Here is a 144,179-nt window from a genome sequence, read left to right as displayed (position 1 = left end):
GTTCCACTAAAAGGAAATCGACTTCAACTGTAGTAAAATATAGTATTTTAATTAAAACATAAAATATTGATCCAATTTTGTCAAAATTTCAATGGAAGTATATATATAAGTGAATCTACAAGTATATCCTTTTAGATAAAAAACAAAATCTTATAAATTGATTAATAACTGACAGAGTTATGAGGTAATAAATATAAAAAAATTACAACCGAATTTAAAATCTCTTTCTTTTTGAAGTCTGTTGAAAATACTTCCTCTACTCCTATTATATATAATAATAATGAACGCGTGATTAAATCTTATACAACTAAAAACGTTAAATGAGCGATAAATTAGTATCTATATTTGATTTCATTTACTAGGTATATTTTATAAAATATCAAATTCCATATTTAATAAGGATATATATAGTAGAAGATTGTCGAAATAAAACTTCGCGCGTTATTGAAATCAAAACGTTTATCATAACTGTGAGATTGCCTTATATTTTTAGAATTCCATCGTCTTGTTGTTAGGAAAGCTTCTCATCAGGAAATAATCGGTCTCGACGTCTTGTTATCGAATATTTCGTATTTCTTCCATCACATTTATGTGAAAATTGTCTAGGTTCGCATTGTAAAAGCTAATTTACTTATAATAGACGCTGCATTCCAATCGCGACAGTTCGAAAACGATGTCGACATTTCAACGAAGGAATAACGTGAGTACAAATTTAGGCTTTAGAAAATAAGCTTATCTTAGACCCTTATAATCCCTGCCCGCAACTTTGATCCCCTCAAAATGGAGCAGAGCTACAGAGATTGACATTTACTATGTTATCTGTCTGAGCAGGCGAAGAGCTTTGAAACTAGCTGCCTGCGAGATATGATACGATGTACATATCAAACTGCGTGTTGCCCTTAAAATAGTCAAAGAAAGAAAGATTGGTCTTCATTACTTTAGTAATAAAAGAATTAATTAAAAATCTACACTCATTATCTAAAAAAATCCTATTCACTGAACTAATTTATTTTACCTTAAGAAAGTTATGAAGTTATTTTATGTTACGTATATGTATGCCTTTATTTGCAAATAAATCTTTTCTGAATTGAAATGTGTCACCATAAGATATAGCTAAGTTCTTAGATTATAAAGTGTAAGTACGATATACTAAGTCTATGGCTAAGTTAATTTGGTATTTATAACTTCAAATAAATCGACATGTGTCAGTTTATTTGAAGTTGATTTTGATGTTTAGAAAGTCGAACTTGTAATATTATTTGTATTTAATTAAAATTTATAAAAATAAAATACAAAATACAAATGTATTATATTTAAAAAAATTATAGTTGCAGTAAATATTTATTTATTTGGATTATGTCTTAGTTGTACCAGCAAATGCTGATGTTTTTATATGAAATTTTAAAAATGAAAATAATTTTATATTATTTTAAAACAACTTCAATATTACTTGTTATTGCTTTTACCGTATGAATTATATACTGAATAGGGGAGGTACATTTGACGAATAATAGTGTGATACAACAGTAACTATCTACAAGTACATAAGCTTCTGTTAATTAACAGGAACTAAATACTTTCCATTATGTATGTATTACGTGATTGACAAGAAATAAAATAAATTAATATGCCCTCAAGGATAATCCCTAATGGCTACCCCATTCAGTCGCAACTGTCGACTGCTACCGTTGTGATAAACGTAACACTCGACATACTGACATTATATTCAACATAATTATTAGAGTCCAACATAGTGATGGGCGAGCTTACCTCTGTCACTGAAATAATCTGTTATGGGTGTTTCCATCATCAGAAAGTTAATCCGAATTAATTAACAGGTTAACACAAAAATTATCATTATTTAATGGAACTGTGTCGCTTTCTAATCCACATTCGGGTACAATGACTAAGAAAACATCAAAATTAATCTGTTTTAGCGAGCAAGATTATACGTGTGTCCCTTGTATTAATCCATACTGTTTGCTTTGACCCGAAACCAGTCCCGTGTCCCTTGTGGGTATGACATCGTCTCTACTCAAAAGAGCTTAGTTCATATCTAGTGAACACATAAAGGGTTATGCACATTGGTGCGCCTGAGAAAAGGTATACCTGATATAACTCTAACTATATTTACTGTAGAAAACATCTTGACCAAATTAGATAATATTATTATTAATATGTTATTGACGTAGAAACCAAAATTGATAATAGTTACCGTTAGGAGAGAGTGCTATTTTGTTTATAGTACCTAATCGAAGTGATCATATTGCATCTGTGTCTTCATCATCATTTCAGCTGTCTCTAATCATCATATCAGCTGATCTAAAATCTTGGAAGTATTTTCATTAATTTATTTAGTAGTTCACACATAAAAATGTAGAAATTGATCGAAATACTTAAAAAGGTATTTGAAATGTTTTGATTGCAAATCTAGTGGTGTGTTATTTTTAAGAACTGTAAAAAATTACATTCTAAATACAAACTGTTACGGTACCAAGTATATAAGAAATAGATATCATTTTTTTTCAGTCGTCGACTGTCCACTGCTGAATATAAGCCTTCCCCATAAGTAGACTTATGTCAGTAGTTGCTACACATGGGTGATGGGATGGTAACTGCTGTAAGTCTTTAAAAGATGTTTTAAGTGAGACGCTGTTTTGCCCATCTCTCTACCGTTAAGTTCTCTTAATCTTTTCCTACCACATCCGTAGGAAAGGAAGGGATGGCCTATTCTATACCAGGACTATACGGACAGGAAATAAATATGTCTAATATTAAACATATGCTTATCAAATTCCAATATATTGGATTAAATTGAATTAATATATCACGTTTACATATCACTGCATACTCAGTGATATGTGATTATAAATTAAACTCAGGTTATTTTCATATTACTAATTTTACTTGTAGCTACATTTTTTCGTTTCGTAGACGTTAATTTTGTAAGTTTTCTTCCAGAATAGTGAAAAGCATAATTGTCAGCAGATAGGACGGTGTAAAATATGTAACTATTTATTGTTTATACAGAGCTGATTATATATATATATATATATATATATATATATATATATATATATATATATATATATATATATATATATATATATATATATATATATATATATATATATATAGATATAGATATATATATATATATATATATATATATATATATATATATATAAATAAATTTCAAGTCTGCATGTAATTTTATTTAGAGAAGAACCCAGTAAGTTTAGGAACCCTAAAAGGAGCCAGTAGTTGAGACTAAAATGAATATATCATATATGTTATCATCGTTATTCGCAAACCCTAAAATCTGTAGTACATTGTAATGAAATTGTAAGGTTCGAAAATTCTGAATATAAAATTGTACGCAAAAATTTTTTCAGAGACTAGAAATAAGTTATAGAACCCAAATCAATCACTTTTAAGCGATTTCAAAAAGACGAAGGTTCTCAATTCACTTACATTTTTAGGTATATTATTTATTCATGCTTTATTTATTATATTACACAAAAAAAAAATATATAAAAGCGGACTTAATGTTATATAGCATTCTCTCCCAATTAACCATTTGAAAAAACAAAAACGCAATTATGCAGTTAAAACATATAACGAGTGAATAGTTATAGACGTATATTATAGCAAATTATATAATATATAAAATAATAACTACCAACTATGCCAATGCTGATTTAGTTTTTTTCCAACCAATATGTTTTCCAACCAATATTCTGTCTTATATTAATTATTATGCAACAATTACACTCGTTATTTTTGAGGAGTGAACTTTTCAATTATTTGAAATTATTACTGAATTGTGTGTCTGTTTGTAACATCAAACCGACAGATAAAATATGTAAAAAATATTGTTTTAACTTCCATTAATATAGATTTATCTTAAATATCTTACATACAGATATCACTTAGTTACAATTTTGATATATTCGTAAGAGAATATTTATTATCTTAAGCGAATAGAAATAGTTATATTTGTGAAGTACCAAATACCATTATTACTCAGAGTTGTTCCGATGCAGGGTAAAAGGTCGCTCTACCTTCCTTCGACATGTTGCGGTTTAAGATATTCACGCCAATTACCTTGATTAATTAATTTAATAATTAATTGTATGCATCAAATATAGCATCCCTTTCAAGCTACGCTCGGCTTGTTGTATTTATGTAGGTAGACATTATATAATATTCTAATATATACGTAGATACTTACACAAAATTAATCTCGATTTGCTTGGTGGATCACTAGACATAGATTTATGTATTACCATTAATTTTAAAGATTAGTAATAAACTAATCTTCATTTTATACAAGTAAAGCCAAAGTGTTCTAGCTTGTCAAAATATTAAACAACTCTAGCTGCTAAAAAGGTTTTTTTATGCAACTAAGAATGCCAAACAAGCTGACAGTCCACCTGATAGAAAATGGTAACCGTCGCCTTTAGACCTAAACAGTACCATGGACATAACTGAGTATACCGTTTCGCCCATGATATGCCTGAAGACTAACGTGTTATGCCTCTGTACTCTGTAAATTCACCAGTATTATTAGAACCTGAAAATTTTTACACATTATTTTTAGTGACTCTAGTAAACTACTCGTATAAAAATGATGGTCTAAAAGAAAGATAAGTGCAAGGTATGTATATACAGTTATGTAGTGCCGTTAGTATAGATACTATTTGTTCTTTTTTAAGGATTTCAATTTATTGTTTTTGTTAATAAGAAAATTATGTCTTGAAAATAAATATTTGTGATACCCCGTCATTAGCATTACTTTGAAGAAATGAGTTACATTAATTAACGTAATTTATAATAACAGTTACGTATTAACTTTTATATTTACTACTTACCTACTAAACCTTCTAACATTTAACGATTTCATGAAATATGGCTCTTTCCATAAGAACAGACAAATTAGACTAAGGCAAGGTTTAACTTCGGCTTGCAAGTAGCACAAACCAAGAGTACCTATAACCACACGGTAGAATAGAATAAAGCTGACAACATTATATTATAAATAACTTATTTTAATTACTTATTTTTAAAGTATATAATAATATGAGTTAGTACTCCGTACTATATATATCTCTTACTAGATGTAATATAATGCTTAGATACAATTAGTTCTTACGAGTAATATAAAAACTAAAGTTAGTAAAATTAAGTGTGATATCCTAGATTAAAATATAAGTCATATTAATTTGACAACCTTGGTCCTCTTCTTAGAATGGTTTTTTTTTTACTTTTGAAGAATCCCGCGATTTATCACAATCTCACCTGATAGAAATTGGTGATGTCACAAATAGTCTATTCACATTTTTCTTAAATTGATGCATTGATGATTTAGGTAGAAAAACATAAACAGGTAGTAGTTTCGGTCTGAGTGATTTTACTCAAGATCCAACCCATGACAATCAAAATGTGACTCGATGCAATATACCATTATATCGTTAAATTAGTTCAAATAGACAAATAGTACAAGATTTGCTTAGTTTGTGTCTATATATTGCTGTATAATATATCCTGTGGTATTTATTTACAGAATACCTACTTCTAATCCTACTTCGAGTGAACATATACCTAGTACAATACAAGTTATCACGACTGTGCCTTTATCACATTAAGCGAGCGTCCTTTCTCAGAATCGCAATGTTTCCTTGTGACGATTCGCCGAAAATTGTAATAAATATTAATGTCTGTTTAATATTCTAATCTGTTTAATATTTATATTAGGACCATGTGTAGGAAGTGTCTATACCTATATTAGAAATTATTGTTTAAAAATAATAGAACGATCAAGGTAAGATAATAATAATAAAGGATATTACTCTATAAGCAAAAAACAGCAATTACAAACATATAAATTAATATTAGACCAATTTGAAAGCAAAACCTACTGATTTTAAAAATACTTTTTGAAATCGGTTCAAGATGATATACGTAAGTTACATATAAAAAATACTATTTGATTTACAATCTCCTCCTTAAATCAAAATTACTAATAAAAATTTATCAAAATTTGTCCTTTTTTACCTTCAAAGTATGGAATTATCTACTACATTTTATATATATTCTTTATTGCACTTGTAAGTTACATATAAAATAATGTATTTACAAATGTTGTGTGCAAGGGTGGACTTATCTCTGACAGAGATCTTTTCCAGTCAACCCAGTACAGTAAGAAAGCATTTAGTTATTATATATATTTTATCTATTTTTTTATTAATATAGTCTCATATTTCATTACGATTAATATCAAAAAGATGAAAGTTTTTATTATCGACCGATTAATAAAAGTAAAGGAAAGTAAGTATGCATCAAAATGCATAATTTAGTCGCTTTGAAAAAATTCCTGAGCCGCTTGAGAGTGAAGTCGTTTACTATAGAGGATTTGCAATTGTTGAATAATAACTATCATGAGTCATACTATATTATAATTATTTATGTTGGCTTTACTCATATTTTAAATTCGAGGAATTCTCAACTTGATGGCCAACCGCACGCACGCAGCGACTAATAACGCACTAATCACGCAGCGGTTCTCACGATATCCTTGTAAACCGAACTCATGAGTAAGGGCTCCTTTTGAGTTCGAAACTAGTCGAGCATCCCCGAATTTAAAATGTTAGTAAAACCGGTATAAATAATTACAATACATCTATCCACATTCGCAATAAAAATGGAATGATAACGAAATTACTGGGTACAGACTACGGAAGTATAACAATTTAGTGTTCAGCAAAGCATGAGAGGTACCATTGATATCACAAGTGAAATTCTTGTCTATAAATGATGGTTTTAATTTCAGCTTGATTATTATTTCAAGTGGTATGTATATTAAATAAAAATTACGTGACAGAAACTTAAATTTCGGTTCAAAAAAAGAGAAGTTCCCTAATTCGATTGTATTTTTTTACCTTTGTTATTTATTTATTTATTTACAGGAAAACTAGCCCTACATTAAGCCACTAATAAGTTATCACAAATAGTAACAGTATAGATTGAAGGCACTGCGCACGAAACAACAAAAACAGGAATTACCAAAAAAAATATAAACAAATAAAAGGAATGAGAAAAAAATGATCTCATAAGTCCGTACTTTATAGACTGATTTGAAAAATTAATTTGTTTTCTAAAATGATATACTTTTAGGTTAGTTTCATAGGTTTTTTTAATCGATTTAATAGTTTAGTTTTTAAATAAAAAAAAACTGATTTGTTTCTTTTTTTTCGTGGAACATAATTTTAAATTATCTTTAAGTATAAACGTGACTGTTTGTTGTTAGAGTAGTAGATTAATTTTAAATATAGACGAGATTACTTTAGAAGCTGTTATAGCCACTTCAGTGAACACACCTACGTGGTGGTTACCTTAGAGATCGTAAATTACGGGGGCTCTTGTGCGCGACGGAACCCCAAGTTGTGCACGACTCGTTATAGCCCTTAAAAAGACAATTTTAGCATACGCCACATTGGAAGACGGCGGCGAAGAGGGTATTTTGCATAACGTTACTAGTGTTCCGTCATAGGCATTGATTTAAATAGATGTCAACTGTATGTAATTTGCGTGTTATTTTTACTACAAATTTATTTATTAAAAATATAAAGACAAAATACATTTTATTATGTTTTCATTTCTTCTAAACGACTACATTAGAAAACCGAGCATAAATAAATGTTACAATACAAATACAATACACAAAGAAAATAATTTGAACACATTAAATCCGAATAAATTTCAATTCTGAATTACTACATGAAATTTATTATTAAAAGTGTTTCTTAATTTTACTGTTCTTAAGAGTCAAATATGTCGAATTTTAGCAGCCGTTAATTGTCTTATGCTGAACATAGGCCTCTGCCATAAGAGGCACGCAGAGTTTTAAGAGGAATGCAGCTTCCCATCTCTCGGCCATTAAATACCCTTAGTCGCCTTTTACGACACTTACGGGAAAGGAAGGGATGTTCCATTCTATTACCACACAGCAATTTTATCATATTAATGTTAAACAACAAAATAATACGTTTAATAATATACAATATGAATTTGGTTATGGCATGAATTTTAGATAAAATAAAATCTTTAAAGACTCACAATCACTCTTACTTATAAAGATGAATGACGATTTCCAACAAGTACCAAAAAAATAATCAGCAAAAACGACATGTTTCTAGCAATATCGGTGTACTATAATCCAATTAAAAGTACGATATAATTATGATGTCTAAAAATCATAACACTGAAGCACTGTGATTTCCTTTGATCGCGAAAAGGTACTGAACAAAAGATCAAATAGTAAACACGATAATAAACTTTGAAGAAAGATCAAAAGCCCTTAAATTTAAACTGTCATCCACTTATCCTTTGAAACGATTTTATAATTATTAAACAATTCTAAAAGTGAAGAACTTAGATCATATTTCTTTATAAAGTAGATTGTTTTGCATTTTTAATTAATTTAATATTTACTAATATAATATAATAATATTAAGTTAAAATAATTTAGTATTTTTATTATTAAAATATAAAGCTACTTCTATGAAAGAAACCCGGTTAATTCGTCGAGAAAATTTGTCTGGTTGCGGTTTGAACCGACTAAATACTCACTAGTTAAATAAAACTATTATGAAATATAAAAAATGTACATTACCTAAAATTTTTCTAAGAAATTTTTTCAAAGAAAGCCTGTAAAAAGCATCTACATGAGTACTTCTGTTCTGCGTATGTTTCTATCACAAAGCAGTTGCGCTTGCATCAAGTGAGATGTGGTAGGAATATTACAAGTTTGAAAGTTTATACATTACTTCTCAGGAACGACGATGCGTAAAGTATCAGTGCACACATACACATAGTGTATAACACACATTTTATGATAACCATAGTGTTGTTCAAGTATACAGTTATGACTTCATATCAGGTCGGCTGTTAACTCGTTTGCTATTTCAAATTGCATAAAAAAACGGTCCGTGAAATAAATCCTAAAAAGCGAGAAAAATGTGATGGTAAAAATTATGTGATGGAAATATTTTATTGTAGTATCAACGATGATGTTAAATGGTTTCACATTATATAATACTTTAGGAGAGTGCTATAAAGGCTATGAGATGGGGTTTTATTATTATAATGTGGAACACTAAAACGCACCAAAATGCTTTAATGGATTGCGTAGGACGCCGACGTAAATCTACGCTGAAACACGACAACGGAAAAATCCTGTTTCACTTAATACATTTCACTTTTATAAGTTTCCTTTTTAAGTGACCTCAAAAAGGTGATTCTTAACTCAACGGTATGTATTTTGTTTGTATGTTATACGATATTTTTAATTATTTCCACCCAAAATTTTGGCATTGCAATTCGTAAGAGATAAATTTTATTTAGCGCTGCTAACTGTTCGAGGGAATTTATACCGCAAAGTGCTGTGTGATAAACTTGATTACTTTTTAAAGTAAGATTTATCCAATACAATGTTAACAATATATAAACTCAAAATGATAGAAATGAATAAATTAATTCTAACAATGAGAAAATGATCAGTTTTTATCAGACCAGATAAGTACATTGTAGTTCATAAAAATAATTGTGACTTATATCGTGACCAATTTAGTATGAACTGCTGATAAAGTATTAGCAATGTGATACAAAATAATTTGGTTGCTCACGCGAATAATTAGGCGTTTTCTCTGGGACTACCACAGACGACGGCTGGGCTATTTACCAACGACCATTCCTCATCACCAACCAGTCACAGACGTTATTTATCACGTCATCCTGAAAACACTAATTACTACATTAAAATACACTAATAAAATACTGATTTTAAAAACTAATGTTTTTTATGAATAAATAAATAATAATAATAAAATGATGTATCAATAAGTAGATATTTCTTTGAAGCAAGCACTTTTTGTTCCCAAAAATAAGTAGCTACAAACATCACAAAATTAATATAGGTGTAACACGAAAATAAACATAATTAATTGCATAATGAATTATTAAATAGGCAACATGTACAAGAAAATTACTCGACAGACGAATAGAGAATATTCTTCTATTGAAGTCACTTATAAAGTAATAATTTGAATGGTGTTAAAGTACAGATATTTACGCAATACAAATTAAAAACTTCATTACTATTAACATAAAAGTGAGATAAAGTCGCAGCATTTTCCCCCTTACAAGTTCCATAATGGTGAGAATTTCTTAGTACTTGAGTATAGCTGCATTGGCGACACTCCATTAACCAACGCATTATCGTCGCTGTACTGAGCACTTATGATTTTAAAATATCTCTTACCTAACATACCTATAGTTTACAGGAAAATATTATTTCTGTGTTGTTTGTATTATGTATCACTATATTGATTAAAAGTAATTTGTGTGTTTCCATACTTTTTTTGTATTATTCCACAATATATTGGTTGATCGAGCCATAAAAATACTTTATACTCATCTTTATGTTAAAAATTAAATTAGTTAAACTAGTTAAAGACTAAACATAACGATTTGTTAAGCCATTATGGTACCGAGTAACAAATTGAATCACTTTCATATTTTTTAATCTAATGTATATAAGTCTAAAAGTGGGATTTTGTTTGGGATAAAAAGTAGCCCATATCCTTTTCCATCCCATGTAGTACGTGTATATCACATTTCATAGTGATTGGTTAAGGCGTTAAGGGGTAACAAATAAACAAACTCACTTTCACATTTATAATTCTAGTAAGGATTGTAGAATATATCTATAGCATATATATGCATATAATAATTAATTAAGATTACTTTTATTACCTTTCGACAGATACATTATAAATGTATATTATTGTTCGAGTTTTATATAATCAATATAAATGTTTATTAACAAAGATCCTACAAAACATAGAAATACAAACAAAGACGCCTCAAGATTTCCTAGTACAGATAAGTACCGTACTTTGCCTCAACATCGGAAGGGATTACAGTGTAATTAACCGTAGAAAGGAGTATCTTCATCAGCAACCCCCTTATAAATAAAGAAGCGTTTACTTATTTATTTTAATGAATTTATTTAATTAAAAAGTATATTTCAGCCGTTGGCTTAACCTTCTGAAGATATGAAATATCAAGATACTTTATAGAAAGTTTTATTAATGAAAAAATGAGCAGATTAATTCAATATAATCATAGAACATTTAATATTCATCTACTTACTAAAATATAAAGACTATTCAATATAATTTTCAAATATCGAATCACTATATTTTAATTTCGAATTTAATATATTTTTGATTAATTGACATGTGTCACATTTATATATGCAATAATAATATATGCGAGTGCCAAAACAAGAAGAAGAAAATGCATCTAAATAGCTTTCTGTCACTCTAGTCACTCTAACAAAGTGTATCCACGTAGTTTAAAGTTGATATAGTAATTGAGCGATTTATAGTTTATATTTTCTAAATTTACTTAGCTAGAGTATCATCTAAACCAAACCCTAAATAAAAAAAATCGTTATTCAAATTTAATGAACGACATAATGACGATGAAACTCTTTCTTGTTTCCTTCAAAGAATGATACCAATTTAAAAAGATTAACAATATTTACACAAACAAATAGAATACTTAATTACATAAAAGCAATATAAATAGGCAAATCTAATTATATAATATTTATTTTATTATATTTTAAACGGAAAAACTAATATATTTTATCTTGTATTGCATGAATATTGTAATATATTTTTTTATAAATTTAGATAAATGAAAAAAAAAATTATATGCCGCTGTGTCGTGTGTCTTGTGTTCAAAGAACAGCGTCCTTTTTATTTTTTTAGATACGTAATATCAAGAGCATCTGCAAGGCCAATATACTTGTATAGTGAACATAATAACAAAGTCATTCGTTGAGAAATAGTCCACTACTAAACTTGTCCCAAGTCACCCCTGAGGCTTTACACAATCCCTGCATATGTGCGGCAAAAATTGCTGCCCCGCGCCATTTTCCAACAGACCAACGTAACTTGACACCGTTTTCTTTAGCCGTATGCAACCAAAACTCACCTCTGAGGTAAAAAAATCTTTTTACACGTGTAACGACTAGCGGCGACATAATAGGTGTCTTAAAACTGTTCACATAAATTTTACAAGTTTTCCAATTTGAATTTAACTAACAACTTGAGATTTTCTTTGGAGCATACTAAAAAGTTTTAGTATTTTAACTAAGCGGCCGAGGGAAGAGACGAATGAAAGTAAGACTGTGTCTAAAAGTAAGATTTACTACAGAAATGTATGTGTGTGTATTGTGAAAATTTAGAGTTTAAACTTAAAGACATGGAGAAATGGCACTTTGTTTCTTTAAATCTTTAATTTCACAAATCCATGCATAATATATACACATACATAATTCACTTTGGCAAATTAAGATATAACAATTATCATTTAACAACTCTATTTCGAAGGAATTCTAGTTAATATATTAAAATATTTATTCTAATGATGTACTACATATTACATGAATCTTAAAATATTTTAACATGTGAAAAAAGAATTTATTTGTTATAAAGGGTTTATAGTAAAACATGGACATTCTTGGTTAATCTGTCCTGGAATCACATATGTATCGATTTACCATAAAATTTATACCTGCTTCTTTAATTTTTTTTACAATCATACTGTAATTGCAATATATCTAAAATAGCAAATATACTCGTAACCGTTTTGTATATTAATAAAATTTAATATTTTTTATATACAGTTGATCCATTAATTACTACCTCCTTATCAAGCTCATTGGAGAAACGGCTCATTTGTGTCAGAAAATTAATTTGGAGCAACTTTTTTTTTTCTATCAGCATATTAAAATACTTCAGAGAACATTTCGTAAAAATTGTTGACTGGAAGTTTAATTTCATCCACTTTCGACGAGTCGTATAATATTACTGAAGTTTCGGAAGTTATTTCATTTCACTAACCTAAGGGATAAAAGTTAATACGGATCGGACAACTAATGTCTAAACAAGTTAAATGCCAATAATAGTAGATCCTGTAGTTTTAATAGAACATTCCTCTTATAATGTTGTGTAGCTATTTTCATCGGACATTATTGTAGTAGCATTGAAAGTAATAAATATTGCAATGCTACTTTAAAATGAGGATTGTACAAGGAGTTAGTTGAACTGCAATCATTGTTCAAATTGTATTTATTGTACGGAAAGATCATACGTATACGTTAATATAAATCATATTATTATTGTTTTTTTTTTTCACTGTAAAAATGTATCTAATGTGTTCGAATGTATTTTTATGACTTCTAATATACGTACTCAATTTTATTCATATCACTAAATATTGATGAAATTAAAAACATATTAATTTGTCTGTACAACTTATTTTAAATAATATAAAATTATTTAAAGCAAATCTGAATAGGCTATTCGTGGGCTAATCGTGATCAATTGGACCTTTCAACAGGAAAAAAATACATTAAATATTTAAAATCGAGTCCAGTAAAACTGAACAGTTTTCTAAACAAACATGTTCATTCCAAGTCAAAAGTCAACAAATGACAAAAAAAAAATGATAAACTATCTTACTTAGATGGCGTGTCCAGCAATTACGGCTCTTTGGGAAAAATATGCTCTTCACTGCTAGAATACTCCTTAAAAAATTACATTTTATTCTATACTTGATTAAAAGTTGTACGCATATTATGAATAGTTATATAAATTTTTAAGCGGTTACCGCTTGAAATCCTTATAATCCAGTGAAAATGTTAATATTTCTAAACCTAGTCAATTTCCTCTGTTATAAAAAAAAAAACATATAAAGATATTGAAAATACATTTTAAAGCTTAATGTACTCTTGACATAATTATCACGATAAATTTGTTTTCATGTCACATTTAATAGGTCGGTCTTTTTCGTGTTTCGGGAGAACAACGAAAAAATTGTAAACACTTAAAAAGGGTCAGCAACAAATCATGGTCGTTTAATAGAGTATGCGACAAAATGGCGGTCGTATTTATCCTTTCCTTCCCTCCTTTAATGGCCCCACACAAAGCAATCCCTTCGGGATATACTCATCAAAAATATACTGGGGATCAAACCAGTTTCAAAGTTTCCACAGAATTACCTATATTGTTGACAGGGAACCCCACTGTCTTGATGTTAATTTTGTAATCGTTGGCGAAGACAAGGGATTTATCATGTGTCAGCTTAAAACTCCCTCTATATGAAGAGAATAAGTTAGATAATGGATATATCAAAAACAGAAAGTTGTTATAAATCGTTAATAATGTATTTACACAATTGTGGTAGTATTGGACAGCAATGATTTTTACTTCACAAACTCGTAGATATAATCTAATAATTACGTGCTAATCTGTATCCGAAATGAAAGCAATATATTTTAGGATCATGTTTGAGTTTCCATTTACTTTGAAAAGGGAACGGGTCTCAATTTTTTTAATATATTATGCATAAAGATAGCATACATAAGCCAATTTTGAGTGAAGTAGATGGATCATAATGGTTTTACAGTATTGGTTTTATAGTTGAATAATACTACACACACAGTAAAGGCACACTATAAAATATAAGGATAAATACACTCAGTACTGGGTTCTCTCTTGCAACCCAGCAAATAAAAAAGTTAATAAATAAGTTAATAAAATAAATAAAAATCAATCTATCTTTATTATATATTAATTGCATTATTTTATACGTATATGACAACTTGACAATAATTCACCCTGAATATACGGAAATGAATCAGATATTCCCAAAAAGTACTATGTGTCACTTGACATTCTGGATAATGTGTTGAATCTTAAGGCGGAAAGAAAAGAGAGCGTTTCGGGTAAGCACCTCAAAAATCCCTTCGTGCGTGCACTTCTCATCGAGCCCCGCGGAGAAATTTCGCGGTTCGCACGAACGTAAAGAAAATATTTCATTTGCCCTGCGAGCCAGTAAAGCTTGTTCTGATCCTTTTTATGAGCTCCCATGTTGCTGGCATGAGCAATGAATGTCGCATGAATGTGACAAGCGCTCACTTATTGTATTAATGGCGTGCCGTGAAGCTCGTGTTCGGACAACTCTGGCGAGTACGCGCCAAGATTAATAAAGAAGATTTTACATGTCTTTCCTCTTGGTATATTTTGCAACATTCAATTTCAGTTTCAATTTTCGTATTTATTTGCGGCTATATATATTTATTTGGTATATCTGACAACATTTTTTTGTGGGTTTATGAACATTACTAATTTCCTTAATACGGACCTATGTAGTTATTAGTTACATCTGGATATTTTAGCAGTAAGTCACTGTGTATGATTTAATGATACTAGAAGTATCACTAAACCTTAGAATGTAACTTATAGATCCCTAAGATTTGTTTAGTTACATCTGAATGCAGCATCTGGAAATGGAAAGCATATTACTTCTATTATTTATTTAATAATTATTACTAAATTCATTATTATTACAATATCTTCAATTAATATTTTAAACTACACCACGACCCTGGAATATAAAAATAAACTCATGTTACTAATAGTAAATAATAGTAACAGGTATTTATATAACTAACTTATGAAACAAATATTCCATTTACATTTTTCATTTTACCACTTTATTAATATACAAATAACTTTTGGTGACTATAATAGCCACGTTTTCTTCATAAACCAACATATAAAATTAATTAAAACAACGACTATACAAACATTAATTAACTGTACCGTAATTCATTGAGTACTTTATCCTGGGAAACTCGAACTATAAAATAATTGTGTATCTTTTAGAGTAATGGGATGTTATTTTCCGCACGAGAGGCCTCTAAACCAATACAGATCGGATAAACCTACTTACTTCGGATGAACTTACCTAAGCTGATGCTTTAGATCTACCGCCCCAAGCTTTACTTACTCGAGCTTTGTAAGAATCCTAATAATTTACCGTAAACGGTTATTAAAACACGCAATTTTCCTCCATTTTTTTTTTATTTTTACGATAGAAAACTACGGTAATAATATTTTTTTAAACAATATGAAATATCATAGAGTATATTGTGATACTTTTTCTAAGGCTAGCAATTAGGTCAGATCAGGTCAGGTCAACCTCCAATCAGTCCCTCCTGGAAACCATCATGATTAATTCCCGGTAAATGCGTTATGATGGGTCAGTTAATCTGACTTTATCTTCACCTATCTTCCCTCAATGTTGTTCCACAAACCAATTTCAATAATGCAGATAGAGTTACTATTTTATTTAAGGCAAAAACACAAGTGAGACGGAAGTACCCAGGTATTCTCCTCATTTTCATCCATCATCATTACAAAAGTATATTCGTAACGTCAATCATGCGACGACTTTTGCAATTTTTTTTATACCACTGAGGTGGCAAACAAGCATACGATCCACCTGATAACAACCGGTTACCGTAGCCTATGAACGCCTGCAATACCAGGGGTATTACGACTAGATTAATCCAAAAACAATAGCCTTAAAGTTGATACTGAATTTGTATTTCAAAGGAGAAGAATGGTTTTTAAACCTTATATTCTTTTTATTACTGATAATTATTCAATAGCATAATTATTCAAAATAACTTACATTATAATATAACGTGTCCAAACTCTTCTATAATAGATAAAATCATTGCTATTATCTACCTATCCAATCAAAAACATTTGCATTACAAATATATGGAAAGTCGAAGGTTTTGTTAGAACTGAGAGCGTCGACAAAATGCAATTGACTCGTAGATGTAATTTCTAGTTCTTTTACCGCGCGTGCTGTTAGACCTTATTGTATGAAAATAAAAGTCTGCACAGAAAAATTTACCAACATAGCAATTGACAAAGTTTAACTCTTTTGATGTAGCTCGCATATTCATAATTATAAAATTTAGATTTAAGCAGATCTTTAAATTACTTCTTTTAAACTACTACGATTAAACAAAATATCATTTTAAATATACAATAATATACATACCTGCTTCTTTAGTTGGCAATAATGTAGTAGTATTTACCTGTAAAGACTTTTACATCGCATTAAGTCCCGATTGTGTATTTAAAATGTGTGTAAACAAAGCGAAAGTTTAAAATTAACTAGAATATAATTTATTTAATGAAAACAGAATTTTAAACGCTCTTTTTCATTGTATTAATATATTTTAGAATAAATATTGAAATATAGACTTGTAACAAATTAAACGAAATTAAGTAGACTAATGAAGGACGTAGTCAATTACATTTAAAGTCTAATCTAAATAAAATTCGTTCGGGTAACATTACACTTTACCAAATTTAAAGCTTCTAAATATCTTTTTAGGGACTTCAAAAAGGAAGAGTTATTCATTAATTTATGGTATTTAATTTATGTTATTTGTTTTAAAATATTGATAAAGAAATCTTAACATTTAAAGTAGTTATTTGTAGTAAATAAACTCAAAAACTACTTAACAGATGTTAAAAATTCTTTCACCTACAGAAAGCTATATCACTAACGAGTAACAAAGACTTTGTTTTTTTTTTAAAAGCGCGGGCAGGCCAATAATTTAACTAAAAAAGTATTTTTAATTTTAATTTAAGAAGTGTATAAATTAAAATTGAGGTAGGTACACCTTAAATCGAACGAGACAAATAAATATAAATAAATATGAATTATACAAGACTAACTAGATCCTGCTGCTTTACTTACATGAATTAATATGTAAACCTATCCGTGTATTTCATTTAAATCCTCTCAGCCATGTAATTACTTACTAAAACCCAAACGTCTAATTTACAAACTCAATAATAATGGTTTATATTAGGTATTAGTGGGACTGTACTCAATCCACTATACACTATCAGTTGAATTTATCTTTCATATTTTTTTTAATAACCCGTCAATACCTTTACCCTTTATGTCAGATACCCTGCACGTAATTTTTAATACATATTTATTCGTCATTATACATACCATGAACACGCTGCTTATATTTTCACATTCGAATCCAGTTCAGCCCGCTCTGTCCCGCAGATTATAAATTCGATTGCATTTGTACGCGATCCGGGTTCAAATTTTGTGTTTCTATCTATCTATACCTACGGAAGCGGCACGTAAATAGTTTTATTTCTATAAGTTATCTAAATTACTTTCATAGCGCAGTGGTAGGCAGCTTACTTTTGCTGGGTTCGATTCTCAGTCCGATTTAGAAAACATTTTTTTTTAAATTAACTCTGGTCTATGTGTTCTGGGTTCATTGCCTAGTTTTTTTTTTTTTTTTATACGACTTAGAATGGCAAACAAGTGGACGGCCCACCTGATGGAAAGTGGTAACCGTTTCTCATAATGCAATAACTATGCAACGCTAGGATACCCTGTTGGATATCCTTATCGTCACTGACAATCTGGTGAGATTGTAGTCAAACACATTCAAATAATATTAATGTAATAAAATTGTAACTGGACAGAGTGTTAGTGTATGAAATATATTAAAAAAAAAGTACGTAAGGAGTTTTAATTTAATTTAAAGGAGCAACAAAACAATATTTTTTAGAAATTTTGTCTGTGTGTCTGTATGTTTATACGAGTATCATTCAAAGATTACAGCACCAAATTAAATACGGTTTTCACTGTTGTAATTCTGAAGGTCTACATTAAAAAGAAATTTATGTTTTATTTTGATACACTATCTAGAAATGGTTCATTCCATTGATTTTCCTACTTCTAAAATCAGTACGTACAAAGTAGACGGGAAAATGCTAATTAAATATAAAAAATAATATTTTTTTTTATTAAAATTATTTCTTTTCTTTATAATTTAGGCACATCACTAGATCACTTGAACACTGTCATGTCATGTCGTATAGGGAGATCAAGGATATGGCGTGGGATAGAGCTGGCTGGAAGAAGATACATGAATTAGTTGCACCGACAAGAGGAAACTCTTAAATGAAAAGTAGACTAGATCACTTGTATACTTATAGATCTTTAGCCTTTTGATTGTTTGAGTAATTGGTAATTCTACTACTTCTAAGTCGAAACACTTTTGTCACGTACCGACAAACATCGTCTAATCAAAACTTCATAGACAAAATTTTATCTCAAGCTTAAAATTACCAAATTAACAGTTCATATATACAAAGTTCTAGTTGAATTAATCCCACTTTAGGGAAGTTTGGATATTTGTCACACCTAAACGACTGAACGAATTAAAATGAAATTAAACACACATTTAAACCTTACTCTCCTTTAAGATGTTATTTGTTTTATCCTAATTCATAAACTTGAATGTTATTTTATAATTTACAAGAACACATCTAGTACTACAAATATCTATGAATGTAAGATTTTGTAAATATATGTATTTAATTATTTACACTTTATTACACTATTTCTAAAAATAATAAACTCAGTAAATTTTTATGAAAGTGGCTACAAAAGGCGGTCATTAAAAAAAAGACACAGGGTAGGTGGCGCACTATTATATTGATATTAATATATACAAACAAGGACATATATATATATATATATATATATATATATATATATATATATATATATATATATATATATATATATATATATATATATATATATATATATATAATACAAATAAATAGTTCTAGCCCATGATATTATAACAATAAAATTTATTAACTATATGTATCATTAACAATTGTATCACAGGATACAATGATAATTTTATCCTTCATTAATAACCATAATCATCATAGTTTTAATCACATTAATTGGGTTCCCAGTTAGTCTGTATTTGTAACTGTAACTTTTACCTTACAAAAAAACAGGTTTATTATCGTAACACGATATCATAATCCAATCTGAACCGATTTTGATTATTCTTTTTGCAATTATGTTGATTCATATTGAGTAGACGATTATGTAAAATAAAAAAAAATGTTTAGAATGTTATAAAAAATATTCTTATCAAATTTGCCACGATTAAAATAGCTGTCATTTGGTGGAGCAAAATGTAAATTACAATGTTGGAACTTTTAATAAGTACTTAACAGGTATAGTCTGTGCAATGTTTTGAAATCTCAAAGATGTCTCCAGACTAAGTGAGGGAGCGACTACAAAGGAAGAACGCTTTGAAGGACAATCTGGGAGATAATCCAATTTGCGGCGCGGCTAATAACTGCCGACGATGCGCCTTGTTTTTACTGTTTACACTAGTTCCCAGTCCCGATTTGTCCATATACAAAATGGCGGTTATTTTAAACTCGACTCAGTATTATACCAGATTAGTAGAGACTTTTGTAAATATAATGCATTTACTATTCGAGGAGATATTGTTAGTAATGCGAACTACCAGTCCCATTGCTTGCAATATACCCCGTCAAGTAAAAGTGGATTTTTTCCACTTGCCCCTACCATTGTGTGTCCAATATGGACAGATGAAATAAATATACCACTTTTCCTTATCAATATTTTTTTATAATATTATAATAAGTACAGTCTATTAGAATTTTTTTTTCAACAAAACTTAATAAAAATGTTGTATAGCCCGTGATGACGTCGCTGCGGGTTGGGTGGGGGCGACGATAGCAGTGATCAGAGATAATGGTTTTGTCGGAGATAAATAGCTGTATCTCATATAGTTATCGTTGACCGTAAAGTTCTTCGTTGCTGCTCTCTTCTGAGTTGTCCAACACAATCGCAAACACAAAGCTTACTGTATCTTCTTTCACGTAGTGGTCTCTGGCATTCTTGAAGACACGTTCAAAGTCGTGAAAAATGTGTCTCCAAGGATGGTCAGAATATTAACATAAATTTTAAAAATAATAACGATATTACAGTTTGTTTATTGAATAAATGTTTAATTTTTTTACTAATTTCATTCAGAGAGCGGTTCTGTGTTAATATCAACAAAACTTTGTAACAACAAAATTAAGTTTTATGAATCAGACTATATATACGAATACGTCATCAGAACAAAAAACATAAAGGCTTACACATTTCTATCAAAAACAATTTTGTATTTCAATGATTAGTTATAAAGTCAATTTACAAAAACAACTGGGCTCAGTTAATTTATGGTACCTATGTCACAGTTGTTTCGGAGTTTAAAGGGTAGGTATTACCCGGATGAGATAAGCGAGAACACTCCGTAAATGGAAAAGTTACGGGTCAGTAACCCCGTGATTTTTTTTCGCGTCCGTGACGTGATAAATGGACTAGAACGCAGTGTACCCCGCCTAGACACGGCTGAGCTCAAGCGAATGCCAATGGCGCGAGGAATCACTGTTATTTTTCTCATCTTTTAAGAAATGCTGGTAATGCTGTGCTTTAGTCGTGCAGATTCGATGAAAATAGGCACTTCTCGCATTTGTGTTCTATTTTTCTTTTATATAGCCAGGAATAGCAAACATTAGCTTTAGAATGAACAGCATCATAAATGATACAGTAATCTTATTAATATAGTAAAAATGTAACTAGACGAGTACATGGAAGATATTTAAAAAAAATATAAGAGGGATCTTAATAAGACCAATAATAGTCAAATAAATAATTTTTAGAAATTTCGTATAACTGTTTGTCTGTCCGTATATTTGTTTCGATGTCACACAAAAAATACAGCACCAAATTAAATGTGGTTTTCACTATTGTACTTCTGAAAATCTAGCTTAATATTTGTGTTCCACGAAAAAAAAACAATTTCAATTGTGGCAAAACCAGTTATTTTGATTTGAAAACTAAACGACTAAACCGATTTTAATAAAATGTCTATGGGACCAATCTTTAAGTAAATCACCTCGGTTTACAATTGAAAAAGTTATGAGGTTATTGGCACATAAAAAATTAAAAATGGAATTAAGAGCTTCCTTATTTAAAAAGACCATTAAAAACTGGTGTATGTTACATTTTGAATACTCTATTTAAAAATAATCTATTTCATTTGTTTTCCTACTTCTAAAACCGAACCATATAGGAATAACGAAGAGAAATCTAATAAATAACAAATTAATATATATTGTGGAAATAGCAAAATTTTTGTGGCGCCACTATGCCCTTTAAAACAACTTCGAACATTAAGGAATTCTTAGTTTGCCTAGGTTTATTTGCAAATATTTTACGCAATATCTTAGTCAATTTTAGATTGATTTTAATAATTCTTATTCCATTTAATTATGTTTGGTTCCATGTTAATCCCATATTAATTTTGTTCTTTTCTTTCGCAGAGTAAAATTTATTTGTACGTTAGGTAAATACTACAATAACCCTTCAGATTGAAAAAAATAGTAGACACATTGCTGTTACACAGCAAAATTTTGCTATTCTGGCAGAATAATTACTAGCAAGTATTCTACTGTCTTCAGTACAAGTAACAAAAGCGAATCAAAATCGCGAAAAGCGATCAAATTGACATCAATTTTGGACCCACCAACAGCAGATATAGCTTATTGCGGAAAATCTTAGACATAAGTTCTAAATCTACTTATTATTCAGATAATCTTACTGTTATTGTTAATGATTTATTAAATATTATAATAGTGCATGTGGTGTTCGCGTATAAAAGATTTTTACATTAGGCAAAATTATTTTTTGTGTTATTAAGTTGCATGTAAAATGTAAAAGTTGTATGTGAACCTTATTAAATAAATAAATAAATAAACAAACAGTCTGCAACATTATTGCGCACAGTATTTAAGTTAATAGTTTATTTAAAATATTATAATAATATATATTTTGAATCTAAGATACACATAAATTCATTATAAATAATATTTTCATTATTTGCGCCATCTATGAAACACTCTTAGAACTAAACTTACAATCACTTGTATCTGCCTCATCTGATGTTGTAACAAAAGCAAGAAAAAGCAGTTTACCATCTTGCTTTAATTATATTAGATGTCGCGATATTTTTTTTTATTTGAAAAACAATTATTATTATTACTTTAATATAATAATAATAGAAATATTATATAATAGTGAAATTAATGGGTTTTTTAATAATTCTAACAAGTAATAAAAAAATATGTTATTTGATAATGTCTTAGTATCGTATTTGAACACTAGAGGGCAGGACAACATTACCTTATTATTTTATCGCTATAAAGAACCTATTTACCTAATTATTATAGTGCTTATTATTTTTTGCTTTCATAAAATACAACATAACTATAATATTTGATTACATCACGCATCTATATAAAAACTTACTTTAAAAAAATATCTAAACAATATCTTATAAATTTCTAGAAAACACATTGTAATTCATCAGTTACATAGAAAGCCTTTCAATTTAACTTAATATTTAAAAAGAATAAATTTACAATTAATTTTATAAACGGATAGAACATCTGACAGCTGTCAGTTGCAAAAGAAACCTAAGGGGCTTCAAAGGATGCTATTTCGTTTTTTTTTTTATCCTTTCATAGGTCACTCGTGTTACTTCCTTTCTGTCATTAATTTGTAAAATTCCGTAATAAATATTTTAATATGTGTGTGACTGCCAACACTCGAAATTTGACCACCACTATTACTACCAGAAATTCCATAATCTTCCTTTTTAGCCATCAATCTTTGACTGGCATTTTGTTCACGCATGTTTTGTGACATATATTATACCTCCAAATGAGGCATCTTCAGATAAATTTATTAGATCGCTGCTTGGATCTGTAATAATAATAAAATTTAACCACTTAACTAAAGCTCTTATTTAAAAAAAATTAAGCAAATTTTAATTCGCATGTTATCTAAAATTGAATTTACAATTAAAGTAATTTAATTGCATAAGTATTTACAATACTTATTACGTAATACTTTTAACTAAATATATGCTATCTACCGCAACGATTCCGACTCTTTGACTCCTAGTCATTGTAAAATACCTCAAAATATAGTACATACCTGTATGTGATTGTTAATCTCCAACCTTCATTCCTCAAAGTTTCTTCGAATTATGTGACTTACTGCCGTTTTCATTTGCCAAGTTTTTAAACTATACTTAGATTCTTCTTCAAATATATGGACTCCTAGAATTGTAACACCGTCAACGGTAAAAACTTTCAGCTTTATACTTGGACTTGTAATTTGTAATTCTTTATATCCCTTCTATATTTCATTAAAACCAAAATCATATCTGAGTTATATTAAACACGTAAAAGTTTATACATATTTTATCCTAACACAAAGTTGGCTGCCTTCTAATTCAGCCTTGTTTTTGTGTAGTCTTAGAACCTAAGAATATCAAGCTGATTAAATTCTTGATTACCTTATTTACTTATCACGTTTTAACTTAAAATAAAATATAGAATGACCTTTATTTTTTTTGGCTACCAAAACTGTCATTTACAACCTTGAAAGTGGTTGAAAGTGTGATATTGGCTCTTCCACATTAATTAACTCTTTTTAAAAGAATTAGATAAAAAATAAGTATAGATTAGTTATATTTTACTTCTTTATTTTAGTGTAATGTTTCTATAAATTATCAATACTTAATTAGTAAGTAGTAAAATACATTATAAAACGCTTAGCTTGACTTAACGCCATATGGCGTTATCTACCAATCAACCGTCCACAGGAATAACAGAAAATATAATTGACGGTGCACGTAATGAGTGAAAAAATTGAATAAAAAAATAAGGTTATATTTTTTATTATATTGACAGTCTTTATAATTTTTTCCGATACTATACCCTTTACAAATTCAAAATCTACTATTATTGTTTGCGCTACATTTATTTTAATTAAGAATTAGAAATTCTAAAATATTAAATGGGAATACATAAATTTCTACTTTTTCAATTGATTTATTTTCTGATGTTCCCTTCCTCTTCTAGTTTAAATAGTTCATTCCTTTTTTTTTTTTTATAAAGCGTATAATGTGACTCAATATCTTACCTTTTCTATTCCCAATTATTTTCACCTGCGTTCTTCTTCCAATTATTCTTGTCAATGCTTTTTCGTTCATTTTATTTTTGTGCGCTACCTACCTGTGCTAATAATATCTACTCTCTGCAAGACTACTGCAGGGTTTCGTGTTATTTGGCAGTTAACTTTATATACCTTTCGTATAACCTTGACCAAGAAAATTTGTCATAGTGAAAAGGGTGATAATAAAGAATAGCGTTATTTAAAACAAAATTTTTATTTTCATCAGCAATGATTGTCCAGTAAAAATGTAGCCTGTAAAATTTTATAAGTATACTACGTGTATACTTACTAAATTTTATAATGTTTGATTGAGATACTAAGTCGTCAAGAAATAATAAACAAGCCCATCTTTAGTTTTATATTAGTATCATCGGACATCTTCTAGAGTTATCATTAACTAGTAAGTTTTCCCTGTTTACTACTCCTTTTATTTTCCTTTTTTTTAGACTTGACAATTTTTTATAGAAAGGATTTATTACTCTGTTGGTTGTACTCATATTTTATAAAGATTGAAGACGGTATTTAATCTCGTGATCGAAAATGATACGCAATAGTCAGTTTTATGCCCGATCCATTATGTGAAAGTCACGTAGAGACGTAAGTATCTTTTATTGGAGAAAACCATCTTAAAATATAATGAAACCGATAGGTAGATAGGTACATCCAATGTCCACTGGTCTGATCTCCTTTGCATCGCAACACGTGTCACCTCAACCCACAAATGTCTTTGTATTTTGTTGGCACATGACACAAAACGAGCGGATGCAGTCACGTCCTCATTAACCGATGCATCAGGTTACAAGAGCTCTCCCCGGCTTAGGTTACTAGGCTTCCTTCGATGTGCAAATTAAAATAGCCAGGTATCTAAGTAGGTACATCTTCTAAAGCTGCAATTAGTCAGTCTACGAAAGTAACGTGATAAAAATACATCGCATTGTATATATGAGTAGCATGAGATAGTAATAATAATATAAAAAATCGAATCGTCCCACCCGACAGATATCTCGTTAAAATATGTATTTTTTGTCGTATCTTAAAAGTTTATCCAAAAAAATTTTTGGCCAAATTTATCCTGCCATTCTCAAAGGTTGCGCTTAATTTATATTAATTTACATCAAATAAATAATGTAGACGTAATATTATGATAAAGTTTAGGTTAGATTTCCATCATAGTGATGAATAAGTAACACCTAAGTAACTTGATGGACCATTTCACTTAAACATTTTTTTTATACCATGTAGATGACAAACAAGCATACAGCCCATTTGATAGTAAATGTTCACTATAGTGTACGGAGGCTCGCAATAATAGAGGTATCATGCACGTGTTGCCGATCCTGAAGAAATGTTAATAGGTACCTACACCTTTTTTGATAATATAAGTATAGATATTATTCGATAATATTAGTATAATAGTGTCAAATTTATGAAAAATATATAACCTGTTTCTAAATAGGACTTTAATGTAAATGAAAACAAACAAATATATTATAGTTGCATGTTGATTAGCCCTTCAAATCGCTAATAAGTACATATCTTCAAGTACATTTTAAAAATTTGAATCAATAAAAAAATTGGTTTCACCAAATTACACCATGCAACGCCAGTAGAACTAAACACTGTGAATAAGTAAATATTATGCCCCACAAAAATAACCGAATTCAATTGTAACAAATCTAGTTATTTTGAAAAACTAAACTACTAAATTAATTTTGATAAAATTTCTATGATACTAAACTGTAAGTACATCCTTTCAGATAAAAAAAATATACATATACAAATGTGCAATGAAATATAAATATACGTTATGTGCAAGTTGTGCAATAAGACGTAAGTACTGATTCAACTAAAATTGAAGCACCAAACTTTACCACTTAAGTGATAATCTTTATTAAGTAGGTACATAGGTATCAAGCTGGGTCATTGCGCTCAAATCAGTCGTCTGTCTGCCTCCTTGACCAAGGCTGTCTTGTGCAAGCCACATACCACGCGTGTCTCAAGATCAATATCGCCTTCCCTTTCTATTGCCCGCTCTTGTGAGAAAGCCTTTGGATTCTTGGCCTGTCATTAGCTCTAATACAACTGAGATATCTGCCCATCTTCGTAATAGAACGCTGCACCTGCCTTTACAATTAACATATGCATCTAGACTAATAATAAGAGTCGTATAGTCTATATCTATATTTTCGCGAGAAAATAAAATAATTTTTATTTCATACGAAAATTAGCTAAGTGACTAGATGTGAACATGAAACCCAAATTAACTATTTCATTATTTAAGTCGGGCATAAAAAAAAAAATTATAGTTCTATATTTTTTATGCAACTTAGAATGACAAACAAGCTGATGACCCGCTCGATGGAAAGTGATAACCGTCACCTATAGAGATCAGCAGTACCATGGATATAACAGAGTATACTGTTTCATTTATGCGTTGCCATTCCTGAGGACATTCCTGACGAAAACAGATGTTATTGCTCTGTACCCTGTAAATTCACTACCATATTCCACGCTTCAAACCGAAACAAAGCCATGCAAACACAACTGCTTCACGGTAGTTACAAGAATGGGACAGAGATATCCAAGCAAACGACTTTTATACAAAATCTCCCTCTGGTACGTACTATATGGGATGAAGACCTATATAAACTATTTTTTAAACCAGTCAGTAAATATCAAGATCATGAAGACGAAGTCGCGGGTAAAACTTATTTATAATCCGTTTGTGTATTTTTTTGCAATCTTACCTAAATTGCTAAATTGCAAACAGGTCGATCTATTTATTAATGCTACATATAATGCAATTATACAATGAGGGCTTTATTTAAATTAATCAATTATAATATAGATTTTTTTAAAACAAGGTTATCATATTGTTTTTATATGGCATATACAATTACCTATAATTTCATAAATAGTGATACTCTTTATCAACATCTTAGTTTCAATTCAACCCTGAACAAATTTATTTCAAGAATTTTAGTTTTGAATAGATATACTGTTTCTCGTTGATAATACACAATGCGGCTGTTACGCTAGGGGTAGCAAGCCATTTGCATTAGTGAGGACTGGGTACCAATTTTACCCATGTGCAACTGACGCGTATAACGGCTTCACGGCTGCCGAATGTTTGTTGTTTGTCCATCGGTGCGTGACAATTAGGGTTACCACGCGTTTTAATTTTAAGGAGATATTCCTAAAACTTAACTTACATGCAGTGTGAGTAAAGTATATAAATTATACTTAATTTAATTGTTGTTTATATTTTATTGCAAAATTTTGTAAATACGTTCAATATTAGAATGTATTGTTCCATATAAACTTACAATCCCACATTATTCAAACTCATTCTTCTTTTATTGTTTTAAATAAATAGAATATAAATGAAAAGCATACATTAACAAGTATTAAAACAACAATATTAAAAACACGCTTTAATTTTTTTACCACATTGATAAAAAAAATTAAACAGTTTTACAACAATGTTTCACTGAACCTATCGAAACATTTTTATCTGTAATAGGATATATTTCTCGAAATGACTGTTTATTAATCAATAAAGAACTGCTAAAGGAAATGAAATTCAATATAGAGGTGACATAAGCTATATTATAAAAAAGCACATAGGTACCCAAGATGGTTAGAAATATATAATTAGGTTTAAAGTTAAAATACTCGTCACATTAAGGAAATAAAATCTGTTTACTTGAATCACTATAATTGCAAATGGCACTACTTTTTGCCATTATCATTATTACATACCTTCATCATAATAAAGTAACCACATACACACACGCACACACGATTTCGCAGTTGTCCTACATCGCAATGTCCCTAATTGTGCGGAATTGTTGTCAATGTTGGTGTACCGCACCCGCACGATAACATGTTAGTGGGTTATTTTGGACCTGTAACGCACTAAATGGGCTCCCGAAATCCCCAATAGTGAACTTCAACCACCCCTGTGCTTAATAGGTACCCACCGTGAATCCCAAAAGTTAATTGCTTGTAACCTTCACGTAAAATTAACTACGATGAAAACAAAAATGATGAATTACATTATGATAACAAGAACAATTAATTTTTGCACAATTTTCAAAAGCACTAAAAAATTTATAAAAATATATTATTGTATAAATATAATAGTATATTTTTTTTTCTTGGAGACGATTTTTCTATATATGGTCTAATAATAAAAAAAATAATATATCCTATGAAGCATATCTTGGATGTGTTAAAAATATTTAGTTTGGGACGATAATAGAATATACACACAATGAATTAAAATGACATGGAACACTGAACATAATAATTTACCAACTGTCATTTCTATTACCATGATATCAACATTGTGCTATCTATCTATCCATTTAAGAGCTGCGCTCTTGTCGGTGGAGCTCTTGCCACTCACTACGATTTTCAGCGAGTCTCTTCACCTCTTGATACGACACGACACCAACTCCTTCCTTGATCTGCCTGATGTAACTATGTCTCGGTCTAAACATTGTGCTAAACATCAATATTTTGCCATGAATATTTGATTCCAAGAATTCCTTTTTAAAAGGCCGGCAGCACACCTGCAATGCCGTTAGTGCTGTGGGTGATCATAGGCGGCGGTAGTCACTTACCACCAGGTGAGCCGCATGCTCGTTTGTCTCCTGTGTTTTAAAAAAAAAACCAATGTTGTAGCAGATAGTAAAAGAATCCATTGCTATATTCCGACCTAATCTACTTTCTCTTAATATGACACAAAATAGATCTGACGGACACTGAAGTTATTAGGTCAGAATTGTAAACCTTAGGTTACAAAATAAATAATTAAAGATAGACTACAATCTTAAAAAAATATATAAAAAAATAAACGATTTCCACTATATCAAAATCAATTATTTTGATTTTAAAACTAAACTACTGAACCGATTTTGATAAAGTTTTAAGGGACTAATATGTAAGTATATCTTTTCAGTAAAAAAAAAAAATCCAAATCGATTTAGACTTGATAGAGTTAACAAACATAACAATACAACCGAATTGTGAACCTCCTTCTTTTTTAAAATCTTCTGGTTGAAAATAGCCATGAAATTCTCTTTACTAATGTATACCATTCTGACTAACTTTTTTATTTAAATTTAGCAAATTTTAAGTGACTCGCGAACGGTGGGGATCTCTTTATACAACTTTTCACCTACAGGTACATTTATATTATGTGTATGTTACTTGATATTAGTATTAAATACTTATATTTGTATTAATTTATTCTAATCGAAGTAACTGTTGAGCAACGTATATTTGTCTTGTTCTATTATGTATATCGATGTATTTAGCATAACATTTATGAGTTCTTAGCTAATCGTGTTCACCTCCTTATCCTTACTAGTGCCCTGGTACTAACTTTAAGATTACGTTACGTAAGCATCGCATAATGGCCCGTAAGTGGTACGTAACCGTTGGTAACTGAACATATACCTCTACGACGAGGCTGAATATCATTTACAATGTAGCCAATAGTAACGGACACATGAATTCCATCTCTCAGGTCAACAAACCAGCCGATAAAAGATGGCCCAGATATTCCCGATACGCGGTATTATCGGTTGACCTCCGAAAATTGATCGGATAGCAGTTACTTGGAGATTTAATCGACACGCCCAACGAAATTATACGCTCCATACCGCGGATGTCGGCTTGAAAATGAACTCTTGTAACATAGCCGCCATCTGTTTCAATATGCAGTCATAAACATTTCGACTACGGCTCAGATTTTTATCATCAAACCGCATTGGATATTGCAGAGCCTATTGTAGTAATCATGTCTCGGTTTTAATGATTTAAAGCATCATGTGTTAACATTTGGGGGTTGGTATCAAGTATTCTACAAAAAATGCACTTGAGCTTTGATATATCCGATCGCTTTTAAGAAAACCTCTTCAACTAAGAACGCTGTTTCACGGAATTCAGTATATCTTTTTTTCATTTGATTGAAGTTGATGTTAAAAAATTAAATAAGTGTTTATTTATAAGAGCCATTTTCTACATTTTTTTTTGTACTTTGTTAAAAATCATTCTTAGGTTAACACCATGATTGATTTGACCATTTTAGTATTTTTTCGTTACAAACCTATATAGGCATTCGGGTGTTAAGATTTTAGAGATTCATATATATGAGACAAGGCACTTTTGAACCCATTTATATTTTAAACCGACTTCAAAAAAAGAGGTTCTCAATTCAGTTGTATTTTTTTTAAGTCTGACTAATAAATAACAAAGAGATCCTTCGGTAAAAAAATTACATATAAAAAATGGAACAGTTACGACATTTGTTTAAATATGGATATGGACTTCATGATCTCATAAAACGAGATCGTATATAAAAATGACAAAATATTCATTAAACAGGTTTATCAGAAAAAAAATACAATATTCAAAACATTGTAATAGTTATTATGTTCATAACAATGTTCAAAACATTGTAAAAAAAATTTAAGAACCATTTCCAACTTTATATTTATACGACGCTCATATCGTCTCTCTATCTTACCTACTTAAAAACTAATAGTTTATAAGATTACATATGATTTTATTTTACTTACTTTGACTTATAGGTAAGTCCAAAAAAATACTTTATTGAACGTAAAAGACATTTAGTTTCTGCGAATTGATTAGTTATAATCGTAAGTAAAGAATCGCAAGAAAGGATAAATAAAAAAGAATTGCATTGATTTCGTACTATAATAATGTTAGTACACAGTTTTTATCTAGTTAAAATATTATTTGTACGAAATGAAAGGTTCCGGATTACCACCCCTGAAGCCATATTGAGCCGACACTCGAATGACGCGGGGACAATACTGACACAAGTGCGGGGATTCTGTATCTCGTATTTGCAGACTTCAAACCATGCTTTGATGTTTTGTGTAGATGTAACCCTTCATTGACTTAGCTGGGACCGATAGCGGTGCACTTGTAATATTTACGTATAAGGTTGTATGGCAGGCATCTAATTTAACTGAAATATACGTACAATTGTATAGCTGTTTAATTTACTTTCAACTTTAGATACAAATATATTTACTAATGAAGAAGTAATGTTATAATTACGTTCTTTAAATCTTTTGACCACTTTCTAGCAATTTCTGTGCTCCTAAAGTTTGACTTATAGATATACAAACTTCAATGTACTGAAACCAGCCTATTAATTTATGTATTTATTTTTTTAATATTTCTGATTACGCCAAATAATTTTAAAATATTTTAAACTTTTGTTTCATATTCTATGTTTCATTTCTTTATTAATACGGAGTAAGTTGTTAAATAAATGCAAAAAAAACAAATATATAAATAAAGGTTCGATAGATCTGTTAGATAGATCCTATCGGAAAGTAAGGGCACGAACACATCAGATAAATTCGATTGAAGTAATTAAGTATTTAAACAAAACTTTATTTAAAAAAATATTATATATATGCCAGTACATATTATTTATATAGCTTTAATCACAGAACTATAACTGTGTATATATACATATACCCAGACCACAGATAAAACTGCAATATTTTTTTCCAAGCCCAGACCCTAATTTGGTATAGTAAATACCTCATCTATACAAAAATGAAAAATCCTATATTGTTTCTGCTCATTGTAATGTTACAATAGCTATTTGTTAATACTCTTCCATATCAAATTCTTCTAAAAACATCACCCATAATGCTATATATGTCAATCCTCTAAACTTTTTTCTACAGAATCGACAATTAAACAGCTTTAAAGACGGTTTCGACAAAGTCGAAACCTTCTTTAAAGCTTACTTAAAGAAAAAATGGGTACGTAAAGTTGCGACATTAGGCACTCTAAGAGTCTTCGTTTTAACTTTTATTTTTCGTACGATTATAAATATTCTCAGCTTTTTAAAAAGTAAGATTTATTCACTTGGATTCCCAAGCTGTCTTCTCATTATAAAGAAAATGTTGGTTTTATTATAACTGACAGTTGCGATGCCACGTTTCAAGTCTATAATGAGCTTTCATTGCTTTGTAGCTGTTCTCACTATAATTAGGAAACTCAACGTCAGAAATGTTGCCGCCAATGTTACAAAATAATCATTATAATCTGCGACTTATAACTAATATAAATTTGTTTCTTTGTTTATATGTATCTTTGATCCTAATATAATTTCGAAACATACACAAACATATTTTGTTGGCCTAATTATTGTGAATTTTTTAGCTATAATTCGTGGCATTTGCTGCTTAAATGAAGATAAAACCACCATACGTGTATGTTATATTATTATATGAACTACTTATGTGCACCAAATTTTATTCAAATTAATCTAGTCAATTAAAATGAGTAACAAATATCAAAAAATATTTTAAAAAGATCACATTTAAAATAATAATACTAATAGGAAACCATGACTTTGCCTACACATTCAAAATATTCTATATGTTGAGTTAGGATATTACCTACCTGTGCATGAGGCAAGTTAGGCAATTTTATTCAAATCCGATCAGCCGTTTAAGCGAGATTGAATAATAAACATACAAATTTTCATATCTATGGTATTAGAAAGATTTGTTGGGGGCCTACTACAGGTTTCTAAAGATCATTACGTATTTGTACTAAAAGTTCTTGTGACAGGTTCTTTAAATACTTACCTATATAAATTATATCTCGTAATTGGGGTCCCATCATACATCTTACTAAGATCCTCACTAATCTCTATCAAGATGGCACCCTGTTTTAATTATTTCGAATTTGAGCTTAATTGACTATGAATGAAATTTAAATATTTAAATTCTGTTGAGTTTTGAAAGCGATCTATTGTGATCGCGATTTTATAAAAATATATTTATACATTGAATCATCATTTTCAATCAGCGGTTAACTGTCCGCTGCTGAACATAGGCCTCCTCATAAGAGGTGTTTTGCCAGTAGTTGCCACGCTTGGCAGGCGGGTTGATAATCGTAGTTAGATTTTGGTGATATTTAAAGAAGGATGCTATTGCCTATCCTACGATCATTATATTTTGTTAGTTGCCTCTTACGATACCCACGGGAAAGGATTCTATGCTATGACCATGTGGCTATATATACATTATCTATCTATATGTATTAAATATTGCAGCTTAAATAATGTGGAATTGTGTGGAATATCCTCAAAAACCAGTAGTAAATATAAAAGCCGTTTTTTTTATACTTAGCATAATTAGTAAATAATCTTAACGTTTTTTTATTATGAAATAATGATGAAAACACCTTCATTCGTTAAATTGTATTATTCTAAAGTATAACTAAATTATTGATTCCTACTTAGCTTTTGGCTTTGGAGCCCTTGCCACTATGATTTTAGGAGAGTCTCTTCATCTCTTAATACGACACGACACCAACTTTTTCTTTGATCTGCCTGATGTAGGTACATCTCGGTCTACCATTTCCCCTCCTTCCTTCAATTACCTTCAATTATAATGTGTATAAGTCCATCATATCATATCAAACATCCCAACATTTTCTCCCTTTTGACCTCAATTATTTTAATAATTTGTCTTTTTCTTTAACTAAATATGACCTCTCAATTACTAATTCGAACTTTCAAGCTAATTTTATCCATCCTTCTCCAATACTAGTACCAAAATATAATATGCAATAATATTATAAAATATTTAATATATAAACATTTTTAATTTAATTATTTGATTATTTTCTGGAATGTGTCGCCAGATGTTTGTTGCCCGATTCCTCGTAACACAGGGCATCTTAACTTAAAGACCAGATGATTGATATGATTTTGTATTTATTATTTTAATGAAAATGAGTACCAAGATCAATTACAAATTAGGCCTCTATTATTAGATATGCCATTTTAGGATCCCGTACCAAACAGTTAAAAAGAAGCCCTTATAGGCGTATAAATAGCTTTATTTTATTTTCGATATTTAAGACAGATCACTTATGGATTTAAGCTTAAAGGGGCGTTATTACCATTATACAAAAATAATTAAAATTTGCATTGAGAAATAGCAGGTACTTATAGTGACGTTGGCAATATTATTTTTATTTAAAAAAAAATAGTTCTACCTATAACAAAGCCATATTCAATTCATAATATTTTTGTAACTAATTATGTCGAAAATTTGATCAAGTTTGCTCATTGTCTTTCGTTCAGCGAATATAAAATCTAAATTAATAGTAAAAATCTAGCTTTCAACAAATTTTAAAAAGAAATTACGTAAGTACAATGCGTAATTAATTAAAACAATTAAATGATATAAGGAAATTTAAAGCAGTTCTTGTAAAGACCTTCAGAATTTTTTATCAGATCAAAGAACCTTTCTCAGGCAGGGTTCGAAGCTCTCGACACCGATGAAAGAAACTAAAATGATGTTTTTAAAAAAATTTCTTCATTAGATATTCGTTTATTTATTTATATAAGTTAATATAACTAATTTAAAATGTAAATAAATACAAAATTTAATGATTTTATTCCGAGCTTGAAAAGATATGGTGTTACCTCAACCAAATGTTCCGCGAGTCTATCATCTAATTTACATGCAAATTTTAAATTCGGGGCTAATTACTATGTTTTTAGAATACGTCTTCCCTCTTACATCATCTATCGAGACCTTACCATAAAGCCTATTGCACAATGGCTGATGTATGTAACACATCACTTTCTCCTCATAGTTATCGGACAGCCTTATTTAGGTCACCGCGTCTGTTTGACTCACGCCTTAGCTTATGTATTCTGATAGCAGTTGATCGAGAAAGGTCACATCCATAAATAAAAACATTTCTCAACCAGAGCCAAGGACTTAAAAGTAAACTTGCCGTATAGTCTGTAGCGCCCTTTATTTTATTTTTTTAATAAGCAAAGAAGGTACCCACATTAATACGAGTATACACATATCATGTATATTAGTGCGTTTTAGACATGACTTTTAAACATAAATATACAAAAGATAGTAATATCGTGATATGCCAGGTTTCACAGATATCCAAAGGCTAAAGTCCTTTTACTGTTAGTAAAACCTGTATGCTTGTTTACCACCACAGTAGTATAAAAAAATTTCTTTTTTCATTTTTAGTATTTAAATAAAATGGTTTTTTTTCTAAAATAGCCGGATTCATCACTATAATAAATGTTATCTAAATTATTGTCCTTACTAAATATTGTAAATGCGAAAATGAGTTTGTTTATTTGTTTGTTAATTCTTGGCGTCATAACAACGTAACTAGTTGTCATAAAATTTGATATACACGTAGTATTTGATGTGAAGAGGCATGCGGACCAATCAATATATCCCGGTGATGTGAACGAAATCACTGGTAAGACCTATCAATTACATAATTATATTACACATTGCCTACGGTTTTACCCACGTGTATCAGTATATAATGTATTCTACATATATTCTAAGTTAGAACCTATCTCTTCTTTTCATTTAAGAGTTTCCTCTTGTCGGTGCAACTAATTCATGCATCTTCTTCCAGCCAGTTTTATCCCAGGCCATATCCTTAACCTCCCTATACGACATGACACCTAGTGTTTCTTTTATCTGTTCCATGTAGTCATTCCTCGGTCTTCCTCTTCCTCTTTTGCCCTATAAGTATACCAAATTTAATTCAAATCTGCTCAGTAGATTTGTGTGAAAGAAAAACAAACATCTATCTATCCTCATTAACTTTCACATTTATAATATTAGTAGGATTGTACTTAGCAATTTTCACAAAGCAACGTTAGATACGTATTGCTAGAACCACTGTTTACCGTTTGTCCTATTTTGGTCACGTACTGAATGAAGCACAATACAAAATTAATGATCGGTTTACGTGATGTCGTAAACCACGGAACCCCCTAATAAAAGTTCTTTGCACAATAAGGCTGAAAACCGCAGTGTGCATAACACATCTACAGTTAAGGAATGAATATGAAAGGAGAGGCACTTTGGAAACAGCTAGTTATAGTGCAACATAGAAACTTTTTTTGAGGGTAAAGTATAAACAATAAAAACATTTTAATAATAATAGAGTATAAGTATCTTGATTAATGTTATGATAATTAACAGAAACGGGTACTATTAGTTGATATTTTTATAGATAAACGAGTTTGCATCCTTCATGTGGCTTCGCATTTTTCCTATTTTTATAATAACAATTTTGTCCTACAAAAAAAATATTAAAAACTTGTTCAATATTAGTAAAATAAAAAATACATGTATGAAAACAATATTAGAGTAATATAATAATAATAGTCTCTTCCGTATTGAAACTAGATATTTAAATTCCCAAGAACCTAAAATTCCTAAATCTATGTCCTAAATCAAAATCAATTCGTAATTTTTTTTCTTTTAATTAAAGTATAAGTATTAAAAATTACGTTTTTTTTTTATGACGCAAGAGACAAACGAGCACGCAATAACCTGATGGTGGGTCACTACCACCGCCCATGAGCACTCCCAATATCATTGCAGGTGTGCGGCCGGCCTTTTAAAAAAGAATATGTTCTTTTCTTGAAGGTTTCAATGTCATATCTGCTGGAAAATACTGCTACTGGAAGTTTATTCCAAAGCATGTGGGAAAAAGTGCCTTGAAAAACGCATGGTGGAGGATTAGTGAAATGTTCTTTCTTCTTTGCCTCTTCCTGTTTATTTAGGGTGTTGGCTGACCTCATTCTCATTCACCAGACTTGACTGTTCTAGGTTATATTCAGATGGGCCCCAATTCAAGCCTTTGATATAGTGGACGTCCAGTTAGAATCGGTGAAGATGTCACATAAAAAATACAGCCAAATTTAACCCTTCCATATTTTTCAAGTTAATTGTAGAAATTTACTTCAAAAATATGTATAAACTTAACATAAAAAAATACTAAACTCGATACTACTAAAAGCAATATGACGTGATGTAACTGACACATGTTAAGAATAAAATTAAAGAGTCAACCAATTATCGTCTACATAATAATTAAATTTAGCATGTTTTAAAAAATATTGACCAACAAACTGGTCTAAGATGCCACTACAAGATATTTACATCTCTCAAAAATTTGTTTATACGGAACTATTTGCCATAAAAGTCATTATGATGATATATTTAAAACTACATAAATGTTTATAAATTTTACAAAGAGAGAGTATCTAAATTTCAAAGTTTTATAATTTTTTTTTTAGTAGTAAATGAACATGTAGTTCGATCCTGTTAAGCAAATTGAAATGACTGTCATAATAACATAATTTCAAAATAACCAAATTATGGTAAAGTAAAACTTTTTTTTATATATATAAAAGAAGAGACCATCATAGGCCATAATTTTGAATTTCTCTAATGCCAAAAATTTTGTTTGTCAATTAGTATTTCCTACTAACTCTTCGCTGATGGAAAACACTGATAACCGAATTAATCGGAATGATGGCGTTAAACTCACTCCTAGCACATTGATTTAAAACATGTTTGGAAAAAGTAGGCATGTTAATTTTTAAATGTATCAAATTAGTGCTACGTTCAACACACACACAACAAAAGACAGATAAAAAACCCCTTCAGATATAAAGATGGTCACGACTTGATCGTGAGCATTTTTTAAATCTCATTTCTGTATTATTTATTTTATCAATTGGAGTAGGTACAGTTTAATGAATCGATTCCAAAACAGTATCAGAATTATATTATCAGAAACTAGGGTAATTGCACTCACAAGTAGTTCTTTCGTATAAGATACTTGAATGGTGTTCCCGCTTGAGCGCTCTAGTTAATTTGATAGAATCGCATCCATGCATTGACTAGTCCATTACAATGCTCGATAAAGATAGATCGTGCTGTAATTAAAATCTTCTCCATTGGAGATATTAGTCGTATTGTGGCAAGAATTTCATTTCATTTCAATCTAGTGTTTAGTGTAAAAATGGAAAGAAAATATTTATATGATCTGTAATAATCTGCAATAAGAATAGTAAATAGTAATATAGTCGGATAGCGTTTAAATAGCGTTTGAATTCGAAGGCATCCTAAACCTGTGAGTGGTTAAATTCAAATTTTAATCAGTTAAATATGATTTTTACTTCCTTCGTGCTTTAAAGTCTATGTAAAGCAGTCATCCGATAAGCTACGTCAGAATTTATTGTATTGGGAGTAAATAAACTAGTCTGGTCAAAAATACTGTTACATAAAAATTTCTTTTATTTAACTTTTTAATTATTTTTAATTTGGAACACGTTTATTATTTTAAAAACTACTTTAGATTTCGCGCCATTTCACATATTTTTTCGTATTCATTATGAAATTACAATTTGGAATGGGGTGTTAAAAAAAATAGGATTGCAGTGATCGCCTTGCGCAAAGTGGGTATGCAAAGTCAGTCATATCCCAGACACTTCAAAAACTTGATATCAACCGTATGTTCAGTTATCGTACTATCAACATATACGACAACACTTCCTCTGTCGAAGACCAGAAAAGATCGGGGCAACCGCGTGCTATTAGAACTACAAAGGCTGTTTATGCCGTTAAAGTTAGAATTCGTCGAAACTCCATTAGGAAGCAAAAAATCTTATCGCGAGAAATGAAGATTCCCGCTAGGATTCTGTCGCGTATTATAAAACAAAGCCTGAAGCTCGGTGCTTATCATCGATATATATAACATGCTCTAAGTTAATCTTTACAATTAAAGAGAGTGGATCGATCAAAACGCCTTCTGTCGTAATACGCAGGTAAAAGGCAAATAAATATCCTCTTTATCGATTAAAAACTTTTCACGATTGAAGAACACTACAATAAGCAAAATGATAAAGTGTAGGCTCACAATTCTAAAGAAGCTGCTCAAGTGGTCGCAAAGGTACAAATTGGTCATCATCCTGCGTCAGTGTTGGTTTAGTGGGGCGTGTCTTATCAAAGAGTTACAAAACTATATTTTGTGAAAAAGGAGTGAAAACTTCAGCTAAAGTGTATTAAGATACAGTCTTGGATTATGTTGTGAAACCTCTCAGTAATACATTTTTTCAAAATATACTGAGGAATTTCCAGCAGGACTCTGCACCTGATCACAAGACACGAACTACCCAAGCCTGGCTTGAAACCAACGTTCCCGACTTTATAATTTTTCATATTTTATCTTTTGTTGTATATTTTGAAAAGTGTAAATAATTTGATTGTATAAACGCATTTGTAAATTTACGTGTATCATAAATGGCTCAAATAAAAAGTTTATCTATCTATCTATAAAAGCTAAAACCTGGCCCTCATCTAGCCCAGACCACAACCCTTTAAACTTCAATTTATAGTCAGTTTCAGAGGTATGGCTTGCTCTAAACGACACGGCGACATTGAGTCTCTTAAAAAATGTTTGAAGCAAGCAGTGGCGAAAATTCCCTTGGATATATTGCGTAAATTCATAAATTCATGGCCAAATATATTGAAGGCCTTCATAAAACTGGCCTAGATTCTCTTGATACTAGAGGTTACAATATTATATTTTAGATGTAATATTTTAACAAAATTTGTTAGAACGACGTATTTGAAAGCAATCGTCACTGACTGGCCTAAAATGCTTTATTATTAATGACGTCTTTTTATCTCAGTATATAAAACGCACATTATTTTTTAAATTTTTGCGACATTTTTGCGTCTTCAAGCTATTAATCATCATTAAAATCGGCACACGAGTGGTGAACATATAGCGTAAGTATGTTACACACAATAAAACACAGTGGAATTTAGAAACTGCTTGTTTAAAATTATAAAAAATATATTTATTCATCAATTTATAAATAGTATCAAGTATACGATTCATTATCTATGGAACTACTATATCAATAGTAATTACGCATTGATACAATATCTAATGAACATAAATCCCAAGAGCGTCTGTGTCCGTGTTTTTGTTCCGTCTCCATATTGGACGCGAGGATGATCCATTGTCCTTGTTAAGAATCAATAATAGCTAACGCGTTTGCTCTTCAATTATTTTTAGTATTTGTAACTATCATTTGTTAAGGTGTAAAGAACAGTTCCGGTAATCAAATTCAAACCGTTACATAATAGGAGGATCCTTAATAATAGGAACTAACAGACTTATTGCTAGTAATATACCCTATCAAGTCCACCTCCATGCGGTTCTCCCTGGAAACATTCATGGTTAATTCTAATGGAATTTATCACGATGAGCTAACTGACCTGTTTCATTCTCATCTATTATCCCTCACTGGTATCCCATCAGCGTATACCAATAGTGCAGTCGGGGTTGCCATTTCATTATCACTCATTAAAAAAAAATCGTTACATATTTACACCGTCACTCGCCGTACGTACACTTTCACATATTATTATATGATATTAACAGACAAATAAAAAAATTAATGACACACGAGTAAAGAAAAAACATTTTGGTAAATTTAGACTGATATGTTATAGAACGAATGTAGAACAACCCGATAAACTAAATGCCAGAACTAATACACATAAATATGGATTTTAATTCGATGCTCGGATTGTTTAAAGAATAAAAACCTATGTAGAATTTTTTTATAAATTAGTACGAAAAAATCATATTTTATTCACCAAAGTAGCTGAAAAGATAAAATAGCACAATTTCTTCAATATAATACTTTTCGAATACTTATATCCAAATGTAAGCAATATAGAAAATTATGGTCGTAAAGAAGTGAGTGAATAAATACAATATTATTAAAGTATGTGGCTCATTTCATTAATATGTACTCTTTTTTATGCAACTTAGAACGGCAAACAAGCTGACGGCCCACCTCATGGAAAGTCGTAACCCTCGCCTATAGACATGAGTATTACCATGTACATAACAGAGTATACTGTTTCACCCATGACACCTCTCATGCCATTCCTGAGAACTAAGATATTGTGCCTGTATAGCCTATAAATCCACTGCCATATACGACCCTTTAAACCGAAACACGTCATACCAATGCTTCATGGTAGAAACACGAATAGGACAGAAGTACCCAAGCAAACAACTTTAGTACAATTCTCCCTCTGGTACTTGAATAACCTTGAAACAAATTTTCAAAGAATAATTTAATACATATTACAAAATTGGAGAACAATATTTTTTATAAATAAAACAAAAAACTTTATTTGACTTTGTGTTGACGTGAAAAGTATTTGTCAATACGATATCAAATAAAGTTTTTTTGTGAAACTACTACAATTCGTGACTAGCGTACACAGCCACTGTCATTACCATGATCGATTTTTGGTCGCTTTTATGACAATAATTTTATATTCAAATTCATTTTACTGTCGAAATTAAATTACAGAATGGCGGAGTTCACGATTTGATTTCATAATTTTACTTAGCAAATATTTTTCTCGAGTACTTATTAGATATCTGTCGAGTATTTAATAAAAGTAGCTTATTGTGATTGTTTGAGCATTTTGCATTATAAAAATAAGTCGAATGCTTTTGTAGATAAAAACATTCCGTCATCATCTTTTTTATATTTCACGTCTTCATTAATATCTATTAAATGTTAGCTGGATAAAACAGGAACTTCATGAGTATAGAAATGAAATAGGAACCTGTGAATAAATTATAGATAATGTAAGGTAACATCAAAAGAACTATTTTCATAGTTTGAAAGCAAATTATAACTACTAGAGATAGTTCGGTATACCTTTCCACAGATCTATGTAAAATAATGGAATCCTCATCAAAACTGCTTGGAAGTCTAGATTAGTAAAGTAGACAGTTGTCCGTCTTTTCATTTTAAGAACATTGACACTTCTTGAAAATTTATTATTAAGTCTATCAATTCTCTGCAACTCTAAAGACTAAGAATAACATTTTTTATTCAAGTACACATTTTTAGTTAAACATATTTCTACCGTTTTTAATGCAATTTTAACTAAAAAGAATGGGCATGTAATTCAATTGGTGCAGTTTTCAAACAAAAGTTGATTTTACAAATTAGTATCAATATACAGTAACAAACAATACAAGAGTTATTTAAATTATTAGTCAAATCAAGCCCATTTTTGTAAATATTACCTATATAGAATTAATGTCAAACAAAATATACATATTAAGATATATTTGTATGTGATATAGATGTGTATATTATTATGTGACATTTAATTCCTAATATATTGTAGAAAGTAATCTAAATATCATGCTTAAATCCTTTGGAGCTAGGCACACTTGCCTTGTAAGTAATCGTTTAGTGTGTAATAGGCCTTATTCAATATGTTATATAACTATGTTTAATTGAAATATGAATAAAATTATGTTTCACAAAAAAAAACGGTTATTTTGATATAAAAACTTAAGTACTGAATATACATTAATTTAGATAAAAAGAATTTTCCAAACTGGTTTACAACTGACGGAATGACGAAGTAACAAACATAAAAAAATACAACTGAATTCAGAATCTCCTTCTTTTTTAAATTGATTGAAAATTACAAAGGAAGAAAAGCGGAATCTCTTTACTTTTTAATTTTTGTGAAGAAAAAATATATCACGAACCATGTGAATAAAATTTTTGCATCGTTTCACTGCAGGTAATCGACACGTAGGTACGAGTATGTAATTATACATACGTTAGTAGAACAATGGATGTTCTTGAAAGCGGGGTTGCGATATAATTCCATCAAATAACGCCAATAAATTCAATGGAAACAACAACCTTGGCTTTTGTTGTATACGTCTTTTTTTTCTTTCCAAGTAATTTTAACCACGGGTGCGTCTTGAGACTATATTTTAAAAAAGTTGTAATATTTATTCTTTCTGCGTAGTTTACCTAATTGTATTTTTCTTTGAAAACGATAACAAAGACATGGCACTTCTTCACAAATTATGCAAACAGAATAAATATTAGAGTTTATTAGTGTGCCAATTTTTATCTCCTTTATCAAAGACACAGCAATGAATCAATTGGCCGTGTGGTCCCGGCATAGAATAGGCCGCCCCTTCCTTTCCTATGGGGATCGTAAGAATCGCGACTAAAGAAACTTAATAGTTGAGGGATGGGCATCAGCATCCTTTTTAAAACATTTCTAAAAGCCTAACTGCGGTTGCCAATTTACCCGCCAAGTGTAGCAACTACTGGCAAAACTCTCCTTATGGAGAAGGTTTATACCCAGCAGTAGACAGTTAATGGCTGAAATGATGATGATGATCGAATCAATATCGATACTATTGATTATTCTCAATAATTCGGTTGTAAATTATATGCTACCTATATATTCTTTTTTTTATATATACAACTTAGAATGGCAAACAAGCTGACGGCCCACCTGATTGAAAGTGGTAACCGTCGCCTATAGATATAAGCAGCACCATGGACATAACGGACATAACTCTTTCGGCTATGATACCCCCCATGCGTTGCCATTCCTCAGAACTCAGATGTTATTCCTTTGTACCCTGTAAATTCACGCCATATCCCACCCTTCAAACCAAAACACAGTCATGCAAACAACTGCTTCACGGTAGAAAAACGAATGGGACAGAGGTACCCAAGCAATCGACTTTTGTACAAAGTCTCCCTCTGGTAAATATTTCTTCTAATATTATAGATTTGAAAGTCTGTAAAGATGTTTGGATGATTAAATGTTTGTACTTCGATCAAGGTTCAATAGTTGAACATATTCGAATGAAATTTGGTACAGGATAAGTTATACAAATTCACATGGATAAAATCGCGGTAAATAGCAACGAAATAACCTTCAATTTGTTCTGTATTTTGTTTTCTTGTGGCAATCTTTGTTAGTATGAATATACGAGGCGAACGCCCATCAGTCATTCGGGCGCAGTGAATGGCAGAATATCCATTAGAGATTTCCTTTTCATTGCTTTCAGCCGGGAGCATTATGACCCTGCCATATTGGATTTCATAGAGGAATTTTCAGACATTTTTTTACTCTTTAGAGCACATGAATATCTGTTCCGATTCCGGACTTTCCAGGTTTTTACATTGCTTGTCGAGGTATTTTTTAAATTGCACCAATATACAATATTGTAGTGAGAATACCTATAGAGAAATTTTGTATAAAATCCGTTCGCATGACTACCTCTTTCCCATTTGTGTTTCATCTACCTTTGTTACAATAGTTAAAATACCTAGAAGGCGATTTTGTATATAAACCGTTTACATCGCTACCACTTTCCCATTTCTGTTTTATCAATCAAGTAACTGTTTGATGTAATGGCTATGAAATTAATGAGTATTAATGCATATCATCTTAGTCTCAAGAAATAGTAACGCGTAAGATGCATAATGAGTAGGTATCGTAGTATATTTTATGATATAACGTTTATCACTTTCTATCAGCCTACTTGCATAGAAAAAGCTATTTTGTGGTCAAAGAAAACTTCTTCAACAAGTACAAGAACAGAAAAATGCTTTACATCGAAATAATTACAAATTATTCAACAGCTTCCTGGAAAAGAACGCTTTTAACAGTAGATACGGTAGAACATTGTTTCCTCTGTGTAATTTAATTCTAGTCACTTTTGTTCTACTAAATATTCTATTGTAATCTTTTGAAGAGAAAAATAAAGAAGAATAAATAAATAAATCAATGTATTTACCATTACAAATAAATAATAAAGAGTCTATAACAATTAATTAAAAGTTTACTTTTATATTTTTACCAGAGGGAGACTTTATACAAAAGTTGCTTCCATGGGCACCTTTCTCCCATTCGTCTTTCTGTTGTAAAGCAGTTGTATCTGCATGGCTGTATTTCGGTTTGATGGGTGGGATATGGCAGTAAACTTACAGGATACAGAGGATTAACATCTGAGTCCTCAGGAATGGCAACGCAGGAGGGTATATTGGGCGAAAGAGTATACTCTGTTATGTTCATGGTACTACTCTGTCTATAGGTGACGGTTACCAATTTCCATCAGGTGGGTTATCAGCTTGTTTGACATTCTAAGTTGCATAAAAAAAACCTATCTATCTAAAGTTTTATTTGACAAACCTGTTACTATCACTTAATACATACGATGTTTACCTAACCTTATTATTATATTAATGTAGATACTAAAAACTTCGGCATAAACTGAGCCAAACTAATTAAACTTTGGTGTTGACGATAAGGCGCAGTGGTTCATTAAAGAAAAACAAACTTCTTCTTAAAGGTTTGGTATCGATACGGAAATATTATCATTCATCAATTTCGAGATTCTACTAATATTAAAAATGTAAATGTTTAAGGAAAAGTTTGAGTAAGAACTTGTGTTAAATTTAGAAAACAGGTAAGACATACTAATAGAATAACTCATATAGAATGCTTCTCTTAAAGTGCGCGTCAAAAGCCTCGAACTACAACTAGTAAAATTGTGTTTATTTAAATACCTAAATGCTTTATAATGTCGTAAAATACAATATGAACAATCAACCATTATTATTTACAAAATTGTCTAATAACGAAGTAAAAATTAATTATACCTTAACAGAATTATATTATAAAAGATCGATATTGATTTATAATTGTCGATGATATCTTATAACTATATGTATAGAGGAATTATCGCATTCCATGTGGCCAATCTAAGAAAATTAGCAATTAACATACCTAGGTAAATCAATGTATTAAAATACAATTTGATTTACATTAGATTTATTTGATTGATTCCGACCAACTAATCAAACTTAATAAATTTAACATTCTATTATTATATAAAGCATATATTGTATAAACATATACATGTTGTCCACATTTTGCTTAATATGCTCCGGATAATAATAAATAACAATTTGACAAAGATTGATGCATTTGTGTATTCAGATGATGTGCACATGGATAGCATTGCGTCAGAGACGGTTTATATCAGCAGAAATCCATATGTGCAAATTTATAAAAAAAAAATTATAGGTACTAACTACATACAAAGATGATATAAAATATATATTAGAATCTTTACACATAATAAATGTATTACTTTTAAAGAACTACATCCCGTGGTTGTTTAAAAAAAATTATACAAAAGTCTTCTTCCTATAGATAGATAGAACATTTTGATGCATACCTATTTATAAAAAAAAAATACAAATATAACCGCGTTATAATTAATAAAAAACCGGCAGGTTGTTATAAAAGAAAAAATATTTTCTCTAAAAAAGACGTAAGAAAACATTAGTAATTGTTTAAAAGTCAATATTTACGAACAATCAAACTTTTCGTTCCCTAGATAGATATAGATTAGTATACCAGGCGTGCCCACTGCCCACCCTACCCTACCTATTTTACCACTTTTGTGCTTTGAGCTTCGTAATCCAACCCGAGATAGCCCGAAGTTTCGCCGACACCATACGATTGCAACCACTAGCCGGCAGTTCGAAACGGAAGATCGTGATATAAGTACGTCTCATTTCATGCGAACAAGCGCGTCCCAAAGTTCTGCTCTTCGTCACACTCAGTGAAGTGAAACTTGGATAATACGAAAAAAAGTAATATTGTTTTGTGAATTATAATCAGATACTTTTTGGATTTCACCAACACAGTTTCACAAACTTTGTTTTCTCGCTGTATGCCGGTGCACTAATTGATGTTTGCGGAGGTAAGTGAAGTTTATTTTTGTTGACTGCAGGGATCGTTAACTGGTTCTATAACATTCTTCTAATATTTGTTGACAACATTGTTTTAAAACTACCAACAATTCTATTTCTGTCGATTCGTTTAATTTTTATCGTCACTTTAAGCACTGCTTGGTTTGAATAAATCCACTTATTAAGATTGCTTTAAATAGATATTACACTTTAATTTTAAAATCATTTCAACCATAAAAATATCATATTATAAAAAACTTCAACGTGGTCATAACCTAACGCGTTCGATTCCTTGATCCTTGTATCAGAGAAACAAAAAATCCACCATTGTGGTTATGTCTATTTGCCTCATCCGCTCGGGAACCAGTTCCCAGCCAGATGATAGTTTGTTATTATTTTTTGTCGAAACTGGTATCGAATACTGAGATCAAGCCACCGAGGAACTACCGTCTTACGCCGCTAACCTCATGGGAATTAGTAAATCAACTTTTTATAAAGGATAAAATGTATTCGGTACTTTTTACTCAATATTGTTTTCCAATAAAAATATAAGTTAATGCACACTACAATGAAACATATGTACTTTTAAATCAATAAATCTAAATAGTCAAGAGTTTAAGACATCTTTAGAAATTCATTCATTCTAGTTACTTCGTTGAATAACACTGGAATCCGGGTGCAAAGAAACCAGGATTTAAATTAAAGAATTAATGAAATTTCTTTAGTGTTTCTTAGTATTAAAAGAAAAAACTCGTATTATATTTTTTTAGTCACTATATTATTAAGGTTATTTCATGTAATTTTATAACACCATTAAGGACTATGTATATCCTGGAAGTTTTATTCAACAATGTGAGTTAAACTATGTACATAGCTATCAACAATTATCTCCTAAGTACCCGGCGTATATTTATTTGTCCTAAATCCATTAAGTACTTAGAAAATACTTAAAGAGTAAAATGTGCAGTCTTTTCATACTCTTCTGGAATAAGTGAAGCCTAAAAAACTTAAGTAATTTTCCTATCGGGTTTCAGGTGTTCTAGGTTCTAACCCCATATATTCAGGGGGGAAAGAGATTGTTCGTAATGGCATCTTATTTCCCTATTACTAACAATACACCCTATTAGGTCGACCTCAACGCGGTTCCCCCTGGAAATTATCGTGGTTAATTCTAGTGAAATTCGTCACGATAGTATAACGGATCTGATTTCACCTCACCTATCATTCCTCATTGGTGCTCCGCCAGTATATACCAGTAGCGTAGGCGGGGTTACTATTTCATTATCATTCCTTATAAAAAACCCCATATGTTCGTTGCCTGTTAAAGTATATCCTAGCTATATTTACAAACTACTTCAATCTTGTGATAACTTAAAAGCCAACTAAGGAATTTAATCATACGATTAATGAAGAAAAAGAAAAAGAAAAAGAAAACCAAAACTGAATTTCTATACCCATTTAAACAGATGAATAGCATAGTATTTACTATATATTTTATATCTAATATATATTTTATACCTTAAAGAAAAATATCTGGTAGATATGATGAAACCATTGTGGTTAACGTGGATTTACTCGCTTTTTCTAAGCATATTTTTTTTTATAAACATATTCGAATTCGCTGTAAAAAGAAAGTAGTGCTAGCGCCTTTATAACAATTACTGCAAATTTTTATGATGGCTACTTCAGTCAAGTTAGATAAAAAGACAACTACCAAACTCATATGATGTGGAAAATTTTGCTTTCAATCTCGAATCCTTTAAAACAATTATTCGTAAAAAATAATAACGTAGTTATATCTAATTTGAATAGTCAACATAATCCATGCCATGTCTCTGGCATTAATTAATTACTAGCATCGTCGTAATCGACTCTTGAATTAATTAAAATTCTCTCTCGATCAGCTTTACTTAAGATAACAAAAACGCCACCCTTCACTCTCAATATTAAACGAGATTTTCCATAACTTGAGATTAAATTTATTCTATATAATCCAAGGTATTTATTAATATTATTCAATTTACTATTATTAAAATAGCAAGTCATAAATATCCCTTTACCGGTTGCCCTTGAATTTCGATGTTCATTTTTGGCGGCGATGTCTCCAAAATTGAATGTTTAAAATTAACTTTTAATGTTCATAATTATGCGCTAATATACCAATAAAAATGCCAAAACATATTTTGTTATAGCTGAATTATTTATAGATAAATTATCTACTACGTATATGATTAATAATAAATATTCTACAATAAGGATATTAATTTAACTACTTTATTTTACAGTAACTATCTGTCTTTTCTTCTTACTATACTTAATATCACTACATCTTTCCATCCCTAAGATGTCGTAAGAGGCTACTAAGGGAATAAAGCCGCAAATAATAGTGCAAGAAAACAAAAATCGAAATAAAATACAATATTTATAACAAACTTAAAACGAAGATTTTTTTTATTATATCAACATAGGGGGCAAACGAGCACGTGGCTCACCTGATGATAAATCATTACCGTCGTCCATAAGTGTCCGCAATATCAGAGAAATTGCAGGTGTATTGCCGGCCTTTTAGGAAGGAATATTATACTCTTTTATTGAAGGCTTCAATGTCGTATCTATTCGGAAATACTGTTCAATATTGAGACTTTATTTTTTTTTTCTGTATTTATAACATACGGGACAAATGAGCATGCGATTCATCTGATGGCAAGTGATTATCACCACTCAAAAGCATCTGCAACATAAGAAGTTTCAAGTGTGTTGCTTGCCTTTAAGGAAGGAATATGTTCTTTTCTTAAAGGTTTCTTGAATAAATTGTTATTATAAATATCTATTATTGCTTGAATACTATTTGCTCCTGATTTACTTTGTCAAACAATTTATTTGTCTATTGTCCGCGTACTGTTTGAATAAATTATCGCATCCTGTCGTTTAACTTGAAACAAGGAGAAATAACAAATCACCGCGTCCTATCTACAATGCTGATAAGGCGGTACAACGTCTTAAATAACTTAGTGTTACCACGAAACATACTTGATATATGCAGGCTGATAGCATAAGGACCTTATTGATACTAGTAACTTCCTCTGGAAAGATATTTCAATACATGAATACATGGACATATGAATACAACATTTTTAATTAGTAACTAAAAAATATAATTTATATATTTAAATCTCAATATCTTCACACAACAGAAAGTACTATAAATTCTTATAATTAGTAATTCATTGCTCAATTTCGCCAAGAAGCCGACAAGGAAAAAAGGCGAAAACGTTTATCTTAGGAAACATCAGTATTTATGTTTAAATTAACAGTGAGAGAGGAAACAAAGTGGTAGAACAAGAATCCCTTTTTTTTGCTTTTTCCAATTCGAAATTCAAAGCTTTTACGATAATAGTCAATACAGTATATGTAAAAAAATCCTGTAACCTTAGTAAATACATAAGTACATAAGAAATATATATCTTAATATATCATCTAAATACACCAAGCTCACATCCTACCAATATTACAGTCGTTTCCCTGTACAAAATTTGCAGACAAGTTATAAACTGCCTTGTCAGGATGAACAATAAAACAAAGTCAACACCAAATTCATTGCATGTGCGGCTTCTTAAAATAAGTGAAAATATATTTTAAGTATGGTTTAGTAAGTGACTACCAAAAAGCAAGGAAACGTTTTGTTTAACTGTATATGTATTAGCAGATCTGCAACATGAAGAAATGGCAACCCATGTCACGAGCGATACACTATATTTTATTATATTCATGGTATTGTTCATGTTTATAAGCGACGATGACCACTTTCCATCAGGTGGGCCGTCAGCTTATTTGCCATTAAAACACATTAAAAAAAAAAACAAAAAAGCAATTATGCGTTATCCATTTATATCAATTTCAATCAAGACATTGTATGTTTAAAGGCAAATCATTAGACCATATCAGTCATCAACTACTAAACATAGGCTTCCCCCATAAGAATTTTGCCAGTAGTTGCTACGTTTGGCAGACGAGTTGGCATCCGTATTTAAGCTTTTGATAATGTTTTAAGAGGGACGTTGCTGCCTATATCTCGACTATTAAATTCCCTTAGTCGAAATCCTCTTACGACATCGATGGGAAAGGAAAGGATGGCCCATTGTATGCCAGAACCACACGGAATTAAAGGCAAATACGAGTAAATATATAATCAAATTTGAATGACACAATTCATGGAATTGATGAGGCACACAATTTACATAATCGAACAATAAAATATTTTGAAATATAGATCTTTGGAGAAATATCCAATTTCATTTATTCTGAGACTTAATAGATTTCCTTATAACAATATATAGGTTTTATAGATATCTATGAAACCTATATATTAGTTATATGAAAACAAATAATAAGAATCTCTCCAATAGAACTGACACCGTCACGATGTCATCTAAAAACATAATATGATAAAAAATATTTCGAATAATTTTAAATGAAAGCATAACAAACAGGTCACTTGATTCAGAATAGTAAAATTGACCTATAAATTTATTTTTAATATCTAGACTAAATCGATAGCTAAGTATTTAGAGTAAGAGAACGAACAGCACTGCGCACACCTGACTGCGCGGAGATAGGGATATATATACGGATATAAATAATGCGCTAATTGAGCTCTACTCTAATCAGGTTAGAGTATTTTGGCATTAGAAACTAGATCACGGAGTATAGAAACAAATTGAATAAAGATGAAATAATAAGACTTTTTTTTGTCAAACAGATAATAAATTAACAGACAGATCGACAGGGGTTTTGTCAGTTGTTGCCACACTTGGCAAACAGGTTGGCAACCGCAGCTAGGCTTTTGATTATATTTAAGGAGTGAAGTTGCTGCCCACCCCTCGACTATTAAGTTCCCTTAGTCGTCACTTACAACACCCACGGGAGGGGGGAAAAGGATTGTTAGCAATGGAGTTTGACAGCCCCATTGTTAGCAATTTGCCCTATTAGGTCGATCTCCATGTGGTTCCCCCTGGAAACCATCGTGAACAATTCTTGTTGAATTCGTGCGATGTGCTAACTGACCTACTTCATCCTCACCTATCATCCTTCACTGGTGCCCCGCTGGTGTATACCGTTAGCGCGGGTGGGGTTACCATTCCATTATCACCCATTGAAAAAAAAACACCCACGGGAATGCAAGTGGTGGCCCATGCTACGTCGAGACCACACGGCAATTTATCATATATACTGAGTATATAGTGATGTACATTATATTAACCCTATTCAAGTAACATATATAAAACAGTTGACCTGTTTTGAAGCATTCGTATGGAGATACTGTATCTATATCACATAAAGTATTAATATTTAAAATATACGTGTTCTGTAGATTTCACGGCATTTATTAAAGTCTAATAAAAACTCTCAAAAAGCATAGTAAAGAACGAAAATGTAGTACATAAAATTTTAGACGAAACGTATTTATCATGAAGTTTTTTCCAGGTGGTATGATAGGTGAAATTACAAAATATATTTTCACAAGCCAATTTTAATGAGTGAACAGAATGAGGAGGGAATATTTGAGTATTCGAATGAGGTTCTTGAGATAGGGAATATTTTAAAAAGTAAATGTTTTTAAAGAACAAATACCGAAGGATCTTCTTTATTTCATTTTATTTTACAATGCAATAAATCATTGCTATAATAGGAAAAATAAAAAGGGTGACGATGAAATATTTTATTCCAAAAAAAAAAATAAACTACGTGCAGCCTGTAAGGATAATAATGAATTGAAAATAATAATATGACTATATATCCGATCAACCTTGCGGTTTTTTGAGGTATAGAATATGACGTCATTCCAATGATGCTCATGAGGATAATCCGTGATATTATATAAAGTGCAGTCACGACACGAAGTACAGGTGAGGCGTACTATAAAACAGTTTGAAACTATATACTTTCATGTATATAGGTAGGTGCCGTATAGATTAGCCACTTTTAACAGCCAAAATGTATCATGTTAATACTTTTGAACTGTAAAAAGGTTATAAATACGCTTGTATCTTTTATATATATTGGTAACATCATCGCCAATTCTGGACTGATTTTACATGACTGTCCAGAAAAGAAGTGTATCGTTTTTAAGATTCATGTATGTAAGTGAATTTCTTTATTTTACCATAATTTCTACATACCTGAACAGATTCGAAGATATGTTGTATCCCCATATCATCGCAATCAACACTAGTTATACTTTTTTGTTTTTTAAACAATTCATTTTTGTATTTTCATGCTAGACATTAGTATTTTATAATTATTTCTGCAATAAATACGCTTTACATACTAGTTAATCACATATAAGGTTCCTGTTTTTTTGCAGAGCAAACTCTTGTTTGTAGCACTTCTATATGACCAACCTCTCTTTTCGAATAATCACGATTTTTGACACACGATTCTGGCTTTTAAAATCAAATATTCTAAATCTAATGTATCTATGAATCATCCCGTCGTCATCGGCGTGTTTTATTCATTTTAAAATAAGATGTGAGATTACTAATTTGTCAATATTAATTTAGTCACGATATTGTATTTACTTTTATTTTTTTGCGGACCTAATCGAATTATTCTGTAGATATTTATAAATAATATATTATATATAATACTCTTTGTGTATTTATTGTTTATAAATTTTTAATTTAATCGCTCAGTCTATGTCACTAGTATTTTTACTTTCATGATCGATGGTGGTCCTATTTCCTAAACTACTTAAAGAATCTATTGTTTCATCAGGATGAAAATTGTTGCCGTTCTAAAAGCGGCCAGATTACTCTAACGATAGAGTGTATTTCGCTTTATCAGACTTGTCATCGTGAAGCGTACATAGAAGGAGCAGTGAACTTTGCGGAGTGTCGAGCGAAGCTCTTCCCCACACCTGAGGTTCACTCACACAACCATTAACTTCATATGTACATTTATAGTTCCAAGACATATCACGTGCTGATATCACATTATTCAAAAACTTAATAGGTATGGGAATTTAAACCTGCCGTTATAAAATGACAGATTTAATTTACGTAATTAGTTACGGAGTTGCTATAACAGGTTAAATTTACAAATTTAATTCCAATACGAGTATGAATTTTATACTGTGGAATATCTCAATGTAAAATTGATATTAAATTACATTTGTAAAAAGAAGTGTGTTTATTATTTTTAATTTTATTTTCTACATATACTCATTTTAATAATTTGATTATTTACAATGTTTTGTTTTTATTATACGTGTATATATATATATATATATATATATGTATATGACTAGGCATACAATTTTTGAACGCATACCTTATTCCTTATTATTTTCCGAAAAACGCGTCAATTAAAAATCATTTTAGTAGAAGTATTAGAGTGAAACACTATATCTAAATATTAGTAACCAGAAACCTGCCTCAATTTCGCATAATTTTTTTTTAATAAAATACGGCACACTTTGTTCGCTGATAATGTGCTACGACAGGTGAATGAATTTTTAAAATCAATTAAATATTCTTTGAGTCTATAAATTACAAACAAACAAACATAAAAGGATCTAATCTATCCTATTTACAGTATTAGTTTAGATCCTATTTGGATCACTTTGTTCAATAAGTAGATCTTATCTTTAAGCAGGTTAATAATCGCACAGAGGTGTAAACTTTACTGAACATCAAAGTCGATCACGAATTACTTATCAATGACTCGAAATCAAAAACAGCCCAAATTAGAACATGCCACCTTGGTGGGCATTATTATGCACTAGCGGTAACATGCGGCTTTGGCCCCGTGAATTTAGATATAAAATATTCTGACACTCCCTGTGTGCTCTATTTCTTTAATTATTTAAACCATTCAAAAAATATAATTTAAAACTATTCCACGAAAAAAACCGACTTCAGTATTGGCAAAAACAATTGTTTTTATTTAAAAAGTACAACTGAACCGATTTTGATAAATAATTGACTTCAATGAGACTTGAAATATCTTTTCGTATACCCTTGAATATATCCTTTGAGATAAAAAAGGAATTGGCAGTTATGAGGTAACGAACATAAAATAATACAAGCGACTTGAGAACCCCGTCTATTTTTGAAGTCAGTTAAAAAACACAACAACAATCAAATAACATCAAAACAACTCTACAATTCTTCGCGTTTTATAACATTAGTACATGATAAAAAAAAAAGACTTTTAGGCTACGATATTAGTAAGATTATTTTAACAAAAAATAAATGAATTATAAACTACCTGACAACAGATTTAATGCTTTATTAATCCACAGTTAAAATGCGTATTAATGTAACTTCCATACAGGCAATATCCTCAATAAACATCTTATTATAAACACCATTAGAACTATAAGTACAAGTTTTACGTTTATTTTGATCTTCGGTCTTTCTTGGTAAAGAACTATTAATAAGTGTCCCTTTCATGGCAGAGCAAGTGACGGAGGGATTCTTTAAAGAGTGCCGACAGTTAATTATCAAATTAGTTCCACTATTATGCCATGATTTCCTGATGCTTTGATGCGTTGTTGATTGTTTTATGACTGTTAAGATGCTATTACTTTTTATGAAATGATTGTTTTTCTTTAAATACTGTTCCGGCTTTTGTTTGGATTCATTAGCTCTCTGATCGCGTTTTCGTTTTTCTCACGGGTAATTATTAACAAACTCAAATTGCTGAGATGCTTGTTTTTTTTTAAAAAAAAAAAATAAGAACATTCTGAAACTGCAGCAGAATAATTTAACGTCAAGCAGCTGTTATTAAAATACGATTTGAAGAACTTCTGTAGTTTAGTTTAAAAAATCTAACGGAGAAGTTTAATAAATAGCACCATCAGGTATTCAGGTATCTTATAGGTATCATTATTTCAACCGTTAACTGTCTACTGCCTAATATAATCCACTTTCAACAGCAAAGCTCTTAGTGATGTTTTAAGAGGGGCACTGTTGCTCATCCTTCTACTATTAGTCTCCTCCTATGACATCAACGGAAATAAAAGCCGTGACTTATTTTATGCCGGGATCAGGTTTACCCTTAAATTCAATATCGATATAAATCCAATCTATTGAAGAGAAAGGGATTGTTAGCAATGGAGTTTGACAGCCCCATTGCTAGCAATATGCCTTATTAGGTCGACCTCCACGTGGTTCCCCCTGGAAACCATCGTGAACAATTCTTGTTGAATTCGTCACGATGGGCTGACCTGCTTCATACTCACCTATCATCCTTCACTGGTGCCCCGCCGGTGTATACCGATTGCGCGGGTTCCATTCCATTATCATCCATTAAAAAAAATCCAATCTATTGCCAATAACAATTGTATACTGCACTCATGAAACAACAATTAGAAATTAGGTGAGAATTGGAATCGGTTTGCATTGACAATTTACTCTAATATTCATCTCTTAGAGCAATATGGAACCATTATGTCGCTAGTATTGCAATTCGAGAGTGCAAAACGTCTAAATTTCAATATGGACTAATTGGAATTTATTTTAAGAATAACAGGTAGACAGAATACGGAAATAGTAATTTTCAATTTGTTATCTGTATTATCTATTCCTTTTCTACGTATTAATGATGATATTTGTGTAAATGTTTATTTATTTAAATTTTGGTTTCTTTTTTTAATTTTAGACTTATTTAATAATGTAAGTTTTTTTAATAATATAGGATAATTGTTATGAGACTAAAGCAGTATTACCATTCAACATAAACGTTCTATGACCCATCAAGGTTACTTACCATTGACTTGCTACATTTGAGTGGTACATTATATTCAAATTTATTATTTTGTATTTGGACTTAAGAATGTCATTGTTTCACTGTAATTAACAGCTTGCAAGTGTTCCAATGATCATTCGTGTCAAATTGACAGCGGTAAATGTATTGCAACATTTTTTTAATATTTAATACAGTATATATTTAGTTTTAATCTAACAACCGTAATAATAAAACTGTTCTTATTATAAGAAACTGACGCAAAGATTAAAAGATACTGAGTCATATTAATTCAAATAATATGATAGAAGAATGTATGACTTTATTCCAGGAGAAGAACTCCGATTTCAATCGTAATATAGAACCAACACGGGTAATCAAAACTGGTTCAGCAGTGGCGAAGACGTAGTGTAATAGACGTGTAACATAAAACACTTCGTACTTATTGAAGTTGATTTAAAATAGATTTATTTGAAACTAAACTCGTCTTTAACCGTAACTTCTTCTGTGTCACCGGAATACTGATATAAAATTTATAGCCTATATCCTTCTCCACTTCGGAGACAACATGTATTCCAAACTCTGTAATGATTGAACCTTTAACGTATAAAAATGTCTAATGACTATGTAATGATTATCAAAATTTGCTCAGTATTGGCGAAGATATTGTGTAACAAACATGAAAGTTAAAAGACTTCGTACTTTTTGAAGTTGTTTAAAAATAGATCTATTTTGAACTAAACGTGTCTTTAACCATGACTTCTTCAGTATGACTAGAATATAGACTAAGATAAAATATGTAATAATATCCTTCTTCACTTCAAAGTTAACATGTATTCCAAACTCTATAATAATTGATTGAGCCTTTAAAACATAAAAAGGTAAACAATTACACAAATTCACTTTCACAACATAATATTATTAAAAATAAAGAACTATTCAGTAATATTCCCACTTATAATTAGTGAGCAATGTGCGAAATAATTGAAAAGTTGGTTTCATAAGAGCCCTTAGCACGACGCGCGTTGAGTCAGAATCTAGACATAATGGTTCCCGACCCTCGACCTCTAGCACTAGTACTGTGCACTAATGACGACAATTTAACATAAAATGTCCTTAGCGGTATAAAAAAGTAAATAAAACTTTATATTTACCTGGATTATTATTCTGAGCTACGTGACCGAGAATCCTTATTAATATAAATATGAAAGCGAGCTTGTTTGTTTGTTACTCATTGGCGCCTTAACAACTTAACCACAATTTTTTTTGCATTTTTCATGTAAATACTGTATGGGATGTAGAAGGGCATAGACTGTTTTTGTCCTGTCAGACGATGAAGTCATATATAAAAGCTAGCGATAAATGTTAGTAGTAATCTGTAGTAGTTACAAGTCGTCTGCATAGATACCCCCATTCCACTCATATTTCTACCGTCGAGGTATGGCTTGGGTATGGTTTGAAGAGTGGGATGTTGCAGTGAAATTGCAAGGTACGGAGACTAGTTCTCAGGAATGCCAATGCATGAATGAGTAATACAATTAGCGTTACTTTGTATTGTATCATGTTTTGTCTATGTCCAGAAAATGAACGTAGATTTTTTATTTATTTATATAATTTAAAATGCAGTTTCATATTTAGAATTATATTATCATTATATTAGAAAGCTAACTGCTTATTGCACATACTGATTCGTTTACACCAGTTAAGTTATAATTACACAAATATATATATATACCTATATAATATAATATTTGAATTTTAGATTAGAGAAATATCGCCAAAGTACCTAATTATCCCTAGTGAGGGGAAAGGAATTATTAGTAATGGGGTATAACGACCCTATTACTAGCAATATACCCTAACAAATTGACCAACACGCAGTTCCTCGGAAACCATCATAGTTCATTCTTGTGGAATTTGTCACGATGGGTTAATTGACCTACTTTGATCCTCATCTGTCATCTCTCACTAGTGTCCCGTTAGCCCGGTAGCGCAGGCGAAATTACCATTTCATTCTGACCCATTTAAAGACAATAGACTATAAGTATACCTATAACATATGTCCATGTGGTTCCAGTATAGAATAGGCCATCCCTTCCTTTCCCGTGGGTGTCGTAAAAGGCGACTAAGGAAACTTAATGGTAAAGGAATTGTCGGCACCGGTCCTCTTAAAATATCTTTAATAGCCTAACTGCGGTTACCCAACACGCCTGCAAAGCATGACAACTACTGGCAAAACTTATGGCTTATGTTCAGCGGAGAACAATTAACGACTGAAATGATGATACCTATATATATATATATATATATATATATATATATATATATATATTTTTATACAACTTAGAATGGCAAACAAGCTGACGGCCCACCTGATGAAAAGTGGTAACCGTTGCCTATAGACATGAGCAGTACCATGGACATAACAGAATATACTGTTTCGCCCATGATACCCCCCATGCGTTGCCATTCCTGAGGACTCAGGTGCTATTCCTCCGTACCCAGTAAATTCACGCCATATCCCATCCTTCAAACTGAAACACAGCCATGCAAACACAACTGCTTTACCTGTTAGTACCAATTTCAAACAAAAAAAAAATATGATAAGGTTTTTTGTACTTATTATAGATATACAAAACTATTAAAAACTTTATTACTTAGTCTGTTAACTTTTTATGAATATTTTATGCTATTCCATTTCGTCCATTATTGTCTAGCTTTATATCTTTTGATCATGATATTGAGATATTCTCGTTCTTACGGCTTACGGAACACGAAATCCTATCATTATTCATGGTTTCTATTAAATTTCAAGAATTTGCAATTATATTTGTATACTAACTATAACCTGTGACTTTGTCATCGTAAAATATATAAAGCCAATCCTGTATATTCTGTAATAATAATAATTTCAGCTGTTAACTGTCCACTGCTGACCGTAAGCCTTCCCCATAAGGGGAGTTTTGCCAATAGTTGTCACGCTTGATTGGCGAGTTGGCAATCGCAATTAGGCTTTTAGAGATATTTCAAGAGGGACGCTACTGCCCATCATTCTACCATCGAGTTCCCTTAATCGCCTCTTACGACATCCACACGAATGAAAGGGGTAGCCTATGCTATGACCACATGGACGTATATTTTGTAATATTGAATGTTAAATCCGTTTAGTGACTGAAGCGTGATTGACTAACTAACATCCAACTATCCAAACATTGAAACATCTTTACAAGGACTTTCTCATTTGAAATATTAGTGGGACCTATTTTTAATACTGTCAATAACAACGACAAATAATAATTTGTACATTTCGTATTACCTATGGGATAATAACAACATCGTACAGTATAATTCTAATGCGATCTTATCAAAATAATCAATAGTGATTAAAATTGCCAGAAAAAAAAAACTAATATAAATACACTTGAAAAAATTGTATGAGTTTCTCATTATTTATCCATCCATACAGGTAAACCAATTCGAACAGTATAGATATTCTACATAATTGGAAACTCAAAATTTCACCAAGTGCTAACAATTAACACGATCAAATTTGCTCAAATATTGCCGAAGATACAAATAATATACATACAAAATGATACAATCAGTTGATAATCTCTTTTTTTGCAGTTGCTTAAAGAATAAATTATAATATATTTACATAAATTATAGTAAGCAAAATGTTTTTGGACGTTAGTCCAAAACGGTCGCGCATTGGAGCGTGCAGCAGGTGTCAAAACATTTCTGAAGCATATATCGAAAACAGTTTATGGAACGTTAATTTGTATCATCCTAAAATAGTTGAAGCAGCAACCATAAAAGCCTGCTCGTAATTTTTATTATTTAAAAACTTGGGATAAAATGGAATTATAATTATTTTGTATAAATATGCTAAATTTTAAGATTTATTGCAAAATATTCAAATAGATTTACCATATGAATAGAATAGGCATAGAATAGGCTAACTTTTCGTTTCTCGTGGGTGTCGTAAGTGGCGACTAAGGGAACTTAATGGTCGAAGAATGGGCAGCAGCGTCTTTCTTTAAACATCACCAAAACCTATCTGCGTTTGCCGCATGCCAAGTGTAACAACTACTGACAAAATTTCCTCAATAATGGGAGGCCAATGTTATGCAGTGGTCAGTGAACGGCTGATTTGATGAAACAGATGTGCATGAAACACTCAGTTTATACTTTATACAATTGTTAGAATTTTTTACACACATTAACCAACATGTTCATCCATTACTTTATTATAGCTCCTTTTTTTCCCATGTTACTACTGTCACGATTGAAGTCACTGTTTTTTTTTTATAAGTTTAACCAAAGTAGCCATCTTACAGGTCAGGTCGTATTCAAATAACACTATATACTTACATAAAAATTTGTGCGATCACTATGTCTATATACTGACATGAGGATATAAAAACCACTTGCGAGAAGTTATATTACTTGTTCGGCTACAGCTATAAAAACTTTACTTACTTTATGGTTCCGCGCAAGTGGCTTATTGCAATAAAAAAAGGTAACAGTCTGAGTGTATGTACGTACGATATGGTTTCATTCCTTAACATTCATATAATGAGTGATCCTGCTTAAAATCCTGTGAGATTTCTTGTATACCTTAATTTATTATTTAATAATAATAAATTTATTTATTTGTGAAAAGTTATTTCTTTGACATTATTTATTAGTTAGCCAAATGCGTGATTTTAATAAGTAAGAGGGTAAATTATCGTAAAGTGAGCTGTTTCATAATTTTCTAATGGACCAAGTTAAAATTAATGATGGGTAATTAAACCGCTATATACCTAATACAGGTTTAACGATCATTCCAAGCTAAACATTAATTCTGTAGGTAATAAATTTAATAATTTCTTAATTTAATATTAACTTCTTTAATAATGTTTATTTTTAAACCCAATGTTTATGACCACTGGGAGTGCTGTCAAAACGGAAACCACGCTGGGTACTTAATGTATTATGTAATAAGAAATAAGCAATATAGTAGATGTATACTAAAGACAAAGGGAAAGCAATCAGAATTAATAATTGTTCATCAGAACATACAAAGTTTTCCCGGCAGCGAGTTAATTATACAATTATTTTTAGAAAAGTATAATATTGATATTGTCTGTTTCACAGAACATTGGCTTAAAGAAAGCAATATGATGTTCAATTTAAATAATTATAACGTTGTCAGCTGCTTCAATAGAAAGTCAGTTAACAGAGGCGGGTCTATGATAATTGCAAGAAATAATATTAAAGTAAAGGAACGTGCTGACATTGTTAGACTTTCTATTGAGTGTTGTATAGAATTATCTTGTATAGAACTAGAAAATTATATCCTTATATGTGTGTACAGGCCTCCTAATAGTGATTACAATGTTTTTGAAGGGGTGATGGAGGATATTTTAAAAAAAGTATTTAATAGTATTAAAAAAATTATTGTATGTGGAGATTTTAACGTTGATATTCTTTGTAACACACCCACATGTACAAAAATTATTAGTTTATTTCAGTCATTTGATTTATGTCATGTCTTTCATGAACCCACTCGTGTAACTGCCACGTCTGCTACTTGTCTTGACAATGTTTTTTGTAACTGCGAGTATACAGAAAAATTCATAATAAATAAACTTCCTTCAGATCACTGTGGTCAAGTTGTTAAGTTTAGCAGTCAAATCAATAAAGTCAACAATAATAAAAAATCAAAAAGACAAATAAACGTTTACAATATTAATAAATACAAAAGCGCGATTAAAAATAAATTGGATTTGCTGTTACAATCTAGTAATAATCCTGATTATCTTTACACCAAGCTAATTAATATTTTATCCGGAGAATATGAACAATTTTTCAAGAAAAAAGAAGTTCATGTTAAATCTAAATTCACGGAATGGGCAACAGTAGGAATACTTAAAAGTAGAAATATTTTGTTTGATTTATACGATCAAAAAAAATATCGATTTGATGACAAATTCACCACTTATGTAAAAAATTATTCTAAAATTTTTAAAAAAGTTTGTATTATGGCTAAGTCTAATTATTTTAATAAACAAATTAAGCAGTCTTCTGACAAAATTAAAACCATCTGGAGCATTATAAATAAAGAAACTGGAAGATCTAAAATAGCCTGTAATCAATTTACATTAAATTATGATAATAAATTAATAACAACAACAAAAGATGTAGTTAATATTTTTGAAGATTTTTTTGCTAATATTCCGATTGATATTACATCTTCTCTGGACTCATCTCAATCTCGAGCAAAAAAATTACTAGAGACTAATATCGGTTGTTGTTCTTTAAGATTTAAATTTTCACATGTTAGCCCCTTTCATATCATAAAAATATTCAAACAGCTAAATTTAAAAAATACGGAAGACCTTTGGGGCATGTCTGTAAAAGTAGTTAGTTCTTTCATAGATATTGTTGCTCCATATCTAGCCACTATTTTTAATAAATGTATTGATAATGGCGTTTTTCCACATTTAATGAAATTTAGCAAATTAATCCCACTATTTAAATCAGGAGATAAATTTGAGCCAGGGAACTATAGACCTATATCTATTTTGCCAGTTCTAAGTAAGGTGTTTGAAAAGATAATGTTAAATCAAATGTTACATCACTTCAGGGTTAACGGACTGCTTCACAGTCAGCAATATGGTTTCACCGCCGGCAAGTCTACCACTGACGCAGGTGTTGCGCTAATGACACATATTTTCGAATCTTGGGAGAGGTCACAGGATGCACTCGGAGTTTTTTGTGACCTATCAAAGGCATTTGATTGTGTGGATCATAAAACGCTTTTGTACAAGCTCGAACATTATGGTATAAGAGATAATGATCTAAAATTAATGAGAACTTATTTAGAGGATAGGGTTCAAACTGTAGATATTGACGGTGTAAAATCTAAGGGAGCTAATATTAAGATGGGCGTTCCACAAGGGTCAATCTTAGGCCCCTTTCTCTTTTTAATCTACATAAATGACCTTCCCTTTATGGTAGAGAAAATTGCAGATATAGTGCTGTTTGCGGATGATACTTCGTTAGTGTTTAAAATTGGACGTCAAAGTAATCAATTAGACGATGTAAATTGTGCTATGTCTGCAATATTAAATTGGTTTACATGTAATAACCTATTATTAAATTCCAGCAAAACAAAGTGTATAAAATTTACACTTCCTAATGTAAGACTAATAAATACACAGTTATTGCTTAATGACGAAATAGTAAATTTTGTTAATGATACAGTTTTTTTAGGTATAACAGTGGACTCGAAATTACAATGGGGGCCCCATATTTCAAAATTGGCCAGTAGACTCAGTTCTGCTGCATATGCAATTAGAAGAATTAGGCAATTAACAGACGTGGCGACGGCTAAACTTGTATATTTTAGTTATTTCCATAGCATAATGTCTTATGGCATACTGCTGTGGGGTAAAGCAGCCGATATAAATACTATATTTGTTTTACAAAAGAGAGCCATACGTTCTATTTATGGTATGGGTTCAAGAGAGTCATTACGTCAGTGCTTTAAAGACTCAAATATCCTCACAGTTACTTCACAATACATTTATGAAAATATTATGTATACACGGAAGAACTTAGCGAGTTTTAAAAAACTCAAAGACTGTACAAGTAGAAACTTACGCAATATAAATAAGCTTATTTTACCTAAATGCCGTCTGCACAAAATCAGTAATTCATTCTATGGTAATTGCATAAGATTTTATAATAAACTGCCGGAATCTGCATTAAATCTGACAGAGAGGCAATTCAAATCTTATATTAAACAATTTTTATGTAAGAAAGCCTATTACAGGATAGACGAATTCATAGATGACAACATATCAAGTAAATAATTAGTTTATTAGCATACAACGTTATAATTTTTTTTTCTCATTGCTTTCTTGATTTAATTGATTAATTTTAGAAATATGAAAGCGTAGCGGTTTTTTGTATTAATTGCCGCATGCATTCTTATGTAAAATGTGAATACTATAACTATCAGATGGCAATTGTGAGTAGCTTTGACGTGGTCTAGTGTTTTGAGTAGTCATGCTCACTAAAATGTCCAGACTTGTGGCGGCGTGGTGGGCCGGGTCATTGGGCTCCCTAAAATATGGTCGAGCGCAGTGATGGCTGGCTCATCCGTCATACTCGTGAACGGGTGCTGCTTGTAGGGACTGGTCTGCTCTAATCACTATGACTGATTTCCTCTTATTAATTGTTTAACCAGTTGGTTATGTATTCAATTTTTTTTTTCTTTTTGAGTATTTAATTGAATTAGTGCTAATTGGTGGTTTGTATTCACACAATTAAACTTAAAAATGTAAAATAATAATAAAATTATTTAAAAGAGCATCACGCAAGTTTCTTGCTCGTTCTTCTTGTGATGAGACAGCTTTCCGAACGAGCGGTAAATTAAAAAAAAATGTAATGACTTTTCAAAAGTGCTTCAATGTAAGTTTATTTGAATAAATGATTTCTATTCTATTCTATTCTATTCTAATATACCTCTATCAAACATTATATTCGTTGACAACTATTATCACATATTATCAATTAACTACCAAATATGTATAAATTTAAAATAAGTCCCTGGAAGATTTTAGTTTTTACTAGATTTTTTTAATATCTGCAGGTATTCACCAAATATCGTCGTACATCATAGCAACGTACCTGCTTATGGTAAGCGTTCTAGTCAACACTATTATATTCTTAGTATCTTTTACCCGTAACTTCGATCACGTAATTTTTTTGACTGATATAAATAGTAGTGTATACTTATTTATTATTTATTTACAAAACAGCTTATCAGGCATTACATTTTTTACCAATTCGCACGACAAAGCCTCATAGACATTATTTTACATAATGTAAAATAAATTTTATATTAATTAATTGACACCAGAGATGAACTCCATTGCCATATGGAACTATTCATCAGTGCAAGTATGATAATTTTTTTTTTACCTCTTTATTGCACCATAAATAAAAATATACTATGACAAGTGAATAATTCAAGTGAAATACAGTAACAAAAATACAGATTAAAATATACACATAAAGGTACAAAAGGCGGTCTTATCGCTAGGGCAATCTCTTACAGTATAATAATGTTCTTCTCTATCCCAAATAGTACGTGTATAATAAATTTTTTGACCATTGACTAAGCTATTTATGTTTTTTTTTTGTACTACTATAGTGGCAAATAAGCATTCGTCCGAGGGTAAATGAATTCACTGTAGCTTATGGAAGCCAGTAACACTAAGGATATCATATGCGTGTTGTTGACCCTTAAGTAGTCTCTAGGAAAAACCTCGGCAAGTTGATCATTTCACAGCCTACCCGTAAGTGTTCATGAGAAAAAGATTCCCTAAAACAACATCATAACCTTCAAGAAAAGAGCATATTCCTTTCTAAAAGAATCTTTTCCTCTGGTGTTGCGAGTGATCATGGGTTGCGGTGGTAACTTACCATCAGATGAACCGCATGCTCGTTTGTCCCCTGTGTAAAAAAAACTGCACTGTACGTGACGATTCTGATTCTATGGTTTGAGAATCGATTCCCAGCCAATGGCGAGCAGTGCGAGGATGAAAGGTGTTTGTAGCCATCATGTTGAAGAGTTCTACAGAACAAAATCTATAATATAAGTATATTATGTTACTAAAGATCTGATATATCGTAACCAAAATTATATATGTATAAATATATATAATTCGTTCCCACTGCTTATGCACGTCAATAAATAAAAAGAAAAGTAATTGTTGGACAGTCCCTAAAAATTGGCTTCTGTGTGGTTTCCTAATTGTTGTCACATTCAATTTTATGAGTTCAATTCCCACAATAAAAAGATACGCGTGTTGAATGTTTTGTATGAGAAATATGTCCTTTCGCATTTTATCATTTTTGTGATCTTAGGTTTAAAATTCTATATGTATCATGGGTTCTACTATCAAAAATGGTTAGATAGCAATGTAAATCATATAAGTAATGTTATTTTAAAAATAGTATACTTCACTCATTATTTTTCTATGTATTATGTATTATGCATTTTTACTAATATTTTAAATGTCAAAGTGTGTTAGTTTATTTGTTACCACTTTGCGCTTTAACGGCTCAACTAACCCTTTAAAAGGCCTCTCAGCACAGCTACAAATTCTCCGATATTGCAAATACTCATAGATGGCGATAGTCACTTTTTTTTAACGGGTGAGAAAGAAATAGTAACCTCATCGTGCATATAGCGTATAGGCTATCGGTATACGCTGGGCGGAGTACTAGTGAGGGGTAACAGGTGAGGATAAAAGAAGGTCAGTTAGCCCATCGTGACGAATATCATAGAGATTAACCACAATGGTTTCCAGGGAGAACCGCATGGAGGTCGATCTGATAGGATATTGCCAGCAATGGAAGTATTAGACCTTTCTACTACTAACAATCAATTTCTATTACTAACAATGCCTTTTTCCTTAACGGTAGTCACTTACTATTAGATAAGCCACATGTCCGTTTACCTCCTGCGTTACAAAAAAATTATAATTGATCATATCACGTGGATAAAGTTGCGGGTAAAAGTAAATAAAATGTAACACACTAATCTATTTACAAAGCTATCTAATATCTATATGCATGTATATGATAACACGAGTACTGCTTCCTACAGGACAGGCTCAGCCTAGTGTAGGAGGCAATGATAAATTCTGTGCTAATACAAACATACTTTGTTAAATAAATAAATAAATAAATAAATAAATAAAAGCTACCTACTTAGTAAGTTTTCTAGATATCTGTGTATAAAATTATCATATCTACACACAACAAAACTCTATCGAAGTGTAAACACGATCGATATGACAGGTAATCGGATTTGTTGGCCATTCCCCTGTCGTTTCAGGAAGTGACCCGGCCGTATGGAAGAGTGAACGTAACAATTGTTTATTTCCATTTACTACTGCTATATAGCTGCTCGTAATATAAGCAATAGAATACTTATATAAAATAATATTTAATATACATAATTCTGATTGAAATAATTTAAATAATATTGATATGATTAAAAATTAACACTTGAGGGTTTTTGTACTGTTTTCCTTATCACAGAACAATTCTATTCTTGTGATGATTATGTATTTGAATGATTATAAAATGAGGATAAGTCAGGAATACCTACATGAATTCAAAGATTAATGTTCATAGGATTAAAACCAAAATTATATCAGTACTTCTCAATGCTAATAATTCTAGATTGTGATTAACGTGATTTTATCGAAAAGTTTATGACAAACCACAACAATTAAACCAAAACAATCAAACACAAAACAAACAAAAAAGTTTAAACAACAACATTTATAACAAACAAATGAAACGTAGTCTCAGGATATAAACTAATATATCAATGGAAGTCTCACTATTAATTCAAAATTATCAATTTCAAGTGTTAGCACAGAATAAACAATAATGTGTTACATAACGGCAAAAGAAAAGAATTCCAGTTTCAGAAAAGAAAAGAGGTTACATTGTAAATGTGAATGTAAATGCTTATACGTCTAGCAGTTGAGCCATAAAACCCTACAACCTTTTTACGCTTAAAGTACTTGGCCGATCTGATTCAAACGATAAAAGATAGCTCAAGAAATTGATATAGTACCTACGATGTTATAAAGATTTATTTATTTGTATGTGGATTATTTATTTGTATTCGTATATTATTATGTCGCTCTATAGGTAGGTAGTATTAAAAAAAAATTAGGAACTATATGTGTGTCAAAAGTCAATACCGCTATAAATGTATTCCTTTTTGTGAAGCTTAGAAATTACCTACATTACAGACTATTCAAATATTATAGAGAACACCAACAAACGGAACGTAAGTGATTTTTACACAAAAATATTTTTGTCGATGGCATAATATTATATTCTCACGAAATCACAGAGAGATAATGCTAAATGTAACGAAACATGGTGAGTCCACCTTTAAATGATTTGACGTTTCACGTCCTTATGACGTTTGTAATAAAGTTCAATTGTTTATAATACCAAAAAGATACAAAGTGCTAATCATGACCATAGTCTACGACATTCTGATGAATTAGCAACAAGACGTGTCACATTACACAACGTATGTGTTAATGCGTTCTTTAAATGTGACATTGTAAACAAAGTCCATAAATCGCTTACTATACTAGAAGCAGATGTTATTCTAGTAACGTTGCCCTTGTATCTCTATCTACATATATGTATAATTAAAAAGGAATTACTAAATACGTTGCCGAGTACAAATATTACAAACGAGCAATTTTTCTCGAAAAATGAATTGCCAAATAAATCCAGCCGAAAGAAAAAGATTCTTATAAAGAATCAAACAATTAGAAAAATTACCTGAAATAACGTAGAAATCCGATTTTTTTCCCCGTGCGTTTTCCTAGCTGCTAATTCAAACATTTCAATTAAATAATAACGTCAAAGTTTTGTATTTAACAATATATTTAGCGATTCATTTTTTATAATTAGATATCTTAATATATAAAAATCCTGTATCACGATGTTCGTTCATGGTAATCTTCGAAACCACACAACCGATTTTAATCAAATTTTTTGCTTCTTTGCTCCATATTGAGAGATAGAGGTTTTTTTATATTGATAATAAAAAATTAACGCGGTAGGTAGTAGTAGAGGGAAAATAACAATCGCGGAACAACTAGCATTTATATAATAATAAGCGCATCAAAAAGTAATCTTCATTTAGTTGCAAAGTCATTTTATTCACACTAGATTAAATCAAGTATCTTATTCAAGTCACCTTAGACAATATTTTTATATCTTCGTGAATAACAAGCAAGCGATGAGATGTTTGGTCTCGTAGTACCTACCTGTCTTGTTTGGCAAGAATTTTATTATAACATTTATTCTATGATAAAGATTGCGACCCACAAAAAAAGCGACTTCAATTGTGAGAAAACCAGTTGTTTTGATCTAAAAATTAAACTGCTGAAACAATTTTCATAAAATTCTATATGACCAATCTGTAAGTAAATGTTTTCAAATAAAACGAAAATTTTACATATCGGTCTAGAAGCAATAAAGTTATGAGGTAACAAAACATAAAAAAATACGACCGAATTTAGAACCCCTTTTTTCTGAAGTCGGTTGAAAAGAACATTGCGAACGTGTAACTGCCTAAAAACTGAGTGTAATAGTTTCAGGATTCATGATACGTAATATGTATGACGTGTAAGTACGTGACTTTCTTTATTCCATACTAATTTCTATATACTTGAATAGATTTAAATGTGTCTGTGCCCCACCTGTGTACCTGTGTGTGTACCTATGTGTCTAGACAAAATATCTATACTATTTTAGAGAGATATCAAAAGTATCAATGGACTAATTGCTATAAATATTTATAAAAAATATTCTTGTAGGATATTTACATATGCCTACCCTAGAAAAATATTTAAGCATTCTCAATTTTACCTCGATAAATATAATCCTATTCTTGAATCAAATTTGTTCACGTGCGAGAAATCCCGCCTGACGACGTATCTCAGACGTTTGCATTCTATAAATTTCATCGTCGGTCATACTGTTATATACCATTTACATTACCACTTAAAAATAAACTATGTACTTCTGCAGTGATAAAGAAGCAGCAATGTAGAATGTATTTGTTGCTACATCGTTGCATAGCGTGGGTCCGGACCGCTTCGTGCACGCTGTCGACAAAATAAGTTTAGTTCAGTAGCGAGTTTTCGCTGAAGTGAACGTTTCGTTTCATCGCATTATAATTTAAGATTACCTCATAGGTTTATAGATAAGTGAAACGCTTCGTAAACATTGTTTTCAATTGATCGAAAACTTTTTAAGTGCAGTGTGTATCGTGAGTTTTTTTGGGATATTGTATTTTTTTTATTTTTTGTGGCAGCCTTTTTTGAATTTCGAAGGTATGATACTATTTTTAATTTCTAAATACTACTTTAAATTGAATATAAATCTTAATGCTTATTTCTTAATTGGGACTTATGATGAGATCTGTCACTAAATAAATATTTGAAATATATAATTATACAATCTCTGTTAAATTCTACAAATTTTTAACTTATTTACACTTATTTTTATAATAGTGAGTGAAGCAATTGTTTTAAATTATTTTTGAAATTAACCATTGCTTAATTTTTGTTTTTTTTTAAATTATATCTATTATATCTAATAAATCAAATATAAAATAGTAAAAAATATTTTGGAATACTGAATATACAGTTAATATCTTTTTAGTGCTTTTTTTTAGGTTATATTGGTTAAAATATTAATAACAAATATTATTTTTTGTCAACTCCAAAAAAAATGCTTTATTATAATATTAATTATAAATATAATTCATACTTATTACAATTACAATTTGGGTGTGGATACGCTATAAAATATGTTTAGAAATAAAATATTTTTAAGTATCTATATCTAATATGAAATATTATACGTAATATTATCAAAGCAAGGTCAAGACGCATCAAAGCATTCCATAGTGATTCATAGCAGTCATAATATATCTGCAGATAAGTACCATCCAAGTCCAAAATTGATTTATAGCCGAACAATGTACCTAGGTATGTCCTATACTAAACAAGTATCGTAACTTTGTAACTGCATATCTATTGACCTGAATCCTAGTACAGTTTTAATAACAATTTTAGATATTGTAAACCCATATTGCAAATCTGACAATTTACACCCCTAACATATAAGAATACCTCTATCTTCCATTAATTACCTGTTTTATTAGCATTTAATATATATTATAAAAATTTCCAAAATAATTCAAATAAACAGATAAAATGTATGAAAACAATATCAGAATTGTCTATTATCTAATTAAGTTGTTTTATGCAAGACCAACCCACCTAACATAAACATGCGATTTACTAAGCGTTTCACGCACGCATCACACATCATGTCTCTCATAAAAATATTAAAATATTTATGATTTAGTCTATAAATTATTAAAATTCTCAAATATTATATTAAGATTTTTTTATGCAATTTAAAATGACAAACGAGCTGACGATCCAAGTGACGGAAATTGGTAACCGTCGACTACAGACATGAACAGTACCATGGACATAACAGACTACACTGTTTTGCCCATGATACCCTCATGCGTTACCAAACCCGAGGGTAAAAGTATTATGCCTTTGTACCACGTAAATTCACTGCCATATATGCCTTCAAACTGAAACACAGCCTTGTAAACACAAATGCTTCACGGTAGAAACACAAATGGGACAGAGGTGCCCAAGCAAACAACTTTTATACAAAGTCTCCCTCTGGTAGATTAATAGATAATTATCATAAGAAGTACCACACAATCACACTAATCGCTTGGTGTTCAAGCTAGGATACCCTTTATGAGGAACCGGACAAAAACTCTAATATTATACACTGTACATGCAGTTCTGTGACCATAAATATAAGATTCATTTTATAAATACAATAAAACAACATAATTTGTTTAACAAAAATATACTAACGTTGAGTCAGTAAGTGATATAGGCACCTATACAGTGAATTAATAAAATCAACCAACAGGTACTGCGACATCCGTAATATCGTTAACATTAAATATTAATGTGATGACAAATTGTATTTTTTGCGTAATCAATATAACCAACGTTTGATTCATAGTGGAATCCGGTTCTGATGAAATGTATCAAACTGTGATAATTGCATTTATGTTTACTGTCATTTCCATTGAATAATAAAATCTGGTTTTATACGTACGCGTGTAGTATTTTTTATTTCATAAAAAAATTGTCTTTGGTTATTTTTGTTTCGGCAATGCACCTAAGATGCCGTTTTATTTTTAATTCATTTCTATATTTTTTTTTTAATATCAGAAGTACATTTGATATTAATACTTATACTTATTATGTCTTAAGGTGATATAACAATTAGCTATATCAATAAAATTTGCAGTTATGTTCGAATTTTGTATTAGAATAACAAGTTCATCCGTATAGTTCTATATTTTAATTCCATAAACTACTTTAAAATCGTGTAATACATTTCATGCTATTTAATAAATATATAAGCACTCTGTGTGGTAATTTATTGTCACAATCAAGTATTCCAATAAACTCCTTGAATTTTATTTTAATATCATTCCACAAAACCTTCGAATTTGCAATGGAAATACGTGTTTGCTTTGAGCTGAGGTGCGCATTTAACGCTCCATATAACGCTGTTTCCTCTGATTGCTTTTTGTCACAGCCTACTTCCCGATTATGTACTATAATTCAAATTGACAGCTCAAGTAAAGTCTAATTAATTTGAATTATCTTTTAATTGTTATCCCAAACTACGTTTTCTTTATTGCGTTTTGAATGACATTTCATTAGCAAGTTAACAACTAAGTTAATTAACTGGGTAGGAATTTCTGTGATTCACGTACATTATCAAGTACATTATCGAGTATAGGTAATAATTAAGATACACAAAGACAATCAAGCTTCATAATTAGAGCAATACGTTTATCAGGACTTTATTTAATTAAATAATTAAACAAATAATATGTTTATTGTTACAAATATTACAATACATAGACAAAGTAAAGAAGACCAGAGGGAGACTTTGTACAAAAGTCGTTTGTTTCATTCGTGTTTCTACCGTGAAACAGTTGTGTTTCGGTTTAAGGGATGGCATATGGCAGTGAATTTACAGGGTACAGAGGAATAACACCTTAGTCTTCAGGAATAGCAACGCATGTGGGGTATCATGGGCGAAACAGTATACTCTGTTATGTCCATGTTACTGCTCTTGTCTATAGGCGACGGTTATCACTTTCCATCAAGTGGGCCGTCAGCTTGTTTGCCATTCGAAGTTGCATAAAAAAGGACATATAATTATCAAGAACAGACAGTGCAGCAATAAAAGTCTTCTTAGATTTGTGTTATAAGTTGATAGATAAATTTTCAGAGGATCCCTATAGTCTCTTAAAGTATAATTAATTCACAAAAAGTATAAGTATATATTATAAATTTTACTAAACTAACTCTGAGTTATAAACTGACTATTGTTTTTGTTTCTGTTATTTTACTAACTGTTTAACGCGGCTTCGACAGCGCAAACCCGTTATCTCCTGTTTCCATGGCAATTTTAAAACTCCTATGCAAAATTATACGCTTCTAGACCTAGTTTTAGCTATGCATTTTCAGGCAGTTAGTGTTAAAATTTTATCTCTGTGGTTTTATTACGCATAGTTCTCGTATTTTAAAATAGAAAATTGTTATACAAATTTGCATCTATAGTGTAATATATACTTACATATTTGGCAATTAAGGCGCTTGTTAATATTTTTTAAAGTAATTTTTAAAACAAATTTACTGTTTTGTGATTAAACGTTTTCGTAGTTTTTGGACGAAAATCGTTATATTCCCTTGAATAATAGTTAGGATTTTAATATTTCTTTTAATGTATTAATTATCTTTAAATTATTAATATCTTCTTGTTTTATAGTTCTTTGGTATGAAATGATTTTATTTTCCTTGTCTTTTTGTAGCCATTTAAAGTTAAAATGGCTCTTTGCTAATACTTCTGACCTTGCATATACATGAAGCGTGACCGTCAAGCCTTATTTCAGATCATTTACATACACGACTTTTTGTGGACCATATCTCAAAACATAACTTATGATAGCTAAACATGCATTACGTTTTGATATCACGCGTATTGGATAATAAACATGTTTTAGGTATCACGTTTATTGAAGGAAAAAACCTATAAAAGCGCAACTAGATTTTAATTCATATTCACTATTCAATATAATGATCATTCTAACATATAAGATGCATTCATCTTATAATTCATTATTCCAGTGTTATTCAACCTTTTCCATGACGTATGAAAAAGGATATTTTTACTTATATTTTTATTAATTTGTATTAACATACAAATGTTTTAATTATCATTATTCTTAATAAATCTATCTTTATAACTTTGTTTTTTTTTTTGCTGAGGTAGTTTTCGCGATATATTTCGCCTATAGAGGCTTCGCAACCCACCCGTTAAAAAGCATACTTTATTCGATCTAATCAAGGTATTAACACAATTTTTATTAAGCTGTAATCTTATACATACAATGTTCAAAATCTTGATGTGTGATAAAATTCGAAATGAAGATATTCGCAAAAAAGATCAAAGTCCGATATAGCAAGCTGTAGGTTGCTGTAGTAGTAGGTCAATCATTCAAAAAATAAAAGGTAAAGACAAGCTCTCATGTGTGACTACATAGAGGTAAATGTAGTGTAGAATAACTATGGGACTTGAAATGTATAGCAAAATGTGAGTAAATGCACTTGCAATTCCAAGCCACCTAGCGCATAATATGTAATTTGGTAATAATAACGATGGCAGTAGTATGACTAACATTATTTTCTTATCTTTACAAAAAATATATATGTTAGTATACATATATTTAAACTTCCTGTACCGTAAACTAAAAGAGGATTACCCCGAGTTAAATCTTCAAGGTTCAACAGTTTTTGTTAAGCATCAACCTCATTCACAATACTTCCTTTTGTTGTATACAACATAGTTCGACTAAATATATATCATTGAATAACTTGTTTAGTTTAAATCTGCCATTATTAATTATTCATGCTTTTAGTAAATTAAATTTACGAAGCAGTGAGAATGTTTTGTAATGCATAAATTTAAATCTAATTATTGTTTTATATAACATAAAATATTAAATAGTAAACTACTTTGATACGCGATCAGTAAATTGTGCGACTTCACTATGGGTAACCAGTTCCTTAAACGCAATGTAACATCAATACTGTCTCGAAAACGATGCGAATTCTAAAAACGTCATGAAAAATTCTTAAAAAAATGGGAGGTTATAATTTTTTCGCTGAAAGTAAAATACATTTGAGTTACTTATATATGTTAAAAACAACCATGTAATATGGATATCCCAGGTATTGAACCAGTTTTCAGCCTAACGAGCTCCAATTATGCAAAATAACATACATCTATGAGTATACTAATATAATAAAACGGAAAAATTTGTTTGAACGCACTAATGTTTGCAACTACCAGTTAGATTAGAAAATTTTATTTGATAGCTTATGTCTTGAAGATGTTTAGAGGCTATTTAATATTACAATACGACTATTGGTGAGGTCGCGGGGTACAGCTAGTCAGTTAGGTAAACAGGAAGAAATATCGACCACACGTAAGCCAGAAGTGGAAATACATTACCATAATTATAGATCATGTATCTGTATTATGAACGTAATCTGACAACTGTGCTTTCACTGAAGCGATATGTCACGACAGTACGAGTGTTATTACAAGAAAAGCAGCCTCCGTGTTTAATCGCCATAGATTAATTCACTGATTAGTTAGTAATAATTATCAAATCGTTCGCAGAATCGCAGTACCTTAAAATACTGCGTTTATAGTGAAATAATGGTATAATCAAAGGTTGTCTGGAAGAGACTGTTTAGTAATAAGAACGCCTTTTGTACTACATTATATTTTTTGAAAATCCTTCAACAAATATTGTAATATTGGTGCAATAAAGTGATAAATAAATAAATAGATAATCGCCCATCACCATATTGTGGTTACAACATCTATCATGGTCAAAACCACCGAAACTATGATACGAATAGTGTATCTATTTTTAATTTGTGATTAACTATTTAGGTATTAATGACTGTATGATTAATGTAATTATCAAGTTCAACAATGATAATTACACTGAAGAATTATATTAACAGCGGTTAATCAATTAAAGATCAACGTTACGGCCAGGAATAGAATAACATATAAAAAAAACTAGACTGGCACCTGACTAGTGTTTATTACAATTTTAGTAAGTAAATACTGTTTTATTACAAAACGCAATGGTACATTAAATATATATTAAAATTAGCAATTATTGAACATATAAAACTAAAAAATATACTGGATGATGTTTGATATTTATAAGGTCTATTACTTATGGAGCTAATTTCTATTAATATTCTTTCGACCTTATTCATAAATACTTTAAACTGCTCATAAACCTATTTTAGCTCTTGAAGTGTTTTGTCTTATTCTTTTACGCTAATTTCTCAATTTAAAAGAAAGTAAAAAAAAAAATACTCCAACAGTTAAAATAGATTTGTAGAAGGTTTTATTTTTATAATAAATTAATAAATAAGATAGAAAAACTAAACAGCGTTCAACTGCGTTGAAGAATTCTAGGAAATAAGTATTCAAGATCAGACGGTCATATTTATCTAATAGAAGCATAACCATATTGAACTACGAAAACATATATATCTTATCATATTATATATTGTACATGTCATTAATTATAACACTAAAATACTTTATAAGGATATTTCCCATAAAGTACCACGAAATTTAAATACTTCATTAGTGATTTTAAACGAGATACTACTTCTTAAATTCTAAAATAAAAATGACAGACATTATTATAAAATTGAAAAATACAAAATTATTAATACACAATCAAATATGTATATAGGTACTTAATTAGGCAGCCTAATTTACACTAGTTTTATTTATTTGGTTCGCATTTTATTGACCCGTTTACCTCATAACTCCATACCAAGACAGCAATATCAATTTACTGTTTGATTGGTATCTATAGCTCCAAATATTTATAATTAATATTTCATCATATTAATCAAACGTATATTTTTACCTATATTTTTTTACGTATATTTTTTTAACTATATCAATATTACGAAGAGGAAAGATTTGATTTTTCGTTTGACAAACTCTAATTTAAACCAATTTAAAAAAATACCTATAAAAAACTACATTATCAACTTTAACTGTATTTCATTAAAAAAAAAAAAAAACTTACGAAGCCGGATTCATAATAATCGCTAAATCATAATTTAACACATAGACATAAGAGCTATATAGCAAATATGTGAAACAATGTTGTAATAATTCTAGTAGTAACTTTGCAAGCCATTAATATCCTACTTGTAGGTCTCTTAACAAAAAATGCTGTATACTATAACTTTAGAAGTAAACTGCTTAATATAATATGTAATTTTATTTTTCTTATATATTGTGTGATATGCTATATTATGCTATCGTTTAGTTGCGTCTTGCTAGAACTGAAAAAGAGTGGTGGATTTGGTGGTCCAAATTTTTAATATGACGCAATTAATTAACTACTTCTAAATATTAATAACTTAAAAAAATTTAAACAATAACTAGTTAATACTTAGCATATCTGTAGTGTTTAAACGCAGTGTAGGACGACCCTAAATATATAAAGTGACGAACTCAAATGCATTGCAGTCGACTACCTGTGCACAGTGGACGCAGGTGGCTCAGGAACGTTCCTTATGGTTGTCTATGTAGCATATTTATACATTTATATTCACCGAAAATTTTATACCAGTATAACATTAAGTACTTCTTACTTTTATAGAATAAACACTTTAAAATGAACACGTGATGCAATTACGAATATTTGATAGAGTGAGAATTTCATAAAATTGACTGTTTGTTAAATTATTGTGGTAAGTTTTATAGTCATTTAGCAACCAATACAATTTAATCGGTTCTCGATCTGATTGCAACAAGTTATTGTAATAAGTTAATATTTTCTTTAAATCAATTATTTTAGGAATTTCTGAAATGTGTTAGTACTAGCATGCATTAAGTAAATTTTTACTAATTTACTGTCCAGTTAATATATATTTAATTTTACTGCTATAATAATTATATATATATATATATATATATATATATATATATATATATATATATATATATACATATTATCATTTAATCACATTAGATTTTTTTATAAAATTTGTCTTTATAAATACTTCTATCCCAGTCGTGTTGTTATTGCCAAGCAAATATGTATGGCTGTTTCAATTTGATGGGAGGGATATGGCAATAAAATGACAGGGTCCGAATACATGACACCTTGTTATCCTTATAATCTTTAGGAATAAAATCTCATGACAACCATGGATGTCGCACTGTATTTATGATATCCATGGTACTGTTCATGTTTATAGCCAACGGTTACTGTCAAGTCTTTTCTGTAAAACATTCTATCAACTTATTCGTCATCGTAAATTTCATACAAAAATGTATTAGTACTTATTTAAACATTAAAAATACTCAAAATACAAAATGAAATGTTTATTATTTTGAACATCATTACGTGTTTCGAAATTATACTACTTTTACAAGAGAATATCAAACCAGATGCAAAGCATTTATTTGAACAAGTGATGCAAGCGTGGTTTGTACACCCGAAAATAGGTTCAGTGATATGAAAAATATGTGTTTCATTTTACTACAAAATGAAGATTAACCTTCTACGATAAATAGCACAATTTAAGAAAAATTGGCGCAACTAAACGAAATATCCATTATACTTATAATTATATTCTGTTATGACAATAATAGGTTTTGTCTTATATTGTATATACATATGTATAAACTAAAACCAGGTAAAACTAATCAACAGACAAAGCTACATAAACGTCATCTCGAGTTAATAAGTTGCTGATTATTCTGCTCTTGCATTGTAGTCTGTCATTGTCATATTTAATAACACCATGGTTGTTAAAACAGTAGGTAGTGGTTGAACATTAAGGTAAATTAATATAAACACTTTGTTTAATCGCAATAATAGTAATTGTATTTTTTTTTTCGAATAACGCATATTCTTGTTTATTATGTAAACTAACAAAGAAACATATTAAATAATAAATTTTAACAAAATTTATAACAGTTCCTACTACTAAACTGTACTGAGTAATAGATCTAGATCAATTATGGACGATGATTCCTTCGGCACACTACACGCTTCGACTCGTCTCCCTTCTTGAAGGGAACCCAAAAAATACTTTGAAAGTTATATTTAATTATTTATTTTAAATGAACCATCTAGGTTACTTTCCAGTGCCTAATCGGTTTTCCAAAATGTACTAGGAAAATAGTACCTCACAGAAGATGATAGCTATTTTGGATCTTGCCTGAAATAAAACGTAATTATTATTATTACTAGGCCTTATTTAATATTGTCATAAAAATCATCGACAATAAAGTTTCCTTAAACCCAATCCAAATATCTAGTTCATGTTAGGTAGTAATATTACTAATTAATAATAGTTCGTTCAAATACACTTTTAATAATAATAAACAAAAATCTTTAGATGCACATCTTAAGGTGAGATTTATTATGGACATTTAAAGTTCTTTCATCTTGTAAACCTCTATGTTTGCCGTCAAGTTTCACAATTTGTGAGACAAAGAATCTTGTGAATATTTCATGTTTTTGTCTTAAACGCTACTCCTTGAGAGTCAAAGAGTTATTTCCTAAACAGACACGAGTCATAATGTTGAATATTCAACACCGGAGCTCTTAACACTTGAGCAACTGTTAATAGAACTGAAATTAGGTATACTTCATTATCATAAGTGCTTATCTACATAATGAGGATACAAAAAGCAGGCACATATGTACAGATGCATTCGTATAATAGTTGTAACATCTAGGTATTATGATAGGCGTGATTCCAAAACAGTATAAAACTACTGTATTTTACGTTAATTTGTAATTATTTCTAAATTTAAATTTACAATCCTGAATTAAATTTCACTTAAGAGGCTTAATATTAATTCAAACATAAAATATATTTTTATTTTGTCCTGAATAATGTAACGAAATAACCCAAAAAACTTCAACCGCGAAAAGGCAATCTTGAAGCTATGATTTAATAATGACAAAGGCAAATAATGCAGAGTTCCGACTCATAAAAACACCAAAACTTTTCTATCTTGTTACGTAACGGCCAGACTGCATTAAGACTTCTTTTGAAACAAATAAAACGACAATTTAATGGGGTTTGCACGTCATAAAGGCCCACATATGCCGTAAAACTGAATTTAGTCCCTGGAAGTCAATTTTGGTAGAGGCGTAAAACGCAACGACTCTTTTTATAGTCATTTCCTACAGTCCCTTTTATAAAAGCCTAACTCTGTACTAGATAAATCTATCTTAAAATATAAAACTAATACAATACTTTCGAAAGTAGTTAACGTATTTAATAAAATTTTGTAAATTTGTATTATTTGGTCCATATATAAGATAATTTTTATCTCGGAAAGAAAATATCTAACCTGGTTGTTAGTTGTAGGAAGCAAAATATTGATTGCCAAATCAATTTTCTTTTCATTTTTCTTATTTCTTTTGATGATACGTAGAATGGCAAACAAGCTGAGAGCCCATCTGATGGATAATAGTAACTATCGCCTATAGCCAGTACAATGGACGTTACTGAAATACTGTGATGTCCATGATAGAGTATAATGGACATTACAGTATTTGTTATTGATATTTAATTTCATTCATTTGACAGATATGGTTGACTGGGAGAGAATGATTTTAGCATTAAGTCCACCATGTACACATATTTGTACTAATGAATAAATAAATAAAATAAATAAATATTACAGTATTATACGTTACCATTTCTAAGGATGATTTTTTTAAATAAATAACGCCTACGCTAATAGTATACGCTGGTGGGGCACCATTGAGGGATGATAGGTGAGAATGAAAAAGCAGGTCAGTTAGCCCATCATGATGATACATCTGGAATACAGAACGATGTTTTTCAGGAGAAACCACGTGGAGGTCGACAAGACTGGGTACATTACTAGCACTAGGACTAGTAGTCCTCATTACTAACAATACCTTCCCCCCCAGGACGATGATATTATACCTCCATCTTCTATAATTTCACTGCCATATCCCACCCTTCAAACCGAAACACAACCATACAAGCGTAGTTGCTTCATGACAGAAACACGAGTTGGGCAAAGGTATCTAAAATTATATAATAAGAAAATTTTAAACAAATTAACCAACTTATTGATGATAATGACGAAATAATGTTAACTTCCAATTTCCTTATTATCATAAACCAAATGATGAAGTGATGCAATATTATCAGAAATATAATCTTTTGAAATAAATATTAAAATATAAATATATACAACATTATGAAATGTGATTTGATTTTGTATACAATTTATTATTTTATCCACTTCCATATAGAAGAGGTTCTCAATTGATCTATTATATATTTTTATACGTTTCGCAATAATTTATTCGCCAATTCTGAACCGATCTACATATTATAAATATATATAATAATTATTACAACATTATAATTTTTTAATTTATAGGGTTGACTTTTATACTTATTTATTTTTTATTTATTCTTTATTGACCACGTTACAAAAAATTTACTGTATTATTTACATATAAATTCTTGAATTGACCACAATCTTGTTAAATCTTTCAAAATAAATGCTATGAGTTCCTTTAAGTATATTGTTATTATAGGTACTCATAAGCCAGACGCCATTCATTGAGAATAACAATATACGTCCGAATTGTAATGCCCCCGCAAAGAGAGGCAAAAAAAGTCCCGTTCCCGGCATAAAAGCCAAAGCCGGTTCGTCTAAAGCTTTAAAGAGTTCCCACCCGCAAAATAACCCGGCTAGTCGACAAATGCCATTGAAAAATATCTGCTCTTGGCGTATACGCTTGTATCGTAGCTTATGCCTCAATAAAGACGATAAAACGATACCAAGACTTTGTAATATATTTTATATTAGATAATTTGTTCTATCCATTTCTGTTCATATGAATTTATGTGTTTATAAGTAACTCTATTTCGAATACAGATCTTTAATTATACTAAATAATTTAGTTATGTTCCACAAATATAACCAACTTTAAGTGTGACAAAACTACTTATTTTGATTTACAAACTAAACGATTGAGAAGATTTTGATAAAATTCCTGTGAGAACAATCTGTAAGTGTAGTTACAGATTGTTTTAACAATAATTTTAAAGAATTTTAAGGTTGTAACATTTCAAACAAAAATATCCAAATCGATTTATAACTGATGGAGTTAAAAGAATGAGAACCTTCTGTATGAAGTCATAGTAAAAGTAGTCTTTTACATATTATAATTCTTATAATAATAATAATAGATGTAATAAGAGATATCTCGTCAGCTGGTAGAAATCTATGGCGACATATCCTTAGCCATTCAGCGTGGAAATATAGTAAGTCGCCTATGTAAGGTGCCAGTTGGCAGTGAACTCAAAGAATTTTTTTACCTTTTAATGTTTTAAGATCTTTATTTTCATTTCTATATTTTAATTTGAAACTTTTTTTTAATTATCCCAATTATGTATAATTTGTTTGTTACTGAGACTGCAAATATGTAGACGATCTTTTACATTTAGAAATAATTTAATTTCATAGATTAAATCTATAACTATACATACATACGTATTGCAAAAATATATTTTTAATTACGGAGATTTGTACGCTTCCACTCGAATACCACAAGATGCTAATTTAGAAGTAAAATTGAAACGATGTCGAGTGTTTCGAGGAATGAGTACAGGGTAGTGACCGTACGTAAGCTTAGCCTATAATGCGTCACTGTCGCGTCACATCTAATCTTAGCTCTAAGACAACAGTTTGACCTCTACCTGACTCATGCTTCTAATCAGAGTCATCATCGTTAATTAATTATTAGAAATATAGTATAATTATATATATAAAAATAATCTTACGAATTATATCCGTAAGATTGATTTTACATATTAATATAATTATTATGCCTATAGTGTGTATGGCGTAATTTGTTTTCTGTGCGGTTTTTCCCCGCATATATTAAGCTCATGATATATTTATTTGGTGTAATAATCTAAATTTTTCTTAAAATTATTTGACTACATAATCGAGATTGAATATAGAAAATCCAAATATTTTATAAATTTTTAAATTTTTTCATTTTCTTCACCAACTTCATTCTCGCAACTGAGATATATATACACTTATTAATTGACCGCATACGTAGTATGCAGTAAAATCCCTTTCTATAACTATTTATGAATACTAATTATATAGAATTCCACATATTTAATTGTATGCCAATTTTTTTTTAAATAATATAATTCCTTTATATGTAGCTTATATTATTTTACAAAATCTTTAACGTTAGTCCTCTCATATTTATACGCAACATTATTACTAAATTATTTTAGAATAATAATATATAATTAAGTATTTAAAGTACATGTAAATCTAAACTCATGTTAAATGAATAATGTCTAAAATAAATTAATGAAATTAAAATAAATGATATTATTATTAATATAATCTAATTATCTATCTATTACGTGTAACTGGAAATTTAACAGTATTTTACATATTGTTGCAGATTGAACGAATATACTGTCGGCTGTACAAATAAAAGAACCGTACATTGACATAAAGGTTAGTGGAATCCTTATTGTTTACAAATGTATGAAAAGTATTATCCCAGATGTGAAGAAGGTTACATGATAATAATAATCGAATTATGTTCTTGGGTCTATTGGCAATGTACACAAAAGTAAAATGAAACTGATAATTTGAAGAATTCTATGTAAGATGAGAATTGTCTTAATTATTTTTATTTTTTCTTAGATCTTTATGAATTATATAAAATTACTTAAACGCTCTGTTACTTCATCAATCTTTTAGCAATAAACAAATATTTTTATGCAGCTTAGAATAGCAAACATGCTGACGGCCTACCTGATGGAAAAGTCATCTTCGCCTATAGACATGAGCAGTACTATAAACATAACAGGACATAACATTTACAAGCTGTTATCCGCAGCTTTGCACGCGTGGTGTCGTGTTTCCTCTTTAAGTTAAAATTTTCTAAACTGTCTTAGTTGAATAAGAACAAAAGATTTTATAAGTATAGATGTGTTACTGTTACCTATATCAGATATTTAGTCAACCTTATTTACATAATCAAATTAATGCCATAAAATCTACAAATTCTTGCGTAATATGGCAACTAGCGAACAATTGAAATTGTCAATTTATTTATTTATATTATTTTACTTGTAAATTTAAAGTAAATAGACAACAATTAGACCAATTTCTCATCATATTAACGTAGCCTTGCTACAGTTACATTATAATTATTTAATAGGTTTACACTTATGAAAAAAATGTGTCATATAATATAAAAAAAAATATTGTAATCACATATTCTTTAATACTAAATATTAGTAACATTTCCACTCATTTTTATAGAAGCTCGATAATGTTTATCATAATCAAAAATAACCAATCAATCCATTATTAGGCAGATTAGAAACTAAAAGTAGCTTTACTGGATTATTTACATCTGTGATTTAACATATTAGGATTGTCTAAAATGCATCAACAGCTTCTTAAATTGTAAGATTGATCTAAATAAATATATTAAAAAATGCAATAAATTATCTATTTCATACGTATTCGAACGAATAAGTACATACAAACCTATAAAGTGTACTTATGTATACACATACATATATATATATATATATATATATATATATATATATATATATATATATATATATATATATATATATGTACATGTACCTATATAAAGATACCATGAAAATGTATTTGTTCAATAATAATAAAACTAACAAAGCTAATATGGATACAGATGTTAGATGTAATGATGAAATACGTATATGTTACGTGTGCAATGAAAATATGTCTAACGGTAGGTTTGCATATATACATATAAAAAACAATTTTTATCAATACACACATGTATTTAATTTATATAAATGGAAAAGGTATTCATACATTTTATTTGAAAAACAAACTGAATCAACAGACGTCGTTCTTTCTAAAAGCTATTGGACAATATTTGATTGAAATGTTTGAATTGGCAGATAGAAACAGTTTGTATGTGTAAAAGAAAAATGGAGGTTTAACCTTCTTCCGGCCAACTTTTTCAATTTTTCTCACATAAGGAGCTTCCTCGTACTTGAAATTTGACACGAATATTTGAAAAAAATATAAGCTGAATTGGCCTTTTGCGCTTAGCAATACATTTACCAATTCGTTTTTATTTATATATATTATAAAATCCTATTTATTCAAGATTGTTATATTTATGTTATAAAAAGTTCTGTTATATTAATATTATTTATAAAACCTCCAATTTAATTATTTAACTTATATAATTTACTATTTTTTCGATTTAAACTTGTTCCAAAACAGGCGTAAAATCTGGTAAATTCCATTCATTCATAATATTCGCTGTAATGTAATATTTACAATAGTTGACTCTAAGCGGAAACTATGACGAACACGGTAGTCCATTTACACTTTGTCGCATCGTCTACGTGCATACATAAAAATGTTACATAAATAATCATTATTTGAAGAGAAAACGTGAACCTAGCCTTTTCACTAACATTGTCGTGTCTACTGCCATATTAGCTTCACCATTAGCATAGCGACACTGAAGTTAAATAATATTCTACCCATTTGCCGACTTCGTGTTTGTTGACACTTCCAAACTTCCTTATAATTCTATTATAGCCTTTTTTTATTATTTTTTTAGCTACTTCCTAAAGGTTTTTTTTTTCGATAATATAATTTTATTAAATGTACTTGTATTTTATTCCGTTGTCTCAATTAAAATTATTTTCATTAAATATACGCCATGTGGTCCCGGTATAGAATAGGACACCCCTTTCTTTCCCATGGATGTCGTAAGAAGCGACTAAAGAAGGGCGAGGGATGGGCAGCAGCGTCCCTCTTAAACATCTCCAAAGAGTAACTCTTGTTGGCAATCCGCCTGCCAAGCGTGGCAACTACTGGCAAAACCCCCTGATATGATGATAATGATGATTATTATTTATATCCGGACCAGTCTTAAAACTTCATTCCTTTATAAAAGAAAATATATTTAAGTGGATTTAATATATACAAAAAATAAAACTACTACAATAAATATAAAATACAGCAACATTTTGTCGAAGCTAGTACAAGCTGAAAAAAAAAATAAAACCTAATATTGATACAACAATGAACTTGTCACTAAAAATAGGTCAAAGAGATATCAGTGGGTTATCATTTTATCTTTCCATAACGTTGAAGATAAACTACGACATAATATAAATACAAACACTTTATCAACTTCAGGAATGTGGTCCTGTTATCCAAGTCCTGGTACTGCCACATTGTACGCAGTTTTTTTTTGAACAAGTATTGGAAACATAAAATGTGATTATTGAACACCATCAACATCAGAACATTATTGTTTCTCATAAAAATAAAAACAAAATAATATAATTTGCATTGGATAAAAACGGCACAATTGTCTTTTTAGTGTATACACGATTGACCCATGCTATTTCAGTCCTTACTAATATTAGAAATGAGAAAAAGAGTTTGTTTATTTGTTACCTCTTGGCACCTTAACAATTGTCATGTAATTTGGTACGCAAATAGAATTTGGGATGGAGAAAAACATTGGCTACTTTTTTTATCCCGGTCGAACGTGTCCCGGTTACGCGGTTGATTTTTCCGGTAAAAACAGAGTAGTATATATATTTCTTTGTTGAATAAAATATAATATATTTAACAATAATAATGAATGATAGATGATTAGACCGATTGCCTTGTCTTCAAGCTAACATAGTCTTGGTTTTGGAAAATTGAACAACAACGTACACACGGTACCAATATCTTAACAAGCATTCGTACACATAGCATTATCTAATCTTTCTTTCTTTTTACAAAAGAACAAAAAGTGTGATGATTTGTAAATTATTTACATATTTCTCTTTTGCATTACCGCTGCCCACTCACTACTTCCTATGTCACTGTGTAAAGTTGATTGGAACAGATCTCTTTTAAAGATAAGTTCACCTTTGCTTACTTTATCACTAATTGTTATTACTACCATATATTTTAGTACAAAAAAAGAATATGATAAAGTTTCTCAGAAATAGTTTACTACTTAATAATTGAAATTTTGACGATATTACTTTGAAGTGAATACCTTTTCCTAGTTAATATTATGTAGTTGAAGACACAGATTCTGGAATCGACTCATAAGTCTTTTGTGAAATGTGATCACTCTTAACACTTTCCAAAGGAAGTGTAGCCTAGTCTTCAAGAAATCCTTACTAAAATTATAAATGTAAAAATTAGTTTGTTTATTACGATTTAGCGCCTTAATGGCTTAACCAATTACTGTGAAACTTGATATACACCTACTATATGAAATGGAAAAAGGCATAAACTACATTTTATAGTAAACTTATCTCTTTCACGCGAACGAATGTACGGATAAAAACTAACAAAACCATTGACTTCAAAACATAAAATATCTATTCTAAGGAAACGATATTTACGACTACAAAACCAAAAGTAAATTGCATGCAATGAGGTTGGAATATCAAAAGTTATCCAACACAATCGTGACATATAATATGTCAGCCGAATCACACATCATTGTGTATCCGTATTTCTGTCGCGTCTGTATACCAATACATCCTCGTAGCGATCGCGCCCTCAATACTGATCAGTTGCACGTGATCTACCTCTCCAAGTATAGTATTTTCACTTCAAATCTCAGATTCTTCAATGCCCTCAAATTCGACTTCCGTCACCAAATAAAATTGCACAGACGAATGCGGTTTGGCTCAAATTGTTATGCAGTATTTGTTGAAATTCGTTAAGCGTACCTATTAGTAGTATTACTGTGAATAAAAAATACTTCCCGTATGTCAATTATGTACTAAATGTGACTTTTTTTTAAATAGACATATAAATAATGATTTTATAAGCAATTTACAAATACTCCAATATCATGTTTTTATAACAGCATTGCATTATTAATATATTATACTTATTAATCCTTACTCTATTATAAATATAAATGTGAGTTTGATTGTTTGTCAACTCTTACCGCCTTAACCAATCCAAAACCAACCAATCAGAATTTTATAGTACGGAGTCCTTCAAAAAGGTTTCTTCAAGGTCGACAAAGCGCACGTGACGCCCCTAGTGTTGCAGACGTCCATAGGCTATAGTAACCGTTTTACCATTAGATGAGCTGTAGGTTTTTTGCCACCTTCGTAGTATAAAAAAATCACTGTGCAATTTGTTATATGTACATTCACAATACGGAGATGGATGGAGAAAGACATAGGTTACTTTTATCCGGATCACTGAACATGTCCCTGTCATGCGAACAAATATAGGTATACATATTTTTACGCATCAAATATATAAAACTAAGTACTCTAGCGTGAAAAGTAATCTATTGTAAAAAGGCTTTGGAGAGCCATTAGCTTGTTTCCAACAGTACCAAAATGGCATTCTCTAGTTCCTTTCAAATCAAATCAACTTTATTTCACATAAAAGTGTAATACAGAAAACTTATTTCTTTGTATTACGTTTACGTCTGCGTAAAACAAAAATATGTAATAAAAAACATAAAAATGTACAATTTATATATAAACGTCGCTTAGATCGATGACCTATCTTTATTGCATCGTGCAGTCTAAATTTTTTTATTAGTTTCGTATAACGGGGAATGGAAAACATGCACATGGGTCGCTTGATGGAAAATGATAACGGTCGATTAAAAAATAACATTTACACCAGTATGGATTCAAAATAAGCTATGATGCTCACTCATGCATTATCATTCCCGTGAACTAAAATGTTAAGCTTTCATACCATGTAATTTAAATAAATGTTTTTACAGCGGTTAAAATGAGCATATTACACTGATGGAAATGAAATTGGAATCAATTTCATATCCATTTTATACCATTTCACAAATCTATGCACTTTTAACTAAAGTAATATTGCAATAAATCAGATTTCTAATCTTATTTACGTCTATTATACAATTTATTCATAAACTAGTTTATAAGTAACAACTTGTGATTTAAAATTTCGAATAATACGTGAAGCTTAAATAAAATGCTAAAGACTGTACAATTTTCAATTCATTTTACCTGGAAGAATATACTTACAGATTAATTCCATAGAAATTTTATTAAAATCAGTTTAGTAGTTTCACTTTTAAATCAAAATAACTAATTCTGCCACAACTGAATTTTTTTTTTAACACAAACATAAATTATATTTGATACAAATACAAATGAGTACATAGACATACAGTTTCGTCTGTTATGAAATCGTACTTTTAAATATTAAAAAAAAATCCCTGTACAGTTCTGCCCTCGATTCCATTTTATTACAGTGATAAATAGACAGCGAATGAGATTTTCCCAAATTTATTCATAACATCTTTGTGTATTTCTTCCATTACACTACAAGCAATAAACAGTCGTATACAAACATAACTGCAAAAGCTCATTTACTGAATTAACCATTTATCTTATACGAAACGAAAGGACGCACTCGTAACAAATTGTTCCTCCTTTTGGTATACAGCCAAATGTAGGACGTGAATCGTAAATAGTTATGGTAAGAATAGATAACACGGATAATATATACAATTTATGAGACAAATTATGCTTTGCCACTTTGTCAGGCTAATATAGTGAGCAGGTTCTGTGTGTAGCAAGTTATTCAATTAGTCTACTTACTAATGCAGAAACAGCATATAAAATGATCAGTTAGTACATGTTAGTAGATTACTAATGTTAGTAATGATTTTATTTAGTCAGATTTTAAATCAATAATTTATATCATTTTAAAAGACCGGTATAGCATTGGTGTCTCCCTTGGTGTAGTTAGTGTCCACAGGCTATGGTAATCACTTACTATCAAGCGAACCGATGCTCCTCTCGTCTTTTCACATAAAAAAAATTGTCATAATGTCAAACGTAATCTTATTATCTACTTTCAACAATGAAATTAATTGTTTCTTATTTAACTTTTTAACTGATTTAAAAAAAGGCGGAGGTTCTCAAATTTTCATCCTCGCACGAGACGATACGCTGTGACACAAAGCGCCAAACGCTTCCTGAAGAAGACTTCCGGATGAAGTCGAAATAATTGTCGGAAACAGGAAAATACAGTGAGATTGTTAATTTCCCGTTATGTATGTGTATTGACATCAAATAAAGTAACAATATTGCCACATATAATCATCGTTATTAATATTTAATATAATAACGATGTATTTATTTATAAGTAGGTAGGGATTAACGGTAATGCGGACTACCAGTCGCATTGCTAGCAATATACCCAGTTAAATCGATCTCTACGTGGTCTCCCTGGAAACCATCGTTCTGAATTCTAGGTGTATTCATCACAATGGGCTGACTTACCTGCCTTTTCATCCTCACTTATCATCCGACACTGGTGCCCCGCCAGCTTATACCGTTAGCACAGGCGGGGCCACCATTCCATTATTATCCATAATTACTCACAATTTTTGATAATAAAATTAATATACAATAAATATTTAGATTGCATACATAACAGAGTAGATATATTGATAAGAATCGGTCCAGTAGTTTTTGAGAATATTGCGCACGTATCTATTCACTTACGCAACAATAGTTTTGCATTTGATCACGCACAAATAGCAATACAGAGAGCAATTACTTCGATCACATTGCTGATTTCTAGGGAAGTAGATTTAGCATAACCTCCGCACAATTTGCATTCACACGCCATCTGATATTATCATCTTGTCGTCACCGAATAAAATTACTTCCTGTGTGATCACTTTTACCTTCTCAAGTATAATAATGAACAACTTAATATTCTGCACATTGTGGTATGTTGCAGTTGACAGTTGATATTTTGGTTGTTTTTACCGCAGAGCAAGTGATTACTACATCACAGTTTTTACCGTAAAGGAACTGCGTTATGTAAGACTTTAGGAGTCGAAATCAAACTAAACAAATGAAATTTCATTTAAGTCTTATTTTTTTACAGTTTCAGAATATTATTATTTATACTGTAATTTTCGTGACCTGTGGCCCTTAGCATACTTACCTAATAGTGCTATTTCATTGTTATATACATAGATACTTCGCGCAGAATATTAGATTTTAATTATAACATAACCTTATAAATATTTTTATTAATAATATTATTTGGCTATTTATCACGAATCGATCTTAAATAATATTGTTCGAATATTTTTAGCAAACATAAGCAAAGTAGTCTTAGAATCTGCAAACAATATACAATGCAGTCAATGTGGGTCAGATCCAAGTACAAATTATAAAAACATAACAAATATTTATACTTTACAAAAATAAAGCGATATAATAAGAAATGATGCGGACAATGCAGTTACCTCATTAAGTTTGTATATTTAACACTCTTGTAATTATTCTACTTATAGAGAAAACCTCAAGAAATTTATTTACTCATCACGTAAAAATACTAGATAAATTCTGTATGACACTCAGTTTATTTATGTAATGTTTTATTCTCACATAAAAAACTTCGCTGGTTAAATGACGTTTCGAACATACATACATACTCATACATGCACAACCTACAGATCAGTCACCTATATGTCTAAACAAACGAGCATAACGGGACTTAATTACCTAGTAATTTTTGTTTACAAATTTTTATTCTAAGAAATCATGCATACGCCTTACAAAGTGCAAATGTTATGACTTATGATCTTACACATATACAAAAGAAATAGTATGGAGTGCATACAAGTTTGATGTCAAGTTTTAACATTTCTTTCCGACAAATTAGTACACACACGAGTATAAGAGTTTACAAATTCGTTCCGTATTCATTCGTGAAATTAAATAATAAATACAAAATTTACATAAACTTGTATTTTTATACTGTTTCAAATGCATTTTTATGTATTTTGGTAAGGATCTTACATTATATAGATAGAGTGTCTCCATACAAATGCCTCGAGAAAAGCAGGTCAACTGTTTTATACAATTTTGCGTAATAAATAGTTATTATAATAAATATAACTTCTATATTTGTCATATAATTTCTACATATTTTTAATGCTTAAAAGCTCGTTTATTTATTAAATAATTAAATATAGATACATACGTCAAGATACTTTGTGTGCGAAAGTATATTATATAAAAAACGATAAACTAATTTGACAAAAATAACTCCTGAAACAGTTTTTTTCATACCTGCCTCGGGAGTTAGGGACTTCAAATTATATTGTAACAAAGAGTGAAATAAAGATTATTTATATAATTAGCTGACAAAAAATTTACCCGTTTTTGAGACTCAATGCGCTATTTATATAATCTAAGGTAAGGATATTTACTATAGTAGCAATTTGTTTAATTCAATTAAATTAAATGATAAATAAATTAAATAATAATTGCATGTAATACCTTATTATTTTTATTCAGAAAATTAAAACCTTATACAATATATTAAAATTTACAAGTAAAAAATATCACGTACACTGAGCAACTACCTTATAAGCGAATCACCAAGTCATCCATTCAGTCCATCTACGAATTACGAATATAGAAATTTGTATTATGATAATTCATAACTACTTAATGCCAATAACTTAACACTAGTCAATAATTAATTATCGATTTGACGTGAGATGTCAAATCAATCAAACTAAAAAATCTTTATTAATTAGCGACTAAATAATTTAGATTATGATCTTACCATAAAAAAATAAAATTGTAATAGACAAGTGTTAAATAGACGTTAAGATGTCTTGCTACAAAAGGGCATCTAACATTTGTTTATGTCAAAACAAAAAAAAAACATAATGATCGATAGATATTCGCATAATTTAATATACAGTATTTTTTAACGTTTATTTGTATAAACAGATTTAAAAAAAATACTGTTTAGATAAATAGTATTTTATATATAAATAGTATTTTGCAGTGTACCGTTAACGTTTAAATTGTTATAAGAGATCTTTGACGAAATTAAAAAACTTTGTTATTCTTAATTTTCTATTCTAAAATCAAAAACAAACTAGTAGATTAAAGTTAGATTTTTGGAAAAAAATGAGACACCATCATCATTACCAGCGTATTTCAATCCACTGCCGGTTATAGGTCTTTCTCGATGCCTACCGATCAATGTGGTTCTCAGATTTTTGCATCCATTTTATTCCCGCTGTATCGTGAAGATCATCGGTTCATCTAGAGAACGTTAGGTCTAAAAAAGTAAATAAAAGACACAAAAAAAGTATGCCAAATTAAGAAGTCCTTTTTAATGTAAATATTGTTATCTTAAATATGTAGAAACCTTGTTTAACTGTTCAACGGCCATGAAATCTTTAATGTAAAATTCAAATTGGATTAGTGACATACAGCGGCGTTGACAAGGTTCGCTGAACGCTCACCGTAATTCAAATAACAGTTGGACAATTAATGAGACGGGCATACGTAGCGATGAAAAGTTGATAGACAACATTCTTATTACGACATACACTCTACCTTATAATGCGAGTTAAACCATGATGTTTGCTTTATATAATAAACAACTCTATAAGCACCGATAGAAGTAGAACAATAAACTTGGTTATGTTGTAAAAATTATATCGAAGTCGTTAGGCGTACGTAGAATCAAGAACATACTCATGCTTATTATACGCGCACGTAACACCCCTAGTGTTGCAGGCATCCATAGGCTACATTGACCGTTTACAATCAGACGGGCTGTATGCTTTTTTGCCACCTTCGTGATATAAAACAAATGCTTGTCAAATATACTTTAGAATAAAAATTTCGTAAAAACATGAAAAATTCAAAAAAGTCAAAAGTTTTGAGTCTCTTATAAATATTAATAGCTTGACGCGCCATTATAACATGGGATGCTCAAAATTTTAACTTATAAGGATTCCCACGACGGATTCGATAATATCTTATATAAACCCTATAAAAATATAAAGTTTTGATTGTTTGAAATAAAAATGAAAAGGTCACTTTATGGCCCTTATATATCGACCGCAAAGGTCGTGAAATCGAATTCGTTACGTTATTTTGAGTATGTCGAGTGTTACGTGTACCACAACGAAAGCCACCGATAAATGTCTCGAATATAGGCGTATATAGAGGACGAGCCATGGTACTGGTACCTATCCAAGAATATAAAGCAGAGCCTTCAGCTATAGGCAAAAACAAGAACATATGTTTGTTTTAAGAAGCCAGGTCCTTCCACTCCTCCCTAAAAATAATAATAAGTACGCTAATAGCCTCGAACTACGCCATTAAGGATTATGGTCTGCATTCCATTGTTCTGTCTGTTCTAGTGACTAGAGTATCTTCTAATAGCTAGATCTCATTATTAGTTACATTACCTATATTTAAGTATTTAAATTTAAAACTAAACAGACTTAATAATATGCAGTACTAGATAAATAATTAAATCAAAAAGTCTATAGCTTTTTCCCGCGACTTCGTCCGTTTGACCGTTACATTTTTATTGACCAGGATAAAAAGCAGCCTTTAATATTCTCCATCCCATACAATATATGTATGTATACTAAATTTAAGACGGATTGTTATATATATATATATATATATATATATATATATATATATATATATATATATATATATATATATATATACTAAATATGCATAGAAAAATTGATTGTTCATTGAAAAACACAATTGCATATTACATTTACATACCCAATTCGGTTTATGACGTTACGTAGTACTCGACCGCCAACATCATCGAACCCACGCACCTCCAACGATGACAGTTAATACTCATAAACTTAAACACTTACAACCATCATAATAAGCGGCCAACCTTAAACAGAAATGCCAGTCAGAGTGTTTTCTTGTACTTCGAATACATACAGAACAATATTGAAAACATTGTTTTCTTAATCGTACCTTACATTACTATCATAGCTTCAGATAGTGGCAGTATATGTTTTTTATTTGTTTCATAGACCACCCTGTCTTTACATCCTTCATTGAGAGAGGCTTTTTTCTAGTAATCATTAATAATAAGATAATGATGAAGTTAAGAATCTTTGAAATATTAATTAGATTTTTAAATTTCCAGAAAAACGTAGCTCAACAGTAGGTATTATAATATTTTCTTTATCAAAAATGCTAAGGGAAAATTTGACGCTTAAAATAAAGAAACTTGGTTGATTTATATTACAATTGGAATGTTGACTTTGCATAAATTCTTTGAAATTTCAAATTATACAATTGTAATGAAAATCCTTTTAGTAATTACTAAGTGAACTTTCCTGTTGACCTTCTGAAATTTAACAATACACTACGCGTGACTTTGTCCACGTGTATTTGTATAAAAGTAAATTATGTGTTCATTCAAAACATATTTCATCCATGCACCTTTCATCCAAATATATTCAATCCTTTAAGCGTATAATTGAGTAAGAATCCTCTTTACAAACTTTCACATGTTAATAGGATTACTGCTGTATGTTAAACTACATTCTGGTAGAAATTAAATCTAGTTTGTTCACATAATTACCTCTTGCTTAATTAATCTCTGAGTCATAGTAAACAAATGTGTAATCTTTACACCCATAAGAACACTTACCAAGTACTACATAAAATCTAAACGTCATGCTGGCGTCATTTTAACATATGAGTCACTCTTCCCTCTAATCTACACTTATTCAATGAAAATGTTGACCACATAATGTTATTTCTTACTATAAGCTTTTAACATTTTAATTTTTAATCCAGATATGGGTGCTTTTTATGAACGTATTCAAAGCATTTTTTAAAAAAGTTGCTATTGCGCAATATTCTTATAAAGAATGATGTGAAAGTTGAAATTGTGTGGTTTCCTACTACAAGTATACCATCAATAAAAATTATGACCGACAGTTGCATCCCATTGTTCTACAAGTATTAGGTTTCAAACGTATTTCCGACGTTTCTGTAGATACATTAGCTATTATTCACAATAAATTAACATTTGCAATGAATCTATTTACAAAATTATAAAGAATTATATCGAACTTTCCATTCTATTAAATTCTTATTATACAATTTTTTTTTATTATGTCAATTTATTTTTATTGCCAAAAAGGTGCCCATTAAAATATTTAAATTCACGCGATACAATATAGTTAATCTGACGAATATTTTGTTATATACATATTTAACAAATTGTAATACAACACTGTTAAATTGTCAAAAAATTGTACATAAGAGACATCCACAAAATAATGTCTGTCAGATCTTAATTACGTACTTATATTTATATAGATCCTGACACTGATAGAGAGATTAAAATATCATAATATCGAGTCAGATAGCGTTAACTTTTTTTTTTTGTTATAGTACTGAGGTGACAAATAAACATACTACTCACCTAATGATAAACAGGTCTCGTAGTCTATGAAAGCTTGCAATACCAGGAGCATTACGCGTGCATTGCCGTTGCTGTCGTGGTGATTTAAATATATCCCGTTATATCTACATAACGTATAAATACGTTATATCGTTATATATACAATTAGCTTAACAACAAATACTGTGTATACCTACTTTGAGTAATTGTACAGAAACTAGCAACAGTCCCAGCTTCACAATTTTTCTTTTTTTTTTTTCTTCACTTCACACTTTCCATCAAACTCTGATAGATTGATGGAAAGATAAATTAGTATTTTATATTGGCTTTAATAGATAAATGTTCTTTATGGCAGTCTATGGGGAAAGCCTATGTCCAGCAGTAGACGGATAATGACTGAAATGGTGATGATGATCCTTGATATTCTTTCATTATTGTAATATTTGTAAGAATATCTATTTTTTTTTTAAGTAATATTACTGTACCTGTATTACTTGCTGATAATTTAGTTTTCTATAAGTGGAACGATTTTTAAAAGTAGGTAGATTTTTTTTTTAATTTATCCATTATAAACAAATATGCTAAAATCAAATCTGTCCTTTTTTATAATATTAGTGTAGATAAATAATAAAAGAGATTTTAATTTTGCAACTTCATAATAATATCTGCTTTGAAAAATAGCAACTCAGAGATGCGCCATTTAATTATGTATTCTGCTTGAAACTTTTGTTACTTCCTATAACTGAAGCAGTAAGGAAGTAAAAGGTAGCCACTGAATGAATAACAGCGTTCCATAAGAAAACTCTTATTAAGGACATCATTAAGCTATTGAATGTTGCAAAGCACGTCCGGGACATGTCTTGCCTTTTTATAGAGTTAGTTACGAGCAAGTTTCAAATACAGACATAGATACAAGTGGAATAAGAGAAAGCTATCGATTACAGAATATATAATTACTACGTTAGTACTTATTCTATAATTATTTTTAAATTCACCTATTGCAATTATTTATTTGCTTTCATTAAAACTAGATTAAATACCAATTTTAATTCTATTGACAATAAATCAAACCGTACAACTAAGTCATTTGAAAAATTCAACTGTTCATATACCTGTATTTAAATAAAGCTAAATCATATAAGTAAAAAATAAATCCTGGATACGAAATTGAATTTGCTTATTTCTTACTTTTTAGCGTCCTAACAACTAGACCAATTACTAAGAAATAGGAATCACGATGTATATGGAATAAAGAAGGGTATAAGCTACTTCTTATGCCAGTCAGTGAACATGTCTCAGTAACACAGACAAAGTTGCGGGTAAAAGTTAATTATAAATAAATTCTGCAAGCCGATATGTAATATTGGTATTTATCCGTTACTTATTTTTAGTATAGTAAATAATTATATTGAAATTATAGAAACGTAAGATGTTGTAAGATGTATCAATTTTCTATAATAATAAGTGCACAACAGTATCAAATTATCACAACACATTATTATAATTGACGTTCGTTATCTTCAAAATGATTAATATATGAACATGTCAAACATTGACACCTCATACTCGATAACCCGAATATCAAGCTCATTATGATAATATATATATATATAAATAATTACACTGCAATTATCAGTTACTATTTTAGATCAAGGAGGTCAGAAGTAATGACAGGTTCTTGATTAATAAAAAATAAAACTTTCGATAATGTTGAAGGCAAAATAAAATTATCAATACTGATTGAAAGCATACGCAGATAACGGAATTGTTATACTTTCTAAGTTCTATGATGGTACAAGTGCTTTAATAAGTAGTGGAAATCATTGTTATTAAACCTGAATATAATATATAAATAATAACATTGTCAAGACTGTATGCAGTAACGAAAAGCAAGACAATTTCTAGATTGAATTAATGATTCTTCGATGATGTTTCCTTTTTACATAATATTGTTAATGTATTTTTTTAATTCGCTAATTAATAGAATATTTTAGATAGAACTTAGAGAATAGTTGATAATGAACTTTTTACGTAATTCCAGTTTATGCGATGTGGTTAACTTAAGCACATTTTAAACTACCGGTTTAACTTACGTTTAATTTGTTCGAGAAGAATCGTCTAGTATCGAGACCATCAAGACTAAGGGTCTCGGACGGTTTAGAAACTAGTTAAGCTTTTTCAACCAAACACATAAATTAAACCGATAGATATTACATTAAAACATAATGTGTACTTACGAGACTTTTAACAATAAAACATAGGTATAGTCTATAAAAATTCATAATCAATTCAGATGACCTCAAATAGAGACCTGATTTTTTGCGATATTGAAAATCACGTTAACATAAACTTGCCTTCAACTGATTCTGATATTAAAAAAACATGAATCTGTTACACAAGAAGTCACCACAGGCAAGGTTAGTCATTGTTAAGTGATTACGATCGTGGTAGGTCTCGACTTAAGTCTTACAATATCGCCGATGTGTATCTTATTAGATTGTTCTACAAAGGAGTAACGTTAGCGTTAGGTATAATTTATCAATAGAAATTAATCTCCTTAAGATACTAATATATTTATAGACACCATTGTTCGTGTGTTGACGGAGTAAAATACAATGTGTCACCGCGCCTTTTCATCCTTAAGATGTCGTAAAAGGCGAGCGAGGTAACAATATACAATACATTATTTCAGTAGAAAGAAAAGTCGATATAATACAAAGTCTGGCCAGTGTGGTAATAGTGGGACTCACCATGTCCAGCGGTGGTATTTTATTGGGTTAGAAAGCTAAGATATGTGTCAGTGATATGTACTTACGTAAGACTAAAAATCTTTCCATGCTACAGAAATGTCATAAATTCAAAACAGGACTATCACATTTTAATGTCTGATATTAACTCAATGACCATAGATTATAGAGACACCTCCCCTTATTCATAAAAACCAAACCAACAAATAAATTATATACAACTATGTCACTTTCTTTCATATTTGGAATTTAGCGCAAAAGAAAAAGACAGTTCAATAGCTGAAATGAGTTCATAAGAAGTTTGATGTTTTTATGAATAAGGGGGTGAGTATGTCTAAAAACATGACATATAGAGAGATTTAATTTTTTTTGTCATGTTTCTTTTACAAAAATGATCAAAATACTTCCTTCTGAGGATGCTAACAATTTTAATTTCAGCCTGTACATCTGAGTGTCATTTCAATGCAAGTTTATATTTATATACACAATACTGTCTGTTACCCAGATAAACAGAGTATTAGCAAATAAAGGCTATTAGTTCATATCAATATTTGACCTAGCTAATAAACAATACAGTAGCCCAATATTTTACATTATGCAACGACTACCTAATACGAGACCACGCCTATTGAATACTTAATGTTAACCCACGATAGAGAATAGCCCGTAGGTAGAAATAAACATTGAACATTCTATCTATAAGGGACACTGTGTTCGTAAAATGTTTTTGCAAATTTCGTAATTGTACATAGAATATTACACTTGAGCAAACCAGATGCTGTGACAGGTTTGATGTAGAAATTATATTTGCAAATAGTACTAATCATAAAAGGAGATGGACAAGTTATGAAACCTGTCAGTACTTAATGACTTTGTGGTGCTCACTCATTTACACATAGTAAGGCCAGATACAATAACAGAAAGATGCAAATGAAATTAGCTCTAATGTAATTAGCATACGGCGGACAATCTTTTGAAGTAACAGTGTGAATTTTATTTTAACTTCTCAGTTATTAAATAATAAAAACATTTTTTCATAAAATGTGTTTTTGTTAGGATAAAAATATTTAGAACAATGCTGGTTAAAAGAATCGAAAACCCCTTTGTGACTGAAAGACAGCATATTTATATATTTTTAAAAGATAAATTCTTATAGACAAGTCGAATGCAATGGGGGGCTATTATAATGGTAACAATTACAAAATGTGTCTGGAAATGGAAAGCGTATTATACTATCAACCGACTTCAATAATAAGAACGTTCTCAAATCAGTTATAATTTTTTATGTTCATTACCTCATAATCTCAATTTTTTTTTTGTCTGAAAGTATATAAATTAATCTCATAGTAATTTTGTTAAAATCGGTTCAGCAGTTTAGTTTTTAAATCAAAATAATAATTAGTGTTGCCACACACTATCTTATTTACTTTTCAACAAGTTAATCATAATATACGATATGTTAATACGAGCCAACCTTTTTTTTTTAATCTAAATTAATTATTTATTCCAAATTTAACATCTTTATTTTTGTCAATACCAGACTTCCAATATCACAATTTTCTGACTTCATCTTATCAACTTAATAACGGCAAAGTACTTGAAAAAATACTTTTAAAATATACCAATAATGTACTGAGGGAAAGTATTCATTCTGATGATAACACCCGCATATTTCATATCACGTGTAGAGTGTAGAACAAGGTATGGCACTTCCCAAAATTATGCATATCAATGACACTGGGGAATAGGGTTCGAATATATCAAATGAATACAAAATTTTTGCGACAAAATATACCAAAATTTTACATGCGACCGTAATAGGTCAATTAGTCCAATTATATAAAGGTATATCTACGTTTACTAAATGCCAAATAGTTTTGTTTTATAGTTGCTAAATAATGGCATATATATGTGTATTGATTTGTCACTAAATAATAATAGTGTCCGGGACATGGTCAATTGACCAGGATAAAAAAAAAACAATTTCAATCCCAAATAGTACATTCTTATTGGTATGGTTATATATTACACAGCATTTATACAAAATTTTATACACGTTACTGTGATACATAAAATAAGATTTTACTTGTTTCCACCGAAATGCATTGACAAACTCAATATATTTGCAAGCGAAGTGTTTGCTAGAACCGTGAGTGTTACCAGTGACGATTGCCAGTATGAACCATATGGTGTGCTGTCATTACATTATATAAATTATTACTTTTCATTGTTTCAGAGTGGTACAATGGTATAACCTGAACAGAAATGCGGTGGTTCAGAAAAGGCGAGCCGCCGCGGTTGCTAGCCGTGCCGCCTGAAGCGGAAACACGCTCTGTTCGCAGATCACGAATTGGTGAGTTGGCAGCTCTCAAATATTCTTCTGAGTTTTAAAAAAAATATTATTTATTTACATAAATTATTGACATATTATATACTCATCATATACGTTGCATCTTAACGAAAATCAGTAGTGATCTTGCGCTCTGTAGCGTGTCTTAATTTGGCAGTGGTCAACAGTAGGCTTATTATGATGGTAATTTATATCGTATTTAGATAAAATAATGAGCGGTATATATAATTTATATATGTAGCTAAATCTACTTTGTTCGAAAAAAATATTATGAACATATTTTGTGCTAGTGCTTATTCAAACAACAAATTTTAAAATTTTAATTGTTTATCTAACAGTTTCTATGAATTACGAGAAAAAATATCTTAAGTGATTCCAACGGCAGCAAACAGAAAAATAAAACAATTTAAACGAGCCAATAAATTAAGGTAAAATAACTAGTATTTTTAGTACTTACTATTCATATGTTTGATAAAATCCACTATATAAATTTGGAGTCAAACATTCAATGTGCTAATAACCAAACTACTCGTAAATTCATAATCATAATCAAGCAAGCATAACAGTAAGCTGTCATTATTTTGTCAAATATAAAGCAAATAATTTTTAAGAGATTTAATTTTAACGAAATTAAAGAATGCATGGATAATGATTTAATTTTCATTCAATTTTAAGAGCTCCATGCACTCTTGTCAGTGGTAATCTTGCAACGCACCAGGATTTTCGGTGACTCTCTTTACGAATCTTGACACATACGATACGACGTCAACTTTTTTCTTAACCTGCTTGATTTAACTTCAGAAAAAAAAATGTCTGTTATTTTTCAAGCCTATTAAAAATAAGTATAGGTACGAAGATGTGAACTTTTTCTATTTATTTTAAAAATTGTAAAGAAAAGAATTGGTAAATTTATTTGAAGTGGCAATTACGAGTATATGGATATTACTTTAAATTCTCTAATAAAGATCACATACTTGTTTTGACCTTGTTCGTAATATAAATTTGTCAGCGTAATTGACCTAATATAGTTCTTGTTCCATACCTAATATGAAGGTGTTGCAAGAATCTGAAAAACTAGCAGTTTGCGCAAGCATTTCCAAACTTACTATAAGTTGTTATACTTGGCATACAAAATATGCAGATTACAGAGACTTGATGATGGATATGAGCAAAATTAAATTCTGATGTAAAAGATATACTCGTAAACTATAAAAGTGCTTGTTGAAAAATAAAAAAAAAAATCCGTCACGGTGAATATCACAAAATTTGGGAATTTGCGTCGCATTTACCCAAGCATAATTTTAATACAAATTGCGACATACCTAATCATCCCACCTACCCCTCGAATAATTTTGATAAGCCCACTGAACTCGTTAATAAAATTTACTTAAATATATTTTACACAGAAAATGGATTTCTGTTATAAAAGTAAGGTAAAAAATATTTAATGTTTTTTATTGATTGTCAGTACTTCATTTAACTGGTTAGTATCCAAATAACCTAGACATTAATCCGATGGAGGTCGATATATTGTACTCGCACAAATATTGACATTAATTTCAAAATTAATTAACAATATATTTATTCATCTATTAATACAATAAAATGTATATTAGAATTGATTCATAACAAAATCAGAAATATTAAATAAAATTTCAAAATGTTAAATATTTATCACAAGTAGCGAGTGGGTACGACATTTTCGAATCTAGTAACTAAGCTAAATCTTATAATTCAGCAGCAATTAATATAATCAGCAATCTGATAATTTCAAGACCTTTCATGATTTATTAATCGATATTGATAATTATTTGTTTAATCTAAAACTTTAAACCTTAACATCTTTAATCTAAATACCTTTGTTGATCCCATATCAATTTTGCCAATATTGAGATTGTTTTTTAAAAAAAATATAATTTAGGCCTTCTATCTTACTTACTCTGTGCCTCTTAATTTGCACTCTACCTCCAAATATATATCCTCATTGTGCTCGATAGAGGAGGCATCCCGCCACTCGTATCAAATAGCAAGGACAGGATGCGTGAACAAATGCACCTCCATCTAAAAAAAATCATAAAGTTTCAATTTGAAGTTTATTACAGTCTAGCACTATTAAAGACATTAGATGTTAATCGTATACTAAACCAAATCGCCCACTACAATAGTAATCTGAGCTTAAACTCGAATTGTGTTGGCGACCAATGAAATAAACGATGTCTTTGCCACCTACGTATTGAAATGTTCATTATTTGGTTTCCCTTTGTGCTACATAGATAAAATTTATGTAACAGTATTACTTATGAAAATTTTGTAATATATTTCTTGCGGATTTAATAAAGCCGATTTTTAAAGTCATTTAATCAGCTCCAAAAAGAAGTCCGTTATGAAAACGTACAACAAATAATATAATTTAACATACATAGTTTAAATTATAAGAACTATATAAAAATTTATATTTTGTATACTGAAGCTATGAGCCAATTTTTCTATTCTAAGTTGCATAAACAAATTATCATTAATATGCATAAAACGCATACAGAAATTATTGATAAAATTAGGAAATTATTAATTTTATCCGATAAATCTATATGTCGACCTGTGTTACAAACCTCTGACTTGTAGAAGATAAGAAAGTCTCTTAACAGTAAACAACTAGTATTCTAGGAATATAATGTAGTTACTTTAATTACTAATTAATAGTTAAAAGATATACATGCATATGAATAAAAAAATATAGTTCTTTAATTCCAGTATCGATAAACAATATAAATATTTTTAATGATAATGTTATTTCAATAAAAGCAAAAGTCATAAGTTCATCTGTAGTTCTTCATTGTTCCGTTTTATGTGTACTCGTAAATATAACTGACCTATTCTATTTACCTACTTAATTTATTTTACATTGTTGTATCGATCTCACGAGTGGATTAATTTTACATTACAGATGTGTCCCCAGTGCGCTATCCTCAAAGAAAAAGTAGCGGCAGCTCGGTGGAAACTAACTTCTACAATCTAAATGATCAGCTTATTATAGTCGAAAAATCGCCTCATCGAAAACATGCTAGCAATGGTGAGACTCCAGTCACTCGTCGTATCTCACTACAAAACGGTCCCACTTCACCCCAAGAGAATTACAACACCAGTCGCAAAAACCGTGGAGGCTCTTTGGAAAAAGAATACATGGTATATCGTGAAAAACGCAACCCATTACTCGACAAAGTAAAAAATACAAAACTATCATGTTTCAAGTCAAATGGACCTTTAAGACACGCTGAAGATGCTGCATCAACATCTGGAAGTGACTGTAGTGGATTTGGTCATATTGATGATATTAATCATTGTCGATACCCAAATAACTATCCCGAAACACACCTAGAATTAGATAACCAAAATCCTTGGGTAAAGATGGCAAATTATGACGATGATGTATTTTTTGCCAAGAGTATGACTAGTCCTGTTGAACCAAACTGGAGAGAAAATAAATCTTTCTCCAATAGAGGCGCTCGATGTTATAGCTCAGGGTCGGAGTGCGACCGCTATCATATTATACCAAAAGTAGGAGCAAAGCTTTCGAAATCAAGCGACCAAATTTTCAATGACGATTTTGAAAATTATGATGATGCGCCTGTTATTATAAAATCTCAGAAAAAGACTGATAAATATAAGATTAAAGATGAAAAAGATACAATTGGACCCAGTTCCTGCCTATCTGCTAAGTTAAGAGCAATGTCAGATAGATATTTAAAATCTACATCAACTAAAATACTATCGAAATTATATAAACAAAATGGCGATAATGAAGAAGAAGTAAACGGCAGCAACGATAATATTTTAAAGTCAAGCAGTGGAAATAAAAGTCGTAAGAAACGAGGTGGCGTCAAAGCTAAACTACGAAGTTTTTCATATGGTGCATTACCAGGTTTAGAAGAATTCCATAAAGGCCATAATTCAGTTTTTCACGATGACGTTTATCAAGTATCTTGTGATGATGAAAACGCATTAATACAAGACTGTGAAGATGCTGACTCTGGTATCCTAGTCAATGAATCTGCAGCTTCTTCTATATTCGATAGTGACAGAATCTCTTCTCGGTGCGAGAGTTCTGCTTCACATACAAACCCAGTGGTTCCTTGTCACGGTAGAAGTGTTTCGGGAGACCAAAGTTATATAAAAGCACGAACTTCTGGTAGAATGAGTAGAGATAGAAATAATTGTCCTAAACCTAGGCCACGACATACCCAAAGAGCTTTATCTTTAGACCGCAAGGAAATACTTAGGCGCATGCCAAAGAATAATAATGAACCAGAACCTCAATATTTACAACTTACTGAGAAACAAAAAATGCGTCAAAGAGATGCTAGTCGGGATTCCGGAATTCCTCCTATTCCGCCATGTAGAAAATCAGATAAGGATAAATCTAACAAAATTCAATCCGAATTCAAAGTTGTTAAAATATTAAGAAGAACTCCAACTGATGAATTAGGCATTTTTATCGCAAAAACAAAGCTCTCTGATGAAGGTCACATAGGATATCTCGTAGCTCATGTGGTGCCAGGAGGATTAGCAGAGAAGTAAGTACTGTTTAAAAAATAATTTCCTTGTTTATATTAAAAATATGAAAGTAAATTTCATTAACCTTTTGGTGCTTTAATCCCTCAACCGATCATCTTGAAATTTTACTAACTACTCAATGAAGTTACGATTACACAGAAAAAATCACAAGCATAACTAATTAAAAAATATTAGGTAAAATTAAATAGCAAAGACTCAATTTTGTCTTTGACATAAATTATATAATTAGATTTATAAAAATAATACAGTTTTCACTATATTAATGCAATTGAATTTTATGCGATATTATTTAAATTATTTTTATATTACTTTATTATTTCATAAAAGTGTTTTAATGAATGAAATTGTATAACAACGTTTCAGAGAAGGAACTCTGCGCATAGGAGATGAACTACTCAACGTCAACGGCCGCCGTCTCCGAGACCTCACCATGTCAGAAGCCAAGGAAGCGCTGAAATCTGGTTCGTCAGAAATAGACATTGTCATATGCAGACAACGTGAAAAACCACAGCCAGATGCACGCTACAGAGAGCAATCGCAACGGAACGCTATTTTGATGCGCGAAAGTTCTGTAGATTATGAAAACGCAATTATATTGGGAAAGGAAAAACGTGTGGACAAATATGACGTCAGGATAGATCGACAACGAATACAGGACGAGTCAGCGTGTAATCGCAGCGCGCTATCAACTGCGGACGAGGCGAGCGACAACGCACTCGGCGCACACTCACACTTCCTCAAAGGCCAGAACGCTAGTTACAGCAGCATGAATAACAAGCTACTCCGCCGACAAGTCGTCAGTTACGGTGGCGCTAACAAGGACGGGCTTGCACTCAGCTGTGCCGGTGATATTGTCGACGTCGATGTGCCTGACGGTGTTTCAGAACGGATTAAAGACAGGAACGATAGTGAGAACGTTACGCAGTCCCCAAATGCAGCGAACTTCTGCACGCTACCACGAAAACCGCGAGCACCGACGCACACTTATCATACCATAACATTTGAGAAGGGACAAGGGAAGAAACCACTCGGCTTCACCATTGTGGGAGGACGCGATTCACCCCGAGGTCCCCTTGGAATCTTCATAAAGAGTATCCTCCCACAAGGGCAGGCAGTCGACGACGGCCGATTAAAAGCAGGTGTGTACACATAACTGTATTTATAGATTAGATAATCATACTGATTGTAAACTTCGAGAAACGCGATTTGATAATAATAGGAAGCCGTATGGTATTCAACGAACTAATAATAACAAAGCGCATAGTATCAACTAGTGTACTATCTTAGTGCTCATTGTATTAAGAATGTGTATTATACCCTATTCGGCAGAGCTAACACTGTATACAGAGTTACAATTATTGTTAGCGTGCAATTTCGTAAACATTTATTCTAAACGCATAATGTATATGATAACACCTTAATATCAAGAATAACACTGATAATACATATGAATTAATATATGTTCCTATAAATTATAATAACTACCAACATTATGACAATAATAGTATCATAAACAGCACAGCAAAGTTATTTAATACATTATTATTGATGTTCATGGTTGGCTTATTAATATCTGCATTAGTACAAATTATCACACATTACGTAAATATGTATAAGTGCTTGATATACAATGTAGTATAATAGCCTAATAAATTGTATACTTACGCGAAAAAGAAATGACGTTACAAATAGACAATGGATTACAATAAACAATGAATTACTAAAATTATGTAGAATAATAATACAAAATGAAAGAAATAAAAAATAAATTTATTTACATACCTAATGTATCAATATTATAACTGACTCGTATAAAACGACGTAGATTAGTATGTGTATATAAATGGTGTTACAGTGACATTAATATGTAGGTATTATATTGTAGATAAATAATTATTTATGCATATTGTTAGTAATAGACTTTTTAACAATAAGTAATAAATTCAATTTATTGCAATAATTAATTTTTTTATCGTATAAATGATGATGAAGTCTATAATGGGGATAGCGAAAGCATAAATAGCTTGATCACTATATATGTTTCGAAATAGACTATTTCTTAGTATTTAAAATTTTTTTTAGGCAAAGCTCTCAGTGCACGACAAGAATAGAATTTTGTATAAATGTTTCACATATACTTACGTATATATGACACATGACCTTAGATTTTATAAATAGAGTGTTAGCATACAAATGCTTCGGGAAAAGCAGATCAACTTTTTTATACAATTTTGCGTGATAAATAGTTATGTGTTTCCTTTACAACTTGTATTTTTATTTTTATTTTCTTATAATTTTTGCATCTATATAATGCGTAAAAACTAATTTTATTTATTAAATAATTATAGATAAATTGTGTGCGTAAGTATATAGAACACTAATTATAAAAAGAGTCAGCTAATTGGTATATAAGGTGACAAAAAGTTGACCCGATGTTGAGACTCGATACTCTATCTACATAATCTAAACACGTGACGTACATATATATAAAACATGTGCGCAAAAAAATTAATGATATTTTCTAGTCAAGAGTTATAGACAATGTTAAGAGCAAGACAATTAGAATTAAAACACTGGAATAACTAAAATTAGATAATGAATCCTGTTAGACAATTAGATTAGCGTTTACAATTCCTTAAGTCGTTAATTATACTCGTAACTATTTTACGTTGAATATAGTTTCAAATCTTCTGGTAACTTCCAATCTTCTGGTCACTCATAGCTATGACTATGATAAAACTAACTCTTCACTTAATCAACGCCTATTGTATTAAGACAACGAAGTACAAAATTCTTTTTATTTTTCAGGAGACGAGGTGTTAGCGGTAAATGGACAAGCGTGCCATGAGTTAGCTCATGTAGAAGCTCTCGCCCTTTTTAAAGCCGTCCGCAATGGAGCTATTGAATTGAGAATATGTAGGAGAGTTAAGAATGCACAGTAAGTATTCTATAATAGTAAAGTCTATGGAAGATGCAATTGCTTATCTTACTAATATAAGAAGAATAGTAATTGGATGATGTATATTTAAATAACAAATGGTATGAGCGGTTTTAATAAAACCAATAGAAACTAAAGCAATAATTTTTAGATATTTTTTCTGTTTATTTAGAATTGGTTTAAATGAAAAAAGAAAAAAAAAACATACAAGAACACCAACAATGATAAACGCATGTATATTTGTGGCTGTGCTAATTAAAAAGAATTTAAAAAAATATTTCTTTACGAATTAAATATATTCGTAAATGACTATATTAAATAACAAAAAAGCACTACTAACTTACAGCCGCGTCATTGCACAAGCCAAAACGCTAAATATAGCAAAATTTATGTCCAGGAAGTTACTTTCGAACGTACTTTATTAAAAATAGTTTTTACATATAAAAGAAGATAATTGATTCCTTACAGCCAAAGCAGCAAAGAATTATTCAAAAAAAAAAATAATAATAACTCTAATTATTGAAAATGTAAGAAAAATTATCATTGTAGTTAATACTTCTGTAATAATGTTTTCTCCTTAATTTCAGATCTACCAAAGCTAAATCATGCACGGACCTACTGAATGACGAAGAATAAAGTTGTAATTTATGTTACAGAATTAATTTAACTACGCATGTCCATATGGCCATATTATTAGGACACAAATATATAACAAATTTGTAATTTCATGTTGAAAATGTGACTCGTTGTACTCGTTAATGCAAAGCTTTTTTTTTGTACCATAAATTAAAAATGTGAAGTGAATAATTTTTGTCACATTACATATTAATATTCTATAATGTAGAATCTGCTGTAAAGTAGCTATTGGATTATCAAAATAAATTATATTCACTAAATATATATTCGAAACAAAATATCCTACTCGGAAATTTAAAAAAATATCACCTTTTGTTAATTGTTATTCGATAAGATTCGAACCCGCATATCTTAGATATCCATGCCAAATGCGTTTATTGTTAACTCATGGAAATTATTACCACCATATCGGATGGACAGCTGGAAGATGCGGGTTCGAATTCTGAAAGACCAGGTTGTCGAATAGAATTTGATAAATCGAAGGATAATTTATTTTTCAATAGAATATTCACGGAACAATAGTAGTCGAATGTATATTTTAATTGATTTATCTTTACTAATACATATTGTTTTAGATTATAAAATCTAAGAGATTCTTTCAAAATGTACTTTATGAGTAATCATTTTTGATAATTGCCATATTATTGCATAAAATAAGCATAGTTGATTTATATGCGCTATGTTTATACATAGTATAATATATAAGTCAACTATGTATGTTATATATGTATATACACACAGGTGACTTTGATCCATGTTTATTTGGGAATAATCATCATTTATACCGTTACAAGGATATATTTTATATATTTTTTTAATTTCTGCTTTACCTTAATAAAAGGATTCTAATGATGTCAATTTGGATCTTTATAATGAATCTTATTCCTATTACTATATAAAATATGTATGGAAACTTAAGTACAAAATACTTTATCCTTGTAGAAAATTTGATCTAAGTGATAATAGTTACCTATACATATGGCAAATACCCTGTCTAATTCATTTGTATCTATGTCCACAAACTATGTGCTTACATGTAATAGTACATTTTAAAAGATTGTGATTTACACAGTCTAATCTCAACACATTTAATATAACGATGAACAAAATAGTCTGATGATTCTTTTTGCGTGCCATTTGTTTATCTACTTGTGCACTTATCTGTTATTCTTCTAAAATATCTACAATAACAAAGCTGTACCTGACTTTTCTTTTCATTTTTATGTCAAAGCTCAATTTAGTACTCGTAAATACCCAAATTGTAGGCTGATTTTTGCCGCAATCGAATTGGAGTCAAATCGAAATTACGTCAAAATAAGTCATTGTTAATTTGACGTATATCTGAATGACGACATACCTATATAAGGTAAGACAACTTAAATTTTACGTTTATTTTCATAACGTTTATTTGACGCCCATATGATATAATATCGATTTGATCCCGATTCTAATGCGTCAAAAGTCATCCTGCTAATAATTATCCCAAAGATAACAATTAGGTATTTGTGTATTTTTTAAGCATTTCCTATAATTATCTCTATTGTGTTTGAAATAAAAAAAAAAAAAAAACTTGATATAATAACTATTATAGATTTTATAATCTAATGTAAGTAGGTTGCGTGTAGAATTTTGTTTGTGGACTGTTTATGTCCTAAAAGCCATAGCAATATTTGGAATTAATAATGTTATAAACTACGTATGTGTTAGACTGTCTATTTAGAATGGATTTGTATTTTTGCAATGTGCAATAAGAATTGTTAATTTTAATAATTTTAGTAATAGGAAATTAGGGGATGATCTGTCCACTGTGATAGTTTATAATTGAATGTAAGAATGACTTATTATTTGAGTAATGTTTATAATAATTTTGGATTAGCATTGAAAAAAAGCAGATGAATGGTTATGGATATTTTAATTCTTTTCAATGTATAAACACACGTAATTATTTATAATAATATAGTCCGCGTATATGGTTTTAGCATGTTTTCTAATAGATGGAGGGAAATTGCATGACAAATTTTGTAGTTATTTGTTAATAATGTTAATAGCAAATCGTGAAATGTAAAATAAACATTTAAATTTGACTTGTGCTCATGTAACTATTAAATAGATTTCTCTGTCGGTCTGTTGTACCAGTCTGTCAGATGAAGTTCGTAATTGAATAAAAGATTGTGTCATTTTGTAGAAATAAAAATTTAATTTTTGAGAAAATTGCACTGACACGAGTCCCTAATCCTATTTCTTAATTTAAAATTGTAATCTTTTAGATAAAGTGTTGAATTACAAACTATCAAGAAACGGTTTAAAATAGTACTGATTCAACTGTATAATAAAATTAGATTCATTCTGGTCGCGGTATAGATTAATATTATGAAGTACTCATACTATAAACAGAAAAAAATTGATTGTTTGTGTGTTTGTTTATAGTGTGCATAATACATAGCTTTGATGTTACTATACTTTTTCTATGTAAATGATAAAACTTTGCATAGAAAATTAACAGTAACTCAACTTAGGGGCCTACGGGGATGAGAATTTTTACGAAGGATAGAGTTTCAGATATGCAATAAACGCGGGTGGGTTATACAAGTACATTGCAGTAAAATTCTGTATTCTTTTTAACAAATATTAAAATATGCAACGGATTGTCTCTATCGTCTACATCTTTTATTTGTCAGATAATTATCATTTTTATAAGAAAAATGGATATAAATATTGAGTTATACTGATTTTTTCTTACAAAAATGACTAGCATGTATCGTTTATATAAGAATCACAAAGAATTTAACAATTTTATCAATCAATTTTGTCTTGTACTATATATTATTATAAGAATATGTAAGAAATTAATATTCCTAGGTACTTAATGTAATTATAATTTGTACCTAAATTGTGAATTATTTTAAATAAAAGTCTAGCAGTTTATTATACATATCAATCTATTGTAATTAAATAGCTATCGTAAATTCATTATTGTTAGATATTAATAAAATAAATAATTAAATACTATACGTGTTTTTAAATGTCCGAAAGTCGTAATACAACCTATTTGTGCCTCGCACTAAAAGGTAATAAATGCCCTCTCTCTGTATACTGCCTTTGCGTGCCTAACAAAGCACGAAACCAGTAAATATTTTTTTTATAGATTCAAACACGAATTCAAAAATTCAGAGATTTAATTAGTTTTTATTTTTTTACCTTGCTAATAGATACATTTTAGATTTCTGTTTTGTAATCCCACTAGTGACATCTTAATATTTATATAGCAAATATTTTTAGCAGTTGTAAATTTCGCGAAACAAGTTGTAAGACATTTAGTAGTCAAGTAACAGCGACATCTATGAAGCATGGTTAAAACTTCGCCAACTTAAAATTTATTAAATTACTTATACTACGCTAGAAGGCACTGTTAATAAAATAATATTAAATGATTTAGATCATTTCTTATTTTCAAAATACACAATAATTTATTATTATTTTAACATAATTACAAATTAAATACAAGATAAATATTTAATGAAAACTATCAGGTAGCAGCAAGTAAGTTTTAAGGTCTTCTCTAAACAGTCGCAGAATCCTATCACATACCTATACCATATACCATACATATCACATACTTCATCTCTTGTAACAATCTCCGAAATTATTAGATTTTTCTCGATTTTAAAACGTTACCTAAATCATATAGGGAAATAATTGTTAGCAACGAGGACGAGTAGCTCGTAGTTAACAATGCCCAATCAAGTCAACCATCTTCTGGTATGTTACCGTCATTAATTTTCTGTAAAATCATCATCAAAAGAAGAACCCCCAAAGAAATTATACATCCATCAATAGACAAGTATTATTTTTAATTGATTATTGGATAAGAACAATTGATTGTCAAACACGTTGTTTCCTGAATCTCCCGGAATCTTATAGATAACATAAGATAGCTATACACGCTAAGTCATTGTTTACCAATAGCGAAAGTTTCTCACTGCAATTATAATTAGATTTTAATAGTAGACGATTAACAAAGATGGCAATTCTTTCTACTAATATTATAAAGAGGAAAAATTTGTTTGGTTATTTGTAATGGACAAACACAAAAACTACTCAACGGATTTTTAAAAAATCTCTCATAGAAATTTATATTATCAACGAGCAGAGAGCTATATGAATATTATTTAGATTATATAGATGAGATTCTATCTACCTAGCCCCAAAAACGGATGTTTGTCAGCTAATTGTTAAATTAGCTGACTCGTTTTTTTATCAGTGTTCTATATACTTACGCATAAAATGTATCTCGACGTATTATAAATAAAGTGAATATTTAGGCATTAAAAAGGTGCAAATTTTGTAAAAAAAAATTTTTGAACTTATAAAGGAATCACCCATAACTATTTATCACGAAAATAAACGAAAATGTTGACCCACTATTCTTGAAACATTTGTATGGAGACACACCATCTATATAATGTAAGGTATTTTCGAAAATTTCATCTATCCGCACGAAGCCGGGCTAGATCACTAATATCAGATATTTTGTTTCTTTTTTTAGATGCTAGTAACTAAAAAATAGAAAAGTAGGAATAGTAAAGGTATGAAACTGGGTGAACTTATTTCTAGACGGGATATATTCAACTATGAAAATCATCCAATTTAGTATAGTGGATAGATTTTATATAATGCCAAAACAAACATACAGAGAGACAGACAAATAAAAAATGTAAAAAATATTGTCCAACTTATATTGCTCTTATTAAGAACGCAGTAAATATGACATCTACAAAGACTGTACTAAAAAGACAGTTAAAATGAATTAAATATGTCAACAGATCTAAAACATGCAATAAATTGCCCTAAAGGATATATTTATTTACCTATCAGTTATTTGTAAGTATGTTAGTTAATTACTATAAACACCTGCTGACTTTTCCGCTTTGATAATATCATTTTAATGATACGATAGATCTTTCACGACATTTACCATCACTATCCTAGCAACGCTTTCATCATTACAACTAATTAACCAGTATTTATATACTAATGTATATAAATGTATGTAAATTCCAATCTGCACTTATAGATTTTGCTCCACAAAAAAAACCATCAACTTGAAACGTGCCGTTTGGATTGTGATTTTTTTATACAACTTAGAATGGCAAACAAGCTGACGGCTTACCTGATGGGAAGTGGTAACCGTCACCCATAGACATGAGCAGTACCATGAACATAACAGAGTATACTGTTCCGCCCATGATATTTTTCATGCGTTGCCATTCCTGAGGACTTAGGTGTAATTCCTCTGTACCCTGTAAATTCACTGCCATAACTCACCCTTCAAACCGAAATACAGCCATGCAAACACAAGTGCTTCACGGTCAAGAAACACGAATGGGACAAAGGTGCCCAAGCAAATGACTTTTGTACAAAGTTTCTGTTTGTAATTTTAAATGCAATCTATTAAACCGATTTGATGAAATTTCTTTGAGACCAATCTGAAAGTAAATCATTTAAAATAAAGAAAATAATTTTCAAATTGGTTTACAATGACGTAGTTCTAACTAACAAACATAAAAACATACAACCGGATTGAGTACCGCCTCCTTTTCTTTAAAATCAATTAAAAAGTAACTCCAATTGTAAACATATATACACCGATCAAAACCGGGATGTTCCAGAGACATAATGTACTGACAATATTTAAAATTAGTTAAAATCGTATGCCTACGAATTGATATTTATGACACCATTTTAAAAAAATGTGATATAAAGCAAAATATATCAAATATAATATAATATTCAATCATGTAACATCTCATGAGTATCTCTCATGTAAGAGAGAAATACGATTATTCATCACAATACCGTTATATTTAATCAATAAAAAGGGAGAAACAGATCCAAATTAATTACTAAAAATATCTCACGTACGCAATGAACGACCCCCAATAACTTTATCAGACATACAGTTGACCATAAATTGTACAGTTAACTGGATGTAATTCATATGGAATAATTATCTATCATCATAGACCAGCTTCCGTCCTATGCGAAGTATCTACTACAAAGAGAGAACCAAATGCCGATGACCTTTACACTTACATAGTAATTGACTTAAATCACTTGATTCATTCGCTTTCATAAGGTTATTATCATTGTTGTTTTTTACTGATAATCATAATTATATATATATATATATATATATATATATATATATATATATATATATACTCCTTATAGTCTACTCTTGTGCGTAATAAAGAGTATATTATTATACGTAGATTTTTCATATATTTTGAAAAATCATAAATTTTAAATCAGATATTTTTTTATAACATGGTGCAAACGAGTTGTGATCAGCAACACACGATAAGGTAAGCTGCATATGCTTAACTGATATTGTGTGTCGCCGTAGAATAAGCCACCCCTTTGTTTTTCGTGGGTGTTGTAAGAGGCGACTAAGGGAGAGCGAGGGATGGGCAGCAGCGTCGTCTTAAAACCAAAAACCAAATCCTAGCTGTGCTAATCCGCCTGCCAAGCATAGCAACTACTGGCAAAACCCCCGACGGGGTCAGCTTATGTTCAACAGTGGATAGTTAAAGGCTGATATGATGATGACCTGCCTTTTGAGAAGAAATTATGCTCTTTGCTTGAAGATTTCCATTTCTGCAGTTTTAATATAACATATTAAATTGTAGCAAGGGTTTTTTGTTATACTTTGTGAAACGACATATTAAAATCCTTATCTCCTCTTCTTAAGCTCGTATCATCTCAGTTTACAACGTGAACATGCTTAATTGCAGTACCACGCTTTATCAGTGAAGTAAAATGACACCGTGTTTGTTTTACAAGCTGTTCTGTTGACTTAAGATGTCAATGACTCTACGAACACTGAAACACTGTTGCTACAGAAACAGAAAATATTACCTGCTAACAGTTTTAATGAAAATACTTAGAAATAAATAATCGACAAAATATTCATTGGGAACAATGTCTAGACCGCTAACCTAGCGCCTACAATTAGTCCATGCCGTTCTTTGGAACAATAAGCTCATTTGGAAAACACACTACTTTAAAAGGCGCACTCAAGATCTCTAATACTGCAGAGAGACTGCGACAACAGGGATGTCACATGTGCGTACGTTAGTAACGGTAACTGTGGTATATATTAATAGAACATAAACGAAAGTATAAAAAATAAAACAAATAATTAACCCGACCGTGAGATAGTCAGTCTGCTGATGAAATGAAATGAAACTATGATATTAAATTAATTTTTATATATTTTTATATATAATTTTTTATAAAAAAGTTATATATAATTTTTATATACTATTACAGTAAAAAAATAAAATGTCTTTACAATAATATGTGTGCGTGTGTGTATGTGTGTGTAATAAATAATAGTACAAATAAAATATCCATTCATTGATTGAATGTTTCAATTTATTACTAATTTAAATGAGAGTGTTTATGTAATAATCTAATGTAATTTGGTTACGTTTTTATTTATTCTATTAAAACAGTTTTTGAATATCATCAGCTGAACTGCAGTTATCTGTTTTAATGTATAAAGAATATAAAGAATACCTATTTACTTTTCTACTCCAGCTAGTATCGGTAACATAAGTATCGGAAATCCGTAAATAAATTGTTACAAAATGTATCTACAAATTATACTTTATCAACATATATACACAGAAAAGCTTTCTTCCAGGCTCCCCTTGCTTTTTCGCTTCATTGGCGCCATGGGACTGTAACCAGAAACTACCTACACACTTAAGGTTATTCAGGACTTACATTACACACGCCATCTGGTGAACGTATAAACTTATCAGAACCTATACAAGAAGCACAATTACTTTATAAATTTGTACCTCGATTAACTGTCATTGACAGGGTATATATGGTAAAGGTCAATAATAAAAGTGAAATAATTCTCTTCTTTGATGTTTAGATAACAATTTTCCAAAAAATCAATATTCCAGGAAACAAATATTCCAGGAAACCATACAATATAGCGTGTTCAATTTTTTTTTACATTAAACATTCGAACAACTTTCTGAAATAGACAAAAATACTCAGTATACATATATTATTCGCCGTGTATGTCCGGGCATAGAATGAGACACCCCTTCCTTCCCGTGGGCGGTAAGAGGCGATAAAAGGAGCATATGGTGAAGGGATGGGTAGCAGCGTCCCTCTTAAAACATCTGTAAAAGCCTAACTGCGGTTGCCAACCCGCCTGCCAAGCGTAGCAACTACTAGCAAAACTCCCCTTAAGGAGAAGGTAGTGTATATTATCGGCTGAAATAATAATGAATAATAAATATATCTATATCGGTTATTATTATATTATATAAATAAATTTTAGGTCATTTCCAATGGAAAAAATATTAAGTTCCATGGTCACCATAAATATTATCTTTTAGAATTTCATATTCTATAATAAAATACTGTAGCCTCAAAAACTTCTAATACTTTTATTTTTTGTACACTCAGCATTTATCTTAGAAATGCATCTACATTTATAGGAGTAAAACAATAAAATGTATAAAAAAAAATTAATTTGAACAAATAAGTGTTGTGATTGATATAAAAACTATTTCTTATACTATCACTCCAGATGATATTAGCCATATTAGAAATATTGATAAACCTATCTATATTTTATTTTCATCTATGGTACAGTATATATTTATGGCATTAGACTCAAGAATGGGTTCCTGTAACTTGAGATTATAGTAATTACAACTGTCCATTTCTGGCGTGTCTAAGTTAAATGGCAACATACATGCGCATAAGCAGTGAACACTCCTATCCGTACACACTAATGACGCGTAACAAACCACTGATGACTCCGATGGCATCTCCTGCGTGCCTCCAGGATATCAATCACATAGACTCTTGCGCAAAAAAAACTGTGCGTAATCGACATCCGTTATTAGAATCTTAACTAACTTTTTCTCTCTGTTATTAGATAGCGGTATCTCAGTTGTTTTAATTATCGCTAACAAAAGAGAGCGTCGTTACCTCGACTTATCTCGACGGGTAGATGCCATTTATATTACTAAATTTATAAATGTGAAAGTGTTTTTCTTTGTCATTTTTTGACCTTTTAAAAACTCAGTCAATCGTCATAAAAATTAGTGTACTAGCATTATTTGGGATGAAGAAGGTGTTAGATTACTTTTGTCGCAATCAATCAATATATCCCAGTCGCTCGGACAAAGTCGCGGGTAAAGACTAGTTGCTAATAACAACAATACAAGTATACTACAAGATTACCAGGGGGAGACTTTATACAAAAGTCGTTTGCTTGGACACCTCTGTCCCATTGTGTAAAGCAATTGTGTTTGCATGGCTGTGTTTCGGTTTGAAGGGTGGGATAGGCAGTGAATATACAGGGTACAGAGGAATACCATCTGTGTCCTTAGGAATGGCAACGCATGGAGGTATCATGGGTGGAACAGTATACTCTGTTATGTCGATGATACTGCTCATGTCTAGAGGCGATGGTTAGTACTTTCCATCAGGTAGGCCGTAGCTTGTTTGCCATTCTAAGTTGTATAAAAAAAAAAACAAATAAATACTACAAGGTCCAGGAAAGCATAAAGAAAACTACAATCATAGAATAGAAGCACAAGTCCTTGACGACAGATATACAAGTGAAAATTGAAATAGAACTCTTTATACTTAAACTCTCCCTTTAATAAGAGGCATGTACAATACGTTAAACATAAAGTCTAATAAACGTTAAAACGCTAGAAATAACGAACCGTACATAATCAAAAAAGGACAAGTCCTCAAACAGGTCTATATAAATTAAATAGGGCGTTAGATATGCTCTCTCGGTCTCGGTCTACATGGCGGCCCTTTACGGCTCATAACTTTCAAGAGCCAGATGGAATTTAGGCTATACGAATTTTTACGAATATACACAACATGTAGATATATCAAATTTGTAATATTAATAGAGTAATTGCTATTTGATTTTAAAAAGACTATAGGCCGACTCTGCTTAAGTTTCACATATAGTATATATCGTGTATACTTGTAATCCAAACTTTTTTTACACGATTAATGATATGGCGTATTCTTATCATCCATCCAATATTAGATATATGCCAACGATTTTATAATCGCCTAAGAATCTAGCTCGGCTTCGTACGGGTAGATAAAATTTTCAATAACAACATATTATATTTATTTATTAACACTTTATTGCACCAACATAACAGTATTTGTTGAACAATTTTCAATACGTATAATGTAGTACAAAAGGCGGTCTTATTGCTAAACAATCTCTTCCAGACAACCTTTGGGTAGAAGGAATTAAAGCATAAATAGGTAGGTGGCGCGTTAAAAAGAATAGATCTGTAAAAAATAATATCTATGACAGCATAGTCATATACACATACATAAATAAACACATACATCCAAATATATACATATATAATTTATATATAGCCTATGTTATTCACTGATAATGTAATTTTCTGTAGGCGAAAACAATTTAAAAATCGGACGAGTATTTATTGAGTTTATTCATTATAAACAATTAATCATTTCTTTCTTTATAATATTTGTATAGAATATTAGTATGTTGTTCTCTTACGGATATTTTCACTGCAAAAAAATATACTTGATAAAAATGTAAAATTTAATACACATTTTTAGTAATGATATTAATTATGTATATAATAATCACCAATAAAAAAATCAAAGCTTAAAGCTTAAATCAAAGTTTATTTTAATAAATATCAAATTTCAAAAGTATGTTCCAATTTCTTTTATGCTTACCTACTTGATCTTATACCAAATACGACGAAAATATTATTATCTAAACATTAAGAAATTAGACACATTTAACTAAATTTTAAACACATAAATTTATGAAAAAGGAAACTTTGTAATTGTGTATTTAATATAATACTGAACAAATCCTCAACCGTTTTTTTCCTTTCCTCGGCACGCCTCACAAAGTTAATACAAAATGACGGAATTTCGACCGGCCCCTCTTGGTCAGGGGTACCTCTGCCTTCTGAAAATATAAAACTAAATTATATTCCTTAGTTACTATTTGATTTTAATTTGACACATAAATTTGTTTGTCTTTCTATGATCAGATGATAGTATCTAACAATTAAGTATAAAAATTAGGCACTGCAATCAGTCACTACAAGCAGCATTTACCCATGACAGATTTTTGAAAAAAAAATCTAATGTAAAAAAAAAATCTACAAAAGGATTTAGAATAAATAATTTATATTAGCGCCAATGTATCCGAGCTTATAGATATGAAATATAACTTGATTTTTTAAGAGATGAATATTAAATATCTTTTAAAATTGAAAAATGGGCAAAATATTTTGTCATTATAAATTACTGGCAGAAAACGAGGTGACGGTAAATACATCAATATACTCGTATCTGTTAACCAAGCTCTTTCATCAACCACGAGACGAGGTAATGCTATTATTCATGTATTAATATATTATATTACTATAAATAATAATATTAACACGGCGCGTAGCATGGAAATTATGGCAACCCTGCCTGCTACTGATACGCGCTTGTGATTTATGTTACTTTCGTGAAGAGATTTTTCGCTGTATTTTCGTGGATTGTAACCATAACTTATTACTTTAGATAAAAGTTACGTTTACAAAGTTTACACTTCCAATTTTCACACCAACGAATTGTTATAAGGTCATAGCTTTTCTTGTATCATGAAAATGAAAATGATAAAACTTTATTCTAATGTTATTTCTACAGTTATTCTTTATCATTCACTAACTTCATGCCGCAGAACATCACTTATGTGAAACAATGTAAATGTGCTCTATTTGTTAATTCAAGATATACTCTGTTTTTGTACAATAAATCCATCCATTCGCTTAGGTTTGGCTGAGTAAGAAACCTCCAAACATCTTTATGTCTTACAATTTCTAAACATATCAATAACTTTACAATTATTCACATTAAACAAAATTGGTCTCCAACGTTATGAGTTTTGCTACTAAAACTTAAAAACCTAATTACATCTTGGCTTATCTGATTTATTATATAAAAAATAACACTACTATTGAGCGTAGAAGATTGTTTATTTTTAGTATACGGAACTCTAAAAAGAAACAATGTTCTAAACCCAAAAAGGTACAACGGAACCCTTATAATGCGTCTTTGTTCATCTGGCATCTGTCACAGCACTATAACTCAGCAATTACTAAAGAAATGCGATAATTTGATGCATATTGCAATGAAAATAATTGAAAAAATATATTTATTTTCTCTGCTAAGGAATCCAAAAGAGGTACGCAAAATTTTAAAAATTACCATTAGTTTAACTGGAATAACTTAATAAAGAACTTTATAAAACAGATTTTTATTTATTTTATACTGTTATTTTTTTTTTACAATTATTTCATGTAATGAATATAACAAAAGTAATTTTATCTCATATTTATAATATTTATGTACGAAACCCTCGACGTGTGAGTGCAACTCGCACCAGACTGATTTGCTAATGTTTTTGAATATCTAAGTTACATGCAGTATATTGGAAAATTGTAATACCAATACTAAAGCCATACAGAGATCACGAGCTCGCCCTAATTGTGAAGTTGTGTAAATTCATAAACAACAAAATTGTTCACGCGTGTGACCCATTTAGAGATTCGTTGTAAAGGGAATCCTTGAGAGCTCTCTTGTAGGTAGTATACAAAGTCGGAACTTGGGATATAAACAGTGTTATTCCGAAATATGTTTTGTTATTACAATGTCACCAAAATGTGTTATCTTAAGCAATTTAAAGGAAGAGCGGTTTCGTAAGACACTGTCTGTTGACAGCATATAACACTGTGCGGGTCTATTCTTTTGGATATATTGAACAGATTAATTTTATTATAATACGATATGTTTTTAATTTTATCTATATTTATTGTTACTGACTAAACCTATAACTTCTTTCGTGTAAATAGGACATATTATAGTAGCAATATAGCATTTAACCACCAAAATCGTTAGTAAACAATTTATTTCTTTAACTTATTGACATTTTTGGTACTAATTATTTTTTAGCAAATAATTCTTATTACGTATTATGTGATTACACGGTACTTAGTGGTCAATAATAATATAAAAAAAATATATTATAAAAACTGTTGAGAATCGACCCTCTCCTCGCGTGTGTCGTAAGCCAAATGACAACAAAGGGTCGATTTGTCACTGCATTGTCACCGTCACAATAGCAACCGGGTCAAGTGATGTCGACGGAACCACGTTAATGGGCCACGTCGAGGTCTGAAACTTACCTGTCGTATTGTCGAGTACGAATCACAGTCATTATATGAGTAGATATATAGAACAGTCATGCGGTTTGAGGTAACAGCCAGCCAATATTAAATATCTTTATGTTATTAAATTTTGAAAGGAATTGTTTAAATAAATTGATTATGTTAGAAAAATACAATATTACAGCTACAAAATGAAATATTTATCTATATATAGGTATAAAAAGGATGCTGAGTAACTAACCCATTTAAGAAAACAAATCTAGAATCTCGAAATTTTGCAGATGAGATCTTTATATAGCGTAGGTGAAAAACAAGAAAGAAATTATTAAAATTCAATCTATAAAGAAGTAAAACCGGGAATTGAAAATTTGTATGAAATTTTGTCAGATTAGAAGTTAGACACATGAAATTTTAAATAATTATTCATTAAACAATAATTTTAATAAGGATTCGCATAAAAACCATAACCTATAAATTTATCGAATTTAGAGGAATTATATATATATATATATATATATATATATATATATATATATATATATATATATATATATATATATATATATATATATATATATATATATATATATATAAAAGAATCGACTTTAATATTTTTTACTTCCCGCCAACGTAATTTAATAACATCTTCTTTTTGAAATCACTTAAAATTGTTTGCAAATAATATTATGTAACAGTATAAAGATAAAATACATATCTGATATTAAATTTGTAACAATAGAAAATCAAACCTCGCACTTGAAATATGAAATAAGGATTTCATCTCTTTGTCTAAGTTCTGCGAAGTTTAGTCCAATTTAGATGCGGAATTCACTATTAGCCCAACAATGACTTAAATTTAATGTCAGCAAAGTTTAACCGTAAACTTCCTTCGTAGACTTCCATTATGCTTATCTGTGGTTTGATAATAATATATAAATATCCACATTGTATAAAAGTACATTTGCACTTTAAATAATAAAGAAAAAAGAAACGACAATCAATTGTACACTGCCTATTTTTGTCGTTCAAATAGGCAGTGTACAATTTACTTTAATTTACAATTTTTAGATTTGAATCTCTGATTTTTAGATGAGATTTTTATAGAAATAGAAAAATAGTAGTACATTACTGAAAACTGACAATGAAGCAAAACACTTTTGAAAGACTCCATTGAAAAGTGTTTTAATGATTTTCGTTTCATTTTAGTGAAATACTTCTTGCAATTAGTGATGATAAATATTGTATTTCTTTACAGACTTTGTTCTACAAAATAAACTTAGTATGAAATCAAAAGGAGAGTAAAAAAAAAATTTTAATAGAAATCAAAATTGTATAAAATAATACCTAGTCAAATCAAAATTAATCAAATGCTATTGAATTTATTGCACTAGTCTCTCATTTCGAGGATATCCAATCGACTTGACGAAATTTTTATTATCATTCCTGAATTGCTAATTTTCAGTGTTATAAATATTTTTTAACAAAGCTATATTCGGGCACAAAGGGAAGTCGTGATGGCTGCCTCACGGAAATTGTATCGTATTAAAGACATAATAAATAGCTTTGCTTTTTAAAACCCTTAAAAGATACCCTCTTAATGGATTTTTAAAATCCTTAATACGTTTTACTAAATAGAATAATCTTCCTATTAGAACTGATCAATTATATCTTCCTGTTTACAACAATTTTTTAACCATGTTAGGTAACAAATAAATATGTGACTTCAATGATAGTAAATAACTGTAATCTATGAACGTTCGTGGTATCAGAGTTAATAAATGCACATTTACAACTTTATATAAAACTTTTAAAACATTTACATTCCTATTTTGAAAAATTCCCTCTTGTAACCTATTTAAAACACCTCGACAGGGAGCTCGTTACACAATCTTAGCGTTTGCGGAAGGAAGATCCTCCGAAACCGCATTATACGTGACCATTTGTATTTTAAGGTGTGGGAGGTTTTTTTTAGTACCTTAACTGCGAATACCACAAAACACTATTATAAAAAAAAAATAGTATATTTCCGCCTTTATCACTTCTCACAATAACGTATTTGATACCTTTAGATCATAATGCCATTCTAGCTAGCTTTTGATATAACCTTAGGGTTGGTATAGCCTTATCATGCCACGTCATCACATCTACCCCGGTCCACTAACCTTGGCCATACAAACCCATGTTTAGATATATAGGTATCCACGGACAGCTATTAACAACACGATCGGCATGAGTCTGCTAAAATTTTGGTATTGCCAACGTTACGTAATAAATCTGCGGAAATAAGTTTGTTACTGGAAAATCCGTCCATTTATTTTTTCCAATTGATGATGATGATTGAGTAAATACAAATGTGCCTACAGGTATATTTACTTTAAATCAGCAGAATCTTTTACTATAACTTGTTTTCAAAGTACTAATCATGAGTTAGTATTGGTTTTTTTTTAATAGATGAAAATGAAATGGTAACCCAGGCTGCGTTATCGTGCGTTATAGGTGAGAATGAAAAAGCAGGTCAGTTAGCCCATTGTGATGATACATCTGGAATTTAGCACGATGGTTTCTAGGGTGGAACCACGGGGAGGTCGACCTTATAGGATATATTGCTAGCAATGGGAATGGTAATTCGCATTACTAACAATCCCTCCCCCCCCCCAGTTAGTATTGGTTAGGTGAAGGTCACGGACTAATAAAAATTCATTATATCGAAAAGCAATCAATAAATCTTTACACCCGACTCTGTTCTGTGGTTTATTCAAAGACTTACAAAAAAATGTTCTCCATTCGTCTAATTTTTTTTCTGCTATTATTCAACGAGATTACATTGCTAATCCTGAACTAATTTTCATATATTTTTTGCAATAGAAAGGTCGTTCCCGTGATGATCTCATTTTATTTTCGTGACAAGTTAAGCGGCTGTTTTTCTTTACAAAAGAAAAAAATACTGGTTGCAAAGCAAAAACTCTATGTAATAATAAATTATGTTCTACAAAACAAAAAAAGAAGCATCTGACGAATCATGGCAAAAACAATTATTTTGATTTAAAAATCACTTCAAGCCGATTTTGATAAAATAACTATGGGACTAACCTGAAAGTATATTCTTTCAGCAGGAAAGTATATTTTTTCATAAGGAAAATTTTCCAAATTGACTTAGAAATGACGGAGTTAAGTCATAACGATAAAAAATACAACGGAATTGAAAACTTCCTCCTTTTTAAGTCGGTTAAAAATACAGAATTTACAATTTATAGATACAAAACAAGTTTTTGTAGGGTATCATACGATATACGAAACATCTCTTTGTTTATAACTTTACTCAAAAAATAAATCGCTTTTTTGTGTTTGTTACAATATTATAATAAGTTTAATACTACGAACATAATATTTATATAAACTTTAATACACAGTCTGAATATATATACATTTGGCGAATTAAATACCGGATAGTGGACGATATTCTGTGCCTGTCAACCATTGGGCAAATAAATAAATAGGTAGGCGATGCATTTAAGAATTAAGGAAACATAAACTAATAAAAACATACACGAAGTACATTCGTAATATTACCTATTTGCAAATCTGTTTAATCTAAAAACAATATCCGTTTCATTTAACAACAATTTCTTTCGATAACATCGATTTAAAGATAAATATACGAAAAAGAAAATGAAATACCTTTAACAATATTCGATGTTAAAAAAATACGTCAAATACAAATTCAACGTCCATCATTCTATTTACTACAAAGGAATGACTGTATATCTTTATGTAGAACGACCTTACCAAACTTGTCTTGCTTGGAAATTTAAAATTATGAATTCTAAATGCGGTCAAATTGACACATTTTCTACCACAAATGTTGCGTAAAGAAGCTTCTGTTTAACTGGAACACCCTCTTATCAGTTGCGGTGCCGTAAGTGGATTGAATCCATTTAACCTATTTCGCGAGTTCGACGATTATGTATATTACCACATTGGCCTGATTAAGCAGAAGTATCTTAAGATTAGTATAAGCATGTTCGACTGTATTATATCTATGTATTGTATTTATCCTTCTGTTGTCTTTATTTGCATCTACGTCCGCGTGACCGATATAGTTTGATATATGTATATATTGATAAAAACAGCCTATTTCTTTCTCTATTCCAAATAATACGTATAAGCCAAATTATGTTTTATAGTATTAGTAAGGAATAGACGCGCCTGGAATATGTTTTTTTTCTTTTATATGCCAAATAAGTACTTTTCTTTGTTTTTTCATGTTCATTAAATTATTTTTGTCAACTCAACAGAGAAAAAATGTCCTAGCAGGCACTATTCGAATCCCTTACACCTTTACTTCTTGATTTTCTATCGTTATATATATTTGTGAGAAAATTCACAGTTTTACTAGAAAAGGGTCTTAAGAAATATTTTAATAAATACACTAGTGAATGATTATACCATTATTTGAACACCTCACTACTAAAAAAAGTCAATTCCATTAATGGCTTACAAATCAATGGTACTGCTCATGTCTATAGGTGACGGTTACCATTTTCCATCAGGTGGGTCGTCAGCTTGTTTGCCATTTTAAGTTGGATAAAAAAAAAACCTCTTACTAATAGAACGATATACACATAGAAATAAATATTTAAATCGTATTAATCATAAACTACAAATTTTAATTCCCTTAACAGTAAACAAGGTAGAGACAAACTTTTAGTTTTTATAACGACTACCAATACTTGCATTGAATTCTTAACTAGAGCAAATTACGTGAACGATCACTCCACCTGACTTGATCACTTTCTAAACTTTGCCAACTTTGCTTTTTGTTAGTTAGCTCTTCTTATTGCCTTCCAAAGTCAAAGTTTAAGTAAAATTCACTTCATTTCTATATAAAGTATCTGCAACATTGTTTTCGATAGCAACTGGGATTATTATTTACTTACTCTTTATTATATATATATATATATATATATATATATATATATATATATATATACATATAATATTCTGGATCATGGCCCTTATATTTATTACCTTTTTTTTATAACAGTACATACTCGTATTTGTGAAGTATATGTACCATTTGTTGGGTGTACAAATGAAATCCTTACTAATATTATAAATATTATTGATTGAATTGAATAATATTTGATACATGGATAAAGCTATAGAACACTACTAGTATAAATATGAAAATGAGTTCGATTAATTATCATCTCTTGGCGCTTAATGGCTCTACTAATTACAGAAGGTATAGACATCGCCGTGTAGATCCCGGAATAAAATGGACTACCCCTTCTTTTCCTATGGGTGTCGTAAGAGGCAACTAAGGGAGCTTATGGTTGAGGGAGGGCAGCAAGCAGCGTTTCTCTTAAAACATCTGTTGAAGCCTAACTGCGGTTGCAAACCCGCCTGCCAAGCGTGACAACTACTGGTAAAACTCCCCTTATGAGGAAGGCTTATTTATGTCCAGCAGTGAACAGTTAACGGCTGAAATAATAATAATAAATAAATATACCATTTGGAATGAAGAAAGACGCTAGGCTACTTTTTCCTGGTCAAATCATGTATTCCGAAATCACGAACGAAGTATCCAATAAAAACTAGCTATATCCATCCCAATTTTAAATAATACATATCTATACGCTATATAAATATATAAACATAAATACATTTTTTTTTCGAGTTTTTATATATACATTTTTTAGTAGAGTTTTGTGTAACAAAAAACTAAATACCGATCTGGAAAGTATTTCGCACTGGTCCTATCGTTTTGGCATTTCAGTTAATCCAATTAAATGCCAGGCAATTATTATTGGTAGCTCTAAACTTCTACCCAAATTAAACTTGTCTCACTTGATTCTGCGTTTTGAGAACAGCGTCATTCCATTCAGTGCCAAAGTCAAAGACCTGGGTCTGTTAATCGACCCATCACTGAAATGGCATTTCCAAGTGGCTGAAATGTGTCGTAAAATTACAAGCATTTTACGTGCTCTTTATCGTTTTAAATTTTTTCTTCCTCCGTCCACTAAATTACTCCTTGTCCAATCCCTAATACTTCCGCATTTCGACTATGCCGACGTGTGTCTTACTAACCTCTCGCAAGAACAGTTGAACAAACTTGATCGTTTGCTTAACAACTGCATTCGCTTTATCTTCGGGCTGCGTAAGTATGACCACGTTTCTAATTTCCGCTCACAACTCAAATGGTTGACCATTCGTAACCGCAAAGACTTACGTATACTTTGCACACTGTTCTCTATCCTCAATGATCCTTCCTCTCCTACTTATTTGAAAGATAGATTTCAGTATCTCAAAGACTCCCATACCCTTAATCTTCGGTCATCTCATAATCTCCTCCTCATCACCCCGTCACATCATTCCGGATTTATGTCCAATTCTTTTACTGTCACCGCTATCAGCCTTTGGAATAAAATCCCTGTAGATCTACGCAGAGCATCAAGTAAAGATATTTTTAAAAGAAGACTTTTTAATTATTTGTTGAGTCAACAAAACCAGCTCTAGTTACAGGTCACTCAATAGTTATTATATCTCATAATGCTTATCGTTGTTTTAATTTATGTATATGTATGTGTATATGTGTATGTATGTATGTGTATGTATGTGTATATATATGTATGTATATGTATATATATATGTATGTGTGTGTATATGTGTATATATGTGTATATATTTCATATGTATTAGTTTATCCATATATATTAAAAGTAATGTTTATGTATTATATGTGTATTTCTTATGTGTATATTATATTTATATTGTGTATTGCCTTAATGTGTTACTATAATTGTCACATATTTTTCACCACATCTGCCCTTCATACGCTTTCTGTTTTTACCCAATGGTTAGCTGGTAGAGAATGCCATATGGCATTAAGCTCGCCATTTGTACAAAATTTTATTGTGCAATAAAGAATAAATAAATAAATAAATAAATAAACAAACCGCCTCATCAATATGTGCTATCAATCAGAAAAATAATAAAAAAAAAAAACTATACAACATTTAATCGATAAACGGTTATTACAAATCATCAGGTAACTGCTTCCTTTACAATAACGAAACATTCAGGTACAGTGTGGAATGTGGATATCGATATAGTTTATGAGCCTTCCATTTGTGAATAAATTAAAATATGTCTATATTACGATTACAGACTTAAATTACTAATTACTAACGCAATTATAATTACTTCGTCCTTTTGTTTTGTAACTTTGAGCTAAATTTCATATACCAACGTTATACGTTACGTTCCATTACTAATGGAACGTAAGTAATTATTCATCATTGAAATATTAATGTCACATGCAAGAGTTTTTTGTACATAACATGGCCTATAAACTTTTTCTGATAGAGTGCGCAACCCTCGCAAGCAATAACGAAATAGTATCAAAACAAATCGAACATACTCTATAAATAATAATAATAATAAAGTATCCATATTTTATAAATAAATACTATAATATAAAGTATATTATAGTACTAGTGATGCAGCAATCCTGGATCAGAATTTTCGAAAATATTATACTTACTAATAATGTAACTTTCTATAGGTGAAAGAATTTTTAAAATCAGTTACTACTTAATGTATTTTAAGTTTATCCATTACAAACAATCAAATCTTTCCTGTTCATAATGTTAGTATAAATAATTAATAGGATAATTTACTCTATATTTCTATTCATATATGTCAAATACTATAGATTTAAAAACATAAAAATATATTGTAGTTGAAAGATAGTATTAAGTGTAAAATACTATCTAAAAATTTCCTTTATATATAATTTAAACTATACAATTTTTTTCTGTATATCTAAATGAAATTTAATTATGTATTTTTTATAACTACAGCATTCGCAATTAATTTATTTTCATCTAAAAATCGAAAATTATAAATATTTACATTAAAATATTTAAATACCACCTAACGTATAATAAATAATACCTAATTAGTATAATTTGTTTCTACAAAATACGTAATAACTCCAACCCGTTAGCCACTTTTAATTAATTTATGTTACTTCTTCCCTCTCCCTTTGTTTTCATTAATTACAACCCTTGCTCCCATGAGTCTGGCTATGAAACCAAAAATATGCGACGTATAAGTTTCAAAGTCGTAATTTAAATTAGGAAAGGTGTGAAGAAATCAAGCTCCTATACGAATAAACACATCTGTTTATATAAAGTACTTTAAGTAAAATGAAGATTCGTGTACCTTATTACAATAGTGAGATAGATTTATTATAATGTTTAAAATGTATTTGTAACTAAAAAATTAGTTACAAATACATGACGAAAATGGTGATCTTACTAGGCTAGACTAAATTTATATTAAAATTACTTCACCATGTAATGGTGTACTGTAATAACCCATTTAGATACAAAAAATAAAGTAGCAATATATTTTCTTTTCCATAAGCCCTATCCAAAAAGTAATGGAAGGTAATTTATGGGTATGAAAAATAAATATAAATGTTATTCTCACGGCTACAGTGTAAGAGGTAGGTGAGAGGTAATTTGTCGACGCTTGTCGTTATGGTGAACGTAACAGTCAGCATGACCACATTGCAAGGAGCATAATGGAATTCTACATGTCAAGAGAAGAGCCCAACATTTTGCTCAGATTAAATAGATTTTTAACTGTAATCGTTACCGCAGATTTTATTGTATGCCTATAAATGAGTCAAGGAATAGATTTACTATTACTACGAGTATACTCGTAATAAAAGCTAATGCGTCTAAAAATGTATGGATATTTAAATATTTGGATAAATTATTTAAATACATAAGTTGCACAATAGTGAGAACGTTACTTCGCGTAAATGAGGATCCAGGTTTGATATCTGATTGGACCAATTTAGGAATCGAACTCTCTAAATAGACTCGGGACAGGGTTTTCAGGGTTGTGCCCCTAGATGATCGTTTGTTTGACTCTCTCATAACACAAGATATCCTAACTTGAGGACCAGGCGATTCGTGGTATTGTGACACTTATCATTAGAGGTGTCTAATACATAGCAATATCTATATATTGGTCCAATAACGAATATATTGAAAGTCTGGTACTCAAAGAATAATATTGCATAACCGACTTTTAATATATTCGAAAATAGAGATCTGACCGATATGGGCGATATCAAAATGAATGATAACCTTTTTCTATAATCAATATATCGGATCGGTATCCATATTTTTTTTAATGGATGATAATGGAATGGTAACCTTACCCGCGCTATCGGTATACACCGGCGGGGCACCAGTAAAGTGATAGGTGAGGATGAAGCAGGTCAGTTAGCCCATCGTGACGAATTCAACAAGAATTGTTCACGATGGTTTCCAGGGGGAACCACGTGGAGGTCGACCTAATAAGGCATATTGCTAGCAATGGGGCTGTCAAACTCCATTGCTAACAATTCCTTTCCCCCCGGTATCCATATTACCCAGGGCTACTTATCATTAATAATATTATTACTAAATACTAAGTAGCTAAACAGATTTATATGAAAATTTATACGAAGATAGACGACAGATCGTCGTATTGACAGGTCTGTGGTAATCCAATGGATATCACAGGTCACTTTTAATTTATGCTGGCTACAAGTTAGTAATCAAACGTGGAATCATAAGTTAGCTAGAGTATTTTTTGCAGTTTTTAAACACAGTTCTAAATAATGAAAAATATTAAAAATATGGCATTGTAAATCGAAACAAAATGCCATCTAAGACTTACAAGGACTCAAACGAACGGCCACGCCTTGAGGCGACCAGTGGTATTTTGTTTCAAAACGCTAACCTTTAGCCGTACAATCACGAAGAGACCTATAGGATACTGTCGAAAGCTACTACTACCATTATTTTCCAGTTTATAATAAACGTTTTCAATTACAATCGAAACAATTCGATTACTGACTTGCAACTGCTGCTCCTAGCGTAATCAAATTCTTATTTCTCTTGATACTTCCTAACCTAATGATAGAGTTGATTCTAAAACGCCATTTCATATCTTTGTCTGCAAAATTATAAATATCGAATTGATATTATATTATATCGTATGACCCCTATTACTATATTACACCATTATATTTATTGTAATAGTTTGAACTTAATAAATATTATGTATTGTAGTAGAAACTAGTTTTTATGATCTAAAATAAATACAATAGTTTCGCTATAGCCTTAAAATTTTTATTTTAGAGGTACAACCCCACTGCTTGCCTTTAATAGTAATTTTAATAGTAAAATTTAACTTCTCAAAAAATATATTATGGACTTATATAATACTTACATATATGTTTAATAAAGAGAAACAAACAGTTGTATATTATCGTAGAAGCAAAACGAAAATTCAGCCCGCATCGAATAAATGGAAAATCAATATGAATAGTGAGATTCCTGCTGCGCCCTGCGTCCCAACGCAGCCATAACATAAACGCAATGGTCCTTAAGTCATTATAATTGAAAATTCCATTTATACCACCAATAATAACACCTATTATAAATATTACAAAACACTAACAAGTTATTAACTAATGTTGTAGATTGTTGTATAATTTGTTACGCACAACGATTCAACACGATACACGCAATCACTATGTGCCGACAATGCTTATTTGTTATAACGTGTAATTTTATGTATTTTATAACAAAAAACAAATAATGTCTATGTTCGGTTAAATTAATACTTCATTTAATAGTTTCCCGTTCCCCACTATTCTAAACATATAATATCTATAAATATCTTTTTACCCACTACTTCATATGCGTGGAATCAGAAGGAGGAAAACCAATGAAATAGACTAATTCTAGATGACGTATCAAGATAAAACACATACAAGATTTTTAGTTACACCTTCAGAAAATACGACTGTGGAATCTGCATCCAATTTGACGCAGTAGTTTTTGCGAAATGCCGGAACAAACATAGGGATAGACAAAAATTTTAAAAATTATTGTTTGTCTCATATAATTTTTTCTTAAATAATTCTCTAAAATGGGAATTACAATATATACTGTTACATCCATATTACTCTTCATGCGTTATCACACTGAGGACCAAAGCTTGCAATTTCATTAACAAATCACGAACCCTTCATAATATACCTAATTAAAGAGTGCTGCAATATTCTTTAATATTTTTATAAAATAAGTTCATTTCAATTAGATAGTATACATAGTTGCGATGTATTTCTTAATAATTTTATACATATATATGTTACATAGTAGCAATTCAAAACATTGTCACCTTGCAACTGTGCTGGCCTGAACTTATCCTTAGCGTTGGTGAACGCATCGGTCGAGGGGTCGAGCTTGTGAAATGATTGCCTCTCACCGACGTAATACCATTGGCTAAAATGCCATGACCATCCGGGAAGAGTTGCAGGCACAATATGCAATCATTCGCAACACTAAGCTATTGCTAACAAAATACTTATGCCTTCTACTACTACTACATATGCCTTTTCCCCTAACTTTTATTAATTCTCCTAATTATCATAAATGTTCGTAAGTCTACGTATGTGTAAATATAATTTTAAGCGGATAAATTTTTATTGTTATTTTATAAAATTTTGTTATATAAAATGAGAAAATTATTAAATTTCATCATTAAATTTCTCTTCAAAAATTCGTAAAAAAATATTGTTTACAAATAATTAATTTTCTTTCTGCTGCTTACTAAAATGTTATAATAATTTTACTAAAAAAATCTTAATATTATACAAACTTGGTACACTAATTCTTATAACTTATTCCCCTAGCAAGATAAGTCCTAGTCTCAAAGGTTCAACCCCAACATAAAATAAATGAACAACGTGAGTCCAATGACCTCATGGGTAGCTCGCAAACTCACAAACAAACCCAAACTGCCCTAAGCTATGTACTCTTGTAAGTTTATTTTTGTTGTAAAAGCTTTTCCCAAATAAAATTACAGAACAAACAAAATTTTTTTAGCTGTATATTATATTTATATATAACAGAGTACCTAACGATGTACGTATATTTACTAGCTATTTCTCGTGACTTTGCCCACGTAAATCTATACATAATAGATCCTATGTATTAGGCTGTGTACAATTTTTTTTTATGCAACTTAGAATGGCAAACAAGCTGACGGCCTACCTGATGGAAAGCGGTAACCGTCGCCTATAGACATGAGCAGTACCATGGCCATAACAGAGTATGGCCATGGTACTGCTCATGTGTGTTACCTTAATTTGTTGACTAATTCTTACAGTATACTTAACAATACATCATCTTCACTAAATATTATTAAAAAGATTGGAAAAGAATTAAGGTAAAATAAGATCAGTAAATTTCATGATTTTATGATACATATGAGTAAATATAAAGATAAGAAAACTTTGTACACAGAGTTATATATTAGGCTAGGCACGTAGTTTTCCCATTGCGGTTTCCCTTTTTTTCTATTACCTGTCTTTTAAAAGTTATAGCACGATTTGTATGTAATTTTTAACATTACTCTTTTGTTTTGTTTTACGCTACTACCGTTACTTCATGCAATTTTATTTAATAATTTTTGCGTGATGTGCTGATTAACTACAGTTCTAAAAATAATTTGTCATGGGAATGACTTACAATTTATTATCTATTGTGGTATTTTTTTCTTTAACAATTTTATTTGTAGTCACACATATATAGAATGAGTACAAAAGTCGTCTGCTCGAGTACCTTTGTCCCACTAGCGTTTCTACGACAAAGTGTATGCATAATTGTGTTTCAGATTGCATTACTCAAGAATACTTCTACGAGTATACTTCATCATCGTATCAGCTGTTACATCTCTACTGCTGAAAATAGGTCTCCCCCATAAGGAAAATTTTTGCCAGTAATTGCCATTCTTAGCAGGCAGAATGGCAACCTCAGTTAAGCCTTGATGATGTTTTAAGAGGCACTCTGCTGCCTATCCCATGACTATTAAATTCCCTTTGTCATCTCTTACAACATCCACGAAAAAGAAAAAGGTAGTCCTTTCTATGCCGGGACCATACGGCAATAGCAATATTAAAATACGTGTAACGGTATATTCTGAGAAGTCCACAGTGTTTTTATGTATAAAAGCGATGGTTACCACTTTTCATCACGTGGATCATAAGCGTTTTTACCATTCCAACTTGTTTAAGAAAAGTATCTTTTTAGTATCTGTTATACTGTTTATCTACATGCAACAGATGAATCACTCTATCGCGTGAGCCATTTGCTAGTTTTCCATTCCAAATCATATAAAAAAACACTTTATCCCTTACAATTTTATTAGCTTTCTTTATTACTTTATAAAGTAATGTATAAAATAAAGTGTACTGTGATTGTAACGAAACCTTTAGTTATTTATGTATAAAAGCAGGTGCACAATGCTTTACATATGCATCAGCCAGTAGGTACATTACAATAACCTACCGCATTTGACTATAAGCTCACCGCTAATCTCGTAAAACCTTTGTAAGTGCATAAGTAACTTTTATATCTCTATTTGTATTGTCTTAGATTGAAAAGGAAGTGTTAACTATCTTCGGATATTAAACCTTATAGTCTATAACATACTATTCGATTTCGCCTGGTTAGTGTTGCAAAAATGTACAGTCTACTATTGCATTTTTCAACTGCAATAATTCTTATCATTTCTGCTTAGATTGTGTCTTCTAGGAATTCATATAATATGCATTTTCTGGTAATGAATATGCATCAGCTTTTTTATCAGTTACCTACCATATGCTGAGGTCTTCTTTATAATTTATACCGTGTTTGTCCTTTTAGTATTTCTTTATCCTATTTATATAACAAATAAAAAAGATAAACTATATGATATATAACACAAAGGTGATTAACAAGTATACTGTTACATTTATAAATTACGAAGTACAAACAAAACCACATGATATTTTAAAAACAATGAATAAACGCATTACTACTAAACAACTTAAAATGAGGAAAAATATTCGAGTAAAATTAAACACTTTTAAATAATAACTGTACTGCTCAATACGGAATACAATTTCTGAAAATAATAGGCAAGTTAATAATAATAGGTACCTGTTGTTTTTAAAATTGTTTGTTGTAAAGACTTAATGTAGTATTTAAAATATAGTATTTTTCATATAATTAGCATTCATTCGTCAGGATGAAAGATGAGTAAGCAATCATTGTGTTGCATAGTTACAATCATATTACAGAGCCCAATAACTCAGTTTACCATAAAGATAAATTTATTTGCAAACATGTGTACATAGCCATGCCGCTAATAGTTCGGATATTGTAGTAAGTATGACTTGCTTCGTCTCTAGCACAAAGCTTAAAGACAAAAGTCAGTGCGTCACTAATCATAACATACAGCCCCGAAACGAGGACACTTACGATATGACTAGTCCATCAATTAAAAGTCGCTCAGCGAGAAATGGAAAGAGCTATTCTTGGTGTTTCTCTGAGGGATTGAATCCGAAATGATGTAATTCGCCAGAGGACCAAAGTTAATAAAACAAAGCTCAGCGGATTTGCGAATTGAAGTGACATAGGACTAGTCATATTTGACGTAAAATCGACAACCATCGGAGGAAACGTGTTTTGAAGTGGAGATCACGTATCGGCAATTCCGAATTTTCGGGGTCAATTTCGTGTTTTTGTTTGTACCGAAATCGACCTAGCAAATGGAGCTTAACATTTCGTTCATCATAAATCCTATCCTAATTGTCTAGGGGAACGATATTTTAACATTTTTAATAATTTTAAACGGCATGTATTATGTAATTTTAACATCAAATTTCCGTTTCGTTCGTCCCCGAAATTCCGGAAAATATTTCATGGTAAGCCCCCTGATTATGATAATGACAACTGCTTGCTTCAGATACTAAACTACGTCTTAACATTTTTGGCCAAGGAATATGGATCTAAGAACTTCGATTTCACCTTATATATAAAAGAATAAACATGTTGACCAAAAAAGGACTCATATCTTCAGGTGTGGTTTAATTACACCTCTTTTTATTATTGTGCAAGTAAGTGTAGATAATCAATATTTGGTAAACGCGGTAGATTGTAATCATTGACGCACATCGCCGCTGCAACTTCCGTACTTTGTCTCCCTGACAATAGATAAACTCTGTTATTGCCACTCAGCTATGTAGTATTGATTGTCTCTTAGCAACCATCGAATTTTCAGGTCAAGAATTCCAATTGACTAAAATATAATCAAGTATAAACAATAACTTCGAAATACCTTAACAATAATTAATTGAATTAAATGGTATTGTTTTCAAAAGTTATATAATATTAAAGATATATAGCAGATAATATTTTCTATAAACAAATAATTGTATTTAAATACAATAATTAATTATATTTACATTACATTTTATGAAAAGGTCTGTACTGTTAGTTACTAAATTAATATATATTTAGATCTTTAGTTACCCAGTTCATTTACAATGAATACACATAATGAAATAAAAGTATTAGATAGTTACCTGCTCGATCTTTGATAGTGTGCAAGTGCTCTCTAAGATACGTATAAAATCGATTTTCACAACGAAAAATAAAAATACTGAACATAGTTGTTTATATGCAATGACAATTAATTAATCTATTTTTTATTCAACTTAGAATAGCAAACAAACTGATAGCCCACCTGATGAAAAGTGGTAACCATCGCCTATAGACATGAACAGTATTATGACAACAGAATATACTGTTTCGCTCAAATACCCCCCATGCGTAGCCATTTTTGGGGATTATGGTGTTATGTCTCTGTAACCTTTATTTTTTTTGTAATTATGTTTTTTTTATAAATAATCACCTTCCTTCTTAAATGCCATTTTAATTAATAATCGTCTGGTAATCAAGCTAAGAAATCGCATGTTACGAGGAACTAGGGAACAAATATCTGGGAATACAAAATTATAAATCATATTTTTGTAAAAATGAGGATTTGCTTTTTATTTATAATGGTTAAATCAAATATATACTAAACTGATTTAAAAATTCTTTTACCTATACAAAATACATTATCAATAAGTAACATGGGCTATATTTTATTAAAAAAAAAATACACAACATGTACTTATTTAGGTGCGATACCGGGGCGGATCATTAGTCTACACACAATTTCCTATTCGCAATAATACTAAACATCTCGTCTCGAATAACTTCCTTAAATTAATATTACATTTCATTACGCGAGAGCGCATGACAGGAATGCTACGCGACGAGCTTGACGTTGATACCATAAACAGACAGAGTCTATTTCGGGTTGTCCCTCCGCACCATCGCAACTTCACCAACAGGAAGATATAATTAATATAACAACATTAACAGATCGTTTATAATACGTTGTAAACGGAAACGCTGCAATATTTTGTTATTTATTCATTTGTAACAGGTTTTAAATTGGAGCAACTCTAAATATTTTTTATTTCACATAAGAGATATGCAATTGTACACATGTTATGGTAGTTATATATTTTAAATTATGTCGGAACGAAATACTGTTAATTTTTTAACTATTAAAAATTAATTAAATGTATTTGATTATATTATTGTACATATTTGATACAAAAGTAATTATGACGAACATAATAGTATATACTTAGTTTATTTTTTAGAAACTCTAGAGACAACACAAAAATTCTAAAGCGATAAATTATTAAGTATACTAGCTTTTATCCGCAACTTCGTGCGTGATCGGGATCATCTGCACTTCATATATCTAGTATAAAATTATATATATTATTATCATAATACCAAATTTATAGTGATTGGTTAAGACGTTTAAGAGGTAACAGACAAATAAACTGACTTTCACATTGCATTTATTAGGCCCTTCATTGATACTGATTCCTATTACAAACATGTCCCCTTTACACTAAAATTAAATTATGAAAATAAACTTAAAATTAATTGTTTATATAACAAATTCAAACAGTTATATATACAACAAATCCTAGAAATCAGGCATTTGATTACCTAAATTCTTCTAATTCAATACTAATAAATTTAATTCACATAATTTTATACCCATATTATTATTCTAGTCCAATGTTACATAGTGTTTTTTTTAACCAAGACCCAAAATCGTTAGCGCTTCCGCAATTATAAATTATATAAGCCATTTAATAAACTATAAAAATCAAAGGCATATTTTTTTTATCTTATAGTTTCATTTGTCAAACTATTAATATTTGAAACGACATATTGCGCGTAAAAATAAAAATACTTGTATGTTAACATTTATTTATGGTTATCTATTTCCCGGGACTTTGCCCGCATTAATCAATAAAGAAAGTATCTTATATATTGAGTAAAAATGTAACTTATACATGTATAAAATTTTCTTAAAGTTCGTTCCGCTCTTTAAGTAAGATTAAGTAACGAACATCCAAACTTTCACGATCTATTAATATAATAAATGCGAAAATTTGTTACGATGGATGGACGAGTGGATTGCTCTTTCACAGAAAACTACTGTATGAATTTGAATTAAATTTGCTAGAAGGGTAGGTTATATCCTAAGTTGGTATCTACAATACTACATATACTGATTCACACGGGTAAAGCAGTAGGATACAGCTAGTTGATAATATTAGTGGGATTAAACATGCGGCTATTTGGGTACTAATTTCAAATTCATTAAGAAATTTTATTAAAATATGAAATAATTATTGTTGAATTGAAAAAATGGAAAGTTTGTATAATACTGTACTTACAGATACTCTATTTACTTAAAATAATATACTATATATTTAAATTGTGCTATATTCAATTCTTTAAAAAAATATATTATTTATTTCATATTTTTTACAAAAATAAAAAATAAAACCTATAATTTTTAGGCGAGTTAAAACATAACCTAGTTCTGTCTTAACTCGCCAAAAAAGCTTATCAAGCTTGTTTTTCTTATATAGTTTATCTTATGACATATATAACTGGTGATGCAATTATAAATATTTTTATTGTTAATTCTATATACATAATATATTGATAATTTTTACTGTAAACGACAGAAATTAAGTTGATTTCAGAATTGAAATTGCTGTGCGACGTTTTGTGAAACGAGATCTTAAAATATGTTATGCGGGTTATTTCTTATACTCGTACGCCATCGATTTACATTAAGATAAGAATATCTCACCAAAGACTCATAAAAATCTGATCATTGTGTTTATGATGATGAAAAAAATATAAAACAAAGAATATATTTTATACCCCTCAATCGTTGTTATTCCATTTCTGATCCTATTAACTTCCAAAACACGTTCCGTCCCTCGAGTATATAAAAATGTAAAACAGACATGTAGACAAGTGGCGAATGCAAATTTTATCTTTCGCACACCCCACACTTATTATTGTATTATTTTACAAAAGCCAAGTAAAAAAATAGTCTACTATTTGTGAAGATACATTCCAAAAAGGAAGGTAAGAGATTACCTATAAAATATTACTTTTTCCCGCAAAAGAATAAAACTACTTAAATGGAGACTATGAGACAATACCAAAGTAAACCCTACCGATTGCAAAATAGTCAATAAACTTTATATTTATAAATATATTTGCTTGTATTGGTTTCAGTATTTTATACGTAATATGCATTTACAAAAAAAAGGACTTCAGTTGTCTACTACTCATAGTATAAACACTGCTTATGTTGACTCTAGATAACACTATATAATGGTCCAGTGGTATCAATACAAGATATTTTCCGCGACTTCACTCAATATATAAAGTATCCTACGTGGTAACTTAGAATATAACTTAACCATATACTAAATTTGATTTAAATCCAATCAGCAACTTAAGCTTGATTAAGTAACAAACATCCAAACATTTTTTAGTTTCAATGGGATTCTCAGTTTCCATTACTAACAATCCCTTTCCCCCCTTTTGAAGTTGGTTGAAAATTAAAATACAGTTGAATCCATAACCTTTTTGTATTTCAAGAATCCGCTATCCATATAGACTTACCAGTGAACGATATTATTATAATCCTTCTTTATGAGTGTTACCATTATAAAAGTTGACATTATGTAGTCCATTACAGTGTCGAGCTAAATGCCCGTAAAAGCACAATGTCGGTCAGATAATTGAGTGGGTTCTTTTTACTGCAGTCGGGTTCGTGTTCCAACCATATTGGAATGTCTTCCAGATCGTGAAATGCCACGACATCGGTCAAACTACTTATTTGTAATACCGCACTATTAGTGTCTAGGCTACTTTATTTTCGTAACATATTTTTTCTCATTAACGCAGACGTGGTTGTTTTATATTTAGCATACAATGTTAATGTTATTTGATTTATCGCCAATTTTAATTAATGCGAAACAAAATCACTTATCATGTATGACCGATTGGACTCCCGGCTAATTAAAAGCACTGGTACGCTTATAGAATTAATAATATTTTTAATGACGTGCAATTTAATATTCATTTATAAATCATCAATTTACATACAACATTATAATTAATTAAAACTAGCTAACTCCAAAATCTCTGTTAAGTCCTACTATTTCTCCCTTTGCGTACTATTTTTCCGTATTCTTTGTTTTTCCCGTATATGTGTTATTAAGTATGTATGTCTATGTGTATATATATTTTTATCTAGTTTAAATATTGTAGGTATCTCCTACCCAGACAAAAAGACTGCTTCATTACATAGAAATCTATTAACAAATGACATGTTACTAGAAAATGTTATAAATGTCGATCCCTCAGGTGCCTCTGAATGATAAAACTACATTACATCTGCACTTTGTTATATTACTTTTGGGACTCGCTTGCTACTGATACCAAATCTACTTCACTGTAGTCTGCCATTGCCATGGGAAATCATAAAACTTTACCAATTTACAAGTTGAACTCTGTTTCATTTCAAATTACAATACCATAATTTTAGTATAACTCTTGAAACTCTTGAATATACATTGATATGGACGGCTAATGGCTCATGTGATAAATCTCTTATCTTTGTACAAAAGTTGTCTGCTTGGATGCCTCTGTCCCATTTGTATTTTTGCCGTGAAGCAATTGTATTTACATAGGTATGTTATGGTTTGAAGGGTAGGATATGATAATGAAATTATAGGGTACAGAGGCATGACACCTTAGTCCTGAAATTCAAATCATATTTACTCATTTAAATCTCTGTTAACATTATGTGTATTTATTTAAATGTAGTATTTTTTAATATTAGATGGCCATTGGAAAGCCAATATAATCGACTACACTTTGCACGTTTGTCATTCAAGAAGCAAAAAATGTATTATTTTTCTGTCTGTTTATATGCCGAGATCACTTAAAAAGTACTG

The 144,179-nt window shown here is 30.2% G+C and overlaps 1 protein-coding gene across 3 annotated transcripts; it reads left to right on the top strand.

Annotated features, from left to right (window-relative positions):
* The first annotated feature begins 47,201 nt into the window (after window positions 1–47,201).
* LOC113518498 (uncharacterized) lies at window positions 47,202–113,579 on the top strand. Of its 3 annotated transcripts, XM_026903459.3 has the most exons (8): window positions 47,202–47,427; window positions 65,811–65,857; window positions 84,480–84,535; window positions 102,314–102,430; window positions 105,372–106,998; window positions 107,363–108,138; window positions 109,808–109,937; window positions 110,525–113,579. In XM_026903459.3, the coding sequence occupies exons 4-8, from the start codon at window positions 102,343–102,345 to the stop codon at window positions 110,571–110,573; spliced, it is 2,670 nt and encodes an 889-aa protein (XP_026759260.2). In that variant the 5' UTR covers window positions 47,202–47,427; window positions 65,811–65,857; window positions 84,480–84,535; window positions 102,314–102,342; the 3' UTR covers window positions 110,574–113,579. The 3 variants fall into 3 exon arrangements, with proteins under 3 accessions (XP_026759260.2, XP_026759261.2, XP_026759259.2); XM_026903460.3 differs by lacking the exon at window positions 65,811–65,857; XM_026903458.3 differs by lacking the exons at window positions 47,202–47,427; window positions 65,811–65,857 and adding an exon at window positions 70,948–71,112.
* The last annotated feature ends 30,600 nt before the right edge of the window (window positions 113,580–144,179 follow it).

This window comes from Galleria mellonella, unplaced genomic scaffold (genome assembly GCF_026898425.1).
Source record: "Galleria mellonella isolate WM207_F2 unplaced genomic scaffold, CSIRO_AGI_GalMel_v1 utg132, whole genome shotgun sequence".
In the NCBI taxonomy this organism is placed as follows: domain Eukaryota; kingdom Metazoa; phylum Arthropoda; class Insecta; order Lepidoptera; family Pyralidae; genus Galleria; species Galleria mellonella.
Note: the sequence above shows the minus strand (reverse complement) of the source record. Positions and strands in the feature narration are given on the sequence as shown.

Excerpts from the sequence above, each read along its gene's own strand:
- LOC113518498 (XM_026903460.3), top strand. The coding sequence starts at position 102,343 with ATGCGGTGGTTCAGAAAAGGCGAGCCGCCGCGGTTGCTAGCCGTGCCG. Across the intron at positions 106,999-107,362 it reads CCAGGAGGATTAGCAGAGAA|AGAAGGAACTCTGCGCATAG; the intron begins GTAAGTACTGTT and ends ACAACGTTTCAG. Across the intron at positions 109,938-110,524 it reads AGGAGAGTTAAGAATGCACA|ATCTACCAAAGCTAAATCAT; the intron begins GTAAGTATTCTA and ends CCTTAATTTCAG.